Source organism: Taurulus bubalis (genome assembly GCF_910589615.1).
Source record: "Taurulus bubalis genome assembly, chromosome: 14".
In the NCBI taxonomy this organism is placed as follows: domain Eukaryota; kingdom Metazoa; phylum Chordata; class Actinopteri; order Perciformes; family Cottidae; genus Taurulus; species Taurulus bubalis.
In genome coordinates, this window is record NC_136602.1 from 20,118,468 (window position 1) to 20,262,646 (window position 144,179).

The 144,179-nt window shown below is 41.9% G+C and overlaps 10 protein-coding genes across 10 annotated transcripts in view; 5 read left to right on the forward strand and 5 right to left on the reverse strand.

Moving 5' to 3' along the window:
• Positions 1-7,699: 7,699 nt before the first annotated feature.
• Positions 7,700-23,056, forward strand: ikzf1 (IKAROS family zinc finger 1 (Ikaros); the record flags this gene model as incomplete). Its single annotated transcript, XM_079229923.1, is given in 9 exon segments — positions 7,700-7,756; positions 7,759-7,981; positions 12,499-12,552; positions 12,700-12,813; positions 18,026-18,295; positions 19,766-19,933; positions 21,053-21,178; positions 21,726-21,860; positions 22,359-23,056. Coding segments are annotated over 9 exon segments (1,845 nt in total).
• Positions 23,057-28,272: 5,216 nt separating this feature from the next.
• Positions 28,273-30,171, reverse strand: fignl1 (fidgetin-like 1; the record flags this gene model as incomplete). Its single annotated transcript, XM_079229622.1, has 1 exon — positions 28,273-30,171. The coding sequence occupies one exon, from the start codon at positions 30,169-30,171 to the stop codon at positions 28,273-28,275; it is 1,899 nt and encodes a 632-aa protein (XP_079085748.1).
• Positions 30,172-32,263: 2,092 nt separating this feature from the next.
• ttl (tubulin tyrosine ligase) lies at positions 32,264-35,367 on the forward strand (the record flags this gene model as incomplete). The annotated part of the gene is made up of 7 exons (XM_079229846.1): positions 32,264-32,447; positions 32,626-32,704; positions 32,819-33,051; positions 33,263-33,398; positions 33,489-33,758; positions 34,605-34,748; positions 35,163-35,367. Exons 1-7 carry the CDS (start codon positions 32,279-32,281, stop codon positions 35,365-35,367), a joined length of 1,236 nt encoding a protein of 411 aa, XP_079085972.1. The 5' UTR covers positions 32,264-32,278.
• A 7,917-nt stretch (positions 35,368-43,284) lies between these two features.
• On the forward strand, positions 43,285-44,708 carry LOC306747076 (cytochrome c oxidase subunit 5B, mitochondrial-like). The gene is made up of 4 exons (XM_079230078.1): positions 43,285-43,513; positions 43,986-44,056; positions 44,136-44,235; positions 44,331-44,708. Exons 1-4 carry the CDS (start codon positions 43,417-43,419, stop codon positions 44,441-44,443), a joined length of 381 nt encoding a protein of 126 aa, XP_079086204.1. The 5' UTR covers positions 43,285-43,416; the 3' UTR covers positions 44,444-44,708.
• A 129-nt stretch (positions 44,709-44,837) lies between these two features.
• herc4 (HECT and RLD domain containing E3 ubiquitin protein ligase 4) lies at positions 44,838-56,673 on the reverse strand. The gene is made up of 23 exons (XM_079229863.1): positions 56,439-56,673; positions 56,096-56,255; positions 55,805-55,881; positions 55,482-55,703; positions 55,297-55,388; positions 54,766-54,896; positions 54,438-54,583; positions 53,798-53,874; positions 53,259-53,383; positions 53,027-53,086; positions 51,825-51,936; positions 49,275-49,464; positions 48,990-49,162; positions 48,766-48,885; positions 48,578-48,676; positions 48,316-48,483; positions 47,699-47,842; positions 47,322-47,488; positions 47,059-47,125; positions 46,889-46,971; positions 46,329-46,512; positions 46,012-46,114; positions 44,838-45,846 (listed from the first exon to the last, which is right to left on the reverse strand). Exons 1-23 carry the CDS (start codon positions 56,662-56,664, stop codon positions 45,638-45,640), a joined length of 3,135 nt encoding a protein of 1,044 aa, XP_079085989.1. The 5' UTR covers positions 56,665-56,673; the 3' UTR covers positions 44,838-45,637.
• A 3,979-nt stretch (positions 56,674-60,652) lies between these two features.
• LOC306747037 (androgen-dependent TFPI-regulating protein) lies at positions 60,653-62,906 on the reverse strand (the record flags this gene model as incomplete). Its single annotated transcript, XM_079230029.1, has 5 exons — positions 60,653-60,833; positions 62,102-62,217; positions 62,322-62,423; positions 62,513-62,638; positions 62,754-62,906. 5 exons carry the CDS (start codon positions 62,904-62,906, stop codon positions 60,653-60,655), a joined length of 678 nt encoding a protein of 225 aa, XP_079086155.1.
• Positions 62,907-64,277: 1,371 nt separating this feature from the next.
• fam83ha (family with sequence similarity 83 member Ha) lies at positions 64,278-73,052 on the reverse strand. Its single transcript, XM_079229770.1, has 6 exons — positions 73,033-73,052; positions 71,912-72,366; positions 71,632-71,796; positions 69,989-70,113; positions 65,794-69,868; positions 64,278-65,698 (listed from the first exon to the last, which is right to left on the reverse strand). Exons 2-6 carry the CDS (start codon positions 72,356-72,358, stop codon positions 65,687-65,689), a joined length of 4,824 nt encoding a protein of 1,607 aa, XP_079085896.1. The 5' UTR covers positions 72,359-72,366; positions 73,033-73,052; the 3' UTR covers positions 64,278-65,686.
• Positions 73,053-81,797: 8,745 nt separating this feature from the next.
• Positions 81,798-87,067, forward strand: mlh1 (mutL homolog 1, colon cancer, nonpolyposis type 2 (E. coli); the record flags this gene model as incomplete). The annotated part of the gene is made up of 19 exons (XM_079229289.1): positions 81,798-81,904; positions 82,143-82,233; positions 82,493-82,591; positions 82,679-82,752; positions 82,838-82,910; positions 82,996-83,087; positions 83,185-83,227; positions 83,393-83,481; positions 83,581-83,693; positions 83,795-83,888; positions 83,973-84,126; positions 84,304-84,632; positions 85,437-85,597; positions 85,876-85,984; positions 86,068-86,131; positions 86,218-86,382; positions 86,473-86,565; positions 86,661-86,771; positions 86,895-87,067. The coding sequence occupies 19 exons, from the start codon at positions 81,798-81,800 to the stop codon at positions 87,048-87,050; spliced, it is 2,217 nt and encodes a 738-aa protein (XP_079085415.1). The 3' UTR covers positions 87,051-87,067.
• Positions 87,068-112,377: 25,310 nt separating this feature from the next.
• LOC306746862 (uncharacterized protein) lies at positions 112,378-122,465 on the forward strand (the record flags this gene model as incomplete). The annotated part of the gene is made up of 13 exons (XM_079229841.1): positions 112,378-112,466; positions 112,553-112,693; positions 112,782-112,886; positions 113,234-113,368; positions 113,901-113,979; positions 114,135-114,363; positions 114,541-116,344; positions 116,445-116,618; positions 117,235-117,408; positions 120,370-120,543; positions 120,669-120,842; positions 121,560-121,606; positions 121,769-122,465. The coding sequence occupies 13 exons, from the start codon at positions 112,378-112,380 to the stop codon at positions 122,344-122,346; spliced, it is 3,903 nt and encodes a 1,300-aa protein (XP_079085967.1). The 3' UTR covers positions 122,347-122,465.
• A 7,390-nt stretch (positions 122,466-129,855) lies between these two features.
• Positions 129,856-144,179, reverse strand: part of ide (insulin-degrading enzyme) — a gene marked incomplete at its 5' end in the record, with an annotated part of 23,932 nt that continues 9,608 nt past the window's right edge. The window contains 18 exons of the mRNA XM_079229842.1: positions 129,856-130,077; positions 131,027-131,094; positions 131,204-131,276; positions 131,840-131,901; positions 132,378-132,650; positions 132,939-133,106; positions 134,205-134,316; positions 135,240-135,331; positions 135,515-135,635; positions 135,831-135,941; positions 137,808-137,952; positions 138,899-138,981; positions 139,408-139,530; positions 140,013-140,115; positions 141,695-141,798; positions 142,268-142,348; positions 143,903-143,994; positions 144,168-144,179. The exon at positions 144,168-144,179 is cut by the window's right edge and continues 81 nt beyond it. Coding sequence (XP_079085968.1) covers positions 129,982-130,077; positions 131,027-131,094; positions 131,204-131,276; positions 131,840-131,901; positions 132,378-132,650; positions 132,939-133,106; positions 134,205-134,316; positions 135,240-135,331; positions 135,515-135,635; positions 135,831-135,941; positions 137,808-137,952; positions 138,899-138,981; positions 139,408-139,530; positions 140,013-140,115; positions 141,695-141,798; positions 142,268-142,348; positions 143,903-143,994; positions 144,168-144,179 — 1,919 coding nt within the window. The 3' untranslated portion in view covers positions 129,856-129,981. The remainder of the gene's footprint in view (positions 130,078-131,026; positions 131,095-131,203; positions 131,277-131,839; positions 131,902-132,377; positions 132,651-132,938; positions 133,107-134,204; positions 134,317-135,239; positions 135,332-135,514; positions 135,636-135,830; positions 135,942-137,807; positions 137,953-138,898; positions 138,982-139,407; positions 139,531-140,012; positions 140,116-141,694; positions 141,799-142,267; positions 142,349-143,902; positions 143,995-144,167) is intronic.

The following is a 144,179-nucleotide window of genomic DNA, read 5'->3' on the forward strand; positions in this document are numbered from 1 at the left end:
CACCAAGGAATCTTAAGCCTGAATCTCGAGAGGCACAAATAACAAAACAAATTCAGTCAAATGTTTTTGTTTTGAAAAAAAAGAAAAAAAAAGAAAAAAAAGATCCTAAAATTATAAATATGTCATGCTTATTTGCAAATGGCATGAAAGATGAATACGAAAACAATTAATTTAATTAATATAATGAATGATGAATGATCCATTTTTGCATTTCATTCTGAATTGTTTTATGTTAAGCTTGTGCCTGTATGTGTTTGACTCGCATCACTTTTGCCTTTTGCATCAGCTACATTACTTTTTTTTGGATGAGTGGGCCGATGAGATACAAGTTAATGGTCAGTTGATAAAGGCTACAGTAATTGGAAATGTTCAGACAGTGATTAAAAACAATGGATGTCGTTCCCAAAGACAGACAGGAAGGAAATTGGAAGTCTTGGAAAACTGCGGCGAAAATGACAAGAAGGTTAATTTGAGGGCAAAATAACATTCTTACGTAGAGGAGACTTCACAGCAGAGTTCTGATTATCTTCATTGGCATCAAGAGCAATGGAAGATATTTCCTTTCAGCAAATGTAAAAATAAATAAAAAATGTGTCAGTTTAACAAGGATAATGTCAGTGGACATGAATAAGAACGTAAATACTTTAAACACACCTCGCTGTGTAGAGCAAACATCCCTCCGCTCCGGGAGTGCTGCCTGTCTGTTAAGGAGGCGTAAACCTGTTTCCTAGTCGGGCCCCAGTTGAGCGAACTTTACCGGCTTTTGGAGCAGGCATCTCCAGATGGCTGAATCCAGAGCAGCTCGTGGTAATCGTGGTTTTTCACAACCTAGATCCATTTTCCTGGTGCCCGACAGCCCCTGAGATCTGTTTCCTCTGCTGATTAGGCTGGCCTCCCATATTCTTTTCCCCAAAACAGAGAAAAAAGACAAGCACTTGGATTGATTAATGGTCTGCAGCAACGGTCAGACGACCTCTGGAGTTTTGCTTACCAAAGCTCGCTCATTACACAAGTGCCTATGGGTATTTTTTAAGTATCAGCCTGTAGCATTCTCTGTTATTTGGGGTTTCATTTTTTTTTTACAATCCTGATCCAGAATAAATGATAATTTTGTGACTTAAAATTCTGATATCTTCACAGTGGTACTTTTGGCCATGCGGGGCCCCTGTCTCGGATGGTGACCACCGTGACCCCCTGCAACCCCTTCCTGAGACCTGCACTTCCCGTCACACGCAAGCACACGAGGAGGCAGTAGACAAAGCAGATGAGAAAGTTTTGAAGGTGTCAGCTTCCCTTTTTATGCCATCCAATCTGTTTGTATGAATATGTCTATAATGATGTGATGTCAGTGACTGATTCGGAGTGAGTTGGAGAATAATGAGATGCCCCATTATCATAATTTCCCTGATTTAGATGAGTGGTTTTCTAACTCCGGGTAGTGAGCTCTCGCATTGTCCTCTTAAACATTCGCTCTCTCACTGACTCGCTCACTCTCTGTGTGTGTGTGTGTGTGTGTGTGTGTGTGTGTGTGTGTGTGTGTGTGTGTGTGTGTGTGTCAGCCCACACACTTAGTGTTTTATGAAGGGCAAAGAGAAGGGCTAAGCAGAAAATATTGAGGGAAGTAAGGATTTTATGCACTAATGTTACATATTTAACAGTTTAAAAAAAAACAATAGCAGGTATAAGAGATCCATTATGAGTCCAATTTTGGTATTAACCCAAGCTAATTTGGACAGTCTGCAGTTTACGCTGCACACATTGTTTGTGCTGTTTTTCTCTAGATGTGACTGTCATGCAAATTGACATTATTATGAAGTGTCTGCCAGCAATAGCTTCATGTCTGTGGTTTCAGCAGCTTCACGCTTAGACAGGAAATAGGGATGAGCTTGTTTTCCTGTTTCTCTTCATCTATATTTTGTTTAGATTTACATTGCACAGGGGTGTGAGGGGTTAAGATTGCGTGATCGTCGATGCATCACAATACTAAACCACGTCTCAATTACCCTACATGTCTTGTCATTAAAGGGTCACTTCGATGATTAAGTATTGCACTTCCATACCAGTTCGTGGACTCACACAAGACATTAATACAAAAAAACTGGTCAGATTTGAAGCCGCAGAGGCCGAAATACCTAGAGTTTTAGTCAGGAGTATGGTCCATACTCCAAAAGTGTCGGATCTTACATTTCCCAAATAAATGAATTACTCATTAAATATTATGCATTTAAAACGTTACTCAACAATTCAAGTAATGAGTTACATTACTTGCTCCGTTTCTTTTTCGTTGCTCAGTACAGCGGCATAAAAAGGTGACTTTAAACAACTGGAAATCTTCTCCACATACTCTGTGGTTATCAGGTGTAGTAATTGAAAGCAATACATTGTTTTTAGCAGTCTGCCTTTGTTTTGAAGTATTAACTAACCTTCAACAGGTCGCTGAGTGGCTGCATGCAACAGCACTGCAGTGGTCCCGTCCTCGCAGGAGGCCGCGGGCCTCACACATCCTCCAACTCTGAACAAACATGTGACACATGTGACTCCCAAGGCTAATGGGCAATGTTAGCAACCAGCTAAGAACACACGTTTAAATACAAAAACTTTGGAGTTACCGGGAGTCCCGTTTCCCCTCTTTTTCTAGATGCTAACTGCCTCCCCGCACCTCCAGGCCTTGTGTCAAGCTGACATGTCCTGTACCAGGCCATTCCCTCCACTGAGCGCTGATCTCAACCCTCCATCAAACTCCCGGTAAGACGGCACACAAGTCGACTCCCAAAGTCAAAGTTTGATAACCATTACGTAGCAACTGAATTTTCAATTGCAAACCCATATAGGCTACTACCCTTTACTGGAAAAAAGGGATCTGTTACTTTAACACTTTATAGCAATGTGTTACTGGACAACTCCTAACTTCATTTAAAAAAAAATTTAAAGTCCCCGTTGAACAGTTCAGAGTTAAATCATACCAACATACACTTTAGATTTGTTCAAGTTGGTGGTTTTGTTTGCATTGTAGTGAATCCAGTAAATCTAGAGAGTGCACTCTTCCTTTTGGCCTGCTATAAGCAAACGGCTCAGTTGGTGATTGACGTCTGGTAACCACCAATTAATGTGGTGGACAAACTTGACTTAGAGAGCCAGCATTCAATATGAACCACTTTGTTCAGGGATGGAGGTACCGGACTCTGCTGCTGCTAATAATTTAAGCCCTTTCAAACTGATTAGTGATCATTATTTCACCTGTTTGGACATTTGGAGATGCTTTAGACAGTAACAGCAGTATGAGCGTGCTATATATGACGCGACAGCCAGAAAAGAGTTTGTGAAGCTTAAAGACTGGAAACAGGGCAACAGCTAACCTCTGTATGAAAGGAACACAATCCTCATTTTGGCACCTCAATGTGCGCCTCGCTGTTTTTCCAGACATAAAAACCACTCGGTAGTACGTCACATTAGTGCCTCTGTAATAACATGGGCATAGGGGGTTAAGAGTGTGATCATAATGAGGTAATAGGTAGTGCCATATAATTACTAAATAAATAACCAGGTAATTACTTGGTATTAATTAACAATGGGTAATATTAGACTGAAATGTATATATAAAAATATAAGGGTAAAAAATGGGCCAAAACAAACGGGTGATAGATCACAACAAGACCAAACGATTATATTTTGGTAACAATAAGGTACCCTGCTAACAATATAATGTTTTTACCAGTGTACGGTTTGGATTAAAAATGGTAATATGGTGACATGAATGGGTTGAAATGACTCTATAATAATGAGGTATTCTGAAATGATGTTTTCACAATATGATATGCTACTAGCGTTAACACCTTTCAAAATTACGTGACCATTCTTGGAAATCCAAAACGGTAATTACCATATTATAATGCTGAAATTCATGTTCCAAACATTCCCTTTTCTTCCATTAAAATCCTGTACAAAGACATTTAGTGCTGTCCCCTGTTACCTGGAAACGCACTCGCTTCTGTGTAATTGTTTCTTTCAAATTGGCATTTAATCCAAGTTTGTATGTTTGTTGTTGTATTTAAAACCAATAAAATGGCATAAACCTCCTCATAGCAATCACAACTCTATTTTCTAAAAGCGCCCTCCTCCCCCTCCTCCTTCTTAGATTTTCCAGCCTGTGGTCTGAATCTCATCACTCCTCATCGCTCCTTTTCAAAACAGGCTCACAAACATCGTGATTGATTCAGCCACTATCCTGCAGGATCTCTCAATGCCTGCCTGGGCTGGAGATTAATTTCCTCTTTCTCATCTTAATTTTTGCTCATCGCCGCTTCATAAAAAGGCTAAATGTCAAGCATGCCTGACTCCTTCTAGTGACACGTCTACTCCAGCAGATAATTACCATAAGGAAATAGATGCTTTAGTGTGCAGAGGGGAATTTAATTTACTCTGACATCCTCACAGCATAATGCATTCCTAAAGAAAGAGAGTTTTTCACTTTGCAATTGACTTTTTAGATAAATTGGACTATTTAATGTGATTATCAGTCTTGAACGCCTTTGACTTATTAAGGTGTTGAAACCAATTAAGGGTTACATGCTGCCCGTGCTTCCAAATGTGAAACAGTGAATACTGCTTAAAGATCCATGAAATAAGAAGCAGCCGGAGCCTATTGTTCGGTAGTCGAGCGGCTACATTGCCTGATGATGTTTTGAGACTTGCCAGGTAATGACATTAATTACAGCAACATGGCTTGCTTCAGGTTGTGGATTAACCTGGAGGAGCAGAGGGCTGTGTTTGGTTTGATTTGCAGCCGTGGATTACATGTCGTAAAAACCTTAACAGCTGCAGAATTTAGAAATCATATAAAACCTTGAAGCCCTCTGCAGAAATTTGCATCAATTTGATGGCATATCTACATGAATAATACCAACTGTGTTTTGTAGAAACCAGACGTTAGGATGACAATTGGCAACTCAGCCAGTGAGTGTTGATCCCACCTCTGCGGCAACTTCTCTAAAGTCTTGACTGAGTCGTTGAACAGCGAGTGAAGCTGCTGTGTCACTGGGACGGGGCAGTATCTCCAGGTCATGGAGGAACAGTCATGACTGGACACCCCTACGTTCGCTGATAGCGCGCAAGTCACCCTTCGGTCCCAGCATTCCCTCCGTGTGGAGGAGTCGCTCCGCCTGATCTGCAGCATTTGCTTCGTACCTGCGCTGTGCGTCCAAAACTTGCGGCCTCTGACCTCTTTCACAGAGAACTGGAGCACCGGCCGCGAGGCTGTGAGGAAGTCGCCGAGCGTTGCTGCAATCCGTAATGCGGCCGTGAAGACACAGCAGGCCACAGCGATCCTGCCCAAAGTTCCTCCTTTTGCAACCAACTGCCTGAATGTTGTGCTTCTTAGGAGATAAGGGCAGCCTCCCGCGAAAGGTGACTCAGCAATCCAGCAACACACGGCCTCTCCTGAGATAAGGGTGCTCTGCGGGGCCTGTGGACAGTGGGATACTGGGGGGAGGGGGGGAGTCATGAGCCGAGAAAACAGTGGAAGACAAGTTCAGAGTGTAACCACAATTTAATCTGGGAAATTGAGTACAAACTATTGCAACTTAATCAACATCGAGGGGAAAAAACTCTATAGTATGAGCTGTTTGAGTGCATCAGTAATTTCATATTGCAGCAGAGATCGAAACCGCCAGATATAGACAATAATTAGTTATTTTAGAGGTGTAACTCATTATTTATTTAGAATTTCCATCAATATTAATCGACAATTTATATTTCTTTTAATGTTTTCAGGCAGTGCATCGGCACCCAGTTAACCATGCCACATTGCAAGAGATGGACACTTGGATTGTCATTATTTATATATATATATATATATATATATATATATATATATATATATATATATATATTAGTTATTGAATGAGCCCCAGCGCCCCCAAAACTGGGGGCAGAATTCTTCATCAGGAGGTCTTCCTCACTCTCTAAGTCCTCGTACTCCCATGAATTGATACCAGAGCCACTGATGTGACATAGCAAAAAAGAAGACTGCACAGCCTGGCCTTACAAAAACATATACGTCAATTGTACATGTTTATAACACAATTCAACTATAAATATGAACATAAACTATAAATATGACTCGAGAGTTATGGAAATATCAATTTCCATATCCCTAGCTTGATGCCACACATGATTGGCACACCTTTCTGGAAAGCTTACGACCTACGAAATTTGCATAATTGTAACGGAAACTGTAGGAGACAGGAATATAGTGATATAGCAATTGTTTTACTCATTAATGGTAGCTTGCTTTGGGTGGAACTGTTATGAGGCTGCTTTGCATTTGAGTGTTTTTTTGTTGTCATGTGTTTATTTATATCACAACGTTTGACAGAAATCTGCTTCACAATACAGGCAGTACGGTCGTGTATCATCTCCAATAAACGGCTACAGCCAGCCTTTGAATTCAGGTTTGATTTCCACTCCTTCTGTATTTATGAGCGTACAGTTAGACTGAGACTAGATGTTTAGCTGATGTCACAGAGGCAAACACGGTGGACGAGGTGACTGAGGGATCAGCGGCGGCGTTGCGCGATTCATTTTTAGTCTGGACGCGGAGACGTGTGGGTCTCTCCTCTCTGCCTGTACTGCTGCGCGACTCGCTCGGCACGTGCGGTGCTTTCTCGTCAGTCTCCAAGATACCAAAAATTCTCCAATAACACCAAAAAAAGGCTCTAGATTTGTCGCTCGTTGCTTTTGACAAAAAAAGTCTCCAAGAGGGTTTAGAAAGACGCCGGACATAGCGAGAAAGTCTCCAAGTTGGCAACACTGCTCACAAGTGTTTTCTGTATATTATACCTTTTGAGATTATTCAAATAGTCCTTGTGGTTAAGGAGATATTCTGTATTTAGTTTGGGTATGCAAACAATTTTGAATTTTTGAGAAAAATGGCAGGGGCTTAACCGGGGTTAAAAAGGTTAAAGTCCTGGCCTTGTACGATCATACTACTATTCTCCTATCATGGAGGGAGATGGACGATTGACGCGGTGACGGTTTAGAGTGTGGTGACAGTTTACTAATTCATATCCAATGTTGTGGATCTCGGTTTCAAGTAGGTTTTGAATTTTTGTTTTTGCTGCAAAACTTCTATAAAGTTAAGTGTAACACGGGGATCATCTGAAAGTGAAACGGCCCCGATGGGTTTGGACTCTCAGAACCAGGGAACCGTGTTGGTTTGCACCCAAAACCAGATGGAAACATAATGCACTCTTCTGCAGGACGGAGTCAGAGACCTCTGTGAGGACGCGCATTGCAAAGAGTGAAATATTAAAAAAAATATAGATATAATAATAATAATAATAATAATAATAATAATAATACATACATACATACATAAAGAAACAATGTGCCCAGGTTGTGACAACTGGACACTCACTGATGTGATGCGAGAAAGACAACATGCTTTGACTCTTGAGGGCAGTAAGTCAAATAAATGGATGAAACATTAAACAAAGAAAGAAACTCATTATATGGGAAAGGAAACAGTTGTGTTAATTTCATGGACTGCCAGAACAGGTGACAGAAGGGGAGCTGTCCAATATGCAAGTAAGGAGACCCCCTCCCACCCCCATCAGCTTCCTCGGTGAGAATGAAATAAATAAACAATGAATGGTCCACTCTCCTCGCGCGCCTCATCCCATCTCATGCATGGCTGCCAGTAATGGTCTACTGGGTGTCAGCTTTTATTGGCACGGCACAAAGCAAGTGCCAGGGGCTCGGCGGCTCGACTCCCCGCTGCAGACTCGGCCTGTGGATAAAAGCGAGCAAAATGCCCCAGCCGAGCTCAGAGACATAGTCATGTTGGGCTGGAACGAGGAAGTGCAGTGGAGAGGGGAGGGACTCCGGGCGCAGCTCCATGGGGCCGCGGCGGCGCTGCGACCTTCTGCACATGGAGCCGGGGAGAGTTGGAAGAACTTCATACTGCAAACTCAAGGAATAGCAGGTAAAGTGACTTCCACCGCGCCGTATTTTTGTATAGCTCCCAAAGCTGACGTTTTGAGGGCTCGATCGACACCTCTGAATTGCACTCGGGTCCTCTCTAGAGTTGTAGGAAACGTTTGGCACCTGACTGGAAAAAGAAGAGAGTCTCCTTGTAGTTTCGGTGCAGGTGCGCCGCAGCATCAGATCCCGCTGGGTGCGCGGTATTCTCCGCCGGTGCAGGACGGTTACACGAGTGAACAAATCACAGCACCTTTTTAATTATGAAATATAGATCAACTATAGCCACTTTCCTGTGTCATTCGTTACTAAATTGGAAGCTATTTAACGAAAGTAGTGGAATGTTCCCCTTTTTTTCTTCCTGTCTCTTTTTCTTTTGGGAACACATGGATAAATAACTTTTAAACTTTTAAAATAAAAAAAAAAACACTAATGTAATGTCTAAGATTTCCTGCTAATTATCGAGGCTTTTCGCTCTCATTTGAACCCGTTTATTGGGTTGTTACACTCCTGTTATAGCACCTGTTGCAACAGATGCGCGCGCTCATAAACTTCAGATAAAATCTGTAGGCCGGTCTGAAGTTTGAGAAAATATTAAAATACACATTTTCAGAAGGGGGGGAACAACTTTTGATTGAGACGCAATTTTTGTCCGGGTCATAAAAACCCAAACCATGTGTGAAAATACTTCAGCGCATAAACAGGAAATCACTCCGCATATCCGAGCGCGCGTATGCATTAATAATCGATAAATCGGATAATTTATCATCCCGTTAATCTTTGTATTCACCTGTTCGAACCACAGTCTCAGTTAGTTTTTAAACGTCTGTGTGAAGGAAACAAAATACCCACATGTAGGCATGACTGATGAAACTGTTTTACTCCGAGTTGGAAAGTAGTTCATCAACGCCCAGGCAGAAACACAGAGGTGCAAACATGTTGAGGAAATAAAGTGTTTTCATCTTTTCAACACGTAAAAAAAAGTTGGTTGTTAAAGTTGAGCATCTGCTAAAATATATATATATATATATTTATGTTTTATGCTTTTGATCAAATTAAGAATTAATGTAACTATTCATAATTGTATCTTTAGTGGCGCTGCTCAGATGTAAAACAACAAGTCGGTGAGCTTCCGTGAGTTTTATTTCCAAGCTTAAACTGTCGGAGAGCATCTTGGTTTCATGTAATATGATTTATTAGCAAATATGAATGCATTGGAATTTTTCTCTCAAGTAAAATGTAATTTTTCCCTGAGTTTAAAACATTTAAAGGAAGTTGATAATTCACTCAAATCACACTTAAATGCAAATATCCAACATGAAGTAACACTTGGCAAAGGAGATACGCTTGATTCAGATGTTAGACCGATTAAAAACTCAGAAAGGAACCCCGGTACCTGCACCATAGGACTTTTTCATATCTCAGTTGGAAAGAGAAGCGCTGCAAGTGCTGCAAATCTGTCTGCAGATACATCATCTTTCTTGTCAGTAGAAACAGAAGTAGGAGGAGGAGGGGGAGCAGAGGAAGGCAGACAGTTATTAAAATGATTGTACTGTCTGAATAGCATGAGTAGTGAAGTGTGTCAGATGCAAATGAAGGAAACTTCTCTTCAGCGCACCTTTACTCTCCCCTCACCCCCTCGACGGGCTCCCAGAACACATCCGCTAACACTATCTACCCATTCGCACCCATACATTTCATGAATTACTGATGAGTCTCCATGTGCATATGAACAAAGGTGACCGTGGGCCACATTGCTTGGCAGTGTGAGCTAATCTCTAATCCTAATGGCTGATAAGAAAGTGGCCACATCTTTATTACTATACTCATACAATCCTTGCGCAGGAGTGAAAATTATTAATTCAGATGTTTTCTTTAATCGTCAGTTTGGCGACTGTCTGGAGTGGAAACTTCTAGAGTGTGTGAGAATAGAGAATTATGATTTTTGCGCCTGTAATCTAAGTGAGGTCAGCATTAATGTGCGATGAAACTGAGTTTATATCGTGACAAAATATGATGTGTGTATATATACGTGTTTTATCCCAGCCAAAAGTAGAAACATGATAAAGATTTTGTAACATGAACCTCCTGGGCCTTGCATCACACTTTTATTTTGTTTTTTAAATGTTTAATCATGCAATTAAAGGTCACAGATTTTTCCTGAAATTCTGCCATAATGTTGGCTTATAATGAAAACGTTTATTATCTTATTTTTAAAACAATTACAATTTTAACTAAAACACTCAAGAAAATGTTTTTCTCCCCATTTTTGTACTTGCTTTGTGTATTCCAGTATTCACTGTGCATTTTAAATGTGTACTGTGCGCGCTCATTTAAACACACCAGTGTCTCGAGCTGGGTATCCAAACTTTACTGGTGTGGTCCTCAGTATCTGTTAACGGTTTCGTTGTTTCTCATCTCCACCCTGCTCCCTGGTGTCGCCTTTGCACCACCCTCCCACCCCCACCAAACACACAAACGCAAAAACACACACGCACACACACACACACACACACAGACACAGGAGGAGGACCGAGAATTCTGTGAACCCACAAGCCTCTTCCTGCCTCTCCTCACTTGACATATACTCAGACCAAAACTTTTCCAGTCCCTCTGCGCAGTGTCAAAAGTCTTTTCTGTGACTTCCATTTCACTGGTTGAAAGATTCCACCTGCCCTCAGTTAACACACACACACACACACACACACACACACACACACACACACACACACACACACACACACACACACAAACATACATCCCCCAATAACAACCAGGACATAAGCAGTCAGGCGTGAAAATCCTGCTATTCTCATAATTTCAGTTTGATTTGATTCAATAATTGAGAAATGCAAACACTTAACACAGTGCATCTAGTTTGTGTGCATACATGTATGTTACAATTAATTGGATGAAAACATTAAAGTTGTACAGTACCTGCTCTAAACTAGGACTTTAAACTTTGGCAAGGGAAGATTAAGGCACAGGATCTAAATCACGACTAAAAACCAAATGGGATAAGTTTTTTAAATTGTAAAAAAAAACACGGTAGAAGAATTAAAACCGCATGAAAAGGGTATCACAAAATAGCTACTTCCTGAATATTCTCAGTGCACCTTCCTTTCCACATGCCTACGCAAGTGGGTTGTGGCTGAATGTAGGAACTCTCTTTTTTATTTCTGCCGAAGCCCCCCTGCCGACACATCCGTGTTTTCCCCTCGCACCATCTGCCCAGAAAAAAAAAAAAAGGCACTTGAGAATATACCCGCCCTCTGCCCCCGACCTCCAAACTCCAGATGCTGAAGAAGGACGCTGCATAGGCAAAGCTCAGCCCAGTAACACGCAACACCCCGGTGTTGTGCTGAACAAATCTTCTGCACCAGTGACCTTTGCCCCCCCTCCCCTCACACTTGCATCCTGGGCGTCTGCATGCCATGAGCTCCTGACTTGACTCCGCAGAATGTTGTGCGTTGCAACAGAGCGGCCCGGTCGCTTCCCACTATTTGTTCCAAATGTGTGGAGCCATCTGTCAGTAAAACAGGAAGGCCTAGGTTCCCCTTCTCCCTTGGGCTTGTTTCGCTATTTTCGGGAGCTTCACTTCTCCCTGAGAGGCTGCTTGGACTGGGCAGCGGCCCCACCGAGGGCTTCTTGAAGTGGCGGAGCTGAGGCTGAGGCTGAGGCTGTCGGGCCCATCTGCTGCAGACTTGAGGGCCATCCATTATTAATGGGGCCACGAGCACTGGTGACTCCTCAGATATTCAGCCCTGGCCGGAGGATTGCTTCTAAAAAAGAAAAGAAAAAAAATCATAAATAAAGAGAAGTTCTCCGTCCTTCGGCCTGCTTTTCTGTCTCTTTTCTTTTTCTCCGTGCCTTCCTGTTGCGTTTTCTCTCCTGACTTCTTGCCCTCCCATCACTGTCTACGTCTCTGCCTCTATATCTCTCTCGCTGCTCTTCTGTCCCCTTCTCCTCTGTTACTCTCCCTCTCTCTCCTCCCCTCTCTTTGTTTCTGATTGCGGCTCGCATGCGTCTGTGCCCGGGCCGCGGGCTCAGCGATGCATGCTCAGTAAATTAGAGAGAACACGAGCGTCGATCAGCTGGGAACGGCAAACACCCGCATCCCCGTGACCCGGGGGCCAGTTAATTTTCTGCTTAATTTTGCGGCAGTCAGTTTGCATTTTTGGATGATTACGTGGCAGTAAATTAACAATAAATAACAAATGTGGTCTGAAAGCCCGTTCCCAGTGACCCGCCGCTACCAGCGGGCCCGTCAGCCGGAGCCAAGCCACTCTCCGAGCTCAGTCTCTCTGTCAGACTTGTAATGGAAATGTCTGTGATTCTTTGTAATGTAATGTGGAGGACAGTGGTGTGTCTGCAGCGGTGACAAGAGTGATCTCACCGAGGTGACAAAGTCACGCCGAGGAGTACACCCTTTACTCCACTCTGGCTTTTTATAATGTTGTTTCCTCCGCCTGCACTTGATTAAACTCACACACATCTACATCTCCATCTCTTTCTTATTAGAGTACTTGCACCGCATGGAGACAGAGGAGGCCCAGGAAATGGCCCAGATGCCAGGTAAAAGACTACCCGCTGCATGATTGAGCCATAGAGGGCAGAGAGTAGATACAATAGGCCCCACAAACGGGCCAGAGGTAATTTTGCGTCTCCTGAATAAGGGCTGCGTGGTGAGTGATGTGTGTTTGCTGGTGTGTGTCTCCCCAGGCCGGGACAGTTCCCCCATCAACGACGCGTCCGAGGAGGCAGAGGAGCCCATGGCCGTCCCCGAGGACCTGTCAGCCGGCTCCACCCACCAGCAGAACAACAGAGGGGACAAAGGTACGAGGCAACATCTCACCAAACGCACCCACAGCCCCCCAGAACATCTCGGATGCTTGTGCAAATTAGGAACGAAGTAATCCAAGTGCGTGATTGCTACGTTAAATTGGGGGTATCCGTGAAGCAGCAATCCAAACGAGTCAAACCTGCCGCAGTGCCTTTCCCAAACAGTAATGTGTTCACTCCCAAAGCACCCAAATCAGTGGAAAACGGTTAAATGAAAGTAATGTCAGTATCAAAAGCATAACATGTATATTTATAAAAAAAATATTTAAATGTTTTTACAACTTAATCCCATACACATCCAGTGGGACATATTTGCCGTTCCAAATCCCTTGGAAAATTTCATTTAAAGCTGCAAAGAGATACATTTAGGTCATTGGCAGAAAAGGTCAAAAATAAGAAAAAAATCCCTTTGATCCATGGCATGTCATTAATAAGCCGAATCTTAAGGAATAGCTAATGTGGCCTTGATTTGAGTTTGTGAACAGCAAGCCAGGGAATATCATGGTGAAAATAAGGATGAAGCATGTGAGGGGGATTCTCATCGGGGCGCCGTATATTTATCTCAAGTCTCCTAACATGGGGGGTTCGTGAAAAAAACAGGGGGAATCATTATTGGTCATTAAAAGCTAATCAGTTTAACACAACAGCAAGATAAATCACACATATGATTATTTTTTCATAGTTTAAATAACAGGTCATGTTTTGTAAAGTATTATGATTGTTTATGTATGAAATTATAAACCTTTATATGTTCACTGAATGTCCAAAATGATAGGGAACGTCACCGAAATGTAAAGACTCAGGAAAGCTTGAGATGTGAAATGTGCACAAAGAGGTGCAGCTCGGCTCAACTGAAATAGGATGTGCAAGAGTTTCCTAAGAAGAACTTGCCATCAGTCAGTTTCAACACTCCTGGAGATAAAGAGTTCAGGAAGAAGGCTAAGCTCAGAGAGATCAGTGCATCACTCCACCACATAGGTCACACACCTGCACGCACACACACACACACACACACACGCGCGCACGCTTACTCACAAAGGCTCTCTGTTTGACTTTACAAGCTCAGCGCAGGCAGAGATCGGTTCTGAACAAGTGCTGCGATGGCAACAATCAACACATGTTAAATCGAGTTAGGGAGCATTTGCAGAGCCATGTTTTATACGACTGTGTACATCTCATCTCAGTGGACTGACGTGTCGTACAATCTGTGGGAAAATAGGGAAATAGTCGGAAAGCAGCTGATTTAAATGATTTTCATCGGTAGAGAAATCGGTAGGGCACAGCTGGCTACATGTGAGTTTCTGTTCATTCCCTATAAGAGTACGATCACTTTGTGCGTGCGTGTGCGTGTGTTTGTTTGTGTGTGCGTGTGTGCGTGAGTGTATGTGTGTGTGTGTGTGATTACGTGTGTCTATATAGGGGCAGAGAGAAAGAAGGGAAGTGCAAGTATCTGGTACATCTATGCATGGCTGCCTCTGTGATAAAAGGCAGAATGAGTTATAATTATCACCCAGGATCATGTGCTGCTCAGTTCTCTGTCGTGAAAAAGGCAAAAGCAGGGGGACTATATGTGGGACACGGACTTCAAAGTATCGAAAGCTCAAAACCTCAAAACCCAGGTTATTTCCTGTTGCAAATAAGCCTTCACAGCCCGGGATCATCACTGTTGCTGCATATTCACACCGCTGCAAGGTTTTTGTTGCCTATATCAGTGTTTAGTAAATTGTCCCAAAAATGCAAGCTAAATTCATTTAGTTTGTCTTGTGTTGCTTAAATTTGAATTTTGAATAGAGACATATTTGATTAAAAGGACAAGGCCGTACAATGACCTTCTCGACATCCCAGTGAAATGATTTTTCTTTCACTTTCGGTGATTCAGACCGTAGCCGTTGCTATTTCAGAGACATGAGACTAAGAGGGAGACTAAGCTGTGTAGTTCCCGAAAACGTGGAGGCGACTTTCTTACTGTGAGGGGAAAAGCAGGCTGTTTTGGGCGTCGAGAGTGTTACTGCCGTGGTTCAAAACACGTGGTCTCACTCTTTTGCACACAAGGTTATTTTCAGGCAGTGAGAGAAGCATAAGTCAGTAACAGGAACCTACAGCAGGCTCCCTGTTTCCACACTGCAGAACTAACACACTTGCTAAGTGGCTTCCAATCTTCCAATTATTTCTTATTTTGTACAATAGCATTTTTTTTAATACATATATATTAGTAAGTCACTTGCTAGTATTTCACTTGTTATTTTTTCATTCTACCCCATCATCTGTAACCTGAGGATTAGATCCACATCAGGTTATATTATTATATGTTATTATATTGAGACCTTTTTTGTTTGTCTAACCCTTGCTTCCCAAAACGAGAAAATCAGGATGTGTGACCGTGACAAACAAGATAAAAAGTAAAAAGCCTTCTTCCTATTCCCAATTCAGTCACAACTTCCCCATATCCATGAGAAGTGGGTGGCAGCCCAGCGTTCATGGTTCCCTTCTGGCTGCTTTAGCTGCCGGAAAACCTGACAGCCTTAGCAACTGACAACCACAGATAAACATTAGGTTCATTGTTCAAAGAATTCTGAAATAAGTGAGAAGAAACACAATGCCTTCTGTAGCCCACAGTATACACCTTTATATTGAAGGTATTCCTGTAACCGTAGCTACATTTCCATGTGCAGAGAAATGCCTCTCCTGCCAATGCTGAGCAATAGTTTGATTAAGCCTTTTTATTGGCACATCATTTTACAACTCCCTGTTGACATTAGTGAAGTACTTCAGCTACCCAGAGAAGTTTTGCTTTCGAGCTCTGTGATATGCAAATAGAACAAATCACTTGCCTTAAAAAAACCTGTGAAGTGCTTTTGCCTGACTGAAACACGGGGGTGGTTCAAGTGAGAAATGAGTTAAAATAGTTAACGTTAAAAATAGTGGATAAACCGTTGAAATAGTTAACGTTAGCTAAAAGTAAAAAGTAGTAAAAAGATTAAATAGTTGAAAGTAATGGATAAATAGAGAAATTATGTTAGCTAAAATGCATAAATGGTTAAAATAGTCCACGTTAGCTAAGAGTAATGGATGCATATTTAAAATAGTTAGCTAACAGTAGTATATACATGGTGAAAATAGGTAACGTTTGAAGAGCTCAAAGTAATGGATCATTTGACACAATAGTTAATGTTGTGCATACATAGTGAAAAGTAATGGATAAATGGTGGGTATATTTAGAAAAGATGAAATGGATAGTATCAAAACTCATCATCAGCTTTGCACTTAAATAGAACATAAGCACCATTTTGTTTTCACAAACAGTGAAGCCTTTCCTTCCCTATGCGTGCGCAGCTGGTGTCTCTCTTATCTCATTTGCTCAGCGACGAGAGAGTTTGTCGACAATTTCAACAGTTGAACAGATGAGCAGATTGTTGTTGAAAAATGCATGGAGATTGACGTTGGGATTATGCTACATTGATCGGAAAAGCGATCATAAACATCTCATGATCCGATGCTGTTAGTTTCCTCCATCTCCTCCTCTCTAACGTTCTGTACAAATAGGGATTTATATGTGGTCTCGTCGAAAACAAAACTCCCTACAAAAGAAAAAAGAAAAAAAACCAACAACCATGTTTCAGTTACAGGCTGTTTTACAATTCCTTTCCCGTGCTTCCCTTTCTGTCACTTCTCCATAATTCTTGGTATTTCAGTTAGACAGGCCCTCTTTCTGAAGCTTCCCCTTTTCCATGTATTCCTATATTTCATGATTTCCACTTCTTCCTCTTCAGTTGTACAAACAGAGAGGTAGAAGCATGGGGAAATCAGGCGGACCCCGTGACATGCAAACCACAAGCTGGTGTAGCTGTGGGACTTGCAAGATCTGTCAGTTCTCTTAACTGCTCAGTGGTGGGAAAAGAAGGAGCAGCTAGTTCAACACAGAAGGACTCTCATCTGTTCTGATCACTTCGGGAACACCAAACATTTAGTAGAGATTAAAATTTAGTATAAACTACAATCTTGGCATTCATCAATCATGCGGCATTGACTTTCTTCACTCTGAAAGGCTGTCTTATGTGTGCCTGCGTGTGTACATCGCACTCTCTTGCTCTAAAAGACGCCGCCGTCGTCCCTAGTTTCACACTGCTTCCTGTGTCTCTGTTTCCTGTTTATCTTGTCATTTGTTTTACCGAAGTGTGATGGTGCTAGATGAGTGTTTCTTCATCACCGACATCCTACAACAGTAAGCACGCTATCCACCTGTTTATCCTAATGCAGCTATGCTGCTGGGAAATAAATAAGCAGCATAGTCTACGGTTTGGATGAGGAGGCTGCGGGATGTTTGTTGATTTTTCACAGGTTTTATTCAGAAAAAATATATCAAGTAAGAAGGGAAGCTTTTGAAGTTTTGATGCAGCATCCTGGTAAACATGGTCATGTTGCATTGTGCACTAAAGGAGGTTTTCCCTTGCACAACTGTTGTTGCCCTAGTTATATTATAGTGCAGTTGCAGTGCCGTTAAACACAGTCTATCCCGACAGAGGAACGAGGGAATGAACAGAAGCACATTGGCTACAATAAAGCCAGGTCTGATTAAAGTTCGGTTTTATGGCTGCAAGTAAAACACAGTTTGAGTTCATCAAATTAGTCTTTATTAAATGAGAAAGTATGTAATTTATTTGTAAAAAAATAAACAATGTGACACATAATTTGATGTCTTATTCAGATAAATAAAAGGATAACTTTAGGGAAGCATTTCACCAAATTAAAAAGCAAAATATATGACGAGGTGGGTTAGTTTCTAATTGATCTATGAAAATCTGTCAGGTAAATTATTTTAAAAAGAAGAAAAATAACAAGATTCAGAAATAAAATATGAATGACTTAAACCAAGTCATACCAAACTAAATGAAATAGATCTCTTGCATGCTTTAGAAATAATCAGTGAGATAACGTCAATATAACAACCAAATATTTATTAGAAATATCAATTATTTCAGCGAGGACAGTCAATCGTTTCACTTTTCTTTCATGAAGCATTTCAGACCAGGCAAAGGCAACTTCAAGGCTACATCACAATGTTACAATAAGCAGCTCTATCTATTCTCATGTCACAGTATCAATATCACACTGATAATTTCCCATCTTTAGTATATAACATCATGAAAGAATCATGCTCTTATTCTAAACCGTGGCCCCTCCCCACCCCCCTTGCCCTCTTTTCCAGCCTGTAACATTAAAGTTGAGGCTCGCAGTGATGAGGAGAATGGGCTGGCCTGTGACATGAATGGCGTGGAGGAGGAAGAGTGCGCGGAAGACTTGCGCGTGATCGATGCCTCGGGGGCCAAGGTGAACGGCTCACAGCCGAGCCTCGAAGCCAAGGCCTACTCCTCGGCCGGCGGTATCCGGCTGCCCAACGGGAAGCTCAAGTGCGATATCTGTGGGATAGTTTGCATTGGCCCCAATGTGTTGATGGTGCACAAGCGAAGCCACACTGGTAAGCCACCTGCAACACTTCTTGCCCTTCCTTTGCACCCATGTTCACTGTCAGTATGAGAGGATGGATGAGGAGTATAAAGGTGCCTGCTGTGGCTCCCGCACACGTGCAGAACATTTCTTCAGACTTTGAATGGCATAAATGAAGCTCAGATTCGTTGTCTCTTACTAACACAAGCACCGTGAATAAATACACTTTAGAGCCTGTTCTTATGTTTGCATTCACCCTTATATACTCAGTAGTTTGGCTGTATGCATGTAAGCCTTCCTGTCGTGCGTGAAATAGACCATTAGCATTCATTATTGTTCGTTTAAATGACTCTGAATTACCACATAACAAGCAACAGTAACTGATCATATTATTACAGCGATAAAGTAGCAGAGAAGAACTTGGTCCAAAAAGACATGCCCTCTGTTAAGATACAGGATATATCTGCTGCAATTAAATGGAATCTCTATGAAGTGACAATTATCTGGCTATTAAAAGTTTTTTCAAATTTTAAAATTGATATTCTATTGTAATGAAGCCAAACCAGTGGTGGGGAACATTTTTGAAAAAGGCACTTAACTGTCAAGCTTTAGAAACTAATGAAACTCTAAATGGAAGAAAGGAACACTAGACTAATGTAAATGCAAAAGAAAGTACAATAAAAGATATAATGAAGTGCCTCCTATTTAAATAGAAAATACTGTGGTGAGTCTTTGCTCCTGAAATGCATTTTTAATGAATTTCCTTTTTTATATATTTTTGCTGCTTCACTGGTGACTCTTATTTTATGGGGGGCCTTTGAGAAAAAAAGAGAAAAAAAGCCACATTAAAACGTTCTCACAGAATGCCACAACACTCGGAGAGGCTGGATATTGGTTTATTCCAGAAGCGATGATCAGGAAGACTGGCTCTCAACACAAAGTGTTTCCTTCGCTTTATTCAAATGAGGCTGAATTTGCATTGTGATGTGCCGCTCTTATTTTAGAGACGAAGAAGAGGAAAAAATGAGATTTTCAGATCAAATTGACCCAGGCAATGGTGCATTACGGAACTGGCAGGCTGAGTCTGAAAGGCTCTTGTTCGATCAGAGCGGCAGAAGCCGGTGGGGCAGGGGGAGCACGGAGAGATAGGGTGTCACTTGCTGTGAAACCCTCTCTCCGGCTGCTGGAGCGCTCTCAGCCCCAGAGACGCTCCATCATCCTCCTTGTTCTGGCGCTCGGCGCGCTTGTAGTGCAGCGACCCCACATTCCCCCGCAGCGCGCTTCTTCATCCGCGCATAAAAGACAGAGACTTTGTGCTTTTATCGTCGTCAGTGGAGGGATCAAACACAGGGAGGTTAGGGAGAGGGGTGCAGGGAAGACACGCATTAAAAATCAAGAACATAATATACAAACACATACGAGTGGGTGCCGGTGAAACACACAAGTTGCGTTTTATCTGCCCCTTTCCGACTATGTGCATCGGTTGTGCTCTTGTCCTCAGGAGAACGTCCGTTCCACTGCAGCCAGTGCGGGGCCTCCTTCACCCAGAAGGGCAACCTGCTGCGTCACATCAAGCTCCATTCAGGGGAGAAACCCTTCAAGTGTCACCTGTGCAGCTACGCCTGTCGCAGGAGGGACGCCCTCACCGGCCATTTACGCACCCACTCGGGTGAGTACGCAACGGTCACCCACTGAAAACTTCTGCACTCGTGGTAAACCCTGTTCTCCAGTGCATACAGTGAGAGATTAGTGCTATGTAAGGGGAAGTTGACAGGATCTAGATATGGTGTCACTTTTTTTTGCAAATGCTTTGCAGAAGTATATGTTCATGAAATATTTGAGTGTAAACAGCACTCGTACAAAGCCTGCTCTGAATAGCTGTGCAGAACAGTGAAGGGATGAACTGCAAAATGATCCTTGCACAGCAGTTTCAACTTAAATCAATTTATTTTACTGTCTTCAATTTCCATGGAAGGCTTAAGACCAACAGTTTGTTAGTCTCTCAGCACTTTCTACGACGTTCATTCTTACCGAAGGCAGGCTTTAAAACAGGTCACAATGAACGTCATTTCTCTTCTAAAAAAGGCTGAGAAATTTCCTAAAAACACATTTGGTGCTGTTGGTGACGTTTTTAAAGCAGCAGGACTTTGGGATCGATTAAACACCAAAAATACACGAGTATGTATTTAATTTTTTCAACTGTTCATTTACAATTTCAATAGATTATATTCTACAATTGTGGGTCTATTATTAACTAGTTTTAAAAGCCTTCTCTATAAGACCAGGAATAAACTTTGGATGGGGAAATAGTCGATCCTTAAATATAAACTCTACTACACAAGACTCAGCTCATAAAAACCCCACTATGTTACTCAATAGTCTTTATTTATAAATCGTAAACATCCCCAAATTGCTTCCCAAATCCCCCCTGAAACACAGGGTAGCTGAGGCAAAGATCACCTGTCAATCAAACAGTGTGGGCGGTACTGCCAGGTCTTTTCGTTGCGTTTTCTGTCGATGAACCCTCTGTAGCGGTACTCTTTTCCTTGGATTACCACTGCTCACGCTAAATATTCTTCTTCTAATTATTCCAGTCAAACTGGAAATGTAAAATCCATCACTTCCTGTATTTTTACAGGAAAAGAAACACCAAAAAGGGCAGTTAGAACAGCAGTTTAACTTTAATCTCTATTGTGTCCCTAAACCAAAAAAAAAAATCAACCATGACATACAATATAGCACTGATCTAGTTCACTGATCTAATGTTGTTGTTTTTTTGTCTCTGCAGTTGGAAAACCCCACAAGTGTGCTTACTGTGGGCGGAGTTACAAGCAGCGCAGCTCTCTCGAGGAGCACAAGGAGCGCTGTCACAACTACCTCCAGTGCATGGGGCTGCAGAACAGCATCTACACAGGTTGGTGCCTCACGAGACGCACACTTCCCTTTCACCCAAATGTGATGACCCACTTTAGCCCGAGTGCAGGACTCGCTATGCATGCAGCAGCAGGGCACCATGAAGCTGTTACTAAACGCTCCAACAGGTCAGGTCCAACTACAGTCGTTTCCATTCGAATATACCATGCAGAGGTTCTACTATTTAAAATGATTGTAGGGATAGTTTAGTCTATTTAGTCATGTTGTCATTATAAAGTGCTGTATTCGTCTATATTCGCCCAGCAGTCATATGTTGAATGAACTGACTGTAAAAATATTTAATGTGCAGGGTGCTCTGCATTGAAGCCTAGAAACACATCTATACCTCATCTGTGAGCATGAACAAATACTATATTTATCGACCAAGTGCCTCGCATGTGTCAGAATAGTCCGTTCTGTCCTCTGTGAGAAAACCATCAGTCCAAGAACATACCCCCATGTGTTGTCAGGCGCCAGCTCATCACTTTAAACAGGACAAACTCAAGTTACTTTGACTCTGAAATCTACTTTTCTGTCTTGCTTTCCAGTAGTAAAGGAAGAAAGCAACCACAATGAGCAGAGGGAAGACTTAAGCCAGACGGGATCTGACAGAGCCTTGGTGCTAGACAGACTAGCTAATAACGTAGCTAAGCGTAAGAGCACTATGCCACAGAAGTTTGTGGGTAAGGGCTGAAATCTGCTTCCTTTGTGTAAATACAATATCGCTGCTTTCGCTGATAAATGTGTGTAACTGTTGCGCTTACGAAAGCTGCATAGTTGAAGCTGCAATGAGTTTTTTGTTCATTACTTTTCCTTTGCAGCATGCATGCAGTGTAACAGAAAAAGTTCAGCCTTAACAGGAATTGTGCCTTTAACTGTGTTAGAAAAAGTCAATGTTTAAATAGTGTTCACATGTGTATAATAGTATTACATTAAGATGATGATAATGTTCATAACAAAAGAGAGAGAAAACGTGAACATGAGGAGGCTCAGGAAGAAGCTAGTGTGAGACTAGAAATAACAATAACAGTGACAAAAAAAAAGTGAGTCATTTTCTGACTCAGCTAGAGAGGAGCAGGCTCGGCAATAATGTGGTGTAATCACAGGAGGGGGTGGGGGGAGGAGTTCAAGGGTGCCGGTGAAATATAAAACATTGCTCTTGTGTCTCTCCCAACCCTCAGGCGACAAACGTCTGTCGGACCTCTCATACGACGGCGGGGCAGAGATGATTCAGCCCCACGTCATCGACCAGGCCATCAATAGCGCCATCAGCTACTTGGGGGCCGAGTCGCTTCGGCCTCTGGTCCAGACCTCCCCGGCCTCCTCGTCCGACGTGGGCCTCGGCTCCTTGTACCCCCTGCACAAGCCGGCGCCCGAGGGCCACGCGGGGACGGGCCTCGGCGGGTCGGCCAAGGACAGCGCGGCCGAGAACCTGCTGCTCCTCTCCAACTCCAAGTCGGCTTCCAGCGAGAAGGACGGCTCGCCCAGCCACAGCGGCCAGGACTCCACGGACACCGAGAGCAACAATGAGGATCGTCCCGGCGGGGCGTCGTCCGGCCTCATCTACCTGACCAACCACATCACCTCGGGGGTGAGGAACGGCATGGTGAAGGAGGAGCAGCAGAGGCAGTACGAGGCCATCCGGGCCAGCATCGAGATGGCGTCCGAGGGCTTCAAGGTGGTGACGGCAGACGGGGAGCAGGTGAAGGCGTACCGGTGCGAACACTGCCGCGTTCTCTTCCTGGACCACGTCATGTACACCATTCACATGGGCTGCCATGGCTTCAGAGACCCCTTCGAGTGCAACCTCTGTGGTCACCACAGCCAAGACCGCTACGAGTTCTCCTCGCACATAACGCGGGGGGAGCATCGCTACTGAGCCCCGGCCTCCAGAGAACACACACAGACAAACAGGTGTGCGTGTGGCCAACACACCACACACACACACACACACACACACACACACACACACACACACACACACACACACACACACACACACACACTCTCACACACTCACTCACATAGGAAATACAAGATGTAAAATACACTGTTGATGTCTGAAAGTTGTGTTTTTTTTATACAAAGTATGCATGTTTGTTGAACATAGATTAATGTACAACTATAAATCAAGACTTTTATTTTCCCTTTCAAATGCTATGTTTGTAAGAAGCAAAATGATGCTCAGTGAGCCACAATCCTACATAGGTTTTTAAATGGTGTATTTACAGGTTGCCACATGTATGAAATGTCTTTTCTTTTGGAAAACCACGCAGCAACTATTTTTTTCTAGATTTAGAATAGAAAATATTTCCATTCTCACATTTACCAATCTGTTGACTGAATTTGTCCGAAATGTTCTGCAGTTGTTTTCCGGGCAGCAAAACCCATTTTAGAAAATGAAATACAATTAATAAAAACAATCAGTGTAGATAACCCCACACGTCCCTTTCAAAGTTTCAACCTGTTCTTGTATTTGTAACAACTGAACCTACATATTATTTATATCACATTTATAACACACGCCTGTCTGTTTTTGTATTTATTACAGTGATCGATGTTTGTTTGTAGAGTAGTTAATAAAAGCTTCATCTCTTTCTGTCCAACTGTACTAAATGTGTTTGAAGTGAAAACAGGACCGCTGCTGGATTTTATTTTGAATTTTTTTCAGAAGAAAATGTTATCCTGGCCTTTTGTTTTGCACCTGATGGCTAAGAACCGTTCCACTCACCGAAAGAAAATGAGCCATTTGAGGTTTGAAGGAGATCATGCTTGCATAATATCAATAAAGGATATTTTATATATGCAAAAAGTGTTTTGTGTTACTGTGGATGAGTGTAGTAATAAGGAGGAAGTTGTTTAATGACTGGAGGTCCACCTGCAGCTATACTTGGGATCTACTCTATATATTCATATGGACGTTTTCATTATTCTACCTGTCAAAATGTCCACGTTAAACTGAAAATCTTTCCTGGAGTTAATGAAAAGTTTGTACCTTCTTAAGAAATATGGAGATTTCATTTCTCACTCTCAAACCTTCTGAAATAATTAAGTTTGGATGTCGCTCAAGATGCTGCTCTCTCCTGCCTGTCAGGGAAGAGCCCAGAAAGAGTGAATGACTGGCATTTGTGTTCAAAACACACAAACACCGAGAGGAGAATAAATAAACACCTCTCCATGAGTGCTTTCAAAGTATTTAGATGTTGCACAAAATAGCTAATTTCCATCATATACATTTATATTTATATATATTTTCTTTTCTTCAGTGTTGTAGTTATAAACCGTACCATTTATGTATTTTTTTAACTAAAAACAATCCTTCATATGAACTCACCAAGGAGGCCAGACAGAAGGCTGAAACATCCCAGTGTCCACACAGGAGACCCTCGTGTTAAAATGGTGACATCAAGGGAGTACATTGTAGCAGCACACACACACACACACACACATACACACACACACACACACACACACACACACACACACACACACACCAGCACGTTGACATGTGCCATGTCCAGGACCTGAGGAGTGTGGTCCTCTGAGGAGCAGCGGAGGACCGGGCACTGGAGCAGAAGGCAGGGGCCGGGGCTCCGAGGGCCGGGCCCGTCTGCGGAGGCTCAGCCGGGGCCCGGCAGGAGGAGCTCGGCGGCCTCGTCCAGATGGCTTCTGTGTGATTTAGCAGAAACGGGAAGCAGCTGTGGCCAGCGCTGAGGCCCCCACACCCCACGCTTGACTGGGACCCAACAGGGGAGGGAGGGCATTTGCATGAGAGGGATAATCTGGCCAACCAACGCGGGCCCTGCCAGAATCCCAAATCTCACTTCCCCTTTCAAGCAGCGGAAACACTCCTTTAAGAATTGGATCTAACCGATTCAGGACCCAACAAGATGCCGATACTCAAGGTGTTTCACACTTTACATACAACGTCCACTGTATACTCTGGGAATTCTTACTTAATATACTGACTCAGTGGCTGTACTTAAGTATAATTTTGAGGTACTTGTACTTATTAGTACACTATTAGTATTTCCACTGTGTGCTTTATACTTTTCCAGTATGAGAAATATAGTTTTTAGTTACCGGTTTCTTTTGGGATTAATATTTCACCTGAAATACCTGAGATCAGATTAGTGATTTAAACTGTCTGTTCTCGACCCGTCTGGTTTTTGGGATCTTACAAACAAACGTCTACTTCGGGCCTCTTGCCTCGTTTCAGATACGAGTTGTGAGCAGTTCCACCAAGGACACGTTTCCCTTCTCGACTTCTCTAGACACGGTTTCATTTGGACCGCTTGAGGCCCAGAGAGGTAGAAGGAGTTCATTTCTAACAAGTAAAAATATATATATATATTTGAGAAAAGAAAAGAATATATACATTTGTGTAGCAGAACCTTTTCCTTAGATTTATCTTGAAACCCGCTTAGAACCATGGGAATAAGAACCCGGAACCATTTCTCCTTCAAGGAATATTATGGAGGATATTATACAGACTAAATAGACCACATTAGAACACATTTCTCACATTGTTTTTAAAATAGTGTCAAATATTTGAAATGTTACATATATGTCACATTGGGCGTTAATGGTAAAAAAAAAAAAATGGTATTAATAATTGAATTAATATAGCATGATTTTTTTTGTTTACATTTGTTTTAATATGCTTTGAATTGAAAAATATAAAATATGTTAGCTAAATGTCATTGAATCAGCCAAATTAACTGAGCAGATCATAATTACTTTTCGTATTGTGCATATATGTCACAAATTTTTAGGTTAAATTCCCGATGTGACGTATGAGTCACAATGATTCTTATCTGATTTGTTTTATATCAGTTTCTTCAATAAATGTGCTCACAGCAGGTTTAATATAGTAAAGGACATGTTATGTAAGCAATATCAATCTTAAACGGGTGAATCTTACCTTTAACAACAAAAAACAAGCTTTATTAAATTTAGCACTTTTTAGATCTGTCACACCCTGCAGCAGACCTCTTGGAAAGGTTGTTATGGGAACACAAGATCACACGACCACCAAGATGTTCAGTAGGCGTCACTTAGGGACTTTAAAATCAAGGATAAAGCTGTATGGAACTTTCCAGAACAGTTAAAGGACGTCTGACACCTGTGTCACCGAGGGTCCTTATGGGGTAAACGGCCTAACTGCCTGTAAAGCTCCTCTCACACGACAACCTATATAATCAGCATAACAGCCTTTATAATAGTATGTTATATTCCTTATGTTTTTAGGCAGGATTGGTTTGGTGACACCTGTGCTCACTGGTGGAAACAGCTGTATAAAATGACTGTTCTATACTTTGTCAGAAATAACTGTGGTGTGTATATTTATTGTGCAGCCAAACAAACGTATTTTTTGATAATACGTTTGTCAATAATTATTGCAAATGCAATCTGATATCAAGCTGCACAACAGCCAAATAGTTTTCTGAAATAGTTGGACCTACATACCGCATCATTTCCTATCAATTCCCAATTTAAATTCAGCACGGAAATTATAATTGGACCCCGTCACCAACAATGACAACTGAATAGAGAAGCAATGACAGAATGTAGATGTATTCAATGACTATTGTTGGAAAAATGCATAGATAATATTTCAAAAGTAGAGTTTGATTTCATGAAAGTCTTCTGGGTTTTCATTTTGGTACATTTAGCTGTAGAATACTCTTTTACTCAGGTATATTTTTAATACACAATTATATATATATTTTTGAATGGAGTATTTTTACATTGTTCTACAGATATTTATTACTTTAGTAAAGGTTCTGAATGTTTCTATCATCACCGTCTATAGCGGACCACTGAACAACACAGCCGCCACAAAAGAAATCCTCTCCGGGTTACTTAAATACTCAGCTGATTTTATACAATTTCTACCTTGATTTCAAAGGTCAGTATTACAGATTTGAACAACAAACAAATGTTTCTTTTTTCAAAACCCCTACACTGTGTGTTTGTGACCATGCAAGCCCTGATGTGACCACTGCTGCACAGACACAGTCAAATTGAGCTACAAACTTACACCATATGGCAGCGTTTTCAGTCCGTACTCTGTGGATCCAGACAGCACCAGAGGAATCCTGTGCATCTGTCCCGGTCCAGCTGTAGGAGGGTGAGGGGTGACAACTTTCGCTGCTGGCGAATTCAACAAAGTTTCAATACAGTGGCCAACCACACGTCTGAAATATTTATCAGGGACCTGACAAAAAGATGAAAAATAAATGAAAGTCTTCTTTCAAGGGCTTCCAGATTTTCAAAGATCGTTGCATTAAATTTACATGAGAATTTCATTTCATGTGTGCACAATCTATAATGGTCCTCCTCGTTAGTGTATGTGTGACCGGTGACAAAACATCAACACTGTTAAGCATCTCTGTTGACCAGAGCGACCACTTGGAGACAGATTAAGCAGGTTTCTTCTGCGTGGAGGAGAGCGGCCGTTTTATGGCTGAGAGCTTATGATTATATCCATGCACACCGGCCGTATACCCTACTGTCTTAATCACTAACAGGAAGGGAGTCAAAGCTTTCAGGCTCGTTTTTTTTAACCACCATAACACCCAGGATGCGCTCCGTGTTGCCCAACTTCCGTGGATATGATTAGATATTAGAGATGTGAAAATAAAGCTCTTATCAAAAGACACGCGGCCCTCTGTGGATTAGAAGGAGAGTATGGAGGATCGAGTGAGGGAAAATGCCATAGTACACTGGAGATCATTTTAATTTCATTAGGAAAACATACAACGTTGGCAATTCAATTAAAGCAATTTAAACAGATCCAGTTCAAACAGTTCAAGCACGCAACATGGTGCCTAACGCTTATACCAAACCACAACAGTAAAGTGAACACTCAAATAAAACAGTCTGGTCCTTACAAACTTGTGAAAATCATTTGAATGCATAATGAGCAGAGTGATTTTCTCCATCCAGAAAAGTCTCTCATCCTCTCTTTGTTTCTGGCGACAGTGTCGGGTGCTCCTGCCATGTCGTCCACCCAGAGTTGAAAGTTAATTTTTTTTTATCTCCACTCTGTTCAAAATAACACCCATAACTCAAACAGACCAGGAGCCGCGCTTAACGTCCACACCCAAAAGTCTTATTCCAGTCTTCATACAGCTCCAGGTCTTTGGATGAGACACTGGGTCGCACCGCCTTCAGGGCCTCCTGGAAGTCAATGGAGAGGATTGGTCGCACCTGATCCGCAGTGATGGTGGCGATGTCACTGAGCTGGATGCTGCGGATGGGCCCCAGGGCGGCCTCTCGACACAGCTGAGTCATGTCGGCCCCGGAGAAGCCCTCGGTGGCCGCCACCACGCTCTGCAGCTCCTGCTCCTTCAGCTGGTTCTTCTCCTGAGTCATGAGATTAGTTACTATTTGCCAACGGGCGGCCGCCTCAGGCAGAGGGATGTATAGCCTCTTTGCCAGGCGTCGCCGGGCCGCCTCGTCGATCTCTCGAGGCCGGTTGGTGGCGCCCACCACCAGGATGCGTTCCTCGGCGGCCGTCGCCGCCCCGTCCAGCTGCACCAAGAACTCCGTCTTTATCCGACGCGACGAGTCGTGCTCCCCGTCCGTCCGCTGGGACAACAGCGAGTCGATTTCGTCAATGAAGATGACGGCCGGCTGGTGGCAGCGGGCAATGGCAAACAGGGCTCGCACCATTTTCTCTCCCTCGCCCACCCACTTGGATGTGAGCGATGAGGCGCTGATGCTAAAGAAGGTGGCACCTGCCTGACAAGCTATGCATTTTCCGATCAGAGTTTTCCCGGTCCCCGGGGGCCCAAACAACAGGATGCCTTTGGGTGGACCGCGGAGGCCAGTAAAGATGTCGGGTCGCAGCATGGGCCAAACCACAATCTCCTTTATGGTGCTCTTGGCAAACTCCAGGCCTGCTATGTCATCCCAGGAGACGGGAGCCCCGTGGTCCATGATCTCGCTCATAATCAGCTCGATTATCTTCGGCTCAAAGTTTTTCAGACGCTCATCCAGGACCTGAGGCTCTTGGTTGGAACTACAACTCGCCCCTCCGTCTTCCTCCTCCTGTCGTGGAATGGGTGAAACAAATTTAGAAAATGTACCTCGGGGCCTGTTGGCACCCAGAGATTTCTTCAAAGTTGCTGCCATCCCCGAGGTCTGGCCCCTGTGGGGCTGATTGGAGTGTTTTTTATGTTGATCAACAATGAACTGCTCGTGAGCCGTTTTAAAGTTGCCTCCAGCTCGCGGGTCAGGGCCTGCTTGACCTCCGTGTAGCCCCCTGCCACCATCTCCTCCATCTAAGTTGTAAAAATTCTTCCGCTTAGACGGGTTGGAGATGGGGAAGAAGGAGGACTGAGAGTTTTGTGTCACCCCTGAAGGGCCAGGGTTTCGCTGCGGAGGAACTGAAGGAGACGGATTAAACACAGACTGCGGTCGGGAGAACGAGTTTGGATTACCTGACATCCCCTCAGAGCCTCTCGGCCTCTCTAAAGTCATATTAGTCGCAGAATTACAAGTGGTGTTGCTGACCTCGGCTTTATGCTGAGGTGGATGTATGGGTTTGAACAGTGCAGCCTCTGACCCGCCCTCTCGTCCCACAGATATGTCAACATCTCCTGGTGCCACGAGGGAGCCTCCTCCCTCTGTCCCTGCCTGAAACATCCTCTGCACACAGGGCAGCTCCAGCACAGTCTCCATGGTGAGCGACGACTCCCACTTGTCACTGTAGTTCCTCTGACTGCGGGCCAGATGCAGTGCGCTCTCTGCATAGTTGTTGAGCCCTGTGCGGGGGTCATCCGAGTCCAGCACCGAGGCGTAGCGCTCCGAGTACGTCCTGAGCAGGCTGGCCGTGCCGGCCTGAGAGAGCTGGGAGCTTGCCCATGCATACTGAATGGAGAGGATGTGGGCCCGGTAGGCATCGGCCTTCTGTTCAGGTGTACAGTTGCCAGATGAAATGTCAAAGGACCTCCTCTGCCATTCGTCCAGGTGTGCTCCACTCATGCCTGGCCTGCTCCAGTCTGACGAAGGAGAAGGGACAAAAGTTATTAAAAATACATGACCTCAGTAAAAGCCAAGGTTCACATCATCACTGACCCATACACACGAAAAAAGTTCCATCTAATTAAATGATATATTGTTATATGTACAAGCATATGACACGGTCATCCATTGATTTAGTATTGCACAAATGCCAAAGCCTTTTCAAATCCACACTTCTTTTTTTTTTTAAAACATGCTTTGCTTTCCCCTCGTTTTATTTAACCCAGTCTCGACCAAGCTTCTCCAGGAGCCACAGAGCCGCTGTCACGTGATGAACAGCAACGTTGCACGACAAAGTGCAAACATTTGTCCAACACCCCTTTTAACTGTTTGCAGATAAGCTCGCGTTAAATATCTCATTTCATATATGGAGCTCGTTGTAACGTTACTCGGGAGAAGTTCACGAGCTAAACTGATGCGGTGTCATTTAACAGTCATTCAACCGACAGGGGAACCGGGGAAGCGAGCTTTTAGTCCCCATGACATGCAGTTATAAACTGTCCTACTCGTTCCGAAACTATACGCATTGGGTGTTCAGTGGAAACACACTGCAACACGGGCCATAGTACTGAGGATGACGGACCACACTTACTATTAGGGAAATCCTCTGATACTCTGACAAGACAAATAGGTGCGAGACTCAACATACACGGGTTCCATCATGTTAAAGCTGCTGTTTAGTTGTCCCGCCACTTGTTTCTGCTTCAGCTGTACGACTTCCTGTCACGTACCAATTCGTTTTCAGGAAAACTTAAATGTGTCTTTCAGAATGGTATTTACCTAACGTAGGAACCGCCAGACAAAACTAAATAAATCGCATCTGTATTGGATTTACAAAACATTGATTTTATGATGAAAATGTGAGAATAATAAAGAGCTACGCTGAGGCGAATCACTTTTTTGAACATGTCGGAACGGGGCCCATAACTAGGGAGTGCTGCATTTATCCCCCAGGTCCGCCCAGGGGACGGCCACGATCTGTTAAATGAGTTATTATGCCGCTCTATCAATTTCCACGCAACGCTTCTTGATTCGTGACAATACATTATATACTACGATCCAGTCTTACCCAGAGTGAGTCTCTTGAGTATTAAACTGTATTCTCCGGACTACGGTATCTACCAAAGACTCTACATAGGTTTCAACACAAGGGTCCGACCTGCTAACTTGTAGAAAAGATCTACGACGCCATCTTCTGGCCGAAGCCACAAAGCGCTAAACGTAACGATTAGATTGTCGCTTTATTGTGTGGCATGCTGGGAAATGTAGTACCAGCTTTGTTGAAATTCAGTAGGGTACTGACTTTCGACGTAAATATTTGTAAAAGAAGGTTACTGTTACATACATTGCATTACAGATGTTGTTTTGTTTACTTCTACGGTGTATACAAACGATTTAAATATGTATTACTCGTGTTACACTAGTACGTGAAAACTACACTAACCAAAAACGTGGAGCTTTTTGTTTACGCGGTCGACAGTTGATGACAGCGACTGCTGAGCTACAGAGTATCAAAGAATACGCCGCCGGTGGGGAAAAAGAGATGCGTTTGTGACATTGTGTAGCTAACTAACGTCAGGTAGTTAATACGTTGCACTATTTAGTATTTAAAGCTCTTATTTGATGAGAGATACCGGAAAAGTTTACCGAACAGCTATTCGTAGTGGTCGCAGTTCGTTAGCCAAAGCTAAACCGGAGATCTCAATTACCGTTCATCCAGACGGGACCAGCCCCGGGAGCCGCGGCTGCAGCAGTCAGTCACACCCTTGTCTGGGGGGAGAGAGCCGTGTCTGCGCAGCAACCTCAAATCGTTGTCCTCCACGTGTGACTGTGTTTTATTCACACACACGTTAAACCCAGACTTCTGAATAGGAGCTTGAGAGCAGTGTTGGGAGTTAGCGGTTAACGGCGTGGACTGGATATGACTGACTCATTGTCATGGCACGGCCCGAGGAGATAACCCCGAACAGCCTGTCTGCTGCAGCGCCACCCAGACTCATACCTAGACGCTATTCAGACGTTACGACTGTTTCTATTACACACGTCCCCTCGTAGTCAGCGCGGCGTCATGAACAGCCCGATGTACACGTTTGTCACGCGCGACGACAACAGCACTGTTTATGCAGAAGTTTCCAAAATCCTCCTCTCGACTGGGCAATGGAAGAGGCTGAAAAGAGACAATCCCAGGTTCAACTTAATGCTCGGTGAACGGAACAGACTGCCCTTTGGACGTCTTGGTAAGTGTTATTTTACGTCTTATGTCTTATTTGATAGGATGCTGACACGAGACAGAAACGTCTGCGTGTGTGCCATAGTCTGTGTGAAGGATGAGACGACTGCGGTGTCTCATTTAGATGTACAGTTGTGTGTACACACATGTATTTTATAATTCCATGTCAACATGTCATCACCTAGGTCATGAACCAGGACTGATGCAGGTGGTGAATTACTACAGAGGAGCAGACAAGCTTTGCAGAAAGGCCTCCCTGGTTAAGTGCGTGTTTGTCTTTTTTAAATGACACATCTGTATCTTTTGCTGTCTTTATATGTGCATGAATTATTTAAAGGGGGTTTACATTAGCTGACCATTTCCCTTCTCTGACGTTAGGCTTATAAAGACCAGCCCGGAGCTTTCCGACTCCTGCAACTGGTTCCCAGAATCCTACATCATCTATCCCACTAACCTCAAGACCCCGGTGGCCCCAGCTACTAATGGTATCAGCCATCTGAAGAGCAATCCCAAGACTGATGAGCGGGAAGTTTTCTTGGCCTCCTATCACTCTAAAAAAGAAAGTGGGGAAGGCACAGTGTGGATTGCCAAGTCTTCTGCCGGAGCTAAAGGTAAAAATCTGTTATCCACGTATTATTGTTTTAAATCCAAGATAGGAGTCCTCTTTGGTGTCGTCTTTAAGTCTACTCACTTCAATCTAATGGCTAACATACTCTTTCTGAGCTTTTCCTGTGATAAAGCCTCTTTTATATGACCTACAGTTTTAAGTTGCGCCACATGGCACCAGTGGCAGCTTTACATATTTGTTTTGTCTCGCAACAGGTGCTGGTATATTGATATCCCATGATGCTAATCAGCTGCTGGAGTACATTGATAATCAGGGGCAGGTTCACGTTATTCAGAAGTACCTGGAGAAACCTCTGCTTCTGGAGCCGGGACATCGGAAGTTTGACATCAGGCAAGTCTCTTTACGTGTAACCTGCAGAGAACGTGCCAGTCTGTCTGGACTTTATAACTGAGGCTGTTATTATGCAATGCTTTTTGCTAGGAGCTGGGTGCTAGTGGACCATCAGTACAACATCTATCTATACCGGGAGGGTGTGCTGCGGACGTCCTCCGAGCCCTACAACAACTCTGACCTCCAGGATATGACCAGCCACCTGACGAACCACTGCATCCAGAAGGAGCACTCCCACAACTACGGGCGATACGAGGAAGGGAACGAGATGTTCTTTGATGAGTTCAGGCTGTACATGCTGAACACTCACAACGTCTCCCTGGAGACCACCGTATTACCTCAGATCAAGCAGATCATAAAGTAGGTCCTTCAGGTTTTTGCTGCTTTTTTATGGTTGGATCTGATGTAATAGAACGCATTGCTTAGCTATCACACATCACATTGAAACATGAAATACATCATGTCTCTTCTTAGTCCACATAGCAGTCTAGTACTGTATCCAAACACAAAAACGAGCATATTTGTGTCTCCAATATGCTGACTTGATAAGTCTGTGAGATATTATTCGTATATCTAACTGGATATAAACAAGACAGATTAGAGGAGGCAACGTTTTTGTACGAGGACATTTGGCAAGATGATTTCAGCTTGTAAATGAGCATACAATCATATTACATTTGTGGGACTTTGATAGGATTATTCACTCAAAACAAAAGCACTATTAAGAGGGATTAGTTTGCCGGGTGCTTTGGCTTTTCAAATCGATCTGTAGTCGGTCCACCGCTTTGGTTAAGACTGAAAAAAATGTTGCACAGACATTTACAATCCTTTGGTCAAACTTTCATGTTGTCACTTGGGTTCATGACCAAATACAGATAAAATCAGCTGCGCTTTGTGTTTCGTGCCGATTAGCGAATGTTAGCATGCAAACCCGCTGAACTAACGCCATGAAGGTGATAAACGTCGGTGGCATGCTTGTAGACCCTTTGTCTTGATAACTGTGATATGAGTGAGAATAAAGCTATTCACATCTGACTTTTAAAAAAAACAAAAAAATCAACCCATAAAGCTACAAAACTATAATAATATATTATCATATTTAAAATATAAATGAATGCATCGAGAGTTTGCACACGACGAGAAGTTGTTGAGGTGTTTGTCGAGCAGCCAGGAGAACAGAAATGATTTTGTCGTTGCGTTTCACAGGAGCTGTCTGACGTGTATTGAGCCGACAATCAGTACCAAGCACCTGTCCTACCAGAGCTTCCAACTCTTCGGATTTGATTTCATGGTGGACGAGAGCTTCAAAGTGTGGCTCATTGAGATCAATGGAGCTCCGGCCTGTGCACAGTCAGTACCATTCAGCTGATCCTTTGTGTTTAAAAAGGTTTCTTTCCTTATCGCGTCCCTTTCAGTTCGTCTTTCGTTTCTGTGTTTTGGTTCTATTGTTGTCTTGTTCTCTGTCTCCCTATTCACATCTATTCCTGTAGTCTGCTCCCTTTACAATATGGAGCAAACAAGCTTTGAATCTATTTCCCTTATTGTGTAAAAATGTCTTTGAATATGCGTCTGTCTGTTGTTTGTCTTCCTTGGAGGGTCAGAGGCAGAAATAGCAAAGCGTTGAAAACATTATCATTGTTTCAAAGATAACCTTTAGAATTTCGCTCCTTGCTCGTGAATCTTTATTTTTTGGAACTTTGACTCGTCAGTGAATTTGATGCTATTCAATGCGAACATGTCACGACAATTCATTTCACCTTCCAGGAAACTGTATCCGGAGCTTTGTCAAGGCATCGTGGACGTGGCCGTTTCCAGTGTCTTCACCCTGAACAGCGGCGGTGACTCCTCATCTGCTTCCTCATCACCTTATTCTTCTTCCCCGTCCTCCACCTCCAGCTTCACCACCACCTCCTGCTCCTCCCCCAAGCTGAGGGGGCCTCTCCACGTGGGCCCTTTCACTCGGCTGTAAGCACACGCAAATCTTCCCGTCGTCTCCTCCGTACAGCTTCTTCCTGCTCTGTCCTCACTCCTGAACTCTACCTGAGATGTAGCGCATGCCGGTCGGACCTCGCCCGGAGAGGGAGTCTTTCCTTCTACGGCCATCACCGAGCTTCAGAAATGATCTCCGCTCTCCTGATTATGAATATCACCAATGTGAAGATTGGCAAACAAGCGGATTCCGGGGAGTTTCTGAATTGAGGACAGACGTCCTTCCATCTCAGTCCCGCCACCAGACTGTAGTGCCTTACATTTCCAGCCACGCTCCCTTAAAAAGACTGCCACTTAGCTTGCTCTGTTACCGTGACTCCTACTTGTTCTATAAGCCTTTGCACTGTTGCCCAGTCAAGTCAATGCGGTCATGATCAGTCCACAGGAATTACCTTAAAACTAAAGACTTGGCATTTGAGATCATTGTGAATTTGTGTAATTCTGAATGCTATTTTTCTCATCAGACACGTTTTATATTTAATTTTTTATTGCAGCTTGTCTGCAGCCATCTGAACCCCTTAGTTTTATTTAGTATTGTGAACAGCGAATCATAGTTTAAACTTAAAAATACTAAAACACTAACCCAATCGCCTGAAGAGCAACATTCCTCTCAACAGACACAACATTGTGTTTACATTCAGGGCAGCTGGGTGATGTAACTGAACAGGGAGACCACCCTTCATTCTAAACCCTGGTTTAAGTCCGTCCTAACAAGTGTCCCCGGACTCCTTACAAAACATAATCCAGTTGAAGATATTTTTTCAGATTTAAGTTGTATTTGTCATTTGAAGAGAGCATGTTTTTGTGAAAGCATGGATTAGAATGCATCCTCGTTCAAGCCCCCAACATCTGCACCTTTTGGCCGAGTTTGTAAAAAGAGCTGCCCTAATGTCCGTTTTATTTCCGGTTTATGAAAAGCTAGACTGTCTTTGTGAAATTGTCCATAAGTGTGTGTATTATATAATTGTTTTGAACTATCGTAATGAAAGTAGGGCAGATTGTACGCAGAGTGTTAAAGACTACGAACTGACAGGACGCAAGACAACCGAGGAGACGGAGAACACACAACGCCGCTTCCTGCTTCCCACGCTGGTCTGGATGAACGTGCCGTGTCACATGTGCCATTACCAAAGAGAAGTCAAGAGGACAGCCAGCGGCTGAAAGGAAGTCACAGACGGATCTTCATCCCATCACTGCCTCTTCTTCAGTTACTGTGTTGGAGTTGCTTTTCATTCTGGATGATTCTTTTTGTTTAGTTTCATGGGGTCCTTTTTAATGTTGTAGTTCCTCCACTTTTCTTTTGATTAATCTCTTTTGTAAATAGATGAGACACGAGACGTGTAACTGTCCGAGATTACTTTTAAACTGGATGAACATTTGGGACAGCTGCACTTTGGGGAAGTCGATTCAACTGTTGAACTCCAGGCGCTCATTTTGAACAGAATAAGTCATTCTTGGATTTTTAGTTGCTGTGTCTCTCATCATGGTAGAACCCCTGCTGTTCCTCTCTTCTGTCCTCATTTTAAATGTGTGAGGCTTCACTTCCCATTTGTGAGGAACATCCGTGAAGGGACACCATCGAAGCATTTATTTATGTTTTTAAACGTGGTGTATTTGTGTTTACAAGATGACTCTTGGTAAATGAAGGATATGGAAGTGATGGAGTAGTTACAGAGCAGGTCAACAGATGTGGATATTCTGGGATTAATCCCAGTGAGTAATAACATATGATGCATACATTCTGTGATATATATTGCAGAGCCCTGATGTAGCTGCATGATGTATGAAAGTTTTGGAAAAATATCAACGTTAGCAGATAATTGGTATTCATGTGATGATTATGTTGGCAAATGGGTCACAATTGTTTGCTGATTTTTGAATCATCAGAAGCAAACTGTCAGTATTTGTTAAAATTACATTTTTAAGGGAAATGTCTTTCCATCAAAGGGATAGGTGCCTTATTGGGGGGGGAAAGCAATGGACCACCAGCGTTCAAATGCACCTTCATTTTGTTTGTATTGAAGAGATTTTTGCTCATTTAATATACAACCTCTTAAATTCAATGATGTCATTTTCTCAGTTTTTCAATGTTTTCCTCATACTTCTCCTGGATTTCCTCATCTTTACCAAAGATTACAATTCCTGCTGTATCTTCAGGGTCAAACTATGTTTTGTAGTTGCTGTAATCTGGACGTTATGACATACATTTTTCAACAGGATCCTAAATCAAAGATCATATTCAGAGGGATGTCTGTGCTGTGTTTTTGTTCGGTGATGTTTTATCCAAACGCTTGCATGAATATTTGTCTTCATCAGACACAATATTACAAGAATAAAACGATATTACTAGAATAAAAAAGTATTACTATTATCAAGCATGTGTCCATTTTTGCTTTATGTGGTTCATTTCCCAAATGTTGGACTGTTACTATAATATACATACAGTTATACTGCTCACTGCTCACTAAACAGAACCAGACACGTGTTTTGGACCATGAATGCAGCTTGTGGGTAAGAAACTGAGCTGAAGGAGGCTGATGTGATGTGAAATGCAACAACAGCCCTGTAACAGATGTGCAGCTGTTTATTGTGTGTTAACTTCGTCGTGTTTTTTAATTTCCACTGAAGTGAATTGAATTATGAGTTTCACTTTTTTATGTCTGTGCGTAATGATCATCTCATCTGTGTAATGAGACGACTAGAGTCGTTATACTGGAGCACGTTTGGTAAAATAACACATAAAAGTGTCAAATATTGGAAGATTTTTCATCGAAACAGCAACATTAATCAACATGATATAAAACTTCTTCTTTTTTTTATCCATAGCAAATGGAATATTGTTTCTAGGTATAATCTCAATGTCCCGAAAGCGCTGGTGGAGCTGAACTGCTGCTGCCTTCCAGATGTTTCTTACGACCAGGTCACTGACTGTTATAACCTCACTGATTGTGATGTCTTCTCACGAGATTTAAATGGGCTAATGATGAGTGGATCACAATGCAAACTGGTTTTCTTTACGAGAATAATAAAACGGAAGAGTGTATGCTTTAGGACCACATTTGTCAACAACATTTCTATGACAAAAGTGCAACATGAAACTTAAATGTAGGTGTGATGAGGTTTAAAAAGCCCTTTAACCTTTTCTGGATTCTAAACTTATGAGACTGGTACATTGTTGTTATTTATGAGCCTCTGGCTTACCGTGAGATATTTGACTGGGACGACTACATTATCTGCTGATCTTGACAAGAGGGCAGTATACTTTTGTTTCTCTTCATAATTCACAAGTCTTTTGCCTTTTACTAAAGACTTCCGTGAAGAGGAACACCAATGAGTTGAACCTATTTTTTGTCAGGCTTTGGCCTTTGGCTGAGCCTTGTGCTTTTGTGAAAAGAAAGAAAGAAATCTTTAGACTAGGCGCTAACCTTGAAGAACTTTGACGGCAGTGGTGTAGTGGTCCCTGGAGAAGTAGGTATACTCTTAATTTTGCATTTTTTTTAAGCAGCCCATAGAGCAAAGGATAAACGCCCTGTTTTATAAATAGTGACATACTCTATTTAGTTTACCCAAAAATGATTAACCTTGCATTATTTACACATTGCCACATGATTCCTGCTGCTTGACCTCAGGGAATAAGGATTATGAAATTACTGACCCAATACTGACCCACAGACTGGTAAGAGACAACTACATAATTATGCAATTTGAGTGAACTATTCCTTATCCTTACTCCTCCACACAACATTGGACAACTATTCTCTCGCCTTGCAAGTTGTCCCTATAGACCAGTAGTTTCTTTTGTAAACTGTCTCTTGGAACAGCTAATTTACAAAACATAGTGTAGGCCAGAGTGTGGTACTATTATAAAACTAACATTACTTCACCTGGAGCAGATATTACTGGTCCTACACAGATGGTGTTATGCATGAGTATAACATATATTCATGAGGCAAACACAGTTTTAACATTTATTTAAATAAATGACTTCAAAACTGAATTAGACCATGCATCCTTGTTCATGTTTCACTTTAAATTAAAAACACAAATCATCCTCTTCCACACATCAAAACCAATTAGATAAACTCAAAAGTGCAAAGTCCTAAAATTGAAAAAAAAAGGTTTTCAACAGCTGAACATTATTTTAGCATACCTCTTGAGATATATACAAATATCACCACAAATATTGAATATCATCATTCAAATAATTCAACAATATATTAAAAACGATGTGTTACAAAACAACAATATCTAGTTAACAATGAACACAAATATATACATTTTACAACATATGCATGAAAACCACAGTGACTCTCAACCCAGTGCTGGATTTCTAAATAAGTGCTCATATTACAGTATTACAACACATAGTAGTAGTAGTACAACACATTTATGCTATATGATTTTGTGCTATATGTATTGAAGTAGCCAACAGTTTTAACGTCTGAATTGTGTCAACAAATGACTGTCAAATTCAATAAAGTTAAATTAATTAACATCTATAATATTTATTATTACAGATTTCCCATTTAACTGGAATAATTATAAATAATACATTATCTAATAATACATACAGACTATATAAATTAATTCAATAAATAAAATAAAGTCATTCATTTTAGAAATATTAATTTAACTGAATTGTCATGCAGCTTCAAATTCAGTTTATTCTGGCGTCAAATGATGTCAATCAAAAGAGCCAAGATATAATATTCTTGTCATCTAAAAAGAGAAATGTGTGTGCAGGGCCTTTACCTGGTTATTAAACCACTTGTTTCTCCTCTGTAAACATTATTGTTGGTCAGTTAGTTCATGTATTAGGGTTCTGTGATCATATTAATTCATGTGTTAGGGTTCTGATCATATTGGGCTTTTAGGTTTATTTTTCTGTGCCTTAATTTCGGATGCGAGTCGGTCCGTGTGCTTTGTCTCGTAGTGGCGCTTCACATCGCTGATTTTAATACCGCTGAACATGAGTCGTACTGCTCTTGAACTGATTGTGGGAATAATAAACATATAACAGTCTCTCCATTCTTGGTTAAAGGCTCTGGTTAAGCGGCCCACATTTCTCTTTTTGGAGCGCCAAGTGAAATAACTTCTCTGATTCACGTACTTTTTTCAACTATCTGATCTCTCTCCTGTCGCTCCATGTGTGTGAATATAGCACAAGAGTCGAGGGCGGGGCTTAACGGAATACACACATGTGATTGGTCGAGTGTGTGAGAGGATTTACAAGGCGTGTGTTTCCTGGGCCGCTGAACGAGAGCCGCAAAGGCAGGAAAAGCTGCGCCGGTGAAATAGAAGCGATCCATCAACAGTTAATAATTCGGAAATAATAATTGGATTTCGGTCAAGGGTCCACAGACAACGGCGACTGGGTCCGGACCGCCTGTGAGTGACCCATGCACTACTAAATAATGCGCACCAGGTACCAGCGGTGATTGAGAAGTGGGTATACGCAATGCTGACTGAAAAATAAGTGGGTTTACGCCGTATACCTGCGTATACCCTGGACTACACCACTGTTTGGCGGGTGTGCTAAGCAGCAGCCACTGCTATGGCTAATTTAAAGTTCGATGAGCTGGTGGCCTGGTGATCTCAGTATTCTATGCTTTGATCTGAGGGTTCTATGATCTGATCTCATGGTTCTATAGCTCTAACCTTATGGTGCTATGCTTTGACCTCAGGGTTCTACGTATATCAAAATCATTACTGCTGACACCCTGATGACGTCACGTTTGTAAAAGCCCAAAACCTATCCGAATGAACGTGTTACCAGCCGGGTGTGGTGGCGCGCGCCTGCAATCGAAGTTACCTCTGAGCTGCAGTGCACTATGCCGATCGGGTGTCCGCACTAAGTTCGGCATCGATATGGTGCTCCTGGGGGAGCCCGGGACCACCAGGTCGTCTAAGGAGGGGTGCACCGACCCAGGTCGGACACGGAGCAGGTCAAATCTCCCGTGCCGCTCAGTAGTGGGATCGCGCCTGGGAATAGTTGCTGTAGTGCAGCCTGAGCAACACAGTGGGACCCAGTCTTTTTACACTCTTTCTTCTGTTCGACAAACAACTGAGACAACGACAACAATGTCTCCATATGTTGCATCAGCTTCATCACTGCTTCTATATATTATAGTTCCCATGAAAACGTTCAGAAACCAGTTGTGTTTGTTTGTCCTACAGCGCCTCCACCTGGAGGAGAGGAGCAATGAGTACCATCACACCAGTCAGTGCAAACGTTTTTTGTTTTTTAAATAACATTCAATGAACTTGATTGAGAGGTGAATAATAAACAACAATCTTGGTTTTTCTGTTCAAATAAAGAAAATATGTCCATAACAATTCTACCAGGTAAAAATGGAAACGATGGAAATATGCTTTGTCCATGCATCTTTATCTGTGCATCAACCCCTCTCTATAGATAACATTACCGTTTTTATTTTATTTTATTGAAAACTCAAAATCCCCACAATATGATTTCCGTTTCTTCCCCTTTTCCACAATGCCTCGTTATCAGCAAACAATGACGTCCAATATTACCCTGAACTGGAGAAAAAACAAAACCCATAATAATTTAAAAGAATGTTTGGCTAATGATGCCCTAAGGAGTTAATGTACATCCTCTGATAGGGGCCCTGTTCTGACTTAAATACAAATACATAGTTTTACATCCAATTATATGTTACCTGTTTTTCCTATCATATTGAATTGAAACAGTAAACCTTTCTTCCAAACCATACTTAGGCCGTTTTCTAAAACAAAACAATAACCTGCTGTAACAGATTCTTTGTTGAGTTGTGCTTTCCTAACCTCTGTTTCCAGACACATCACAGGGTCCATGGGTCCGACCTTAAGTCCACTCTGCTGAGGTGATAGAATTCCCCAGCTTTGCAACGTCAGTGCTATTGGCCTGTATCATTAAACTCGATGTGTCCTTCCTCATTTTCCTAATAGAAATTCTCATTACAACCGGATGGCAACTGTCCCACATCCCAAACTTTATTAATAAAACCTTGCATCTGTCCTTTCTCTTCCCCATAATGTTCATTTAAATCCTCACATAACAACGCACTATCATCCAGCACCTTCAATTTGCATTAACCCACGCAAATCTAGTTTCCTACAAGGATTGTAACAATTGACAAACACAAACCCTCCTTCACTTGCCCACATCTCCACAGGTACATGTTTATTTCCTGTGCTCAATATCTTCCTAAACGTTGCACATCCCCCCCTTGCTACGCCCCTCCTTTCAGACCTACATGCAATGGATGATGATTATTTGCATTATCTCTGTTTTGCCTGCTGTGAAAATGACTAGTTTCTTTAACTTAACAATTATTTCCCCTTTGCCTGATGTGATTCTGTCCTATAGTTGGTCCCTTCCTCTCTCACTGCCTCTACAAATGTGATCGAACTCTGAACTCTGCTTTATTTCATCACTTCACATCCCGCCGCACTGTGGTTACCACAGCTACACCATTCTGGTTATCTCTGAATGCATCGTATACCCATCGATCGTCTCCACATCTGGCACGTCTTCTTTTGCCTTTACATGTCTTAGCTGTATGACCAAACCTTTGCCAGGTGTTGCTTTGGGACATACCAACAGATCAAGCAGAATCACTTTCTTTGAGAGCACTTCATCAACCTGTAGCACAACGTGCTGTCTTTCCTCACTCTCTCCTTGCTCTTCTTCGTCATGTTGTATATATATATATATATATATATATATATATATATATATATATATATATATATATATATATATATATATATATATGTAAACTTCAAACCTTGAGTTAACTCCTCTCCTCCTTCATAACTTTCACTACTCAGGCCGATGCTGAGCTACGATTGGCCAGTCCAAGCTCGAGGAGGCGGGGCTTATCCAAGGGTCAATTTCATTGGTTAGCACAGCCATACTGCTGCTCCTATTGAATTGGACGGTCTGTCACTCAGACGCTTGTGGCCGGGGTCATATCAGTCCAACCCGAGCGTGCCTTCAGGTCAGTCTACCTGCTGCGAGTCAAGAATGGCGGGACGTGTACTACTTCGAGTCTGGACAACAACAGCGCAGCTGAGGAGCAGCGCGGTGGCTCGGCCGCTGCACCGCGCCATGGCCACAGCAGGTAGGAGTGTGTGTTTATTACTGACATGGAGACACGGATATCTGCATGAGAACGTCAAGCTCGCATATCGCTGGTGTTTTAATATGTGGAGAAGATAATAACGTTGACCTTTGACGTCATGAAATGTATTTTTTATGGTGACTGTGCTGTGGGACTGCCATGTACCACTGCGTTTTCGCCTTAATGTGACTACTACGTCTGAATCAAACAATGAAGGTCATTTGGACTCTTACTCGAGGAAAGGCCTTTGATGGACCCGCCCTTTCTGGCAAGGGACTGCTGGTCCGATGCCAGGACCCCGAGAGGGCCGGAGCGGGCCGGTGTGGGTGGCGTACCAGTGCTGACGTGCAGTTTTACCAACGTTCAAGTAACGTTAGACGTACAGCCCAACTGTGACGTGCACACAGCACAACCTGACCAAACTATTTATTTTACCGCTAACCCGTCCCATTTATATATTTGTGTTTATCAGGAATACCAACAGATGAAGAACAGGCGACCGGACTAGAGCGGCGCGCTCTGCAGGCCCTGAAACAGGGAAAGGTGGGCCACTTTACGCACAAGTATACTGCGGTTAAATCTCATCTTACATGTGTTAATTGTCTTTAAATTCACAACACAGGATCCTTACAGTATGCTAAAGCCCAGGCAGTATGCTGGCACAAAGGGAGAGCCTCACATTGTGCCATGCATTGGAACCAAGAGACTGGTGGGCTGTATTTGTAAGTGATGCACATTTACAGACAAAGTCCAGTGATCTGTGTGAATGCAATGTGTACATTACAAACCAGGTGATCCGTGATATAATTCTCTGCAGGTGAGGAAGACAACACAGCTATTGTGTGGTTCTGGCTCCACGAGGGAGATGCCCAGCGCTGTCCTTCCTGTGGTTCCCACTATAAACTGGTCCACCACGAGTTGCCCCATTGAGACTAAATTTAACACAAGTGCTGTACAAACGGGACAACGCAGACATCCACATCCGCCTACTTCTTGGCCATATACTGCAAATGTGTGCATATCATTTCTGATTAAAATGTCAACTTGAACTGAACTGTCTTGATATAAATCTGTTGTCAGGTTTTTGATCAGGGAACATATCCACGCCGCTGTGACGAAAGACGAGTTCAACAGTTGAAGCTAAACTGGACTACTTTTAGTCGCTGACGTGTCATTTAATAAAACGCTGGAAATACTTGAATATCAGTGATCATGTTCATTAACTTTTCACCATTATTCCCAAAGGCACAATGTTGCAATAACCCTGTAATTGAGGAGACTACACAAAAAAACAACGTAAACAACAAGACAGTATTTTATCCCCAAAGTCACCTTTATTTCCGCGGCTGTATTTTGTTTTTTTTTGTGGATCGTTTAAGGCTGACAGCCAAGAAAATCCTCTCAGGATCTAAAAGCAAACGCGTCGCACTGCTCTCAATCAAATGTCACAACAGAACTTATGTCAAACATAAAAGGGAGTTAGTGTACATTGTCTGGGCTCAAACATTTAATACACCGGGGATGGACACAACATCATAATCTCCTGTAAAATACAACAAGATTCACTGCAGTAGCCATGCAGCATCTACCACCACAGGGGAGCTTAAAATGTTACATTTTTGTTGAGACCTGGTCTGTTAAAATCTGGTCATTTTGAGGCCACTGTGTATTTTTACACCAGAGTAGACATCACGGAAAGCATCTCACTATTACGTTACATTAAAAGCTTCAGAACGGTAGTGCTACTGCATTGCATTATATTTTACGGGTGCTAATGTTGCTGTATGCATACCCTGTACTGTATGGACCAGTAGTTTGCCTCGTTGTACTCGTCATATCCAAACAGGAATATATCTACAAGAGCAATGTCAAATGCAAATCAAATTGTAATTGAGCATCAAATACTGTGATGGCATAGGGGGGAAAAAGCTGGGAAATCAAAGTCAAGATTACCTGTGAAAGTCTAGACATCCAACTCTTAATCAGTTTTAGTGCCATGTGGCCTCCTCTTTCCACCCAGTGTCCAATCCTTACAGCAGAATTCAGGCTCCGAAAACAAACTATTTGAGAATGTGGTTGCTGTCAACAGTCTGAACATGGCGTTCTAGGCATTTCTGTGTACTATCAGGCCAGATTAAAGCCTTGATTGTAATCTATAGCTTGTAGAAGCTTCTCACGGAGCGTTTCCAAACTCCTGTACTTGGGTAGGTCCAGCAGGTTGAAGCAGGTGTGCGCCACAGGTAAGTATTGCTCTCCTCCGCTGGTGGGCTGGATCACCAGCTTCAGGCTTTTCATGCCCAAAATGGGTATGCGGTCACTTCCTGTGAGGAACACTGTTGAGGCAAGATTGCAACATTGTTTCACATTTTCAGCTGTATTTCAAAGTACAAGACGACTGAATTAAGGTGGATTAGTTTCCAAGAAAACATACGAGTACATTCAGGTTGCCAAAACGGCGGCTTCTGTGAAATTTTCGACACATGGTGGGCAGCACTTACAGAGAAATTGCTTTTTTTTCTCTAAAGGAAGATGGTGGAACACCTCCCAGAAGAGCCTGATGGTGGGATGGTCCGCCCAGTACTCCCCTTTGTACTCGGTACTCTGAAGGGTGAGAAACAAGTTATTTTAACTATTTCAAATGATTCGGCAACTGACAAGTTTTGGGATACTCAACATCCGTTTACGTTTCTAGATTTAGGGTTTTCAAAGATTCAAAAATACCCTTTACACAGGCGAGAGAGAACACTTCATTTTGTAATAATCTTCAGTAATGCTGGTTTCGTACAAAATGAGACATGATAATAGGAAGCGAGACCTTTTCGAGCTCCGTCCAGTCGTAGTTGGTGTTGCCAATGACCATGGCTTGCAGTTCATTTGGCTGAAACAGCTCGAGAACCTTTCCACCGCACACCTTGTGGAAGCCTGCATGGAAGCACTCAAACAGCGGGGCCACGGATGTGTTGAAAACATAGTCTACGTATGCACAGACAAAGTCCTGCCTACAGGAAGGAAAAAGGAATTCACATAAAAGTAAAGTGATTTTGAACATGTTACATGTAAAATACAGCGGGATGACAACAATACGACCAGATTTCTAAAACTGAAAGAGTAATGCAAAACACTGAAAGATGTGTTTTAACAGTTCAGTTTGAATCAAATGTGAGCTTTAGAGGTGGTAGGTGAATTTTGTTATGTTTGGGCAGAGCCACGCTATCCTCTCCCCCTGTTTCCAGTTTCTATTCTAAGCTAAGCTACGAGGCTTCTGGCTGCAGCTCCATATTTACAGCACAGACGTGAGAACTGTTGATTTTCTCATCTAACTCTCAGCAAAAAAAAATCTGTTCCAGGTTATCAGGACAATCGAGACAATTGTACCTGTTTGATTTATTGACAGTGATGTCTTCGCCGTTCCGTACCAGCTCCAAGACCTCTGTGGCGCCATAGTTCTCCTCCGTGATCTGAAAATGTAGGCAGTGTTTGGAATTCACCACTATGTATTTTCCACTTCGTGCACCACAGAGACTGCCGTTTGTCAATCCTCTTACTGTGAAGTTCAAGCAGAAGGCCTCCTCAAGGTCGTCTTCTGGGTAGTCCAGTAACTGCTGCAGACTCCTGGTTTATGAGGGGACAGAAATATACATATTTTACAGTATTTTCTGAAAAGGACAGATTGAACTCTTTCAATCAACACTCTGTGGTAATATAATATATAATTGCAACATTGGATGCAGTTAATAAATTACCAGAGCAAACTGACATTCATAAACATGTTAAATGGGAACCTCAGATGACTGTTCCTTGATCTGACCTTCCCACATCTGGCATTATCTCTTTCAGGTCATCTAGTGTCGGCTTCCTCTTCAGGAGCTTCTTATAAAGGGCCAGAGGGAAGTTGAGTTCCACGATCGTGAGATTGTAAATGGCCAGACCACAGATTACCCCGATGAGGTTGAACAAGTCAATGTCCTCAAAGGTCTGTAAAGGATCATCACACCTTTCGTTAGAGGGCATATTCCATGTGTCTTATACATTCATTTATATACAGGTAAAATAATAAATGATAGGTACCTATAATGAAATGTATGCCAATACGTTGTGCGTCCCTACATTTTTTGGCACTTACATGCACTTGAATATAGCTTGGGATATTTCGGAGCATACAAAGGTTAATTATACAGGAAGTACCTTGTTTGAAAACCAGATGAGCCTGGATTCCTCGTAGTAACGAAACATCCCGTATTTTGGATCCAGCAGCTCTTTCATGATCAGGAGGAAGAACTCCTTTCTCACGCCTCCTGCATCGACCGCCTCTTCTCCCACGAAGATCACCTGCCATGAGTTTAGCAAACGTTAGAGCAACAGCTTCTTAGCGCTCAGAATCCGTTGGAATTACTGTTCCGTTATGTTATCACCTTCAGCATGTGTCAGCTTTGTGTCTACCTGAAGAATGGTAGCCCGATAATTACTCTCTTTTTTGCTCAGTTTCCTGGCGCAAATACAAGACCAAACATGCTGTGCACCTGCTTCCGGCTAAATGCTCCACTTTGTATTCCAGCTAAACGCTAAATGTCTCTGTTTGCTAGCTAGTGCTGGGCAGGTAGTGTGCAGTGGGTTTTTAGAGCTGGTTTCTTTTGCTGGAAACAGCGGTCTGCTGCCATCATACCGCCCCAAAACCAAAAGCTGAAAGACCCTAAAGCACTAAACTACGGGTCATTTTCTATGGGGTCGTCACTTTGAGCAACACCTTTCACACACACTTCTGCTCCACTGTTAATGGAAAATCTTGACTATAGCAGCTTTACCTTGAGTGGTTTCTTGTAGTCAACATTCGTTGACTTCCTGAGGGCTTCCATGGTGTCTCCAACAATATTTTCTCTCCGCACGATGAGGATGAGGCACGGGTTGACGGATTCAACCGCTGGCAGGAACATGGAACTGAAGTTTTGCATCTGTGCCTGGTCCACTGCCATCTATCAATATAACAAGGGGATGATGCGGGATTGAAATGATTACAGTTGGCATGTGTCAAATCCTTTGAAAGCACAAGATTCTGCTCGGTATTACCTGCATCTGTATGACAGCGTCAGTCTGAAGCAGTGTGGTCTTTGCTTGGGCATCAAACACAAAGGGATACCTGCACAGAGTCACCACACCATCATGACCCTGAGGATACAGAGGCAGGAACAAATGGTTAATACAAATGGCTGAACATAGACACAAATGTGATTAAGTGACATCAGCAGTAGACTCACCAGTGGGTACATCTGCCTCTGAATCCATGTGACGTAGTCATTTCTGATGTCTACCAGGTCGTCCAACTCATGGATGTAGAACTTATCGTACTGAATGATGTGTCCGGCTCTCTCACTCACCTGAAACCACAGACCAGACAATTATTTTGTAATCAACAGTTCTTCCAGGTACTGAAGGATGTCAACACAGATCCATGTGTGTGTTTTTTGTGGTCATTTCTCACCGTGTGCAGGATCTCCAGGAGTCGGAGAGACGTGTCGAGGAAACAAGTGAAAATCCTCTGCTCTACCAAAGGAATGCCCATCTTGTGCATCTGCAGCAGATACACCACCACTTCCTTGTACAACTCAACCAGCCGCTGGAAGATTGGGGGCTCAAATGTAGACCACCAGTTTCCTGGCGCAAATACAAGACCAAACATGTTGTGAGGGGAAAAAAAAGACAAGCAGAAGTTGTTGGATCGTGTGTGGCATAAAGCACACAAAGAAAGAAACATTCTTCATCTTACCTAGCACCTTCAGTGGAGTCTCTTTCAGACTGAGGAGGGATTTGGCAAACGGGATCGCGATGGTCACGTAATTATTTCGGTCCCTGAAGAGAGCGCATTCTGGAAGAGTGAGGTAGAGTCTCAGGGCTTCAATGTCTGGAGGAGAGTTGCTTAGTCTGGGAATTAGGTTCTTCTCTAGACTGGCAGCAATCTGAGGGAGACAGATGAAAGTATATAGGTCTGTTATGATTAACGCAATCTTGGAACCCATCAGCTATCTGCCTCTGGGGGGAAAGGGGCTAATTTGCTGGTGTTTTGATGTAGTTAGCAGATATCCGCGCCAAGACTTCCTTTTCCGTGCGCTGCTTTTTGTGCAGAGTCCAATTGGCAACTGGTTTTGGAGTTGAGAGACGACGCGTACGTCCAGAGTATTTCAAAAGGAAGTTTTAAAACAATAAAAAGCTAAATCACTGTCAGACAATAGCCAGTGGGTTCTCAGATTGCATCTCAGCCTCTTCTGATCTTCACACAGATTCTTTACCAAATACTGCTTGAACGTGATTGGTCAATACTAAATAATGCCCTGATTCAATGTTTATTTTATAAACACTGTTTATTAAACACTGTTGAGGCGTGCAATGACATACTCAGGGGACGCAGGGTGCTAATGGGTGAGTCAGATCAATTCAGTAAGAATGATTGATTGAGGAGAATAGTGGAACCAAGTTTTTTAAACCGTATTATGCTACTATGTTACAACAGACTGGGCAAACACTTGTGTGAGAAGACAATTAAGTCTTATTCAGTTGTCTTTTATTCTGAAATATAGTTAACGCTTTCTAAGTATGGGAGTCAGAGTAATATAGCTCTTCACCGTTGACCTCTGCCCAGGATATAATAAAGGGAATGATGTTCAATGATGTTGTAAATCCTCATGGTAAAAGTATTACAGAGTTATTACAGTATGTTAAGAAGAGTGGGCTAAAAATGTGCACTCATTTACAGCACATGGGACTCTACATCTGCAATTGTCAATGTTTTTCTGTACTTGGCACATGTATACATACACACACATATATACATATATATATATATATATACACACACACACATACCTTATGTAAACTAAATACAATGGTTTCCAAGCTCCAAAACAAAATGATATCAGCAGCAAAAAGATCATGCAAGCTATTGAAAAGTGTTTCAGAAAATGAAATCTAATATTTTAATAGTTTGTGTAGGTGCAATGCCGGTATGTACATTTATTAGTACAATTATACACTCACCTCAAGGATTATTAGGAACACCTGTTCAATTTCTCATTAATGCAATTATCTAATCAACCAATCATATGGCAGTTGCTTCAATGCATTTAGGGGTGTGGTCCTGGTCAAGACAATCTCCTGAACTCCAAACTGAATGTCAGAATGGGAAAGAAAGGTGATTTAAGCAATTTTGAGCGTGGCATGGTTGTTGGTGCCAGACGGGCCAGTCTGAGTATTTCACAATCTGCTCAGTTACTGGGATTTTCACGCACAACCATTTCTAGGGTTTACAAAGAATGGTGTGAAAAGGGAAAAACATCTAGTATGCGGCAGTCCTGTGGGCGAAAATGCCTTGTTGATGCTAGAGGTCAGAGGAGAATGGGCCGACTGATTCAAGCTGATAGAAGAGCAACTTTGACTGAAATAACCACTCGTTACAACCGAGGTATGCAGCAAAGCATTTGTGAAGCCACAACACGCACAACCTTGAGGCGGATGGGCTACAACAGCAGAAGACCCCACCGGGTACCACTCATGTCCAATACAAATAGGAAAAAGAGGCTACAATTTGCAAGAGCTCACCAAAAGGACAGTTGAAGACTGGAAAAATGTTGCCTGGTCTGATGAGTCTCGATTTCTGTTGAGACATTCAGATGGTAGAGTCAGAATTTGGCGTAAACAGAATGAGAACATGGATCCATCATGCCTTGTTACCACTGTGCAGGCTGGTGGTGGTGGTGTAATGGTGTGGGGGATGTTTTCTTGGCACACTTTAGGCCCCTTAGTGCCAATTGGGCATCGTTTAAATGCCACGGCCTACCTGAGCATTGTTTCTGACCATGTCCATCCCTTTATGGCCACCATGTACCCATCCTCTGATGGCTACTTCAAACAGGATAATGCACCATGTCACAAAGCTCGAATCATTTCTAATTGGTTTCTTGAACATGACAATGAGTTCACTGTACTAACATGGCCCCCACAGTCACCAGATCTCAACCCAATAGAGCATCTTTGGGATGTGGTGGAACGGGAGCTTCGTGCCCTGGATGTGCATCCCACAAATCTCCATCAAAAGTAAGATGCTATCCTATCAATATGGGCCAACATTTCTAAAGAATGCTTTCAGCACCTTGAATCAATGCCACGTAGAATTAAGGCAGTTCTAAAGGCGAAAGGGGGTCAAACACAGTATTAGTATGGTGTTCCTAATAATCCTTTAGGTGAGTGTATATAATAACCCAGTGGAAAAACAGTGACGTGGACGCAGCAGCAACAGGATATTTTTTGTTTTCAGACCACTGACCTGCTGAGCGAGCTGATGGTGATCTTGTTGGACCACTTTGTGCAACAGGAGGCGAGCCGTGTTCATATCCACCCCGGAGCATTTGCTGCTGGTACTGTAGTGATCTGGATGACTGGAAGAGAAGCAGACCTATTGGTATCGGCAGCATTACCCAAAGTCAAATACCCCCACTTAATTACAAGAGGGAGACTGAATATTAGAAATATAATATTATCGTAAAGGACATCAAACCATAGAGCTGAGTCAACAATGTAAATTAAGATTATAGATAATATCTATATATTATAAATATAAATGAATTAATTGCAGGACTATTGTACTGGACTGCATTAGATTGTGTACTTAATACCTAGTAATTCAGTAAACTGGAAAGCACAAAGTCAAAACACACCGACGATCATTAATTAACATTTTTCAATGAAATCGTATCGGGATATCTTAAAATATTTCGACATCTAAATTGATATGCACATACTGAATAACATTTTCTCAGAAAATATCATTTTGAGGAAATATCATTTGAAGATTGCTGTTTTGTTTTTACATCACACTTTACATCAGTGCGATTAACAAGCAATTTATACTGGGAATTATTTTTCCTCATATAATTTCACTTGAGACTGTTATGTTTATTTTTGCACTAAAGTTCTTTATAAAATGAGAAAATACTTAATACTTTTCATTTGTCAAGTAAGTTACTTAATTCCTACTGGAGTATACAAAAATGAGCTTTACCACGTGGCTATTTCATGTGACTATGTATTTATTGAATTATCAAAAAACATATCCTATTGGGAAAATGATGCTTGATAAATGATCTTTAAATCGGGCTAGCCTTATGGATGAAACAATCCAACAGTTATTTCATAATGGCCAAATCCATGTTGCTTAAACAACCTTCAAAACATTATAACGGACTCGGATCAGATGAAACCTGACATGGATATAAACTGGTGGAAAACAATGAATCACAATGAGGAAAAAGAAGAAATGAGCACACCATAGCCTGGAAGTAGGTCTGATACTTCTAAATTGCTAACATGGAAAGGTTTTTATTGTTTTATTTAGGGATACAGTACATCAATTGTGAATATTATCTGAATAAGAAGGATAAACGAGTGAAGAAAAAAAGCATTGGATTTGATAATAATTAAGACTTTCAGACCAGACTACAAAGCGCACTTGGTCTAAAAAAGGATTACCTGGTTGACAGAAAAGATCCATTGAGGCAGCTTGCTGAGGAGAACACGAGGTCAATCTCACTAAGGAATCATAAAAGACAAGTAATTAGTGGGACGACTTTTCACAAGAAAATCTGCAGAAAGAACTTACAGAATCGTGACAACTTGTAAAAAATACATCGGTAATAAACTTAATGTAACAATAACAGTAAGCATGTGGGCAGCCCAGGTTGTTGTGAGGAGAGGACTTTACTTGGAGATCTCGAGTGGGAGTCTTCCTGGAGAGTAGTTACACCACTTGTGTATGATATCCTCGTTCAAGGTGCAAATCTTTTTGTGGGGATCTTGTATCCTCACGTCATCCATGTTCTGGAGTTTCTACAAATAAAAAAGGGTAAAAGTTAATACAAAATAATTCATAAAAAGTATGAACTTAAATAAACTTAAACAAAGCTAAGTTAAGTAGTATTCATTTCAATTTCGTCTCCTACGTTTAAAACAAAATGGAAGAAGTGCTTCTATCCACTCTAAATAAAAGAAATATAGAAACTCCTTTGTAGAAATACTTCATCCACATGGCTACATGATTAAAAACAAGACCAACATGTCTATTTGAATAATTCCTAGTACGGTGGTTTAAAAAAAAAAAAAGTCCCAAGTATCAAATCTGGGGCAGACAAGTACTGTTATCGTATGTTAAGAGACACAATCCTTGCAATTTATCCAAAAGATTTGTTTGCATCTCTGAGAAACCTGAACCTATAAGAATAATTTTTAATTATGACAACTTACATTGGTAGTGCAATAATGAGCAAAGCTCTGGTCTCCTCCGGCGTAAATCCTCTTGACAAAACAGCACGGCTCAGAGTCTGCAATGTTACGTAATGGCAGCAAGAAATACATGTATGGATAGATGAGATTGGTATGACCCATGTCTAAATATATATATAAATAAATAAAAAGAGAGAGGAAAAAAAGTACAAAGTATCATCCTTCGTACTTGTGATCGTAACATGATTTTAAATGTGTTGTTACAGCTACAGATTCTACTGAGAATCAACACCCAACCCTGGAGCCGTTAGTAACCTTGGAATCATTGTTTTGGTTGTCCAGTCGATATGGCTCAGTGCCTAAGAGTCTCACCCAGTAAAACGTTTACAGACATGGGCTGATAATACAAGACATGATCTGCCTCAACACAACGTCTCACGAAATGAGTGACTGACGAAGAAAGGTAATCAATTGAATCAAACCAGTAATAACATAAACTTTATAAGCTAGTTAGTATACAGTTAAGTATAATGTCATATTCTGGTATATGAATTGAATTAAAGCTGAATTATATAAATTTTGTCACAGCCCAAATACTTCAAATTCTTTGCTGATGTGAGTTTTGCTGTTTGGTTTGGCAGCTTTGTTCACAGCGTCTCACCTGTATCTTTGGCGGCTACCCAGGGGCCTTTGACAGGGGCGGGGCTTTTTCTGTTGCAAGTGGAGAGAGTACCAAGCTGCCCGTTACCAGCGAGCCCAAATGAGTCCATCTTCCCACAGGAGGGTGTGAAAGCCAGCGTGTGCTGCCTTTTAATGGCACAGGGATTTGGAAAATGTTTAGTTCTCTGACAACATTTCAATAAAATAAATGTATACCCATTTTTCTGTTCACTAATTAGTCAATATTACAGTATGTGCATGGCTGTCAAGACGAGTATACAAGTTCCATGTTTAAAATAACGTGTAAAAATACACATCATAAATTGTACCTTCCACATGAAATCTGCGTGACTACATTTCCCATGAGCTCAAACACTTTCCTAGGGTTGATCTCATGGTTTGCAGAGTTATGTCCAAGTTGTCCGTATCCTCCTGCTCCAAATGTGAACACACCTCCTTCCTGTAAAATCAATAAACAAGTTGTTTCGGTTCCTCCCAAGAACAGGAGTACGGCGAGGACAAAATGTTCACAGTCAGCACAGTATTACAGGGTTTGGACAGACTGAGAAAGCACGGAGGATGCAATCGTGTCATTGACTTGCGTCTGGGTATTTATTAATCAGGAAACAGTCTTAAGGCAGGAGACAAAGTCAGCAAGTTATGCAGAGTCAGCGTACAGCTGAAACTAGACAGGACATGAACCTGTTCATCCAGCATCCATGGAGAATTTAAAATCCCCCAACTACTCAACTAGAAAAAGAGTGTTTCAGTTGGTAAATATATTTTGGCTGACCACTGATAGGTCTCCCACACATAACATTGCACTGGTTTATCAAATAACCAAAAATGTTATAACTTAACTTAGTCAGCGCTGCTGTGTGATCTTCTCCACAGGAGATGTAAATCACTCTCTGGGATCTAAGGGACTTCAGCAGGGATGGGAATAAACGATCTGAAAAAGACCTCCCGACAGTTAGTCTGACTTGAGGGATTAAATGCTCACAAGTAGTAGTAATAGTAGTAGTTTAGGGTTTTGACCACCCACCATTGCAGTCATTGAGACCCAGCTGGCCAAACTTGTTGCGCCCCCAACCGAACAACGCTCCTGAGAGAGTGAGAGCAAAGCTGTGAGCACCACCTGCAGATATCTGAGCAAAAGGAATGCCCTGGAGAGACTGAATTATTTGGGGCGTGGAAATGCTCTGTCCATTTATTCCCAGCCCAAGTTGTCCATATCGATTCTGACCCCAGGAGAAGACTTGGCCCCCTATGACAAGAAATAAACACACCATGGAAGGTCTAAATATGAAGAAAACATAATAAGCTGAACGGATAAATGTGCTTTGTGTGGGTACAAACCACCCTCACCTCTTGAAAGTGCATGGGAATGCCAATACCCACAGGCTACCTGAGTAATTTGTACTTCTGACAAACTCTTGATATTTCTAAAAAGAAAGACATTTGAATTTTTATGAATTCACATGTTTAAATAAATTTCATAATTTATCTCATTATGTAATTACTTTTCTATTTAGATAAACACGTTTATACATTTAGATGTTTTAATTACATGTGTCGTTACACAATACACCATGCACAGTAGTGTGTGTTATGCAAAACAAGCAAAAAAGGTGATGAAACACTAGTGTCTAAATTTACCTAGGCACACGAACACATTCTTCAAACTTATGCAGGCCCAACTGCCCATCTGAGCCCAGACCCCATGAGAACACCTGTCCTTTGTCATTCAGGGCAAGTGTATGGGACTCTCCACATGACACTGCCAGTATGATCTGTGCATCCAAGGCCACAACCTGTTCTAGGAAAAGAGAAACGTGATTAGTGATCTCACAGTGTTTGTGCACACACACACACACATATATATATATATATATATATATATATATATATATATATATATATATATATATATATATATATATATATATATATATATATATATATATATATATACACACACACACAAACACACACCACCAACCTGGTTTCTTTCTGGACTTCTCGTGCCCCAGCTGCCCCAGGTCATTGCAGCCACAGGTGTACACCGTCCCATCCTCCAGCAGGAAGGCGGTGTGTCTGTGGCCACACCCCAAATCGCACACTTTCTTCCCGTGAAAGAATTCACATTTTCGTGGCTCAACCACAATCTCCTCGTCTATCCCACCCAAGCCCAGCTGTCCGTAGGAGGCATTGCCCCAGCACAGCATGGTCGCTCTCCCCTTCGGCTAGACGCGCCAGCAGGATCCCCGTCTCAGAGAGACACCTCGGCTAGTACAACCTCACAGAGCGCGTTCAGAAACACCCATGGTTTCGGTCGCAAGATAGACTTCAGCTGGTCTCACCTAGCGAGGTAACGTTAGCCAAATAACGTTGTGGCTAACTGACATTATCGCGAGCGCACGTAAAATACTCTCTCGCGCGCAGCTGGCCGTTTTGCCAAGCTGCTCGCTGACTTCAGGATTTAACGACACAACCCACCCTGTCAAAACGAACTCGTAGCTGGCCGGGTAACATGTAAACAGATTAGCCGAGAAAGATATGGTTACATTAACAGTTACGTTAGGTTCGCTAAATTATCGAAGAACGACTTCCGGTTTGGGCGTCTGGAATTCCAAATTAAAAGTGCATGTTTAAACGTGTTTGGAAAATGGAGCTACTTGTAACGGGAAATATGACGTAACCCACATTTAAAAGTTGTAAGTAACAACTGCCATGCTTCTTCTGAGACTCATAGATGTATAAATATATTTATAATATTAAAAACGGAAGTAACGTTATTAGTAAAACTCCTGCTGTTGTAGTAACATAGCTGCACTTCGTATGAGGCGTGTTTCAGTAAATGTGTTGGCTTTTAATTTGAAGGTAAACTCATGTAACCGGAAGTATACGCTGTACTTTGTGGAGGCGAAGAAATGTCGCGATTCATCCACAGTTCGAGATGGGGAGCATACGCGCATGCGTATCCGTGCCGCTTGCACATGTACATGAATGAACGTGTAGCCTCTTCGTGCTCATATTCGTATCAACTATCTCTGAAAGACACACGATATAAATGCCCATAGAAAAAAAAGACAATATAGCATAGAAAACTATTCTATAGGCAACATGCAAATATATTCCAAGAGACTTATATAAGGAACCGAAGAATAGTAAAGTTAAAATCTGAAGTACAAAAGAGATGAGATTATACTTATTCACAAAAATGTAATTTATAGTATTGTATACAATATTCCAATTATTTGTATTCTGTTCAAATGTTGCTCACCTCATACACTCATGAGTCTATTAGGATCAGGAATGTATCTGCTGACCTCATTTGTCTCCCTCTGCTGGACCTTTTACACCAGTGCACTTCTTTTTGTGAACAAATAAATCATAAGTATCTTACGCATAATTATATTAATTAGCTTTGGTGGTCCCACAGAACAACAATAAAAACAAAACTAACTAATAGTATAGCAATACAACCATTAATAAAAACAATTTCAATACAATTCTTGATAATCCGATTATGGTAAATATACAGACATATCATCAAAATTGTACTCAATGTATACAAAAAAAAAGCTGAAATATGGCCCTGGAGAATGGATCATTAGATATATTTTGGATTGTTTACACTGCTGTATGTATTCACACATTCATGTTGAAGCAGGTCCAGGGGGAGCTAAATGGAAACATCTTCGGTACTGTTAGGTGGTTCCTAACAATGTGTTTTATTTTATAGTCTAATTTGCAAACTAAAGGAGTCAGATAAATGTGGAGCAAAGAAGTACGACATTACCTTCTTATTATTCTGGAGTAAAAGTACAAAGTGAAATTAAATAAAAGTACTCAACAACTTACATGAGTAAATGCACTTGTAAATGTGTGTTCCTTATAGCACTTGCTGTAAAAATATTTGTGGACAGCCGCCACACAAAGGGATTCATTTGGATTATTTGATGGCAGTATTTGATGAATAAATTAGCACTAAAAAAATCTATCACAACACAGATTTTTGGTAAAACAGCAGGATACAGAGAAAACAAATACATTATACATGTTGCTTTCGATCAATACACTTCCAAAGTAGATTAGGCAGTGGTGACAGGTGGGGCTTTTTCTCATCCAAGTATTTCACAATGCTGCATTCATTTTAAAAATAGGTCATGGGCCAGTTGTAACTCTTTTCTTCAATTGCTTTACGCAGGTGACATACATTCTAAACCTCAAACTGCGTTACCACTGAAAGCCAATAATAGCCCTCCTTCCATAACAATAGGCCATTTTAAGCAACCATTTCCGTGACAGCCCACGTGTCTCGTGATTACCGTCATTTAATTGTAAAAGCAGTCGTTAAAAATCCAGTTTGTCCAGTCTTGCTGGTTCTTCAAGGGTTTTTCCTTTGTAACTTACGCACTGTGGTCTGATGTCTCAGAGCAACAGGAACTCATTTTACTCACACAAGTTACAAGTCAGCGCACAAACAGGACAGAACCAAGAGAACTAGACATGTTGGACTTGCTGGGAGTAAGTAAAAACCTCTTTATATATTATCTTCTTCCTTCATGTCAACTAATCCAAGTTTTTGTCAAATGAGGGCTGTGACATATGTTATGTTGACCAGTGTTTTTTTTTCTTACATGCTCAGGTCGTTGCTGGCCTTCTCTTCATCATATTGTTCTTTTCAGAAGGACTCAAAGAGGTGAGTTTCTCTTGTGTGTGATTTTCTGTTTAAAAAAACGTCATTCAGATAAAGAATAAGATAGATCAACATTTAAAAGACAGGAACAAACAGAAATGGCACCGCAGCTGCTCAAGGAAGTGGCCAGTGTCAGGAAGAAGGAAATAACGTGTGATTCTCTGCAATGATCCTTTATTTTCCTTGGCAGGGAATTAAACCTCAAAAACTACAACAACCTGAAACATCTGCCTCCAACAAGAAAGTGAGTAACCATCCGGTGATAAATGCTGGAATCATTTGTATTAGTTTAGATGGTATATTTTACATTTGTCTTTTCAACAGAAGGATTTGACTGAAGAAGATGTGCATTTATTGGCCAAGATCCTTTCAGTTGGATTGGTGGACGCGGATCCAAGCTACCTTCACCATCTTAAAGGCTACAGAGACTTGCGTGCTCCCTGATTTAGCACAGCCAAAATAAGGACACTGACAGAAATGGATGGAAAGCACACGACTGGATTTGTGATGGCATCAAATCCAAGGCTCCTCCGCATTGCGTTTTGGATACCATAAATCATTTATTCCTGCAGCCTGCAGATGTTCACGCATTAATGGAGAAATAAGCACTTTATTCAGGTCAAACATGATATTGGTAATGAATTTCCCTTCGTGAAGAGGGGACAGTAGTGCTTAATATCGATGTGATTATGTGGATGGTGGATCCGGACTGCTTCCTTTCTTGCTGACTGGGTAATTTATGGAAAAGAGCTTCTGATTAAATTCAATCTGCCTTTTTTTTAAATCAGGAACTGCTTGAAATTAATATTATAATAATATTAATAATAACATAGAAACAGGATGATTACTTGTGCTGTGGCTCAGTGGTACTTGGTTTGTGCTTTGCTGTTTAAGTTCCACTATTCAAGTGTTTGTGCAAAGTTAAATAGCCCATTTCTTTATTGAGCTGTAAAACTACACTCTAATATTTACATCAAAGTATACATGTTACACAATACAGTATATCTAGGATGCAGTTTCATGACAGATTAAGCCCTTTAACATGAAACTAAAACTATGTAACATTTGTTGAACAGCCACTACAGTGACTACAATTGACAATACAAACAATGATCGCTAGATTTGAACTGAATGCTTAAAAGTAACGTTAGTTCACTGTAACTTGCTAAATAGGAGTTTAGCAATTAGCAAACCACTGAGCTACTAATCATACCAGTCTAACAAAGGTTGTAGCATTAAACCTCTGTATATTTATTTGTGCAATGTGGCCGTTTGTTGTTTATAATTCTAACTTTTCATTTGAAAGAGGAAGATTGTGTTACTTCCTCTTTAAATAGTTACATAGTCTCACTTTCAGGGATCAGGCCGACTGTTTGAGTGTATTTATGTGGCAGAGATGCTAAATTACTTTGCTTTTGTTTTCATTTTGTGCACGTCCTTACCTGGAGTAAAGGAGACAAAAGAGAGATACAATGAAATGAAACACAAATGAACATGTGATCCTATGTTTGTCACCGGTGATAAATGCAATGCCTCTTACTCCAAACATGGCTGTTGAGCTTGTCTCCTAGCACGTAGAGCAACGTCACCACCGACATGTTGAAGAAGAAGAAGCCCACCACACCAGCAGTGCTGAAGTGTGCGAGAAGGGGGTACACCCAAATCCCAACTGACAAGAACACCCATACAATCCTGCAGAACACGTTTAGAGAGAAACACAAACACAGTATCAGTCTCATCTTGTACTGTCTTGTCTCAGAGATGTGCAAAACTATTCACTGGAACATAGTTTCCACCCACTGAGGGCACAGATTGTAAGATTGTAACATACAAACACACAAAATCAGGTTTATTTATTATCAGACACACAGGGATCTGTCGGCAGCATTACAGTATTTGAGCCAACTATTCAAGGTTGAAAAGGAAGTTGTTATCCCTCAAGCTGTTTTACTTGTGAAATGTTGAACGCTAAACTAGTCTGGACTAGTTATAGTAAGAGCATAGATACAGTTAGACACTGGTGTGCTTTAAGCCACACTGGGTTATGTGAGAGATTGATTTGATCTATTTATACATTTATATCTTAATTTAACTTAATTTACTTCCATTCATGAATCCCTAGTACTCTTTATGTCATTGTTTCTTAATTTCTTTTCTCCCATTTGGGCTTTTTACTTGTTTTAGTTATTAGCACTGCTGTACTGATGATTAGTATTTATACATCTCTCCAGTTCAAATAATATTTGAAATTTTATCCCAAAAAAGATGTATGAAAGATCCGGTCCGTTTCAAAAGAGCAATATTAAATGAAGAAGGATTTAATTGTTTTAAAATGCTGTGATATTTGTGTGTCAATTATATGCATAACAATTAAATAAAGCTTAGTCAGGAAGACTATACTCGTGTGTGCTTATGCTCAGTGGCGGTTCTACATGTAATTACGCCCCGGGCGAGACCCCCCTCCAAGCGCCACCCCCACGTGTCATGAAAAGGTGCCGCCCCGAGCGGCTGCCCGGGTCGCCCGTGCCCACAACCGCCCCTGCTTATGCTTGTAGTTTATTTCTCATACACCTGCCATTCACTCCTCACGCATGCTCACTCATAACTTCCTTGTTGTCATGGTTCGGGGCTGTCAATCATGATATCAGCTGTTTAGATCAGCTGGTCTCTTCTATCCAATAAGCACAATGAAACAATGACATCGTTAGCCTACCCTCATGCGGTCTCTTTTTAAATATGACTGTCTCCCTACCTTCAGCACATTCATGCTGCCGTTACGCGGCCCTCCACCTCCCCATCGACGCCCAATTTTCTCAGAATAATCAACTCATCATTTACCTCCACCAGTGTCTGGACTTCATCGTCACATATCATCGGTTAATAATAAACAATTGTCTTTTCTCTATCTGACCTGTCTCTCCTGATCATGGTTCTGCTGCACATGCTGACTCAACACTTACCAAAATAAGTATGCCGAGCCCACACCTCCTAATGCTGCCAGTGCATATTTAGTCTGTGGGTAGATGTGAGGCTGCACCAGCACTTCTCCCAGTAAAATAGGAAGGACACATGTGTGCTGAAAAACAGGATGGGAATAATTTAGTGTGTGTTATGGTTTATGAGAGAATTAGGATTATTCAATTTGTGGCATATGTTTGTTGAAAATGCAGATTTTCAGACCATAGCATGGTTTATCCAGGGAGGAAAGAAGGTGTCAATGGTAGCTGGGTAGACTAATTCTCTGTCATAGGCAAAGATCGTCCAGAAAAGTAGAACAACAAACTAAACGAAATACATAGAACATGGAGTTAATGTAAAATTCTCATTTACTGATGGAAAAGATGTAGGATTTAAAAACATTTGCTTCTTACCATGCCTACAGGGAAGGCAAAGACAGAGAAGAGCAGGTCTTTGCATCTGTTCAGAGTACTCTCTCGTTTCTTTACAGCTTGTAGATCATTCAGGGCCGCCAGTCCAAAAAATGACATTTGTAGTAACTGAAATATCACACGCAACATAATTGTTATCCATTATCCATTTTAAATTCTGCAATATACGCTATTGTAAACTATTACTACTATTATTATTAGGTAATATGGGTGGTGTACTCACCAAGTTCAAAAAAGTAAGATACTTCCAAGGTCCTCCATAAACAAAGATTCCTGGTGGCAACTCATCTCCATCCTTCGCAATGAGACTCTTCACAACAAAAGCATACCAGCTGAAGGCTGCTAAGTGGTACACTGTCTTCCGGGTCAAAGTCATTCTAATGTACAACCAACAAACCAACAAAAATAAATGAAACGGGCAAAAACTACTATTCTCGAGTTCTCCCTTCAAAGTGAGGTCCTTCGAGCAGTGAACGTTCTTTAAAGATTAGTGTAATTCAGAACAAGCTTATCAACACTTTTTTCAGCAGCGAAAACAAGAGGCCCACTGTTTCCAATGAAGCATAGGAGTCCTTCTTTCATAACCAACGCCACGTAGCATGTGACTGGAGCCAATTTAATTCACAGTGAAAGCATAGTGTTTTGCAAGAGAAGTCGTGCCATGTTAAGTAAACTAATCAGTTCAGGTTAAGTAAATCATGATCACTTAAAAATACACTTGAATAGATCTTTACAGAATAGACGAGACCAGAAGGTGTAAAGCTTGTAAAGGTTTGGGAAACATTGACTTCTTCTGAATAGTCATTACATATGCTGAAATCCTCAAGTGTCATTGAGTAACATACCAAATCTCTACCAGCATCAGGTAGGCTGTTTAGAAGTTGACCTTGACCTCTGACCTCCTTGTGTAGGGGCACACTTTTTATTTGTCAAATTGTGGACAGCTATGACATTGTTGTTCCTTGTAATATAAATCAGATCATAAGGTACAAATACCTATCTGTTGTTTGACAGATGAAACATAGACTAAATGTAGCTTTTTTGAGGTCCAAGAAAAGCATAATTGTTATATTTAGTTTTTGATTTTGCGTTCTGGCGAGTATGACAATGTTCAAGGATGTGCATGATGGTCATGACAGATACTCTTGGCCTGATGGTGGTGGTTAAAAAGGCGGTCTGTTGCTTCAAGGCTATGTGGACTAAGGAGCAAATCCCTGGCCAGCAGAGGGCGCTCTTCCTGAATCCTGCTCATCAACAAAGAAGAACAAGACCAGCCTGCTCAAAGCATGGAGAGTAGCCAGGACACAATGACATGTGAGTTAAATAGAGCTGCATTTAACGAGCATTAATAAAGCAGCGAACAATGATTTGCTAAATAAAGATATAGTGGAAAAATGTCTTCCAGAGCAGGGAATGAAGTCACTCCCTCCGTGTGTGTGTTGTTATCCGAGCTTCTCCTGGCTTTGTTCACATAGCAGTGCCCCAAGTGTTTGCTGTCAAATTGACTGAGTAGCAGTGTAATAGCCTGATAATTAAGATATTTTAAGTTGTGCATTTGCCCGTTTGTGTTCTGAGCGAGAAGCGAGGAGCCAGTAGAAATAGTGATTATGTACTATGTAATATGGTTACATGGTTCATTCTCTGTTATATGTTGATGTTTATGAATGCAGCTTGTAAACTAGAACAGTGTATTACAGCAAGATAAATAGACACTAAGTTGGCTTATGTTAGATTTATTATATGAATATTACATATACCATAGTGTGTATTCTATGTTTTGTTATGTATATACATATTCCTATTTTTTATATATATTTTTTTAAACCAAACATCCCATTATTACAATTTATATGCAACCATACAGCGTGAGCTGCTCTCTGTAAAGGCAAACCCAGAGTTCTGATCCAATCACCACACAATACGTTCACTATTTCTCAAGGGTGCTAGAGGAAAGGTCATTGTGGTGAGTCACAGATTAAGGGATGCCTTGTGTTGACTTGAGAATTGCATGGTAAAACATGTTCCACATTGGACAACTGATTTTCAATCATGTCATCATCTTAAAATAGAAGATGGATTTTTAGGGACAGATTAAAAAAAGAACGGGTCTTTTTCACAGAAGACATTTTTACACGTCATGGCAGGAAAAGCGTAAGTTTAAGTAATACAATTAATGATGGCCGTATTTCATTTAGCTGCTTCTTCAGGCTCCTGGTTTTGTTCATGCTGCCTCAGGGTCACACTGTCATGGCTTACTGGTCCACCTGAACACCTGCTTTGAAAAATGCCGATACATAAAGGGAACTTCCTTTTGCAAAGTCAGGCACAGAAACCATTTTCCACATTTTTAAAGACATTTCTTGTTTCAGTGTACATGTATGACAAGTTTTCATTAAAAAAAGCAAATAAGTATGTAGTAACTTATCCCTCTGGCATCTCACCAATCAGGTAGCTTTGGCTTTAAACACTTAAAAAGTAACATGTTTGTTTGTTTCACAAATCATCAAATTGCTGCAATGCTAAAGCTACAATTTATTTACACCAGAACAACACCAGTCCTGCATGCATAGGAATGTATATATTCATTGGCTTCACAAACACATGTGATTAACATCTTTGTTTAGCATGCTTGTGGAATTCTACAATACAAACAGTGTATTGCAGTTTGATAAACTCTGACTACTTTAGATAATCTATTACATTTTTCCATCACATTTTGTCTTAAAAACAGCAAAAAGTAACGTAATGGCTGTCATTGCTGTATAAAAGGCACGGTCAGACCTCGTCACAGACACAACCTGTTGCAAACATTGCACTTGACCCATGCAGTCAGTTATTTCATATTTGATCCCTCACATGTAGCCTCAGTCTTTTCACACCGGTAGCAACTTGGTGATTCACTGTCGGGAAGAAGCCCTTTGTTGGTCATCGCACATGTAAACAAGGCATCAGGCTTGAATTAATTTGTATTGCCGGTAGTTTTACACTTTAAAGTCCAGTGCCACCGATACGAGTCCCCTGCTTCAGAACAAGCAGAGCAATCCCATTTCTATTAAATGTCTTTGGTGAGAAATTGTCTTGGTCATCATTTCAGCAGTCAAATGACTTTGCTTCTGTCTACACACACTATGCTGTGCACATTTCTTTAGATCCCATTTAAGGTGCCATCTGTGAAAATAATGGAGACACACAATTAGTTACAACAAGGGAAACACAAAGTGCATAAATAGGTAAGACCAACAATGGTGTTAGTGTATTCATACCTCAAATCGGCTGTACACCTTCCTCTCCTTCCTCATGCTCTGAATCTTCTCCAGCAGCTTCTCCCGCTCCTGACTGGTCTTTGGCAGCCCTCTGTTCAGTGAGCTGATCCCCCTTTCTTTCTCCCTTTGGGCGTTTTTGTCAGCTTCGCCTTCTTTCTCGTCGTCGGTGACAGGAGACTCCTTTGCAGCTTCGATCCTGCTTTGGCTATTTGCAGAAATTTGCTCCAAAAGCAGCTTTGTATCGTCTCTGAGGTTGCTGCTTGAGATCACGTTGGCTGTTGATGATTGGTAGCGAGACTGACTTGACTTTGGCTGCTTGGACTGTGGTGATGCAGGAACAACTTCATCTGATGTGATCTCTAGCGGTTCGGGGCAGTTTTTTTGCCCTACTTGTTCATTTGTTGTCTCATTGCAGGCTAACTCCTGTGTAGTACTTTTATTTAGTTTATTTGTGGCCTCTGTATCATCAGTTTTGATCTCATCAGGGTCAGGCATGTCATGCTCTTTGTTCACTTCATTCTGCTTGTCCAGATTACTATTTTCAGAAGATAAAGGCGACTCTGAAGGACGGGGTTCAAAGGTCACAGTTTCAGGTGTTTTGCTTGGCAGAGCGGGATCTGTTGGGACTTTTGAGGTTGGCTCAGTTGGGCTCAATGTTTCTGTTGATGGAAGCATTGGAGTTTCAGTTGAATTTGTCTGTTGGTCTGTTGCAATCTGCTTGGGAAGACATTCAGTATCTGAGGGGCTGTGCAATGCAGTCAATATTGTTTCAGCCTCAGGGGCCAAGACTGTTGTAACTGACTCTGTCTCTGTTAGAGGAGAAGCACATGATACTGTTTCAACAGCAATGGGAGAGACAGATCCTGTCAGGTTAGGTTTGGAGGGAGGGGTCGTTTGTCTTTCTGACTGGGAAGCATGAGGAGTAAAGTCTGGGAGGGCAGGAGAGCTTGTTTTTTCTGCACAAAGCTTGGGTGGAGTGTCTGCTGGGGAGGGGGTAGAAGTAATGGTTTCATTTTGAGCAGATATAGATTTATCTTCCAGCTCAGATACATTATCTAAACATGATTCAGGCAATGAAAGACTAGGAAGTGTGCTCCTACCTTCCACATTATTTAATGATCCAAGATCTTGAGACTTCTCTCCAACCCCTTTTGGAGCAGAGCTGTTTTCTGATTCAGGAACATCTTTTTTTGAAGGTGTAGGATCACAAGATTGTTCAGAGTCTGTCTCTTTACTGGACTGTGATGAGGATGTGTTTGACTCTAAACCAGCAGCACATTTGTCAGGAGAAATATCAGATTCCACATGTGCAGAGTCAGCTGCTGAAAGGGTCTCGGATGACGTCAATTGGGAAGGTTCTGGCGGTGAGGGACTGACAGATTCCTGTGCATTTAGAGACAATGTGCTGGAAGTTATTGTTGAGCTTGAACCTTCTGGGGTAACATTAGAGGATATGGTCTCTTCTGGAGAGGAAGGAAGAGCACAGCTAGAGGGTGACGGACTTGGATTTATCTGTGAACCAGATTCTGGCACAATGTTATTAGCGGAACAGCTTGGGCCTGATGGGTTAGAAGAGCTGAATTCTGATCCAGTGTCTTGTTCAGGTAGCAGAGGAGGAGAGGAAATGCTGGTTTCTAACTGAACTGATAAAGAATCCGGGGTGTTAGAATACAATGCAGCAAATCCAGAAGATGGTGGTTCCTCCACTGAACTGGGAGTGAGTGAACCGCTCTTCTTTGAGGTTGAATCAAGGCAAGGCCTTTCACTTTCATCAGTACCTTGTGCAAGAGAAGGAACACTAGCAGGAGTAGCATTAGGTGGTGTGTTGTGTATTTGTGGTGGTGGTGGTGGTGTAGGTGGATGACTGTGGCTACTCTTTTTTACAGCAGGATTTGACAGCTTTGGCTCTTCCGGTGTTTTACTCTGAGTTGCTTCTGTTTCTGCAGAAACAGGCAGAGTTTCTGCTGATTGGGTCTTCTTCAGCTCTATCTTCTCTGAATTAGTTGAAACTCTTATTTGTTCTTGTTTACAGCTTTGGGAGGTATTGGGATCAGTCTCGACCAGACTGTTCTGCTTGTTAGTCTTATCACTGGCATCTAACGATGGACTGACTGACTCTGCGGATGCTGTTTTCCCTGAATCCTCCGCAGTAACATTTTTATCTAATAAACCCTCAGATGTTGAAGTGTCAGACATCTTTTCAGAGTTGTCTTTCGGTACAGGCTTCTCATTTTTAACAGCAGTATTTTCTTTTAGTTCAGTTGGTGGTTTCATCGGAGCTTTCTCGTTGCTTTTTTCAGCTTCTGCAGCTTTGCGTTTTGCTGCCAACTCTTTGAAAAACATGAGCCTCTTATCAGGATCACTCATATCTACATATGGAGTGGTGAGTAAAGATTTGGGTGGCTGTTCTGGCTGAACAGTTCTGGGTAACTTGGATTGCTCTTCAGCTGGTGGTTTCAGTGATTCTTGTGCCTCTGAAATATCCTTGGACTTGTTGTCCTTTGGTGAATCTTTATCATCATGTTTACTGTTTCCATCATCTGGCTTGGATTGATCTGTGGCAGAGTTATCAAAAGTTTCTGACTTCATGTAACGACTCCATTCAAAAGGTTCTCTTGTCGACCTCCTTTGTCCCAAAACCTGAGAAACCAAAGGTGGTTTAGTCTGTTCTGCCTCAGTTTTGTCACTTTCCTCATCGTGTTGGTCGAGAGCAGTTTTGGTATCTTGAGAAGTATGCTGCTGGTCCAGTGAGCTGAATATCAGAGAGGATCTTAACCTTGAGCTCCTTGGTACAACTACATTGTATTTCCTACGGAACGACTCCTCCCTTCGAAGAACAGCAGTTTTGGGTTCCTTTTGCTCGGCCTCCTCCATCTTTTCCACTTCGGTTGTCGATGATGATGATTCTGAAGGTGTCGGTGTTGTTTGGGTTTTTGTTGCTACTGCAATAGACTCATCAGGTAATTTTTTTGGCTGTTCTCGTACATTGGTTTTGGCATAACTTGGCATTTGACTTGCCCTGGGTATTGCTGGAACTTTAAACTCTCTCACATTAGGGATTTTAAGAACTGATACATCTATGCCTGGTGTTTGCTGTATGGGGTTAGAGGGCTCTTCAAAGGCATCTGGTCCATCAAGTGGTTCCGACGGCAAGCCTTCATCTCCTGGATTATCATATGCACTGAGGTATGAGCTAATCCTCCAGTTTCTTAGCCCCCGTTTCACCAGAGGATCCTTGCGGTCAACATTAGGGTCCTGGAAAAACTGCTTCTGATCAGTAAGATTTGAGGGGCTGGGAGATGTTTGACAAGCATGTGGCTGGCCTAAATTGAATCTTCGAGGGTGAGATGACCCAAACGGTGAATCTGATGCAGATAGTAATTTATCTGAGCCCTGGTCAAAGTCTGCATTTTTGGTAGATGATAAATAGTTAAGCACAGGGTCAAAGTTATCAAGTGGTTCCATTTCTTGTGGTAAACCAGGTTCAGAGTTCTCATCTGCCGAATAAAAGTCTTGGTTCCAGAACTTGTTATAGCCACTGTAATCTTCTTCTATTCCCGGACCTGGTCCAGGCTGCTGCCCTCTCTGGGACTGCCTTCCCTGGTTGTTAGGCTCTAGTATTCCCTGCTGCAAGAATGAATAAGAGCGTCGACCATGAGTGTCTTCGGCATAACTGTGACGTTTGAAGGCAAGGTTTTCCATCATGGGCTTCTTGGAGGGGCCCTGATCAAAAGACGGATCCATGCGAGATTGCTGGGATGTAAATCTATTGTACACATCTGCAGGGCCGTGCATGGACTCTCTTTTAAGGGGCATCATTCTCCAATCTTTGTCCATGCGTTCATCAGAGGGGTCCATTGACTGAAATTTCTTTGGCTCTCTATATAGCGTTCTATCACTTGGATATTGCCTCTTTTTTGAAAGGCTTAACTCTTCCATTGGAGTGAAATTTTCAATCATCAGCGGATGGGACTGAGCAAACAGAATCCGAAACTCTTCATCAAAGGTAGATACAAGCTGTCCAAGGAAAAGGTGTGCCATACAGCGGTGGAGCTTCTCAAAAGACCACATGAAGCTGGAAAAAGACATGACAATAAGTAAGAATAAATAGACACACTTAATTAATGGCATACTTATGTCTGTTTGTCATGCAAACAGATACAAACTGTGTGTGGAGGTATTGAAATATGTTCACCTGTAGTTCCCACTCAACACAGCCCTGCAGTCTGTCAACAGGAAGCGATCCATCATCTGACCTTTGAAGGATTTCCCTGAGCGACAGTGATACGTGATGCCAGACACTGTTCTCACGCGTAAAAGCTGCAAGACACACATCAAATCACTCAAAAATCAATATTAAGCGGAAGTAGTACATACGGTTTTATCAATGTTTCAATTGCAATCCAAGCTAGGTGGTAACATTGCTCTAGCAAAAACCCGACCAAAACAGAGCATAGAAAAGGGCTGCATTTCAAGTACCCTTTTTATAGTATTATGCAGCTATGTTTCTATCAATAGGAAAATGTCTATATTTAATGTACATCAATGACATATTAAGTTAATTAACATCAATATGATGTTAATGTGACAGATTTGTTCAAATAGCCTAATTTGAGGACAACATAGCATAACATAGCGTTACAGGCAAACACCGGAGGCTCAAAGCACAAATACAGTAAAAACAAACATGTAATACACAGCATGTAAAGTAATGATTAACAAGGAAAAACCACAGACAAGAACAAAACCAACACAGACAGCATAGAAGCAATGTAAATATTACATGCTATGTATCAATATAGCATGTAAGATTTACATTGCTGGACAAATCCATGAAGATGTTTTTACATATTTTTATGACTGTTGTTTACTAAAAAGCTTCCTAATAATAGTACTATGCAGTTCCGATAACAAATGACTCAAGTCAGTTTAGAATGCAAGCCAGCCACATAATGTTTGGAAAAAAATGACTGATAGGTTTTCATTGTTTGTTTTATTGAGTCACCTCTAGCAACAGCTGTACTGCACCTAACTGTACTTCTGCTTTTCTTCATAAGTTTCGTTAATATGGACAGAGCAAGACTGGCAATATTATATACTTTTGCCAAATAATCCCATTAATCCTCAAATCTTGATCTAGACAGGATATCGATAGGCATTGTAGTTTTTAGCAAATGCTTATCAATCAGGAGTGTATTTGTTGCGGACTATTTTCAGCTGCGGACTATTACACATTTGGTGCTCTAGTGAGTATTTACAGCAGCAGGACAGTGACTCAAAGGAACCTCCAGTGCCTATGTTAATCGGATAAAAGCAGAACAGGACACCCAGTGCAACATTGTGCCTTAATATTACGTGTTCAATCGTTTTTCAAGGCCCATGACACAGAGGAATAAGTGTTATCAAACTTCAGATACACAGACAGTGTGTGTTCATAGGATCAATGTATTCTTGGGGTCTTTAAACTTGATGTGTTCATAATAAGAAAATACAGAATATCACCAGAAAAAGAAATGTTGTAACATTGCATCAGAATGTTTTTCAGCTTCAGTAGTCTAAGTGGGATGAACATTTGTAGTAAATTAGTTGGTTCACTGTTACTCTATTCAAAATGTTCTTTACTTGTTAAGGAGATCACTACAAAATTATAAATACATTGACTTATTTACTAACAGGTTCAGACCTTTTAAAAACCTTTCCCAATACATCCAGTGTGCTTTGGGTGGGAGGGTTGTAATGATGTGTGATGGGAGTATTTGAAGAAAGGGGAGCAACTAATGGAATATAAATGTAAGCAGCCATCTCTGTTATTAGATTTTTTAAAGAATATGTACTCACTTGAATGCTCTGTAGATTGACCCTGCAGTTGGACACCATGTTGACAAAGTGATGTGCATTCTCCTTGTCTAAAATGATGTAGACTGCAACATTCCTCATGGCAGCATCGAGAATATCAGCAAACATGTCGACGTCAGTGAACATGTCCATCACTATAGCGATCACCTGAAGAGATAAAATCCACAAACAAGACCAAATTGAAATTAGACTGTCAGGAGATGGACACTTCTTTCCTCGGTTAGCTTAAAGTCTCCCTCCGTCAAGAAAGTGAAAGATCTACCTGCTGTGCATTTTTGATGAGTCGTCGGGCCTGCTCCTTAATACTCGGCATTCCAGGCTCAGGGGGGTTGACCAGAGTTGTGATCTCTGTGGGCCCAATAAAGGAGTGCACCTGAGGCCAGCCAAGGTCCAAGCCTGGGGCGTCCAGGTCCGAGTGAAGCGGCCAGTAAGTGTCTGAGGAGTCATCTCCTCCAGACTCCAGGAACTGTTGTTGTTCAGGGTTGTAGCTCTGCTGAGGGACCTGAACCGAGCTCTGAATGTACTGAATTTCAGGTGAGGACAGGAAGTCCACCACATCTGCTTTTTGGAGGAACTGATAGTATCCATCCGAGTCCTCCTCAATCAGTGCATCAATAGCCAAGCGGTACTCTTCCCGATAGTGAGGCGGGAGGTAGTTGGGGTCCAGGGGGTTATCCCCAGCCGAGGAACACTGAGAGCGATGCGCCATTCTGCAGTCTAATGAGAGGGTGATGGCAAAAGTAGTCATGTGATGAATAGCATGAATCATTTCCCCTTTCACCAGCTACATAGTTTTGAATGATCACTTTCTTAGCGCTGAAACAATTCATTGAAAATGAACACTCTTGATCATCAGTTAACTGTTAAGAATCACTTTTCAAAGCAAAAATCCCAGGGGGCTCTGGGAACTTGTGATGGAAAGTTTTCCAAAATAATCAACAGCTTAACAGAGAATAAACCTTAGCTGCAGCCCATCAATTTAGATCAATGTTCATCGTTTCTGAGATAAATTATCTTATGAGATGATCACATCCTGTTGCCATGTTACATAACTCTAAACTGAATACAAAACTGAATAATCAAATGTGACTGAATACTGCTGTGTTTGTTTTACATGTTGAAGTCGAGGTATCAGATATAGAGCACAATAATGGCTCGTCAATCATTAGATTGGGCATCATTTTGACTACTTCATATGTGGACAGATTTGACATCCATTTGCCAAAATCAGAAGAGAAGGATCTCATTCACATCATGACTTTTATTCCAACAGTGCCACCCAGCCCTGCAGCTAGTTTTACCACAAAGAGTTCAACTCGTTGTGCTCAGATTTGTAGCTAAAACCCTGTTTCAGGGTCGATGAATGAGGGAGAAAGACTTTACCACAGGGCAGATAGGTTCTGGGTGCGGCTCCTCCCTCTGGCTAAACGCCCGGCGGCCAAAGTCTCCATTTGCAAGTTCATGTCAACCCAACAAGACAAAAAATAATAAAACTAACGAAGCAAAACACATAACGAAGTTAAGAGATCACATTGTACCCATTACACGGCTGTTGGTCACCTCAAGTGTTAAAAAGACCCATTCAGAATGGATTTACTAACTTGTTTTCCCCACTGAGACCGACATGGCACTTCAGCAAAGCCAGATCAAACGCGGCACAATGTGCGGGAACAGCGCGGTCCCCGTCACACCGTCAACTCCGTGAAACGGTAAACTCACCTCACAGAAATGTTTCACTCGTCAAGCTCCTCGTCGGTTCAACTCGAAGCCCGTAAAGTGCTCTGCTTCGCCATGTTTTTTCCTTCACAACTGCGACCTGCTTCTAGTCCAGGTGTCGAAACGTTTCTGTTTCATCTCGTTTCCTCTCGCCGCCCCGCGTCACCCAGCTCAACCAGTTTATTGTCATGCTCCAGGCATGTTTGCGAGGATGTTTGAGACGGCACACAGAGGGCAAGACAGACTTGCTGTCGACACAAGTTCGCCCCGCCTCGACTTTCAGCTCCACACGGGCTGCTCACGTAGCAGCTGTGCTGCGTCCCCGTCCTGAAGCAGCTCAGCTCTGCACATCTGTGGACTCTGCACATCTGTTATCGAGCGACTGCAGCTGACGAACTGCTGCTGTTATCAACTAATCAACGTTATGTATCAGGCAATAGCCCATAAACCTCCACTTTGAAGTTTAAAGCACTTCTCATAACTCATTGATATATATTACTCTCCATGCAATGTGTCAACATCAATATGGTTTAATTCTTTCAAATTAAGTACTAGTACAGTGAGTGAGTACAGAGCTTCACCAAAAAGAGTTCCACTTTCTAATGGGGCACCCTGTAAAAAGGGTAAAAAGCTGTAACTAATGTCTTTATTAATAGGTTTATAAACTAATTTACTAATGCTTTTTAGATTGATTATTAGCCATTCATAAGTCAAACTTGGGTTAACCAGGTTATGAAAAAAAATGAATAAAGTCATTACTGGATAACCAACAGGTTATAGGGCGCTATTGATCCGGAAGCCGGCCCAAAGTACAAACTTTGAGGTAGTTTGACTAATTGCAAATGTGTGTGATAATGTGTAATGCGCACAATATAAATGAACTGAAACAAGGTCACTAATCTTGAGGTCCCTTCTTGTAGAGTTTTAAGGCCTTCATCATGTCAGTTTATACTATGCTTACATGGTGCATATTCCTTAATACATGTTTGCTTCGTCAAATCACTGCAAGCTAATTACTAAACTTTGCATATATATATATATTTAAAAAATCAGGGTCGTCAGTAGGGCCCACTGTTGCCCAGTGGCCCCAAAGCAAACAAATCCATTGCTGCCTAAATGTTTATCGAACTGTATTTTGAAAAAGGGTGCCGACTAATTATAAACAGTCAGAAATCACACCTTATGATAATTATATGTTGTGAAGGAAGATGTATATCAATAGATAATTATAATGTATCATTAGGCTACAATAGTTAATAATTGTTGCACTGGAGATGTCATCGTAACTGGAGTCACTGAAACAGTTAAAAACAGGTTACTTCTCATGAGTCTCTTGATTTTTGCTTATTTATTACTCAGCCATTAACTGATGACAGCACAGGGCCCATAGACTCTGTCCATGGGGGCATTGCTAACCAAAAAATTATCAGACTGGCAAAACAAAAAACTAATAATATTCCCAGAAGTGGCTCATTAACAGCTACTTCGAATTAAAATGAGAGGAAAACCAACTACAGTAGCGGTGCCTCTTTGAGGCTTACACGCCTGGAGGGTAAACCAAACAAAAACCTTCTCCTTTATTAACCTCAGACATTTTACTGTCATGAGGAAATCCACAAACAATGGAGGTACTGGGTGAGGATGACTGTTATAAAGACTATTGACATTCTTTGATGAAGGTGCGCTCTGATAACACAAACAAAAAAGGGATGGGTAAACGCATCGAAGCCTGCGGCAAAAGCTTCTCTTGCCCGCATATATTCTTTTCTGTCCTTGCACAGCGCATTAACATTCTCTCTTGTCATTTCCTATACAGACTAAAAATGCCATCACCTCACATAGACAGGTTGAATTGTAAATCACCTGCGGTTTAGTGACGGTGCTTTGAATTTGGAGGAAAGGCCGTCTGTATCTCCAGGACAGGATGTTGTAGCACATGTTTGGTGAAACCTTGAAAGGAGAGAGAGAGAGAACAACAGACCAAATACAGTGATTTTCCTTTTAAGGTTGCTCCTCTCACGGACTTAAAATAGCCTCGGCAGGCTGAAATCTTATGACTGAAGTAAAGGAAGTGATGCAACGTGATTGCTTAAGTGAAGACAGTTCGTCATTGTTTCCTTTGGTCACCACCCAAAGCACACAGCGTGCTGCAGTTGGAATATAAATGAATGTTTAATGACAGATAGTTGCTACATACATACCACAGGGAAGCGTCCCCCCCCCCCACACACCCCCCCTGCTGCACCCTTAAACAACCAAAGACAAGTTGGTGACCTGCCTTTTGGTTTTGTGGCTGACAGCTTTGGTTATTACAAAAAGGAACCTGGCCAATCTGTGAATACGAGCTGGATCCCTCACCCTTCATATCATAAACACCTTCAGGAATGTGACTCAAACACACAAAGTGTAACTGTTATGATTTATGTAGTAACACAATCTGCATCGAAATGAGCCAGTTATTGTTGAAGGTGAAAAAAGACGCAGTAGAAACACAACAGAGTAGATTAGATCTTCAGCCACTGATAACCAACGTCTACATGGAGGCCGTCTGCAATGAGACTTGTTTACTAAAAGTATTCAGAGATAAAGTCCTTAATGTGTATGCCTTTTGGACAAAGTCTTATGGGGTCAGTTTACAGTGTCAACAGTATGCTATCAATTGAAGGCTGAGCTTCCATTGTTCCTCATGCACTAGAGAAAATAAATGTTGCTATCTTTGACACCGATGCAGATGTGATAGATGCTAACCATGACATCCAGTGTACCACGTCAGACGCCGCAAACTGAAAGCCAAACAGAACTACGTATATCTGCTCAGTGGTAAATAACGCACTGCTTTAGGAGAATGAACGGCAACACAAGGATAACTGTATGACGTCAAAGCAATAGCTCACCACTTAATGCTTTGAAAGTGAACCCTAAAAGCATAACTTAAGTTTAATTAAGGGTGGGGTTGAACAGGTGACGGCAAGTCTTTTTTAATGTGGGCTCTTGCATGCCTATACAAGTAATGGCCAAAAAAATTATGTTTTTTTTCAGCCCTGTTAGCTGCATGGCTCTAGGGGTAGAAAAAAGAGATGTCAGTTGGTCGGTCTTTGGGCCAGACTGAACATTAACACTGTGGTTTTGAAATTAAACGTCTCAGCAAGTGGATTGATAGCCATTCAATTTGGTATCTACATTCATGTCTCTCTGAGGAGGAATGCTAACTAAATCTTTGTGAACATATTAACATGCTGATGTTATCTACAGATTATTAATGTACAAATTGTAAATATATAATTATTTGTATCTTTGGGAATTTTTATTCTGCAGTACCATCGCTTCTCTTTTGTCTACCTCGGAAAGTACGTGTTCATCTTTTGTTTAGACCACGTCTCAAGGCTTCTGTCGTGTTGATAAGGAGAGAGCGGGAGGAGGAAGATTGTCCCAGGAGAAGGAAGGGGATGGGGAAACAAAATGGAAAAAGGAAGAGCAGCAGCTGCAGAACCCTTTTGCATCATTTGATGGAGCGAACAGGAAGTCTTGGCAGTTTGCAAAGAGGTGACATAGTTTGCTTACCTACAAGGATGATGAATGCAAAATCAAAAGGTCACGACACCACGACTGGGCTATTACTTGTTGATGGTGACAAGTCGCCATGATACACTGTGTCTGTAAATACATCAATCTATTAGTGATTTGGTTGAGATTATAAAATTGCTGCTCTATATTCGTCACTTGGAGAGGCCATAATAAATTCCACAGATGATTGTATTCCCACAATTTGCGTCGCTAAGAGACACTGACGGACCCCTGTCATCAGGTCCGATGGCAGTGATCACTCAGCACAGCTTTGTCGAGGAAGGTGAGGTGTCGAGCCAGGAGACACAAACACACGGGTGAGACATACACGCCAGCAGTGGAAACAACAGGCCCTTGTCAGTGTGGAATGTATAGACACAGAGCAGCAGGGAGGCGCAGAATGGTTTCAGCCCCTGTGTCACCTAAAGTTGCATTTGGGTGAGTTTTAAGCTGTTTTTAAAGGGCCCGTGTTGGATCAACTGGGTGTTGACTTCGCTCCACACAAAGGGCGTACCGCTGAGCAGCAGGTGTACATTTGCATCTGATTTTGTTGTCATTTGCTTGTTGACAGGGTTTGTGTTTTTAGGAGAGCAGTGTAAGCAAGACATACTGAAAGATGTATAATCTCTTTTTTGTAATCCTCTTCAGCCACATTTAGTATTTCTTCCAAATAGTGCGTGCATGCATGAGTTCATGACTTCTTGCTTGTGTGCACCTGCAATCACAGCAGCATGCGCCGCGTGCCTGTCACTGTGTATGGCAGGTCGCTACAGGAGTGGCAGCTGCTGCATTTTGAAACAGTCGCCATCCCAGTTTCAGTGAGAGAGGCCAGAAAAATGCTACAAGGAGAGCAGGTGCAAAAGAAAAAAAGAGGCCTTTACTGGCCTGTGAGACACACAACCAGTTCTGACCCCACCCAGAGTCTTGGTGGTTAAAAACACTGTTTACAGTTTCAGCCCGTCAAAGAGTCAATTTACACAGATGGATAATAGCTGCCAACAATGACGTCATAATCGCTGTCGAACAAAAGAAAAGAAGTAGAACAATGAACAGCAACCGTTCTTTACGTTTTGCAGTGTTGCTTTGCAGCAATCATATTTTTTCATGCAACTAATTTCTTTCCAGTTCTATTGTATTGTATCCTGTAGCACATCCTGCTGCTCCAGCACATGCTGGAGCGTCCTGCATTGAGTCCGGTACACATGTCTCAGGATAGACATCATATCCTCCCCCAATGCATCTCAGATGCAAAGACAGCACAATGGCTGACGTTTTGCCTCGGCCCAAAGGGAGAGGAGGGGCAGCTGTCACGAGAACACGAACGGCGCACACATCTGGATCTAATGGTCCTATAGTTTGTGTAGGAAAATGTGCTTGACATCATGGGGACGTCGCTCCTGTCTTTGAGGGTGAACCCCGTAGCTCAGCAGCAGAGAGGCTGCACAGAGCAGAATGAGCAGATCGATGGATGTACAAAGTCACTGACATGGATTTATTTTTTTAATTACATTTCTGACACTTGTTTGTTTGCTACAAACTGACTTACTTTCATACTCGGGTGACATTTCAGGTTGTGCCTTTTGCTTTTATAACCTGTGTTTAGCTGACTTGTGGCACTAAAGTTTGTTGGCAACGACTCACATGCAGCACAAAAAGCTGCTGAACTACTAAACCGTGCCAGGTTAGCTGTCACGCCTGCCTGGTATAGGCTTATACTTTTGTATCAAATGTGGTATAAGTTACAGAAACAAGACAGTTTTATAGTGTGTTTCCCCTGTTCAGGTGCCGCCTTGAAATATGGTAGGATCCGTACGATCACAAAGGATAACAGGTCAGAAGTATGATGTTACTGAATGAGAGAGTGAGCCTAGTTCGTTTCTCACCCTGAATTTCAAACCTTAAAGCTTTATATATATATATATATATATATATATATATATATATATATATATATATATATATGTATATATATATATATATATATATATATATATATATATATATATATATATATACATATATATATATATATATATATAAATATATATATATATATATATATCTTCTCTTTAATTATTAAATATATACGGGTAGAAACTGAACCAAGATATTGTATTCATCACCTGCCCTCAGTTTACATGTTTTCTTCATACAGGTATTTGTGTGTTCAGGTTGTACTGCATTGAGAAGATCTCTCTGGTCCTGACATGCAAATAGCGCCACTCCCCGGACAGCCTACTCACAGCATTTTATTCAGTTGAGGTCATCCGCCCTGAAGCCAAGTTTTAGCAGCCTAGCAACATCGTTTAGGCAGCTACTGTAACAATCACAGAGGCTAGGAAGAGCATAGATTGGTTTTCATTTACTCCTCATAAAATATCTCGAGGATATTTGTTTTTTTGCACTACCACGTTCTGCTGATTCCTGCAGAAAGGTGGCTCTGCGAGGAATGCACACAAACCAGCCCAGCTATGTGCACAGTTGCATTGAAGATTACAGTGACCCCTTATGTGCCAAGGAAGTCCATGCAAAAACAATGAACTGTTAAAATGTTAAACTTATCTGGAGTTTTTCATGTTTTGCCAACTTAAAAAAAAGAATTCTGCCATGTGAGAAGATATCCTTTTGTAATTATTGTTTTTTTACTCATGCTTAAGATAATGAACAATGAAGATTGACCATAATGGGTTAAATTCACTGGTGGGAGAGAGAATCCCCGTTAACTACAAAAGATTAGGTGAGAATGTTGTACATACTGTATAGATTATTGAACCTGGAATTTAGACTTTTCATTGTGTTTAGTATTATACACTAAATTCTTCAGTAATTCACAATTGAAAGATCAAGTTAAACATTGATAATATCTGGATAAAGAAGACTCAAGCACTAACTATACACACACACACACACACACACACACACACACACACACACACACACACACACACACACACACACACAAACTATTTTGTAACAGTATTGTTGATATGTAGTGGATTCTGACCCTTGACCTTTACAGACTGAGCAAAAGATACCTTCCCCAGGGAGACAATGTACTTCATCTCATCACTTTACATTATGAACTAAGTTGCACTTTAAAGCGGTACATTCCAGAGACACACCACTTATCTGTGTATCAGTGTATCATCAGTTGCCTCCAAACAGATCCAAAAGGGATGACACTTAAGTGGTTAAAAGTATTGAATTATGTTACTATTCAAACTCATTGCACCCAGATATAACTTACAAAGGCCTACTTAGCTGTGTAGCCTTCTACTGTGTTCTTATTTTTCAGAGGTAAACATTATACTCATACCTCACAGATAAATGTTGCTACATTGCAGATTCAGATTTGAATCACAAAATATAACAATTGAAATATGATACATTATGATTCATTAAACTATCCAGCACATTAGAATGGAAAGCTCCACCTTGAACAGAGGTTATGTAAGTTTAAGTACCTTGTGCTGATAATGCCTCTTTCACTCCTCATGTCAAGCAGGACATTTACTGTGCAGTATTAATTGTTCTACTATAAAAGTTCAACTTGAGGGCTTTTTTGAGTACTTCTTCTACCACTGCCAATACCAACATTCACAGTTAGACCATAGCGGGAAAAGAAAAGAAAAATGGTGTTTGCCTCGGGCACTAAATTTGGTCTTGAAAAACACAACCAGCTCGGGGTTACTCGCGCTCAGAAACACCGGTGAAATACACTAACCAGAGGTATTACGTTCCAAATAGACGCTTGCTTTGACATAACAACCACGGTTATAAAGTAGAGTATGATTTAATCAGTGGAGGTATTTAGCAGCTCTAAAGTTACAAGATACTGGGGCAAAAATGTTCACAATGTGAGTTGCAATGGCAGAGTGGCACAGGCTATCCGCTTTTGTGTGCGTTGACTCCATGGAAGTCACAAAAACATTGATTACAACACTATCCAGCATTCATTTAGCATTAGCACGCTATATAAATACATGAATATTATACGTGGCTGTGCACATTGCAAATCACTCCATGAGGTCACCCATGGAGTGATTTGCAAAGTAAGAGCGCTCATAAGTGCAAAGTAGATCAGATTCTTGAGATACACAGACAAACAGAGATTCCTTGCTTTATATTAAACGGTATCATAAACTTGGGTCATATTACTTTGAAATTTTGTCGGTTACTGCAAACAAATTACATGACAATGTGTTGTTTTTGTCTGTTTTTCTTTTTGTTGGTGCTGTTTTTTTAACAAAAGGCCACGTGGAGGATTTGCTCTTGTAACACAAGAGGAGCACCAAAAATGTCCTACTTCCATTTCCAATGTAAATAAAAAAGCAAATGCTGTATAATCAGCATAAAAATGCCCCTTACAAAAACATGCTGTGGCGCTGTGTATATTTCGACGCTACAATGTGTCATCCTTTTTACCAGAGAAGAAGACTTTGAACGAATGACGGCCACACTCTCCGCGCGCAGTGTCATCAAAGATTGTGTATGATTGAGAAGATGACTCACTCGATCAGCAGAAAAGTGTAGCTGAAACAATATTGTTTTATCAACAGCTACGCATTACATACCATGTTAGTGTCAGCTTTTTTTTGTTGTTACGGGGAAGTGATTACATTTCTTTCTTTTTTTTGACGCGTTATCATGAAAGCACGGCGACTTTCACTGAACTCTGACATTTTGAGGGAGAGTGAGAGTTCATCTTTTTTTTAAATCTCTGATTCAATCCATGCTCGGTTTCTTGTACAAATTGTGATGCTACATTAAAGCCTAAATATATCCCTTCTGTATCCGTATGTAACTGTATTTCCCTGATATTCTCTGGTGTTAAAGTACCCCGAATCTTTGCCAGCAGCACTGTAAACATGGCGGGAGTTATCCGGAGGCTCGACGAGACTGTTGTCAACCGGATAGCTGCAGGAGAAGTTATCCAGCGTCCTGCCAACGCCGTCAAGGAACTGATTGAAAACTGGTAACTGACACAGTTGGGGTTTAATAACGTGAGCTAGTGTTATGTGTTTGACAAGGGGGCTTACATAACAACATGGCAGGAGACACGGTTGTTTAGCTGCGTCACGTGTGTGGCAAAGCCGCGCGTCAACACCGGTAACGTGCAATGTTCGGTAACGTCACGTGACTCTGCGAACTGATACTTCAACTCGAAAATGCAGCCTGGTGGTGTAACAGCGAACTTGCATTGTATGTTGCAGCTTGGATGCCAAGTCCACGAACATCCAGGTGACGGTAAAAGACGGCGGACTGAAGCTCCTCCAGATTCAGGACAACGGCACAGGCATCAGGGTGGGTGAGCAGGGGCGTCCCACAGCTTTTCGATTTGAGAGGGGGGGGGGGGGTGTAAAAGTGCCATGCAATGAATTCCCCTTTGTGATATGACTATTAGAGTTTAACCAAAAACAGTTAAGACACGACAGAAAGGACCCTGGGGTCACATCCAGTCTAATAAGCAATTAGTTCAGATGAATGTTTAGTTTTTCCACGACCAAGAGACACTGCTCCGTAATGTTCTCTGATCAAGCCGTCTTTTCCATTTCCGAGGCAGAGAGAGGACATGGACATAGTTTGCGAGAGGTTTACCACCAGCAAACTCCAGACTTTTGAGGACCTCTCGGCGATCGCCACCTATGGATTCAGAGGCGAGGTAGAGCTCTGGAGCGGCAGCAGCTTTCGGGTTATTACATGTTGACATTACATTTTGGTCACATTTGTTCTCTGTTCCCGTTGGCAGGCCCTTGCCAGTGTGAGCCACGTTGCCCATGTGACCATAACAACTAAAACAGCCGACGCCAAGTGCGCCTACAGGTATGCCAACATTTGCAAATCGTGCATTACATGCACATTATAGTGGATGCAAGGTAACCAGGGCGGCGGTATCAATTCTCTGCAGAGCCGGCTACAGCGACGGCAAACCGAAAGGCCCTCCCAAACCATGTGCCGGCAACCAGGGAACCCAGATTCTTGTGAGTTGTGGAGCACGTCAACTTTTACCGAATGAAGTCAATGGACGTTCAGAGACCCACAACGGTTTCCTCTCCCTGCCTGCAGGTGGAGGACCTCTTCTATAATGTGTCCACCAGGAGGAAAGCTTTAAAGAGCCCCAGTGATGAGTACTCCAGGATTGTAGAGGTGATCAGCAGGTCTGTCATCTTGGCTTCACTACTTGCGTCTTGTTGTGACCCATTTTTAATGAATAATATTGTGTTTGGGTAACTCACATTCACGTTATTTTTGAAGGTACGCCATACACAATTCCGGGAAAAGTTTTTCTGTCAAAAAGGTGAGATGTGCTTTCTTTTTCTTTTCTTTTTGTATCGTTTCCTGAGGGAAGACCGTTGACCACGATTGTCTCCACACAAATAATCTCTGTATTCTAGATTAGGCTGCGAAGAATTAGTCTTTGCCATAAAAGTAGAACATTATTCATGGCCTTCTTTTTATCCAGCAAGGAGAGACTGTGGCGGATGTGAGGACTCTACCAAACGCATCTGTGGTCGATAATATCCGAGGAGTTTTTGGAAATGCAGTCAGCAGGTATTAATCGTCAAAGAGAAACAAAACAAGCTTTTATGCTCTCTGCCGTTATGTGACCTCTTATCGCCCGAAACGATCGGCCCTGTGGTGTGTTTCCAGGGAGCTGATCCAAGTTGGCTGCGAGGACCAGAAGCTCGCCTACAAGATGAATGGCTACATCTCGAACGCAAACTACTCAGTCAAGAAATGCATCCTGGTGCTCTTCATCAATCGTGCGTATTCTGAAAGTGTGGCTCACTGGTGCAGATAACTCATTTACTAATCAATTATTAGTGCTTTATGAAATGAAGATTGTGATCTGTGATTGTCCCAGATCGTCTGGTGGAGTCGAGCGCTCTGAAGAAAGCAATCGAGACCGTTTACGCCGCATACCTTCCCAAGAACACGCACCCTTTCCTGTACCTCAGGTAGCTTAACGTGCGTTTTGTCCGTTCTTAATAATGCATTCTATCACTAGTCTTAATTCCCCCGCTGCTTTCTAATCGACACAGTTTGGAGATTGCTCCGCAGAACATCGACGTCAACGTCCATCCCACGAAACACGAGGTGCATTTCTTGCACGAAGACAGCGTCATCGAGAGCATCCAGAAGCACGTTGAGAGCAAACTCCTCGGCTCCAACTCCTCACGCACGTACTTCACTCAGGTATGCTCACGACCCGATCACTATCTCTGTAGATATGCTGCCATCGTCATCAAAGTTATAGATCTGACCTCTGTCTTTCGTTATGATGTTGCTGTCACTTTTCCACTGGATCCATTTCACTTAAATAGTGACAGTGTTAAGATGACACGTGCGCTGTGTTTTTTTTTTTGTGTGCAGACGTTGCTGCCAGGGCTGTCAGTCGCCGGCGGAAGTGAGGTCAAGTCCTCCAGCGCCGCAGCAGAGTCCAGCGATCGGGTCTACGCACATCAGATGGTGAGGACCGATTGTCGCGCGCAGAAGCTGGACGCCTTCCTCCAGCCGAAAGAGAAGCCTCCGCCTGACCCAGAACCAGCCGGTCCCAGCGGCAGAGAGGCCGCGACCACAGCCGCCTGGCCCGCCAGCGAAGAGATGGAGGAGGTGGACGATGCGGACATGCTGAGGGCCTTGGCCGAGCAGGAAGCAGAGGGGTCAAAGGGCAACGAAGACGATGCTAATGGCGCTCAAAGGTGAACAAAAAGAGAAAATAATCATGACAGTGCTATGTTGGGTGTGCCAGTGGGTGCGTTCAGTAGAGGATTAAAGTCTCAAGTCGGTAGCATCATGATTAATCCGGATCATGGCAGGACACGTCTTGATGTGTGATTAACCTGTGATTAAAAACGTCAGCAAATCTGAACATTGACCGGCGGCAGATGAGTTGAATAAGACGGCAGGAAGCATGCAATAGTAAAAGTGTATCATCACTCATGAGTGACGTCATCTGCCTCCGGGCCAGTAGTTTTTTTTACCTGTTGCTGACATTAGTAGATAGTAGCTGTTGCATACAGCTCCACCAATCAGTATTTTTTAGTTGTTACAACGATGAACCCTCACAAAAGTGTCATTATCACCCTCCACAGCTTTCTTTTAGCCTCTTTTAGCTTATTGCTTTAGTCGAGGCAAATCAAATTAGTCTTTAAATCCCACTACTGTCATTAATCCAGCTTTTTCTACTAAAAGGTTTTGATAAAACCAATGAACGCCACCTGTTTAGGTGAAGAGAAGTCAGACATCCAGCAGCCTGAGTGTCAGATATTTCTCTCAGCAGTTGGTAGAAACCAAAGACTGGCGGTGAATATTGGAGAAACGTTCATCAGAAGGCCGCGGCTCCCAAATGAGTGATTATGTCATATGGCAAGTTTATGGTCATCATATGGTGGATTTCCTCTGCCCCCATGTGGCTGAAAAAAGCAAGACATTCAGCCGACGCTTTGTCAAGTTGCTTCTATTATGGCGGGGCAAAAATATGACTTTGTGTGTGTTTGAGCCAGGAAGCGACCCAGGAAAGAGCAGCAGCAGCAGCAGCAGCAGCAGCAGCAGCCGGAGGAAGTAGACGAGGACCTGACGGCTGTAACCGTGCCCAAGAGACGAGTCATAAAACTGAACAGCATTAAAGAGCTCAGAGCTGAGATCACTGAGAACACACACAGAGGTAAACACAGCGTATCGCTGTCTATTACAGCCAAACTGTGTACTTTTTAATACATTAAAATCTGCCAATAACACCCCCCCCCCCCCCCCGTCTTTCCCTTTCGCAACTCTATATTTTCAGTGTGATTTAACTTTCTCCAGGCGACAACTCCTGCTTTTATATAACTTCTTGTTATTTTATGTTCATGCATCATCTCGTTCGCATAATCTACAACTTATAATACATAAAATTAGGCTTTTTAAATTGTTCACTTGAGTATGTACATTTCTTTCCTCCAGGGCTTCAAGAAATGCTGCAGAACCACTCGTTTGTGGGCTGCGTGAACCCACAGTGGACCCTGATCCAGCATCACACCAAACTGTACCTGCTCAACACCACCAAGCTCAGGTCAGAGCCACAGGAAACAGGAAACACGCACACTGCTCTCATGTCGTTTCAGCCCGTCGCTCACCGTTTTGTTTCTACTGCAGCCAGGAGCTCTTCCACCAAATACTCATCTACGACTTCGGAAACTTCGGTGTACTAAGACTGTCTGTGAGTTAAGTGGAGATTGTGAAATGGTTTGTGTGTATGCGGTTGTGATTATTTATTTTTTTTAATGGCTGATCATGTGCATTCAGACCTCGGCTCCACTTTATGAGCTCGCCATGTTGGCCCTGGATTCTGAGGAGAGCGGCTGGACAGAAGAGGATGGTCCCAAAGAAGGCCTGGCTAAGTACATAGTGGACTTCCTTAAGAAGAAAACTGAGATGCTGGAGGACTATTTCTCCCTGGAGATAGACCAGGTCAGTTGTTTCAAGTAGATTTTTTTTTTACTGTCAAAACATATTAGTTGTTTTTACACGTGCTGTAAACCTGAGCTTTGTGCATTGTAGGAAGGAAATCTAACCGGGCTGCCTTTGCTACTCGACATGTACACGCCTCTCATGGAGGGCCTCCCCATGTTCATCTTGCGCCTGGCCACTGAGGTGAAGCTCTCGTAGTCCTCTCCTCTCCTCACTTATCACAACATTCTGGAAACACAGAGCGTATCTGAAGGCTTCTGCTTGCTGGTGTTTTGCAGGTGAACTGGGACAACGAAAAGGAATGCTTCAGAGACTTGAGCAAGGAGTGCAGCATGTTCTACTCCATCAGGAAGCAGTACATCTTAGAGGCCGAGCCGGGACAGGAGCAGGTGTGACTCTGCATTCAACACGACGCTAGTGCGAGACGCACTTTCACTTCCTGTTTACTGTACAATAACGTTCATGACAAAGAGCTGAACTGACCAGTGCGATGTTCTGCCATTCTCGTGCAGGACGCAGAGGTGAACTCGTGGCGTTGGAAAGTCGAGCACATCATTTTCAAAGCTTTCCGAACCCTCTTGAGTCCTCCGAAGACCTTCAGTGAGGACGGCACTGTGCTGCAGATCGCCAACTTACCGGATCTCTACAAAGTATTCGAGAGGTGCTAAATCCCATCTCCAAACCAACCACACAACACATGCAGCTCTTTTTATACTGTATTTGTTCTGTAAATAAATACTTTGTATGAGACGAGGCTTCAGGTGTTCAGTCTTTGAGTGAAAAACATTCCATGGTGCCACAGGAAATCCCTGTTCTGGAAACCTACTGAAATGTGCTAAGGCTACACATGGGTTTTATTAAAGTACGACTTGGAACATGCTGCCAGGAAAACCCAAAATTACATTACGTGCTACTAAAGCGCTACTACGGTGCTACTTTCCTTATTCAAGGTGTAGTCGAAAAAGATGTGTTTGTGATGTAGAGACTTTCTGCTATCCTGATGTCAATGGGGAGCTCATTCCACCATTGAGGAGCCAGGACAGCAAATAGTCATGACTTTGTTGAGTGTTTAGCTCGCAGTGACGGAGCTACAAGCCGATTGGCAGAATTCGAACGAGCTGGGGTGTACGGTGCCAGCACACTTGCTTGACTTTTATTCCAGCTACGTGTTCCCCGTCAGTCTAAAACACGTGGGCAGTTTAGAGGAATCAGAGCTCTGTGTAAAGTTTCCAAATAACTTTCGGACAATTACAAGTTTGAAAGCCCTAAAAGCATGGAAAATGGAATGAAGGAAACCTGCTAATTTATTTCCATGACTTGCCCTGTTGTAATAACAGTGTATCTCATTATTCCAGTCACATGGCCTGAAACTAAAATCCAGAGTGAAAAAATTAAAAAAGTGACCACCTAATGTGTAATCAGCCAAAAGGCTATGTCTTTTCCTCGGCTGATTCAAAGCTGCAGAGTTTCGACTCATTAACAAACGCAGTATGTAAATAAGAAACGAAGGCTACATATGAATGATACTGAGAATAACGACACTGATTTGGGAAATAGTAATAAAAGGAAAAACTGCATCATGAAAAATACTTCTTTATACTTAACAATTACTGTTTCATTGAGCGGTGCGAACCCCCAGTCTCCTCGTGTGAAAAGGCACTTCACTGTGTGGGGGGAAGCTGGGAATGTGCAAGGCCGGAGCAGCCGTGAGGGTTGAATAGTTTAAAAGCATCGTTATACTCATTCATGCAACTTATCAAAAACAACAAAACAAAGTACAGCCAAGCACCCAGCCAGAGAGAAATAACATCTCATGGATACAAAGCTCTGAAAATAAAGTAGTGACTCGAGAAATTTCTTCAGATGCATCTTATAGCAACTTTATAGTTGTAATAGTTACATTTCTGAGTCATCCCTCCAAAAACACTACCAGACAAAACCATTGCTTCCGGTAAAAAAAAAGAAGAAGAAGACACAGTTCAGCTTGTTGCCTGTGCTACAGTTTTTCTTTAAAGTGTTTTTGGTTTGCTATAATTCTTAAAGTGTTACAGCTAAAAATGGAAATGTGCTCCAGACCCAATATGGCAGTCAGAGGTCTGAGGTGCGAGTTTAAGGGCTTCTGTGGTGACGCTGCCTTGCCTCACTGCTGTGACAGAAGGGCGTTCCTGTTGGCCTTCATCTTCTCAAGGCGCTTTACTAGATGGTTGTTGGTCATCTCCATCTCCTCGGTCTCATCTAGAGCTAGATAAGCTCTAGATAAGTAAATATCCTGATGTATTGTGGTTGTTGTTGGTCTGATGGGTTCTGGGTGGATCCTCCAACTTTCTCAAAATCTTGAGGAAAAAAATATCCTGTCCAGGTATACTGTTTCTGAAATCTGCAGACATCCTGTGGTCCTATAGTATTTGTGTTCCTCCTTTTATTATTTTAAAAGTTAGTTTTGTTCACTCTGACAGATTTTATAGCTGATGGAGAATATGTAGTGACTAATTGCAGAATGTTTGACTCTCATGGGGCCAAGTTTGTTGACATATTCTGAGTGATTTTTTTCTTTTAAGGAAAGACCTCTGCGGCCCTCTAGTGACCAAAGCTGAGTGTTGTTTAGTGGCCTGTTTGAAAAGCTTTTTCTAACTATAGATTCTGTGAAACTGTACTAATTAACACTTTACCAACCCAGAATGTTTGTGGTGATGAACAAATGAAATAAAGAATACATAAATTAACTTAATTCTCTTATGCTCAGAAATGATTTGAGATGTGTTTATAATGTGCTGCTCTGGTTGTTAAAGCAGAGAGCTTCACCTGAAGCTTCAACTGATGACACATGGAGGCATCATAGTGGGGGTTGGACAGGACTTCGTAGTTCAGCCTCATATCTTAGTTTCAACATTTATTTTTGCATTTCAAACATCTCACTGGTAAATTTGTCTTTCAGTTCCTCCAGCTCTTTATTCCTCTGACTCTCAGACTCTTTTAGGATTTGTTCTGTCTCCTTCTCTATTTCTTCCTCTGCTTTATTTTACGTCTCTGTGGTGTAGTACATCCCGCCGTTGTTTTCCATCATCTCGTCTATCTTCTCTAGAAGATCGATGACTTGAGACGGGTCGAGACGGCCAAAACACTTCTGAATGATGTCGTGCAGGTCTTCGCTCTCTGTCTCATTAATGAATGTATGATTAATCCTGCATATATTTTTCAGAGAGCAAGGAGAGTGTATTTTTTGAGTTTCACAATATTCTATTATACATTATCATGTCCTGTTTTACATAATACATAAAAACATAAAAGCCATAATGATCAAGGACCTGTTGCACACTGAATCTTGCTGCCATGTCAGTCACTGAAATGGCTGTTAATACCTTTATAATGTTATGAACACTCTGTCCCTGCCCTATAACAAATACACACAAACATGGCCTGTACACAGTTTCACAGTTTCAAGTTGTACTGTACTTACATACACACTCACGGTTACAGTACTTTACTGGACTATCTTACGTTAAATGCTCCTTTATACAGGCTAATCCTCCACATTTTTAAAAAACATTGTTACTCAGCTGGACTAGAGTTACTTATCAAAGTTTTAGACGTTCAATGTTTGCGATGATAAATAACTGCTGTGATTGGTACTCATTGCTCCTCTCCTCCAGGTGGAGGCGCTGTAGGACAAACAAACACAACTGGTTTCTGAATGTTTTCATGGGAACTATAATATGTAGAAGCAGTGATGAAGCACCTGCAACATATGGAGACATTGTTGTCGTTGTCTCAGTTGTTTGTCGAACAGAAGAAAGAGTGTAAAAAGACTGAGTCCCACTGTGTTGCTCAGGCTGCACTACAGCAACTATTCCCAGGCGCGATCCCACTACTGAGCGGCACGGGAGATTTGACCTGCTCCGTGTCCGACCTGGGTCGGTGCACCCCTCCTTAGACGACCTGGTGGTCCCGGGCTCCCCCAGGAGCACCATATCGATGCCGAACTTAGTGCGGACACCCGATCGGCATAGTGCACTGCAGTGCAGAGATCCTGAGCTCAGGCGATCCACCGGCCTCAGCCTCCCAGGAACTTAGATCACAGGCGCGCGCCACCGCACCCGGCTGGTAACATATTCCTTCGGTGAAGTTTTGGGCTCAGTTCTAAGACTAAGTTATATGCTCTGACTTCAAGTTCATTTGCTCTGATCTCAGGCTCAAATGCTCTGATATCAGGGTCTATCCTCTGATCTCAGGATCTATGCTTTGATCTCAATGTTCTATGCTCTGACCTCAGGGTTCTATGCTTTGATCTCAGGGTTCTATGCTTTGATCTCAATGTTCTATACCCTGACCTCAGGGTTCTATGCTTTGATCTCAATGTTCTATGCTCTGACCTCAGGCTTCTGAGAAAGAAAGAAAGAAAGAGAGAAAGAAAGAAAGAAAGAAATCTTTACTTAACTAGACTAATGTGCTAGACCAGGGATTCCCAAAGTGTGGTGCCTCTAGGGGGTGCGCGAGAGTAAAGATGTAATGGTGGTCTAATGTTTTCATAATTAATATTAAACATAAAAAAAAAAATTAAGTAGGATTTTTTAATTATAAAAATTCCCTTTGTAAGATTTAAATTTAAATTTAAAAACGTACAATTTAATAAATAGATGCACTTCCGGTCCCGCCGCCAGTCTTTTCCGTACACACTAGCTAGCTTGTGCACCTAACGTAATTCTATTCATTCAGCAACATCGATGAAAACATGTTAAACTGGCTGAAATCGGGGAAGCTGTCAGGTGGGACATCTGAAGCTATCAATAAAAGAGGAGAGGGACAGAGAGAGAGTGAGGAACCGGAGGCGAGAGAAACGGAGAGGTGCGTTGGGGAGAGACCGGGAGAAGAAATCGACCGTGAGTCGGAGAAAGAGGAGACGGAGCGGGAGCACAGCGGCCCATCGCGGAGTCAAGGTGAAAAAAGAGGAAACGAGAGTGAGCATCAGACTGGGAAGAAAAAGAGGAAGTATGATGATAATTATCTGGGTCTGGGCTTCACTTGGATTGGCAATGCAGATTGCCCGAAGCCACAGTGCGTGTTGTGCAGTGAGGTGCTGGCTAACAGCTGTCTCAAGCCCTCTTAGTTGCGTCGCCACCTGAACACCAAGCATGCCAGTGCAAGTCAGAAGCCCCTTACATTTTTTACATCCAAATTGGAAGAGTTACAAAACAGCCAAAGACAATTGCATTCTCATTCACGTGTTGGGTCTACACAACACGCACTACGGGCTTCATATCTGCTCAGTTACCGAATAGCAAGGAAGGGTCTACCTCACACAATCGGCAAAGACGTGTGCTTGCCAGCTGCTAAAGAGATGGTGGAATGTATGATTGGAGAGAAAGAAGCTGAAAAGTTGGACATGATCCCGGTGTCCAACAACACTGTCTCGCGCCGCATCGATGCTTTGTCCGAAGACATCCTGGCAACCTTAGTCGGTCGCGTGAAGAAGAGTGAGTTTTACTCTCTGCAAGTAGACGAGTCTACCGATGTGGCCAATCTTCTGGTGTACGTCCGTTCCCTTCACGAAGGCTCGGTACAGGAAGATTTTTTGTTCTGTCGGCCACTTGCTCCCCGAACAACAGGACAAGAAATCTTCAATTTAATTGACAACTTTATGAGGACCAATGGCATCGACTGGAAACGCTGCGTGGGAATCTGCACTGACGGGGCAAAATCAATGACGGGGAAGCACACAGGGCTTGGGATGTTCTTTGTGAAACTTTGTTTAAGGGTTTGGTGTTTTGTTGACAAATGGTTAGCCACGGGCTGAGCTTAGGCGGAGGTTTGTGATTGGTCAGCGGAACACTTTCCCAAAATGTTTCTGTACATTGTGTTGCAGCACTGTTGTCTTTTGGTGGAATTTGAGATATTTGATATGAAGCACTTGCTGTTCTGTACTGCCTGAATCAATGATGAGGAAGAATTATGTTTTCGACATTTATTTTTGTAAACCCTTGCTGTGACACGACTTAACAGCTGTTTATTGTGTTCTGCTTTTCTGTCTTTTCATTTGTCTTTGTCTAGTTTTCTATTTTTGATGACAAGCATCATTTTTTTATACTTTTGTGTTTTTGTTATTTTTACCATCAGTCCAGGTCGATGAGAAGCTGTTATATTTTGTTTATAAAAACTTGGGTAAACGGGCCTTTGTAAAGATGAAAAAAAAAAAGAATTGTACGTTTTTTATTACACCCTTCTGCTTCCTCTGCTTTACCTAAACGGTGCTTGCTGTGGACCGCTTTGTCCACCAGAAGGCGACATAGAGCGACTCATTCAGCAGCAGCAAAGAAGCTGCTCTGCAGCCACGACTTCATTCTGATAAACACGGGCCTCGTTTTAATCTCCTTTTAGGCTAAATGCAACTACTACATATATTACATCTTAGCTGTGAGAATTGTACGTTAGAAAGAAAAATAACATTTTGTCTTTGAATGCTGGTGTAAATACACTTCTGAATTAAAAGTTGCATATATAGAAGTCAGTGGCGGTGCGTCAATAGAGGGCGCTAGTGCGCCGCCCCTCTTAAAATTTTGCGATGAAAAAAAAGAAGAAAACAATAAAATAATATATACTGTCAAAAAACATTATATACCAAATAATTTAAATAAGAAATATACCGTGTTGACGCGCTAAATGTGTGTGGGAGACCGTAAGCCCCTGTCAACAGCCACTTAAGTTAAATGTGACCAAATATAATATATCGCCGTTCATCATCACTGAGGAAAGCCCCGCCCCTCTCGGGGCGCCGGACCAATGGGAGTCTATGGAAGCGAGCAAACATTTCAGGGGCGTTACGGCGAGGACAGCTTCTCATTGGCGGATGAAACGCGAATCTTCGGGCGCACAAAAGTGCGTCCTAGCCAATGACATCGTTTCTTATTGCAACGTGGTTGGACTATTCGTCGAATCAGAGACCTTTATCATTCCCTCACAGCCCATACAGCTCCCACATAGTTAATAAAATTCTATCATCACAATAATACGTCACAGAGATATGGTTTAAAATCTGGCGGATATGGTTTCCACTTCCGCGTCTGAGCATCTAAACATTGACGTGTCTTACGACGTGTGCAAAGCTTCAATGTGAGCCAGAAGATGCCAAGCAAAGAGTCCTGAGCAAATATATTGGAGGGGACAGACAGTAACAGTCTGACATCCAAAATGAATGTGTACAGGTCCATTTACTTTCACTTGCAATTGGTTGATTATTGTGCCCATGTACAACCTGCCCTGCATGTGTCTGCTCAGATCTCTCCGTCTGATCTGTGTAACACTGTACGTTTAACTGTGAAGTTAAACGTAAGTTCCTCTTAGTTGTTGCATCAGACTGTACACCAGATGTTTTGCGGTTGACCCCTGACCTCCAGTGGCGGGCCGTGCATTTCCTACCTCGGCCTGCTGTTTGATATCGTGTACATAAATACGGGGATGACGGGAAGTTGTTCGGCGTGCACCCCCTCCATTTTGGACATATTAAACCGAGTATTCACCGGAACTTTCATCTCATAATTTCATTTTTATATCGTGCAATAACTCTCAAATGTTCCATTGATCTATTTAGGCCGACAGTATATGTAGCTGACAATACTCTTTGAGCCGGACCTGTTTGTTGCAAAGTAAAAACACAAATGTATCTTGTCGTTATTTTCTATGTATTTCTTTATTTTGTTATGTCTCTCCAGTGTTGGTACGTTCTATGTGATCATTTTGAAATAAGCTACAGCAGTGTTATGAACATGATAATAATGATATTATTAATTAAGTTCCCACATTGTTTCCCCCTCATATATTAACGTCATATCTTGTTCCCATGCACCTACTTGTATGTATCCTTACCTTCTGTTCTGGTACACAATCATTAAAGATAACAATTGTTTATGAGAAGAAGAATTATACTACACGTTGCTGGCTGTTCCTCCATTTTATTTGTATCAACATGTAATATTACAAAGATCAATACTTAACAGAAATAACAGTAATGCCTTTGAGTCAAATGAAAATTAAAAAGAAATGCAATCATAATTTGCACAATATTTATTGTATATAAAGTGTCATACATTTAATTATATCAGAAATATTATGATATTGTTTCTAATATAAAGACACATCTAGAAGAACATGTATGTAATCGTGCTAATACTGTGCATACAGTTTACATGAACATACTGTATTCTATGTGACAAATTAAATACTTTAAAGCTTTAAGAATGATCATTTCTTGTTCAGCCTGAACCGTCAGTCTCCTTCTTGAATTCTGAGCAGATGCAAACAGCTGCTGACAGCTTCCTGTGTGTGTGAGGAGCTTCCCAAACCCACCAGCACAGAAGAAGCAGATGGAGACAAACTACGTCCTCTGTGCTGGTGGGGACGGGACGCTCCTCGTCCTCTCGGCTGGTGGGTGGGGCGGGTGGTGTCGGGGTGGAGGGGCAGGGAGGACCGTACTCACTGGGTCTCTGACTCTCTGGGGTGCTGAGAGGGGTTCAGGTCTGTTGTGGGTCTGGGTCGTCCTGGGATGACGGGTTGGTTGACGTCCACCCTCAGCTGCCCCAAGAGTGAGACCTGAGGAGTCCTGCCCTGTGAGACACACACACAAGAGATGAATACTTTGGAACTCAACTACACAACCTTTACATTGTTGTGTTGAATCTGGCCTCCAATGATGGAATTGTATTACTGATAGTTCTGTAGTCCTTGGGAGGGATTACTTACTCAGCACACTGAAAGAAAGGCGACCGCCGCTCTCCATCTGGTCCTGTAGTCTTATCCTTCTCATCTGCTGCGTCTTCAAGGAGACCCTGGATGTTGCTTCCTGTATCACGGCCATCGATACCTGAGTAAAAGAGACTTGGAAACTTTTCTTAACGTTAGTAATTGTTTACAACACATCTGTCTGGTTCAGCCAGACACTTTCAGGGGACTCCTGTTATTGCTGGTATTAAGTGTTGTTCTGGGAAAGACACCTTATGAAGAAAAACATACACAGAATAACAACCATTCACAGTTTCACAGACTTAATGCAGAGAATAAGAACAGAGCTCCCACTGCACTCGTACAGAGACCGGATAGCCTATACTCCCACAGCACCCTACACAAAACTCCAAAGTACACAACTGGGGGCGGAGCTTCTTCAGGACGATCCGCACCAAAACCTCTGCTGCAGGATGCTACCTATTGCCAACCCCGCCAGACGCGAGGGAGGTTACCTTCCCCGCCAGACGCGGGGGAAGGCTGTCTGGCGCTTCATCAGTCCTGCCAGACATAAAGGTTTTACAATACTGCAGCAAACAGGTGGTCGGTCTCAATCCGAGTCGCTGTCCTCATCCCACTGCCAGTGTCTTCTGTTTGTGGAGGATCTGAGGCCTGACTTGGAGGGTGCAGACTCTTCTGACCTCTGTGGGGCTGGGGGCACCACGCCAAAAGGGAGGGTGAAAAGATAGCCAGGGGGAAAGGGACTTGGATGCTGCAGGTCCTGTCAGAAACTCAGAGTTGGGAACCGCTGGGTGAGAGGGTCATCTTCATCTTTTTCTTCCTCCTCAGCGAAGCTTCTTCAGGACGATCCGCACCAAAACCTCTGCTGCAGGATGCTACCTATTGCCAACCCCGCCAGACGCGGGGGAAGGCTGTCTGGCGCTTTATCAGTCCTGCCAGAGTTAAAGGTTTTACAATCCTGCAGCAAACAGGCTGTCGGTCTCAATCCGAGTTGCTGTCCTCATCCCTCTGCCAGTATCTTCTGAAGGACCCGAGTCCTGACGTGGAGGGCGCAGACTCCCCGTAGTCCTCTTCTCTGGTTCTCTTGGCGGAGGATCCGAGTCCTGGCGTGGAGGGCGCAGACTCCCCGTCCTCTTCTCTGGTCCTCTTGGCGGAGGGTGCGAGTCCTGATGTGGAGGGCGCAGACTCTTCTGGGGCTGGGGGCGCCACAGGGTCATCTTCATCTTCTTCATCCTCCTCTTCTACCACCTCTTCTTCATCCTCTTCTTCCTCCTCGGAAGAGTCCATGGAGCCATACCCGGAATCTTCGGGATCCCAGTCTTCCTCGTCGTCCTCTCTCTCGTCGTCCTCTCCCTCGTCGTCCTCTCCCTCGTCGTCCTCTAGGCGTTCGCCATGGAGGAGCTGGCGAATGAACACCCCCTGTTCCCAAACACCATACACAAAATGACCATTCACAAATGCAAGCTCCAACTCACCTTCCTTACCTTCGTCGTCTAAGGCGAGCCTGACGGGGCCTCTAGCAGGACGCTCCATGACGTAGTTCACACCAGCTGAAAGGGAAAGGTTCAAACGTAAGGATTTCTCATAACATTAAATATTTCTGGATTACATTGAGCAATAATCAAAGTTTAAAAAAAAGAAAAAACCACAGCATATCCATAACCTAACAACGCAGACAGCACATAGGAGGCTGTGCCTGTAAACATTTATAAACAGTAATATCAAACATACATAAGTTCTGCCTGTGTTAGTTTAAACAGATGAGGGAATCAGAAACAAATAATACTGCTTCCATCTGTTCACAAAGATGGACTATATATACTGTATGTATATATACACATGTATATATATACATAGAGAGAGAGAGCGAGAGAGAAATATATTCCAATGCCAATAATTATTAGTATCGTTATTGATATTGTCAGCAGTATTACTATTTGTATTTGTCTCAAACAACAACGTAGCGTTCATAATTAGCAAGCTTAAATTGCACATGAAGAGTGCTTCATTTAAAAAGGCACAGACCATGCAGGTGCCTTTCACGCGCAGTTTTTTTTTCTGGTCAATTAAGCGACATGTTGAGTTCTCGTGAGCTCTCGGCAAAGACATTTATTCTGCACCAAACAATTGTAAGGACTTCAGTGTTTGTGTGAACAAAACGATCAATGGTTTGCAATAAACGGCGCGAACGTATTTAATTGACACTGAGGACGTGCGTCATGACGCACAGTAAAACATGGCGATATTAATCCAACATGACCACGGTAATCTCTTTCGTTTATAACTCATAATTCTCCCTGTTCATGAGGTGCATATCACAGTGCGTGAAGGAGATGCTGGAGGACGCACGCGCACATGCAGTCCTATAATGACTTAACAGATCGCTCTTGTCCCCTCAAAAGAAAGTATCGCAACAACGAGCAAAATGCAAAAAAGTGTTAAATAAATCATGTATTTAATATGCTAAAGTAAAAGGAGCAGATGTGTGTGCAATAAGTCACTTTTCCACAGTCAAACAAACCAACTTTGAACGCCCCGCGTTGCATATGGTTTCCATGGTGCACAATCTACAGAATTCGATAAAAATGGCTCAGGCGCCATTTTGTTTTTGACATTTCAATGTTAAATTTCGACGTTTTGATGCATTAATCCCAAAATAACAAGGGTTTCGAACCTCTATACTAATCGTTAACACACTCCACACATCTCCCGCAATTTTTAAGCCATTCTGTTGCTCAAATATCATTTTACAGGCCTGACAACATTCTGTAACCTTTTAACATTGAAAGTCAAAAAGTTTCACTGATTTCTAAACTGAGAACACATTTTAAAAGTTTTTTTTATTTAATTGTTTTCGTTGATAATAAAAAAAGCTAAACTAAACACAAAAGTTGTCTTACCTCCACAGCTCTGGTCCAACTCACAGCCCAGTCCCTTCAGCAGGCCACTAAAGTCCTCTTTCAGGGTCTCTGGTCCTCTTTCAGGGTCTCTGTCGCTCAGGTGTAGTAGTTCTGTTCGCCAACAAGTTTCTTTCCAGCAAATTATCTGAAGCAGTTCAAAACTCAAAGAGTTAACTTTACACGGTTTGGGTTCACATGAGGTTTTCAGTCCATGTCCAAGTCCAAAGTGCAAAGGGAAGAATCAGAACCGCTGCGGCCCTTAAATAGCCTCGGTCCGGTTTCCATGGCATTTATTGACGTGCTTGCGTGCCTCCGTGCGTGCCATTAAACAAATACAGAAAGAGAGATATTAATTGTTTTGATCATATTTGTCAAATTTACTGTATATATTTATTTGATTAATATAGAGTTATGTTTAGTTCATTTGTCAGTGATCTGTTGTACAGCTATGAGTTGTAAACCTTACACAACCCGATATGTGAACACGTCGGTATTGGAGATTGGAGATTGGAGAGAGAGAGAGAGAGAGAGAGAGAGAGAGAGAGAGAGAGAGAGAGAGAGAGAGAGAGAGAGAGAGAGTAAGAGAGAGAGAGAGAAAGAGAGAGAGAGAGAGAGAGAGAGAGAGAGGTGCTCCTCCGTTGTAAATGTGTTGTTGGACAAATGTCTCACAACTTAACAGATCTGTTGAACACTGAAAGCCAAATGGTAAATTAAATAAACTCTTTTATCGGGCAATATTGTAGATAATTATGCTCTCGTTGTATTAATCACAACATTTACAGCGTTGTGTGCTTTACTTTGTTGCACATCTTGTTTTTTTTGTTCCTTCTCGCATGCTGTATAGATTTGCCCGATGAGCAACAAGATGAATTGGAGTCCAGACCTGGTGGTGAAGGTGGTGATGATGAATCTGATGAAGACTGGGCGGAGATGGGAGGTGGAGGGTGCGTAACAGCAACATGAATGAACTGAAGTAGAGACGGTCATATCGAAAGAGACAGCAGCAAGATGATTGGCTAACAACGTAATTGTTTCGTGGTGCTTATTGGTCAGAGGAGACCAGCTGATCTGCAGCAGTGTTTCCCTCCTGGTATAAATAGTGTTTGTTTACTTGATCATGTTATTGTGCTGAGCCCTAAGCCAGGACTGCGCATGTGCGCAGTGCTGATTTCACTGTTGGTGTTTGGTGAGAGCTTTTAAAGGTTAACGGTTGCTCTGTTGACTCTTTATCAATAGTTCAAGTAACTGTACATTTACTTTACATGTCGAGGTACTTTTACTCTGATGTCTCTGAGTTAATCTGCATGTTATGCTACGCCTTTTGGAATAAAACATTCGGAAAATCACAATGTTCATTTTAATTCATGCCTACCGTAATAGATTCACAAATTAATTGATGACAATGGAAAATAGGAGTTTTTCTTCTTCTTCTTTATTAGTTTCCCAAGATAACAGTAAACAGTGAAAGACTATGATCATATACATTTCTTTTGCATTTCTTCATCAAAATAATGTGGCTCTTCAGAAACATTGCTTGTTAAACTAGTATTTGCAAGTCTTTCTCTAATTCTTGGTGCATATTTACACAATGAATTTGATGCATCACAACAACAGAGGGAATGTTAACTGACTCTAAAACAATCATCACAATGCTCACTCCTACACAACGCTTTGATTGTCTAATTGTTAAGTAACTGATTTTATACGGTAATGTGGGTAATATCTAAAACGGCCAGTAGGTGTCGCCATCTCACCACTAGGGGGTTGTCTGCGCATTGTATCCATGCTTATTTGTTAAGTTTCTCAGAAGAAGAACAAAACCGAAGAGAGAGGAAGAGTGTAACAGTGAACAGCACCATCATTACACCGTTGTTATAACTGTATATGTGTATTGTTATCTGTATATGTGTATTTATAGGTTATAACTGTATTTAAGGTGTCTGCTGCCGTTATTTGGGTGCGCCCCGCCATCATACACGGACGGGAGGGCAACACTTGGCACTACATTCATGGTTGTGGAGTGGGTTTATTATTTGTCACATTGGTTTTGAGTTTAGAATCAATATACCTTTTATATATTTGATACAACCAGAATATGTGAACATGTCATTGTAACAACTTCCTCTTCAAAACGGACATATAAGTCACATAAGTCATCATAAGAATGAATCGTAAACATTACACTAACATGGTGATGTTAGTGAGAACCAGGCCTGGACTAATGGCATTTTCTTATGTACATTTAAACAGATGTACATCATTTCATGATTTGTCCTGAACATGTTACTTAAAACTAAAGAAAAACAATGGGTATAACCGTGTTCAGCAAATGAATTGATATTCTTACCACAAATTAAATCTACATATTTCTATCATGCTGTCAGGCCTGGACTGCCTTTAGAAGTCTACAAGGTATGTGCAGGCCTCTATGAAGGAGTTTGAAGGTGGATTCTCTTGGTTTTCATGCCAGAGTCCTCTTGAAGGAGCAACTCTGTTATCTCCATGTCTTGAAACATCTGCAGCATCTCCCTCTGCAGCTGGATGACAGACTCCTGCAACACCTGGTAGCGGATCACCAGCAGGATCTGTTCAGCCAGACACTGGTCAGCTATCTGTGGTTTGGAAAGGAGAAAGTTGGGGTGTCACGCTGTATAGGTCAATGTGACAACAATATCTGTATTTGATTTATAGCGTAACATGGTTCATACTGGAGTTTGTTAGAAATAATCTACTATAGATATTTAGCTGCCAACAAAATACAATTTTAACAGAACCTTCAAAACTAGAAAAAAGGAGATTGTTAATGTAGTAGGAGGAGGTGCAGATTCAAATAAGCGTTTTCTATTTAACCTTTTTTACATTAAATGAAATTTGTGATAAATGTAATAAATGCTGTGAGGCAGAACAATAAAATGTCCAGGATGTAGATTGCACTTACTTTGTAACAGGATTTCAGGTGTTTAATCATCTCTCTCAGGGTGTTCCCACAGTTATTTCTCAAAGTGAAGCTGCTGCTTGTCTTCTTGGTAGCATGGATGAAACCACACAATGCTGCTCCTCTTCCTCTTCCCTAACTTCTTGCTGTGTTGTCCTGAGTGTAAACAATCAATTCCATCTTAAACCTCAACATGGACTCTGCTGAAGTCTCCTCCTTTCTGATGGCTTCAATCTTTATCCAAAGGACATACCAAAATGAAAATGATACCTGGGCTGTTTTGATGAGGTTAGGAAATCCAACAAGGCTGCTCTGAGCCAACTTCAACAGCTCTTTCATCACAATGTATAAAAAAAGAAAACACAAATCAGACAATACAAGATCTAAAATGAACATATTCCAGGGAGTTCCTGTTAGGTGGCTGTGTTTGATTTCGATCAATCAGCATGCTAACCGGGTGGTGCATAAAGGTGCAGTGTGTATGATGTGTCGTCTTCTAGCGGTGATGTTGCAGATTGCAACAACTGAAATTCTCCTGTGTGCCAAGTGAGTAATAGAACTACATGAATGGCCCTTTCTAGAACCAGAGTTTGGTTTGTTCCTTTAGAAACGTGTAGTAAACCTGTATGTAGATATAAACGGCTCATTCTAAGGTAACTTAACACAACGAGTCCTATTTTCAGGTGATTATACTCTAAAGAAAGTGTATTCACCAGTTTAGCGCCTGTATCTTTCAGCCCCCCCTCCTGAAAAAAGCTTGCAAGACTAAAATATGCTTAGCTAATGCCTGGCTTGTTATGATTTAATACATGGATTAATGCACTATATATCATGCATTCCTGTTGCTCAACATCAACAAATTATTAAGTCACTACTTTATGTGATTAGTTCACACTTAATGGATCATCAATTAGGGAATGTACTTTTAGACCAAATTAGCTGGATTCAAATTCCAATTTCAATCAAACTGGGTGTCAGATATCAACATTAACGTTTATGTTCCTGAAAGACACAATGGGATATTTTTGGTCACATTTACAACCTATAGCTTGGAGCAGGATTTGTTTTTGTTTTTTATATTTGTGGTATTATTGAATTAAATTGAGTCTAGCCCTCAAACCAAAAATCATCTCAGGAGCCAAGTGACAAATTAGAGGAGAATGATTCAACATATACTTCATATGATTTGTTTAATGTACTGCAAAATGGATCGAGGAAATTAAAGAATCTCTACGTTTTGGGGGGCCATTTTGGAGTTATAAAACACAGAGATGATGTTTTCTTGGTGACCGTTGTAGTCATAAATCCGGCCAGGAGATTCTATTCATGTAAATTATAATTTAAGCGAAATGTAGTTTTATTTTGCAAATTAATATTCCTTACTGGAAATATCTGCAAGATCTTCAGCATTTTCCTACTCTTTTCTTTAGAATAACAATGTCTCTATTTACTCTGCTTTTATTTGTTGACAATAAATTAAAGATAACCAGAGCAGGATAATGATCTGTTTGTGCAACAAAGAATTCCTGTGAGCGAAGGATGTGACCAGGATCTTAATCGTTGCATGCAGTGGAGTTGTCATGCAGCTTATTGGACGTTAGAGGGGGGTATTTTCTGCTCAATTTGAGCACTTTTAGCACCAACCCAATGGAGTAAAAATATCATAGCGTGACAGATAAGGTTTCAAATGCAGTGCTTGTGTTGTGTGTGGGTATCTATATCAAGTTGTGGTGTTACGGGTGTGTTTGTTAGCGTTGGTATTCAAATAAAGACACAACATGTGCATTTATTCCAGATTTGTCAAGGTTTCATTTTCTTTTTCAAAGAGGTGCATTTGTACAGATGTCAAATACATACACCGACAGGGTTTCTCCATTTCTATAGAGGAAAAGGGTGGTGAGACACAGGGACTTGGTGAGTACAACAGGGCTCTCAAGTTTTTAAGACAGGTAAGAGTGACATATCCTTCGTTTCAGTTCAGTATTTGGTGTCACCAGTTAGCAGAGAAACATCTAGACGGACTGGTTGCTAGCCTCAGGGGCTGAGTGTTCAGAACAGGGGGGGCGGGATCAACTGAGCCACAGCCGACAGATAAGCTCCGCCCCCCTCCGTGGCAGTGGGCAGGGTCAAAGGTCACAAGCCGTACAGCCTGTCCCCTGTTGAAGTGTCGCCTTGCACAGAGAGGCAGAACAAAGATGTTCAGTACACTAAAGAGTAATTCAAGCCATCTCCAGCATAATACACACACTATCATAATAATAATTCATAGTTAATTGTCAATATTGACATTTGTTAATCATATCAAATAATATGTAATACTTGGTGAGTACAACAGGGCTCTCAAGTTTTTAAGACAGGTAAGAGTGACATATCCTTCGTTTCAGTTCAGTATTTGGTGTCACCGGTTAGCAGAGAAACATCTAGACGGACTGGTTGCTAGCCTCAGGGGCTGAGTGTTCAGAACAGGGGGGGGCGGGATCAACTGAGCCACAGCCGACAGATAAGCTCCGCCCCCCTCCGTGACAGGTAAGAGTGACATATCTTATAAACAGCCCACTATGTAAATTGATTGGGGTGAAACTAAACTGTTAAGTGGGCCTTCTTTCTGCCTGAGTTGGTTATCCAGCGCTATGGACATTGACGATACGTCAGACAAAAAAAGAAAGAAAAAAAAATGGACAAAAAAGGAATCCTGATTTAAATTCTGTTCACTTTAAAAAACAACAAAGTGCCATAAACACATCCTTTTTTCAAAACGAAAGTACAAACATCAAGAAACAAAGAGCACACATGCCTTATTTTTCTGATCGAAAAAGTCAAAGCTCACACACCAACATTCATTTTATTTTGTAAAATTGTGCAAGAAGCCAATAAAAATAAAAGACATAAGCAGTGTTCCTCAAGTGAGGAAGCTTGTCGTAAAAACTCAACAATGACACATTCTCTACATAGTTTTAAGTCTCCTGACATATTGAGTGCTACAAGGAGACCAAAAACACAGAAAAAGCTTCTGCACCAAAAATAATGCAAAAAATGCAGAGGTTTGTACGCACCGTTTTCACACCGCACGACCAGACCGGGCTGTGCCAAACGCCTGACAAATGAGTCCGCATTAGATCTCAAAATGTGAACACAAAACCTCTTTAACCGCACAGCTGGGTCGGTGTAGGGTGGGAAAGATTCCAAACAAACCCGAACATAACAAAAGAAGGGATGACAAGAGGTTTTCCGAGAAGAAAAGAACCAAGGAACCACCACCTCGGCCCGTTGGACCCAAGAACGCGCCTTTTCACCCCCTTTTTCATTCTCATTCTCTCTGTCTGTTTTGGATGAATGTTACCCCTAGGGAGGGTATCGGTCTGAGACAAAGGGGTTAGACCAAGCCCATCCTAGGACTAGAAAGTGCTGAAATATTATATTATAAGTCTTTTACATCTACTTACATGTGCATCTCTGTTGGTTGGTTGTTGTTTTTTAAAATCATTTTCTTGTTTTTTTTCTTTTTCTAAAAAAAAAAGTGGTCCCCACTAAGCGATCAGGGTCTATGATCTCACAGACAATTAGAGGAGAAAACACTCTGTTACACGCGCGCGCGCACAGGCAGACACACACACACACGCGCACGCACACACACACACACACACACACACACACACACACACACACACACACACACACACACACACACACACACACACACACACACACACACATGACACAATTGAACACAAGGTTAGCACACATACCACACACATGACACATGGTGCAGACACACACGCACACACACACATACACACACTAAGGAGACATGAAACCATCTCTCACACACACTCAAATTTAGGAAGGCCGCAGGGACTAAAGGGATAGAGAGGTGAGGGGAAAATTCTCCCTTGGGTTTGTTTCTCTTCACAAACATCCTCGTTTACAGATGTGACACACACATCGACAAACAGTAAAATACACACGCCATTAACATGAATGAGACACTGTAGTAGGACTTTAAACATACACTTGGCACAGCAAAGAGTGGTGGTGGGGAACACATGTAAGTATTGCACATTATGGAACATTTCAAGGGAATGAAAGGGTTAAATTTGGGGTTATTTGAACAAAATTAAAACTACAACAAACCCTCAAAAAATGTTGAAACCTTGCTGCGATGCGCCGTTGCCTCCACTGCATTCAGAGTGGGTCTACATGTCAGATGGCTTTGTTTCATCGTCTATTACTATGCATGCGTTTTCTATAAAGTATCAACACAGCGGTCGTTATAAGCTAGCAGTGAAAAGGAGACCAAACATCAAAAGATGACGTTAGGAGCAGGCAGCCCAGGCCACACTGAAAGGTAGCTAACGGTTGTTGAAGGTTAATCGATTGCTTCGCCTCAGGAGGAGGTGTGAGGCTGGCTGGCTGTGATTGGGTACCCGAAACAAAGTTAACGAGGTCACTACGGGAGTCGTGGCAACGAGGCAGACCTTGGCGGAGTCAAAATGTCTGCTGATTACTTCAGGTGCATCTGACATATGCTCGCCTGGAGCATGACAACAGAGTGTATGACTCCAACCAGCCAGACGTTGGAGGTTTTGGGGGTCTGATACTGCATATTTAGAGACACTTCCCTGAAAAACTAGCAACTGGTGTTGCAACTGCAATTTCTAAAGATTTAAAATGTAGTCCATGATGAGGGGAATAGTGTGAACTGGAGCGAGTTGTGTTCAGGTGTATTAGCTTCTATGTGCATTTTCCAGCATATGGCAAAATTCTATTTTCTCTATGGGAGGAAATGAGGAGATGTTTTGGTTGCAATGCGAGACGGTTATTATGATTTTTTTATTGCAGAGAATTTGAGTGGAATGTGTGTGTGTGTGTGTGTGTGTGTGTGTGTGTGTGTGTGTGTGTGTTCCACTCACACACAAAGAGAGTGCCTGAATATTGTTGTACTATTGCTTTCTAAAGTAACCAAAGTAACATCACTTTGGCTAAACATGGTTCTCACCTGACAGTAAAGGTGTTGATGGTCTGAGTGGCTGACAGGTTTGTTTAGATGTTTTTGCTTCTGCTTTTGTATTTTTTTGCAGGAAGGGGGTTGGACAACAAACATGTATGTGTGTGTGACATACAAAACACACAGCCACACACAGTTTGCAAAACATGCACGCACACACACACACACGCTACTATTTCTAATAGTAATAATCATGGCTGTTTCAATAAGAAAAGGAATAAATTAATATGTACTACTGTGGTGTTGTTGATCTGAGAAACCCTGTTTATTATTAGTACACGATGACCTCAAGCAGGTGCATGTCGCCGACCGCCTTCTCCATAAGTCTTTGGAAAGTTGTCGGGGCGCCGGTGACTCCCTGTGGCATTCTCTCAAACTGATAAAATCCCACTGGACATATGAAGGCGTTTTTCTCTTTATCCTCTTCTGCCATCGGGATCTGCTAGTAACCACTACGCAAGTCCAACACTGAAAACCACTTGCTTCCAGTCAAACAGTCCAAGGCATCATCAATGCGGGGCACCGTGTACTGGTCGGGGATGGTTCTTCGATTTAGTGTTCGATAGTCCACACACATGCGTAGTTTCCCGGTTTTCTTTCGGGCCAGGACAATGGGTGAAGCATAGGGGCTACTAGATTCCTTTATTAGCCCGGCGGCCAGAAGCCCTTGAAGGTGGCGTCGAAGGTCGTCTAGGTCAGTGAGCGATATGTGGCAAGATCTTTCCCTGAAGGGGGCATCATCCGTTAGCCGTATACGGTGTTCTGCCTTCTTGGCTAAACCAACGTCCCATTCAGCAGTGGAGAAAACGTTGGACTTCTCCGAGAGTTTCTGTCTTAGTCGGTCTTCATACTCAGTGATAATGGGGGAATCCCTGAAATCAAACAATGACACATCAATATTCGGGGCTGTCTCGGATGTTGGACCGGGTACCTCGGTCACCATATCCGTTACATATAGGTGGGCAATCATGGTACCTGGCGGGATGGAGGTGGACTTCCTAGACTCATTCCGCAACAACACAAGGAAGTTGTTCTTGTCCATCATTGTTGAGAATAGGACAGTGGGCTGCACAAACACACTTGGAGGCAGAGCAGGCGAGGAAGCCCGTTCTGTGATAAGAATACTATCTGCCAACCGGTGTTTTTCATGAACTTTACAGACAGCTATGTACTCACTGCCAGCCAGAACGACAAGGGGCCCAGGGCCGGACCACTTCACTTCAGCAACTGGGCTCTCATCAGGTTTGGCCTCCAGAGGCATGGTGACAGGAAAGGGGTGCACCGACTTGAAGCTCGGGTACACCCACTCTCATGGAGCTGAGATTACCTGCAACTACCTTGCTTGATGTGAAGGGTCTGACCTTGCGGACATTAGTGCCAACCAGAATAGGAATGTTGTCAGAAAAACGTGGATCGAGGCACACCAAGGCAAGTACAGGGATGGAGGTGGTGTTGCAAGGTGCCTTTTCGGGAAGCTCCAATTCAACTTGAATGTATCCTCTATAGGGATAGCTGCTCTCTGATTCACTGAGGCCCCAAATGTCTAACCCACTGACCCACTGGCTGCAATGGCACATGGGATAAGTGCTTGGCATACCAGCTGTCAAAGATTATTGTCACTTGGGATCATAATAATAATTTCCATCCACTTTCACCCAGGCAGTGGAGGGTGGGCCTACGAGTCCCTTGGGTAGATGGCTGGTCTGTACTTTTACAGCACTTCTCCTCACATGAGCGTTCTGGGGGTTGGTTCTAGTGATAGCAGCATTCCCTTCCCTACTGCTTATTCTCAGTTGTCGTTGAGCACGGATTAATTTCTGTATCACTTTTGGGTAGTTTTCTGGCGCCCGACATTTGGTAGCAAAATGCCCCTCCTCACCACAACGGTAGCAGAAGAAGTCACTTGCGTCCCTTTGAGGTGAGGTGATGTTTTTCCGAATGTCAGCAGTATTGATACAGTAACCCATATTTACACTCTGTGATTTGAATATAAAGAAGTTAGGCTTGTTTTGACAGTGAATACCAAGACAGTATATTGAGCTGAGTAGCTATCTATCTATCTATATATATATATATATATATATATATATAGATATATATATATATATATATATATATATATATATATATATATATATATATATATATATATATATATATATATATATATATCTTAATCAACAAATATCCAACTTAATAGAATGTTCTGTATTTGTGATTACTATTATTTCTTCCTTTATTTGGGTGTCTGTGAACCTGTGTTCTATGAACAGATAAAGGTGCATGAGAGAAGCCGGCTTTCAGATATTAAATAAATAAATAAAAAATACAGTACAAGCCACTCTCACCAAATCACATATGAATGACATGACATGTCATGCTTCCCTGGCTATTCTGAACCACAATCCTTTTTGCACAGCAGATATATGAGCAAGAGGGTCAAGCAGTATGTCCTCATTAAATGCATAAAGCTGCAGTATGTCCTATAAAAGTAAAAATAAAAAGTAAATGAGCTGGAACGTGGTTAAGACTCACGTGGGTAAGCTGTCCCACCACAATAGGTTCAACCAGATCAACAAAGTGGAGTGAAGAATGAAAACACTCTCAGGTCAGACTCTGTTATCTTAGTGAATTTATTTATTCAAGATAAACTCTACACAACATTTGTTGCAAAGGTTTCTGCTACAAGAAGACAAGGTGACAAATAGGGCCGTGCATGGACACTTGTTTGAGCTGTGTAGAGGTTTCTGTGTACAATGGCATTTGATCCTGTGAAAGCAGCTCAACCAGTCCAACTGCATACCTGCATACTCTGATGAAGCTTCGTCACTTCACTTCATCTGATGGAAGTTTATTCAGTTGAAGTGAACACAAAGCTCCTTTTCTACACAGACCTGCCGAGGAAAGAAGAGAGCTGCACTGAGGAAGTCCACGGCTAAAAGTTCAGTAAGTGGAGCTGTGATTGGTTGAAATTATGTCATTGATTGTTGTGAACGTGGGATTGTTTAAAGCTGCTTTCACACACGTCAGGTTGGGAAACAAGAAAGTCGCATGTGTGAGCAAACAGAGAAAAGCTGCTGTTAGTTTGAATGTTGAAGTTCAGATGAAGTGTTGCTTTGAATGATGACACTGAGATAGGTAGATAGACAGATACTTTATTCATCCCCAAGGGGACATTTGTTTGTCGTAGTAGCAGCGTACAGACACACACACACACACACACACACACACACACACACACACACACACACACACACACACACACACACAAACACACACAAAAAATAACAAGGATGAAAGATATATACAGCAAAATGCAATATGTACAACGAAACAGCAAAAGAATAGGGGGTTCAGTCTGATCTGGGGTCTGTCAGGACGCTTACTGACGTGGAGGGAAAGATATGGGTGGAGCACTAGGACCCAGCAGGGACCAGAGATCTCACCTGGCCCTTCTTTCTGCACTGTGTGGCACTGTGACCCAGCCCTTAAGCCATGACAAAAACAGGAGAGACACATTTTTTTTAAGTGTATAAGGTAAATGTATTAGTAAACCAATGACAAGTTAAAGACCAAGCGCGTGCCAAACAAAACATTGTGCTGGAAGAACGGAGATCCAGCAGGGACTGGGGCAGACCGGTCTTAAATACTCCTGGAGAGTGGCCAGGTGCTGCACTGATAAGCTCCGCCTACTCGGGACCTGCAAGACACACAGACAAGCCAGAGCAAAAGCACACAGAAGGCCCTGCTTAAAGCAGGAGGGCTGTCACAACTGAAACTGACTCCGTTTGCTCTCACCTTCTGCTTTCAATCCTTTATGTCCACAAGGTTTTATGTTCATTTCTTCTTCTGGTTTAAAGAGATTTAGTCCATTTTTATAGTGTTTGAATTAGGGCTGGGCACGTTAACGCAGCAAACTTTTAACGGCGTTAATTATTTGATCATGCGTTAACTCGTTTGTTTGTTTTTTGCATTGGGAAGGTCTTAATGCTGCCGCACACAAGTGCTGCACTTTAAATCTCTCCCAGACGGCGTAGTTCAGACCTGGGCATCTTACGGCTCTCCCAGTCCGGCCAATCAAAAAAATAAAAATAAATAAATAAGCCGGTAAATGCAATACAACGGCACTGCTTTTACTTTGAAGGCGATTTACGTATGCACGCGCGCTTCCGCAGCCTCAGCGACCGGCTTGTTGCCAACAGATTGAAGCACGCATTGTTATGTAGTTTCTGTCCTCAACGAGCACAGAGGCGGTGTCCAAATCCAGAGTGAACATTAATCGCGCATGCGCAAAGCCGCCGCCGAGATACCTGTCAGCTGTCCTTCACATCTCCACCTCATTCAACCAGACTTTAGTGCACTTGTTCAAGCCAACACAGACTGGACTTTTCTCACTGAGTAAGACAAACTGAACTGAACAAGATCAAAAGCACTTATTGCTTTTGTATAAAGTTAATCAACTGCTGGTCTTTAACATGCATATTTAAGGTAAGCAACAACTTGAACATGGACAAAAGAAGGAGTGGCTTGTCCCTCACAGGGACCCTTACTACTGAACATGGACAAAAGAAGGAGTGGCTTGTCCCTCACAGGGACCCTTACTACTGAACATGGACAAAAGAAGGAGTGGCTTGTCCCTTACAGGGACCCTTACTACTGAACAGACTGTTTATGTTGTTTCCTGACAAAAGGCAAATGTTTCTTCTTCAGCATGATATTAAGCTGTTTTACATTAGAATCAAATAGTCTATAACATCTGAAAATAAATACAATATTTAATTGAATGACCAGTCATATAGAAGCATTACAAACATAAAATACATAATTTTTTTCTTCCCTGGCATCTATTTTTGATTTATATACTTTTAACTTGCTGTTGCTCCAGAGTGCCTGTTATATTGTTCTGATAACATTACTTTAAAATAAAAGCGTGCAATACACTAGTTTTTACTTAATTATTGAATTTGCCGCATAATGCGATTAATCGTGATTAATCGTGATTAATCCCAGAGAAATCATGTGATTAATCAGCTACATTTGTTCAACTTCGCCCAGCCCTAGTTTGAATGTGTTAGTGTTTTCTTTAGTGTTCAGTTTTTCTCTCATTGATCACCAGGTTGTAGTCAACCTTTTACTAACTGATCAAATGGTGAAGTGAACAATCCGTCCGATGAAAACTTCCACATGTTACAATGTGACCACAGTGTTTCCTATTAGGACAGTTATATGTCATCCTACTGTTCTGTGTTTTACTGACTTCTGGACTCTGAAGGGAGATCATGAGGAGAAACAGCACAGCTCCATTTGTTGGAAGTTGATGATGAACAATATTTAACTTGTAAAACACTGTAAATGTATAGGATGAGCTTTTCAAATGATGTCTTTTGACATGTTGTTGAGGTGTTTAAAAGAAGGTAAAGTGAAGTTTGTTTCATCTCCAGAAATCTCAACTTTAACAGACAAATGTTGGAGATCAATTGAATAATTCTATGAAATAAGTGACATTCAATATGCAGTAGTTATGCAGTTTCTCTTACACCTTTTACATGTGTATTTACAACAAATATCTGTATTTAAAGGTATTTTGTTGTAGTAGAATTATAGAATGTTTTACTGTAATTTAAAACCTTTTGAAAACCAACCTATTATTAAACCTCTGATCAAAAATTGCGTACCTAAACTAAAAAGGGTGTATCTCTACAACTCTACTCTCTATTTTAATAATTTTGGTGTTATAATAAAAGACTACACATGTGAGATGTTGTTCAGATGTGTAAATATCAGTCTAGATGTTACTGGTTAAGAGTAAATAAAGATGACACACAGCAAAAATGAAAAGGTTTCAGGTCCACCTAGAAAAAAAACACTTTCAGGATGATTATTTGAACAAAGTTAAGTTTAGTAAAGAGAAAATTCAGGCGAGGTCTCCAAAATTTGCATTGGGGCACATCTGTGTGATTTTAATTTGTACATGTACCAAACCATATATTTCACTTGTATACTACTTATGGTGTTCCATACATCCAAATACAGCAGTTTGGGCCTTTTTTTTTTCCTTCATAAAACAAGCTATGATTTACAGTTTTATATAACAATTGCTCAGTCTTCCCCTGGAGGAACACATCAAATGTTGAAAAGCTTTTCAAAGTCAGTCAGATAGAAGTGAAAAGTGATGTCATCCTGAAAGAAAGCCAAATAAAAAGCCACATGAAGTGTCTTCCTCTAGTCTTCAAACAAGCCAAGAGACTAAAGAACATTGTGAATGTCTTTTCTTAGATACGACTGTAGCTCAAAGTAACAACAACATGGAAACTGTCCTATGAGTTTAGTATTGAGGTGATTGAGCTGTTTGTCATGATGAAGATAACTACTGTGTGAGCTCTCCCAGCAGATGGTTGTATTTGTATGAAGGTGTGGACTCTGCTATGAGTCAGTGTGAGGACAGAGAGGAGGGAGTTCCTCCCTCTAACCCGACTCTGTGTGGGGAACATGACAGCCAGACCAAAGCTCAGAGGTGAGATGACCATCTCTAACTGTCCATGACTGTTCTCCGTGTCACAGAGTCTTTGACTCACTGACTGGTTCTACATATGTGACCAGGATAGATCAGAGACCAGACTGTCCTGGACCTGAACCCGAAACTGAACCTAAACCTGAATATGACGTTGTGTCCATGAAGAGTAACTGGTCTATGGATCGTCCTATAGACTTTAAAAAAGAAGACCCCTCTGTTCATAAAAGGTGAATACAAACACACTGAGTACAGGAGGTTTATTTAATCCCAGACAGGTTTTGTCTCAGTGCAGAATTTATCTTGTGTTTCTATCAGGGAGAAGCTGGAACAACCTGGACCCAGCTGTGTGTCCATAAAGAGTAACTGGTCTCTGGATCGTCCTATAGACTTCAAAACAGAACACCCTTCTGTTGATAAAAGGTGAGGATTTCCAACTGATAATGAAAACAAAGAGATGATGATGATAATGATGATGATGATGATGATGATGATGATGGTGAGGTCAGAAGGTCACTCAGGTAAAACTCTGCTTTTACACCACATGGTTCCTCTCTTCCTCCTGATTGGACAGCATTACTTTACAATCACCTAGCAGCATCAATTCCTGCCTGTGTTTCTCTGATTACAGCTTCAACATCAACATTGAAACATTTCTAAATTAAACACTGATTTCATAATAAATGTCTAAAACTACCAGGATACAAACACACCGAGTACAGGAGGTTTATTTAATCACTGGTGCATACTTTATATTGTAATTCTATCAGGAGGAAGCTGGAACAGCCTGAACCTAAACCTGATCCTGGACCTGGACCTGAACCCAGCTGTGTGTCCGTGAAGAGTGACTCACGTATGGATCGTCCTGTATTCTTCAAAGATGGATGCCACTATGTTGATCAAAGGTGAGGATGTAAACAAAGTGATGATGATGCTGATGAAAACAAGGTGATGATGATGATGATGATGAAGGCAAAGTGATGATGTGTTTCTATCAGACTCTGTTGTGAGATCTCCAGGTTTAAAACCTTTACTGACTTAGATGAAGTTCTCTGAGCACCAATACTCTTCTTCATTGAAACATATTCACACTGGGAGCTGCCCAGTACAACCAGTCTGACCCTGAGACGCTCCACTGGAGCAGCTGGAGGTTCTGGGTGCCTTGCTCCAGGGCACTTCAGCAGTGTACAGTGAGGGAGGGAGAGCTACATGTAGGGCTTTGTGAGAGTTGTTGGGACTAAACCAAACTGACTGATGAAGAAAACAGTGAGCTGAAAGACTGAGCTGTTGATCCTCAGTGGGATCAGCAGGACTAGTGAAACCCACTACAGGGATCCATCTAATCCACAACCAGATATCACTTCCTATACCTTTACCTTGTGTTGGCCTCTGTGTGGACAAACCTGATGTGAGCTGATTGTCATGACTTCTCCACAGAGAGAACCAGGGGAGATCAGAGGTTCCCAGAAGTTTGTCTGCCCAGCAGCATCAAACAGACCTGGACTCCATATTTATGGTCTGTACATTTACAACTACTTTTACATCTATTTTGTTCACAATCATCTCCATGCTGCACTCTTTAGACCAGTGGATTGTCAGTCTGTCCAACATTGATCTGATGTTTGGTTCCATGGTTTTAGTTTATGTCATTCTTATAATATTCTGTTCCAGCTGCTGGAGGAGAACATCCTCACTTTTGTGAGGAACGAGCTGAAGAAGATCCAGAAGGTTGTGAGTTTAGATTACCCAGAATGCTTAGAGAGCCAGAGGGAGGATAATGAGGTGTTGGACGGTGAGGATGAAGAGCAGAGGAGGAGCAGCAGAGAGGCCTTTCAGAAGATTTCACTGCACTTCCTCAGGAGAATGAAGGAAGAGGAGCTGGCTGACTGTCTGCAGAGCAGTAAGAGGATTTCTCTAAAGATTGAACATGCTGGATACATGGGATGTTTACTAATGTCTCAAGAGATGGACCAGAATATATTCATAGACTCATTCTTTGAGGAAATGACATGTTGAAATATATTCTTTGACTCATTGATCTTCTTTGTTGTGTCTTCTTTGTTGTGTGTTCATTCAGGACTATTTGCTGCAGTTTGTCAGCGTGAACTCAAGTCTAAACTGAAGAAGAAGTTTCAGTGTGTGTTTGAGGGAATTGCTAAAGCAGGAAACCCAACCCTTCTGAACCAAATCTACACAGAGCTCTACATCACAGAGGGAGGGACTGCAGAGGTCAATGATGAACATGAGATCAGACAGATTGAAACAGCATCCAGGAAACCACACAGACCAGAAACAACCATCAGACAAGAAGACCTCTTTAAAGCTTCACCTGGAAGAGAGGAACCAATCAGAACAGTGATGACAAAGGGAGTGGCTGGCATTGGGAAAACAGTCTTAACACAGAAGTTCACTCTGGACTGGGCTGAAGACAAAGCCAATCAGGACATCCTGTTCACGTTTCCATTCACTTTCAGAGAGCTGAATGTGCTGAAAAAGAAGAAGTACAGCTTGGTGGAACTTGTTCATCACTTCTTCACTGAAACTAAAGAAGCAGGAATCTGCAGGTTTGAAGAGTTCCCAGTTGTATTCATCTTTGATGGTCTGGATGAGTGTCGACTTCCTCTGGACTTCCACAACAATGAGGTCCTGACTGATGTCACAGAGTCCACCTCAGTGGCTGTGCTGCTGACAAACCTCATCAGGGGTAAACTGCTTCCCTCGGCTCGCCTCTGGATAACCACACGACCTGCAGCAGCCAATCAGATCCCTCCTGAGTGTGTTTGCTTGGTGACAGAGGTCAGAGGGTTCACTGACCCTCAGAAGGAGGAGTACTTCAGGAAGAGGTTCAGAGATGAGGAGCAGACCAGCAGGATCATCTCCCACATCAAGACCTCACGAAGCCTCCACATCATGTGCCACATCCCAGTCTTCTGCTGGATCACTGCTACAGTTCTGGAGGACGTGTTGAAGACCACAGAGGGAGGACAGCTGCCCAAGACCCTGACTGAGATGTACATCCACTTCCTGGTGGTTCAGTCCAAAGTGAGCAACATTAAGTATGGTGAAGGAGCTGAGACAGATCAACACTGGAGTCCAGAGAGCAGGAAGATGACTGAGTCTCTAGGAAAACTGGCTTTTGATCAGCTACAGAAAGGCAACCTGATCTTCTATGAATCAGATCTGACAGAGTGTGGTATTGATATCAAAGCAGCCTCAGTGTACTCAGGAGTGTTCACACAGATCTTTAGAGAGGAGAGAGGACTGTACCAGGACAAGGTGTTCTGCTTCGTCCATCTGAGTGTTCAGGAGTTTCTGGCTGCTCTTCATGTCCATCTGAACTTCATCAACTCTGGTGTCAACCTGCTATCAGAAGAACAAACAACCTCTCGTTGGTCGAAAGTCTTTAGAGACAAACGCAAACAAAGACAGCTCTACCAGAGTGCTGTGGACAAGGCCTTACAGAGTCCAAATGGACACCTTGACTTGTTCCTCCGCTTCCTCCTGGGTCTTTCACTGCAGACCAATCAGGCTCTCCTCCGAGGTCTGCTGAGACAGACAGGAAGTAGCTCACAGACCAATCAGGAAACAGTCCAGTACATCAAGGAGAAGATCAGTGAGAATGTGTCTCCAGAGAAAAGCATCAATCTGTTCCACTGTCTGAATGAACTGGATGATGGTTCTCTAGTAGAGGAGATCCAACGGTCCCTGAGTTCAGGACGTCTCTCCACAGATAAACTGTCTTCTGCGCAGTGGTCAGCTCTGGTCTTCATCTTACTATCATCAGAAAAAGATCTGGAGGTGTTTGACCTGAAGAAATACTCTGCTTCAGAAGAGGCTCTTCTGAGGCTGCTATCAGTGGTCAAAGCCTCCAACAAAGCTCTGTAAGTATACAGAGAGAGTTAGTTTAATATATCAAAACTTAAATACGCTGCTATCTTTTCTACTTATTGCTTATTTTTTTCTTCATCCTTGTCTCTTCAGACTGAGTGGCTGTAACCTCTCAGAGAGAAGCTGTGAAGCTCTGTCCTCAGTCCTCAGCTCCCAGTCCTCTAGTCTGAGAGAGCTGGACCTGAGTAACAACGACCTACAGGATTCAGGAGTGAAGCCGCTGTCTATTGGACTGGAGAGTCCACACTGGAGACTGGAAACTCTCAGGTCAGATAAAGTTAGTTTGTCTACGTTTGAAACACAATTCTCCTTCACAATACACATCACAGGGTCGTCCTGATGTTCCTCTTATTCATGCTTTGTGGTGTTATGTTTAATATAATTAATTAATGAGAAGGAGAAATGCAAGAAAAGAGCTTGAAAACTGAATTTGAATGTGTCTCTACAGTGACGATCTTCTGAGAGTTTGATTTTTGTTTATTTCTGCTTTAGAACGTAACAAAACATGAAATCAGAATATGAAGTTTGATCTCTCTTATACACTCATTTTGTCCTCTCTCTCTCTCTCTCTCTCTCTCATCATGAAACCGACAGAAACGCTTGAATTTGGATTTTATTATTATTTTATTTAACACAAATAAATATTCACCCCTCATCCGGATATTGATACTACAGTACTTCCTGTTTACAGTAGAGAACAATGAACTGATTTTTTGATCTTTGATCGTTTAGAGTAGAACAGCAATAATTGTATCCACCTTCACTGAACAAATAATCTTTGTTCTTTCTGATCAGATTTTACTTTAGTCCAGACTCATTATAAAAGAGGATTTAATTTTAACACAAATGTTATTTTTCTTCTTGTTGATTGTTGTCTCTTCAGACTGAGTAACTGTAACCTCTCAGAGAGAAGCTGTACAGCTCTGTCCTCAGTCCTCAGCTCCCAGTCCTCTAGTCTGAGAGAGCTGGACCTGAGTAACAACAACCTGCAGGATTCAGGGGTGAAGCTGCTGTCTGATAGACTGGATAGTCCACACTTGAAACTGGAAACTCTCAGGTCAGTTAGTTTGTCTTCAATTATATAATGTGTCTCTAAACTATTCAGTATTCAGTGTAAAAAGTCTCTCTCCTTCTGAATCTTTGAATTTGTTAGTCAGGATTTCAGATTTCATAAACTCGTTTTCACCAGAAAATTAACCAGTCAAGGTTGTCCACTGTCCCCACTTCTGTTTACCACTGTCATTGAACCTCTGGCGAGGCTATTAGAATACACACACACATGTTAATGGTATTAACAGTGGGAAAATAGAGGATATTATTTAATTGTATGCAGATTACATACTGCTATTTCTCCATAACCCAAAACAATTAATTCACTCTGTGCTCGAAATAATCGGTGAATTTGGTAGATTCTCTGGCTATAAAATCAATGTGGGTAAATTAACTGCCACTTGGAGCAGTAGAGACCCGGATAACAGCATAACATCTCCATTTAATTTGTCTCACAGTGGCTTTAAATATCTGGTGAGAATGAATCTGTCTCCTATCCCTAAACAGATTAAACTGGATTTACTTAGATGGCTGCTGCTCCCAATTTCTTGGCTGGGATGGATAGCTGTTATTAAAATGAAATACTCCCTATAATTTTGTACCCCTTGCAAATGATACCTAACCACATCCCAAGTAACTTTTTTAAAGATTTGCATGAAACCATATATAACATGGATTACTGTAAAGAAGGTGTTTTCTATCAATAGAAAATACTCCTTTTATGCACTGATTTTTAATTACCACAATTGTATTTCTTCGTCTGTTGACCCTGGTTTTAAAGAGTGGAACACACATGGACTCCAGGTGATAAATGCCCTCTATGAAAGTGGTACCATGAAATCCTTTAACCAACTTCAGAATGAGTACGGGCTTCCCAAAATACAGTTTTTTCAGATTTTTACAAATTCGTAGCTTTTTAAACTCTGTACCCCAATATAAAGAAGGTTATTGACCAGACCAGATTGAGTCATTGATTCACCAAGTCTGCCAACTGAAGAGTAACAAAACAAGCTATATTTATCATAAACTGTTCTCCTTAAGTAAATTAAGTACTCACAACAGCAGACAATCATAGGAACGGGACCTCAAAACTACAATTACTGATCACCAATGGAAAACAATCATGTTAAATAGCATACAAATATGTAGTAGTTACAAATCCCAAGAAATTCAGTTTAAAATTATATATAAATTACAAACTACCTCATATTGCAGGAGCAAATATGACAAAGACAGTTTTGCCGTATGTTTAAGGTGTAAGCAGCATGTTGCCACTTGTGTGCATTTCATTTGGCTCTGTTCGGAAATTCATAACTTTTGGGTTGAAATTGGGAACCAAATATCTTTCAAAATACAATGTCCTATTTAGCTCAATCCTCTCCAATGTAGCCTAGGCCTACACCCTGCCTCACCTGTATTAAATAGACATAAGAGAATCCTCAGTCTTCTATGGTACTGTGCTCGATTATTGATCTTACAGCATCGGCTAGACAGCACCAAACCATCTGTTGCTAGTTGGCTTCATAATGTCCTACAACTCCTCCCATTGGAAAGACTCACACATGTTCTCCAACTCCTCCCATTGGAAAGACTCACATGATGTACTTAATTAATGAGAAGGAGAAATGCAAGAAAAGAGATTGAAAACTTGAATGTGTCTCTACAGTGATGTGCTGAGTTTGATGGCTGTTTATTTCTGATTTAGAACTTAACACACTTGTAATCACAATATGAAGTTTAATTTCTCGTTTTCTCTCACTTTGTCCTTTCTCTATCACTTATTCCCTCTCTAGCTCACTCTTTTCCTCCGCTTGTTAACGATCGCCTTTTTTCCTCTCTTTTATTTAAAAACAAGTCAGGAAAATGACAGAAGTATTAGTGTATTTAACACTAATACATACATTAAATATTCACCCCTCATCCTGATATTGATACTTCAGTACTTCCTGTTTACGCTCACTGAATGCAGGGTTACTTGTGGTTCCCAGAGTGTTAAAAAGTAGGTTGGGGGCTAGAGCTTTCAGTTATCGGGCTCCTCTTCTGTGGAATCAGCTTCCACTTTCAGTTCGGGGGGCAGGCACAGTCACCTCATTTGAGAGTAGACTTAAGACTTTCCTCTTTGATAGCGCTTAAACTTAGAGCTGACTCCGTCAGGAGAGGGAGAGTCAGACAACTCCCCTCGCGATTCACGAGGACACCCATCCCGTGATTCAGCCTGATTCCGTCAGAATCCCCCCCTCTTTAAACAAGCGTATAGTTTTGGCTGGCTCAGGTTTGCCATGACCCCGGTCCTCCCCCTGGCCCTGCTGATGCAACCATGGCCCTGCTGATGCAACTGGCCTGGAGCCGGTCCTGCCAGCTGCCATGGCCCTGCTTTCTCCTCCCACTGTCCCTGGGATGCCCCTCCTCTTTATCTCCTTCTGCTTAATGGGTCGTGGCTATCTGGATCATGGACCATGCATACTACTCATTATATGAATCATTTCTGTCACATTCATTGAATCTGCTGTAACTCCGTTACGTTATTCATTCTGGTCACATGACATCTATTGCTTCTGTCCATCTGGGGAGAGGGATCCTCCTCTGTTGCTCTCCCTCAGGTTTCTTCCCCTTTTTTCCCTGTGAAAGGGTTTTTACTATCTTTATTGGGGGAGTTTTTCCTGATCCGATGTGAGGTCATGTGGGATGTCATGTGTACAGATTGTAAAGCCCTCCGAGGCAAACTTGTATTTGTGATGTTGGGCTATACAAAATAAACTGAATTGAATTGAATTGAATTGTTTACAGTGGAATCACTGAACTGATTTTTTTATTTGTTTCGAGTAGAACAGCAAGAATTGTATCTACTTTCACTGAAAAAAATCATCTTTGTTCTTTCTGATTCTACTTTAGTCCAGACTCATTATCAAAGAGGATGTATTGTTTACACAAATGTAATCTTTCTTCTTGTTGATTGTTGTCTCTTCAGACTGAGTGGCTGTAAGCTCTCAGAGAGAAGCTGTGAAGCTCTGTCCTCAGTCCTCAGCTCCCAGTCCTCTAGTCTGAGAGAGCTGGACCTGAGTAACAACGACCTGCAGGATTCAGGGGTGAAGCTGCTGTCTGATGGACTGGAGAGTCCACACTGGAAACTGGAGACTCTCAGGTCAGGATTCATCAACATTTTCAACTACTGGATACTTAAATCCTGATTTACATTTATGGATAAACGTGTATCCTCCTTAAGATTGTCTTAAGATGTGACATGCGTGTTGTTGTGTGTGTTTTCAGGCTGTCTGGCTGTCTGATCACAGAGGAAGGCTGTGCTTCTCTGGCCTCAGCTCTGCGCTCCAACCCCTCCCATCTGAGAGAGCTGGACCTGAGCTACAATCATCCAGGAGACTCAGGAGTGAAGCTGCTGTCTCTTGGCCTGGAGGATCCACACTGGAGACTTGAAACTCTCAGGTATGAAGAGGCCTTCTGCAGCCACAGACCATCAGTCTGATACAGGAGGTAGAGCTGGAAACCTTTCCTCTGTCACACTGTCAGCCTGGTTAATATGACCCTGACTGACCAAGCTGACCTCAAACTACCAGAGACTCATCTTACTGTTTGTGATGAAGCCACTGTTCACTACCTGCTTAGCAGCAAATGGGTACAGACTTAGTTAGAGACCAGCTGTTTAACATAAAGGAGCATTTAGCAGCTAAAGAGACATTTCCCTCAGGAGGTGGTGGAGACAAAAAGACAAAGAATCCTGATGAATCATCATGTTAATGTGTAACTGCTGGGTGTCGCAGTAGCTGATGGATATCATGTCAGACACAACTACTTTATAAGCTGATAACATGTCAGATGTTGTGTTTATAGCTTGTTTTCACTGTACCACAAGTGGACAAATAATCAACTCATGCAGGTTTAAACATCTGATTTACTGACTGACTGGTAGAGGAAACTGAGTCTGAAATGGAGGACGATTGTCAATATAATACTGATAATAATAAATCATGAATAAGTGAACATAATGAGCTGTCATCAATGGCCAATCAGAAGAAGCTCCATGAAGTAAAATAATATGAGCTGACAATAGGTGCTCCATGTGAACATGAATAACAAAGCTCTGTGCATGAGCGATGTCATGTCCATGTTTCCATGCTGCTCTGACCCTCCTCTTCCTTTCAGGGTGGAGCCTGCTGGAGTTCGATGGTTCAGACCAGGTCTGAGGAAGTGTAAGTGTGCTTTGAATTTGATTCATGAACACAAAGCAGCACACATTCAACCATCTTCAGACTGTGACATCACTCATTCACATCTCTGATGTCATCATCAAAGTGTGAATAGATAAACAGATTAATAACTGCAGCTGTATTGTGTCTTGTTCTCTCCATCAGATTCCTGTGAACTCTCACTCGACCCAAACACAGTAAACAGGAAACTCAAACTGTCTGACAACAACAGGGAGGTGACATGTGAGGAGGAGGATCAGCCATATCCTGATCATCCAGAGAGGTTTGACTACTGTCCTCAGCTGCTGTGTACAACTGGTCTGACTGGTCGCTGTTACTGGGAGGTCGAGTGGAGAGGAAGAGTTTCTATATCAGTGAGTTACAGAGGAATCAGCAGGAGAGGAGACAGTGAGGACTGTTTGTTTGGAATGAATGATCAGTCCTGGAGTCTGAGATGCTCTGGTAGTGGTTACTCTGTCTATCACAAAAAGATGAGAACACACACCTCCTCCTCTTCTTCCTTCTCCTCCAGCTCCTCCTCTTCTTCCTCCTCCTCCTCTTACCCATCTGGTAGAGTAGCAGTGTATGTGGACTGTCCTGCTGGCTCTCTGTCCTTCTACAGAGTCTCCTCTGACACACTGATCCACCTCCACACCTTCAACACCACATTCACTGAACCTCTGTATTCTGGGTTTGGGTCCTGGTTCTGGTCTGGTTCCTTGGTGTCTCTGTGTTCTCTGTAGGAGGGAGTGTCTCCTCTTGGTAGAGAAACCTTCTATCTGCTGTCCAGATAGTTTAGTCTGTACAGGATCACACACAGCTGATGTTAGTTAGTACCAACCTGATCTCTCAGTGATTGTAAATGCAGTTGGAGCAGGTGAGGGGTACCTGAGCTGGTCTGGACTCTGGGGGGTTGAGAACTCTGTGATACTTGTGGTGTTGCAGATGGATGTCTGAAAGAGCCGACCGAGGTCGTTGTAATTACATGAATCGATCTGTTGTCTGAGAGGAGCTGTGAAACATGTTTTACTTGGTGTAGTTAACAGAACTTTGTTGTCTTGAAACATTTATTTGCGTGAAGAAAAACCTACGAACGTCAAACAAGAGTCTTTCTGGATCAAATTCAGCATCTGTGGAAAAATAATCACAACTTGTAAAGATTTGTTTTGAACAAACTAAATTCATCATCTTTGATTATCGTGTAACAAATGAACAAACTTTGATAAGTGACGTTGAAATAAAAATAAATCAAAGTTTTGGATGATTCTAGATAATAAACCACATAAACATCATGTCAAAGCAAAGATGTCTAAATTCATCACAACAGTTTATAAAATGAAGAATTTGTTGAATCCAGCTTCATTATTCACATTGTATTGTTCCTTTTTTACTTCCATTCATCACTGACTGTGTGCTAGTTTGGGGAAACTCATAGAAACAAATCAAAAGAGAGACAAGAGAAGTTTGAACCAAACTACTGATCAAGAACCAACTCAATAAGTTACTCTTGATTTCTTACCCATTACTGAGCTCAGAGTCATTTGGATGATCATGATTTTACTTTTTATTCTTGGACTTGTATTATTACTAATCATGTGTTCATTTAATGTTGATAATGTTTCAGTAATTTTCAATAATGTGTTAATGTGGGATCATACATGCTTTATAATCAAGAATGGTTAAGATGAGTAAACGATAATCTTGGTTTAACATACATCTGATCTTTGTCCGAGTCAGCGTAGGAAACAGGTTGTAAGTGCAGATGCTGTAACCATGGTAACTGTTTAGGAGACATCCTGTCTGATGTAAAAATAAGTCTGTCATGAATGTAAACAGCTTCATCCAATGATGTTTAGTTAATGTTTGTTTAATGTTTAGTTGTCGACCATATATGGACCAGGAAGTTAAAGATACTCCAAGTAAAAAGGTAGAAATAGGAGGAGACAACAAGCCAGGAGTTGGTGTCAATGTGCCATTTTTGAATAGACACATATAAACAGACTGATATGCGATCTATGACAGAGGTAGCACGGTGGCCTAGTGGTTAGACACATGGCCTGGCATACATCTCAGGTTTTAAAGGTGGGTTTTCCGAGCCGTTCCAAATACAATGTGGAGCACAGGCCAATGTGCTGGGCTAATTGGAATTCTACATTACATCTACATTGTCACATATATGCAATAATGCATATACTATAGCATATATCCCCATTAAAAACCAGGGATTTATGCTATTGTTTTTATTTTTTAAATACATTATTCTTTGATTTCCGGTTGCTCAGTTTTTGTATTTTTTTCAATAATTGCACATGTACAATTTCATAAATTGGCAATAACGGCCAGGGGGGCAACCGCAGAGAAAAAAGAAAAAAAAGACAGACAAAAAGAAAGCATAAAATATATATATATATATTTTTTAACAATAATAATAAGAATGGGATACTTTACAGACATTCAATATTTGTATATCAAAATGTGCAAATTGAACAAAAGTTAGTCTGCATAGGCTGGTTTTACTGTGCGTGTTAGTTCTCATGCTTTTATCTCCAAGTCAATATTCGGAAAATGATTCAGAGGGTAACACGCAGAATTAACTAAATGTGATCTAAAAAAGCCCAGCAAGCTTCTCCAATCATTATTGAAATGCACATTTTTTGTGTTTGAATGTGATTCCTTTGAAAGTATTTTTAATGCTACACACTAACTTTCTGCCTGGGTCCTTAATATGTTTAACTTTTTCCATCTTCCTAAACATGTTTTTTTTGCCATTGTGTGTTCATCTATCAGCTTACTGACAAGTTGATTATGTAGCTGTGCCGTTATGAGTATGATTGGATAACAGTTAAAATAAAGGATTATGAACGTACTTTGTATTTTCTTTCAACTGACTGGTCAAGGACAGGACATGAGTTCAAGTAAATAGAGTGTCCTCACAATATCAGTAAACATGTGAATTTGTGAGCATTATTTCCCATCTCACTAGGAAGTGCACGTACATTCTCCAAAGTAAAGGGCAGTGAGCACCCATCTCGGTTGTTATGGCGCTTTCAAACAGTCCATGGATAAGGTTGCTGAGGCCATTCTCGGATATGGATGGGCAAGGCAGCATCATGGCAACAAGACCTATAATAAACATGGAAACATACAGTTATTAATAGGTCATGAAGGCAACACGGAAGCCCTGAGAGACAAGTGAGGAAAGCCTTCTGGTGAAGCCTTTTCTAAATTTGATCTAAATAGTATTCTCTCATGTGTTAGTGGCTAAAAGCTGGGTAAAGCCTATACAGGCTTTACAGGCTTTACAGGCTTTACAGCCTTTACAGGCTTTACCCAGCATGCAGTTTGGCGCTGAATTTTTTTAAAACCATAACTAAAGTTTTATCGCAAAGTCTCCCGTGCGACTAATGCCGTGTTCACACCAAAACAGTTGCGAATTTTCGCAACGCCACTTCGCCTATATCGCGCCGCAGGTGAAAAATTTGCTCTGTGTGGTTAATCCGTTTTTTCGCAACCATCGCTGGGGAAAGGGGGCGAGGCTTATCTCTGTGTCTTGAAAACATTTACTATTTCCTTCATCCACCAGGTAAATAACCACTAGTTCTGCTTTATACTTGTTGAGGAAGTCCCACACACGTCGGAACATCAACCGCCCCCGTGTCTGGGTTCATAACATTATCCGTAGTCGCACACAGCTCCGACTCCTCCAGGACGAGTGTCTGAATGAAGCCGTTTCCAGCGCTCCTTCAGCGGGCCAGCAGTTTCATTCAGTAACAGCGGTGATGCCGGCGGAGCTCCTCAACGCTGATTGGCTTTCGCAACTCCGCGTCATGCGAATTATTCGCTGGAGTTGAAATATTTGAACGCCGGCGAAAAAGCAACCAAACGCGGCTGTGCATTGACTTAACATGTAATCTGGACGCGTGAATATTTCGCAACTGTTTTGGTGTGAACACGGCATAAGTGGACGGGCTTTACCCAGCATGCAGTTTGACAGTGTAAATGTTTTAAACCATAACTAAAGTTTAATCCCTGACACATAAGTAGCTCAGACCGCTGTTCTGTCAGCTGTGAACATTACATTTTGCTGCCTGCAACTACAGTCTAAAGGCTATGCTCCACCGTTGGGGTATAAACAATTTAAACCTACATTCCCCTAGGTCCTAAATCTCTCCATGTTAAGCCTCCTAACACACCCTATGAACCAACCTACAAACAGCTGCTAGCCAATTTGGGCATCGTTGTGGTGAACAACTATAAACACCTTTCAAACCTCTTTAGTTTTCCAGTTATAACACTTGATCTTAGCCAAAAGGCCGAGAAGCAATGAGCCCCAACGTTTGCTTCCTGAGGCAACCTCCTGGGACGTTTCTCAATTGAAATGGTTAAGTTCTTTAAATTAGGCATAGCAGTGGCAGCTGGTTAGCACACCCACCCCAGCCCTCCATGGTCTAGCACCTAAAGTAAAGATTTCTTTCTTTCTTAGAACCCTGAGGTAAGAGAGATCAAAGCATAGAACCATGAGATCAAAGCCTAGAACTTTGAGATCAAAGCATAGAACCCTGAGATCAAAGCATAGAACCATGAGATCAAAGCATAGAATCTTGAGATCAAAGCATAGAACCCTGAGATCAAAGGATAGACCCTGAGATCAGAGCATATACGCCTGAGATCAGAGCAAAGAACCTTGAAGTATGAGTATATAACTTAGTCTTATAACTTAGTCCAGTTAAGTAAAGTTATCTCTCTCTCTTTCTTTCTTTTTTCCTTTCTTTTCACAAAAGCACAAGGCTCTGCCAAAGGCCAACGCATGCCAAAAAATAGGTTCAACTCATTGGTGTTCCTCTTCACGGAAGTCTTTAGTAAAAGGCAAAAGACTTGTATGTTATGAAGAGAAACCAAATCATACTGCCCTCTTTGTCAAGACTGTAGATGATAGTAAACTCATACTCAGCAATACATTACATTTCATTTAGCTGCCGCTTTTATCCAAAGCGACTTACATTTTTAAGACGTTTAAGATCAATTATACAAATGCTTAACAGCATTGCAGTGCAGGTTTTGTTTTCATCACCCTGATGACGTCACGTTTGTAAAAGCCTAAAACTTCCCAGAATGAACGTTTTACCCGCCGGGTGCGGTGGCGCGTGCCTGTAATCCAAGTTACCGGGAGGCTGAGGCCGGTGGATCGCCTGAGCTCAGGATCTCTGAGCTGCAGTGCACTATGCCGATCGGGTGTCCGCACTACGTCCGGCATCGATATGGTGCTCCTGGGGGAGCCCGGGACCACCAGGTCGTCTAAGGAGGGGTGCACCGACCCAGGTCGGAGACGGAGCAGGTCAAATCTCCCGTGCTGCTCAGTACTGATTCTCTGACTGGAAGACAGGTAACCACTAACCCACAGTCACATCAAAACCCACTCTCTAATTTGTTTAACTTTTGACCCCGCCATTATATCATAAAGACAGACACAATATTAATAAGTTAATTGTTGTATTGGCATCACAAACATTATTCATTCAATTCAAAGCTTCACACACCAAAGCCATGTCGTATGATCACTCTGCCTGTTTTACATTGATTGTCCACTTGGTGGCGCAGTAAAGCAAATGAAGCCCCATGAAGCTTCGGCCCATGAGCGAACCAATTGGATGGAAAACTTCAAAGCTTCATCTCGCTATCACTAGTAATTTGCCTTTTTCTCCTGTGGGGTGTTTCGTTTTATAGGGTGTAACATTATTATTATTAAAAATAATAATAATGAAACCGTCTGGTTAGTAAGTCTCTTGCCAAGACAATCTAGCCTCTATATGAAACTATACAACTAAATGTAGCACATAGTAAACATTAACAGATAACCAAAGGCTCCTTTTCATTTATTTATACATATATTTTTTTTTTTTCACTGCCAATATTTTAAATCAACTCGACGAGGGCATCTTAAGTACAGCAACACTGAACCCTGACAATAGCCATTTAACTGGTTTGTTATTCGTGCTCTACAATCTTACAAACTGGGAGTAGCGGGTTTATCATCACTGCCCGTCCTCGTTTCATTCCTCCTGATGTCGTGAGTTTAGAAATCTATAGACTGAGTTCTGTGTTTTCCAATGAGGTGCATTTAAATAGACACACACGCTGTTCCATTCAGTAGTTTATTAATTAGAAACACACAGGAGACAATAAAAAGAATTAACTCAAAATGCCAGCGCTCTCGTATCACCGGACAATCAGTATCTAGAGTTGTTGAAGACATTCGGAACTTAAAAGATGCTTCTGCCTTTCTAAATGTAAACCAATCACAAGGTACTTCACAAGGTAGACAGTGCACGGCCCACCCAAAGCCTATGTGTGATGCTGCTTTCTTCTGAACACTGCATGGAAACAGGCGTCGCCTCCGCCTGTGGGGGTTTAGAGTTTACTTTAAGTCTACTGCTGCTGGTTGTCTTTGGGTTTTTGACCACAGAAGTCTTTCTGGTGCCTTTTTTTGTTACTTAAAATAATTGAATTTTTTTTTTTTTTTTTATATCTGGTTGAAAACAGCAAAATGCTGGAAAACATTTGAAGAAGCTTTTGATGCAGCACAATCATACAAGTAGTCCTGTACAACTGCCCCCGCAAAATAATAATTATTTAAAACTGCAACATCATTTGTGCAAGTAATTGAACTCGGCCTGAGAGCAGGTACGGTGGAGGGAAACACTCAAGTAATAAATAGAAATCTGTTTAAAAACAGCCAGAAATCAGAGTGGTTGGCAGCTTCCCCAGCAATAGTTGGACACGGCACAGCTGGTTAGTGCCTGAGAGAGAGCAAGGGTCGTGCTTGAAGCGGACACGTGTCCTTGAAATGGTTTAAGGGCGGAGTCTGGGATCAGTGCAGATCCAGCTGCTGTAGCGGCTTAGCAGTGCAACGCCATGACTCACTCTGCCTCACACCGTTCCCCGTCCACATCATTACGTTTATTGCTTAGTGAGAGAAGTGCATATATTCAGGAAAAGGAATTATTATTTAAATTCTTCCTTCAGCCCTTTTAGACATTTTTTTTTTAAACATCTCTGCTGTAAGAGTCAGCGCACAGTCCAGCCATTTAGGGTTAGCCTCTGCAGGATTTTGGCCCGGAACGGACCAGGAGTGGTTAGTGCAGCTAGAAACTAAATATCCACCCCCTCTGAATCCCAGAAAGGCACAAGCTGCAGAAAGTCTCACATGCAAGACAGAGTGTAAGAATAACGACAATCTCTCTGGAGCGTACAAAATGAAAAACAAACAAACTTCTTCAGTTTTACAAAAAAAAAACGTTGAGAATGTCGATCCGGATTAGATCACCACTAGTGATGTGAACACAATGGCCTAATGACCGACTGATAAAGAGTTTGTATTTCTTTTAATTTGAGTCAATTACGAGTAAAATTGAATGCTAAAAAACAGCATAGTTACCCCTGAGGTGTATGACTTACATACTACTGTAAAAATGCAATAAAATTAAAATGAAAACAATTTCCATGGGCACAGCTCTCTTTGTGTTGAGCAGTTTTTCAAACAGCTCCTCAAAAGGGTCCCAACATTTTACCAGTTTATGAGCAACAATTCAAAATCTGCGAGGATAGAAACCAGAGCTACGGAGCAGCGATATTCTTCAGAAATGCAACAATTTGGATTAAAATGGCTCATGTGACCGAGCGTCTTTTGCATCTTTTGCGTCTCCAGGAGAGCTGCGGTGCCTCGGAGAGTCACATGGCAAACATACCAGTCCAACAAATAAAAGAGGAGCCAATATCTTTGACTTCTACAGCCCCCAGTTCTTCACAATAACCCAGCTATCATTCTCAAAGCAGCATGTCGGCATAATTAAAATAAAGCGCCTCCTAATGGGACGCTTCTGCAGGACACTATTAAAAAAAGGGATCGGACCCTCATCTTTTTTTTTTTTTTACGGTTGTTTCTATTTCCTCTACAACAACCTGCGCAATATTGTGATGTGTGAGTGTTGCAGACTTACAACATGGAGGTGAGTCTGAAGTGACCTCTATCGTCACCACAGCTATGTCGACAACCACGGCTAACTTTGTGATTCAGATACACACGTTTTTTTATTTTCCCCTCTTGCCCACTACTCGCGTTCGCACGCACGCACGCATCCAGCAAACATGCACGCACGCACGCACGCACGCACGCACCCAGCAAACACACACACACGCACACACACGCACGCATCCAGCAAACACACACACAAAAACACACAGGATCAGTCAGATTAAAGGCTTCCTGGTGGAAGCGGCGAGAGGTTGGGTGAAGGTGTAGGTGGGGAAACACAGCGGGCCCCTGGCGGTTGCCCTCCCCAGCGCTTCCTAGCTGCTGCATGTTGACCTGTCTGCCTCCCTCACAGTTTGGCAGCCATGAAGTTGATGTGAGGCTTGACCAAGGGGAAGAGAGGCAGGCTCCTCTTGAACTCGGTCATGTCCTGAACCAGTGTGGGCTACGAGGAAAACAAAAAACAAATGACAAAACATCCTGACGTCTTCACATCGCTCTGCTTGGTCTGTCTTTTTGAGGGCAGAGCCCCTCCGTAAACTCCAGTTATGGTAAAGAAACCTACACGTTAGTGCTCTAACTAGACAGGAGCGTCTGCAATGGCAGTGTGCTTACATCAGTAACAGGTTTTGCCACGACAATTTCTCATTTATTATCCATCAAACTGGTGGAAAGAAGGAGTACTTTTTTCAGTTACTTCTTTCTTTTTCATCTTTGAAAACAGGTATGTTTTATTTTGCATAACATGCAAACACACAGAATATGTGCATTTTGTTTAGACTGCACAGAGATGGTAGAAAGGTGCACTTAGCCAAGGTCAGATCTCCACCAGATGTGTCTGAAACGACAAATGCCTTATTGTGCGATTGAATGACTACAACTCCCAATTAGCCAACCGCCATCTAGAAGGCGTTGTAAACCACACAAGATTGTTAATAAAGCTTATCTGCAAGAAAACATGAACGCTTTGAGCCCTATTTAGAACATGGGGTCAGGCTACACGTTAGCCTCTTGTGGCCTTTATGAGGTTTACAACAACCTTTCCCCCTACCTGGCAAAACATTTTTCTCCTACCAGTTTCAAATATGAAAAACATTTAAAAAAAAAAAAAAAAAGGAATATTTAATATTTTTTCACTCAGACCTTCTGTAGTTTTCACTCGTCATTAACCACTTCTTCTGAAGAGTTAAAAATATGTTTATACTATAATTACTGCCTTACGATCATGTCTCAGTTTACATACATGCGTGTCTAAAATTATATAATTTGATCGTTTAGGACTTAAGTAGCAAATGTAATACTAAAATGAATCAGAATGAACTGAATGCCTCAGTAGTTGGGAAAGTGATCAGGTTGACGAACACAGAAGCACAAACACAGAGCGTGACCATTACCTGTGGCAGGGAGGGAGCAGGAGCCAGGTTGACGTCATTCTGAGCGGGGAACTCTCCCACTATTGGACCTGGTAAACACACACGGTGACACTCAGGTCAACCAGACACAGAACGAACCCACCGAACGTCCCAAAAAACGAAGCCCACAAAAACCAACATGTGAACACAGATACTCACAGGAGTCCATCTCTCTGGACAGGACGTGCACGGACACCTTGTGTCTCTTCGGGGCTTCGACAGTCAGTCGCTCCTGCAGGGACACAGAACAGAGAGGGGGGATTCAAACGGCATCATTGCTATGACCAGAAATGATAATGTAATCCATTATTTAAATAGTTGGAATAGATAATATACGGGTCGCAACACGGGATAATATGTATACACTGAAATAATAAAGACAATAGTACCAATGACGGTAGTATTAAATTAGAAAGAGGCAGAGACAAGTCTTTTTTAAATGACAACCATGAGAAATAATTGGTTAAAAATCTGTCTTTGCAAGAAAAACTTTCTAGGAGGAGGATTTAAAAGGATCAAACTGGATCCAATATGACTCATATTGGCCCCTTGACCAACGGACCTGACGGTGTATTTTGAACTGCATTAAATGATGTCTAGCGTTGAAAGATGAGGATAAATATCTGAAACTAGTGCCCCTTTCCAAGTGCGCCGTTTTAAATTTGTCGCCAACGTCCCCATCCAAATTTGAAGAAAATCTCTCGAGGTGCTCCAGGAGATATCACGGGAATGGGATGAACAGATTCTTAAATGTAGTCATGGAAAGCGACATTGTGGGACAGTTGTTCTACTTACTCTGTAGAAGTGCATTATGTTTTCCTTCGTCAAAGTCTTCAGGTAGGACACTTCAGCGTTATCTGCAACACAAACGGGGGAAAACAGTTTAAAAACAAGCTTTACAATTCTTTGACAAAAGCATAGTATATAGTATATTTTACGAGGCGATATTGTATCGCTACACGAAAGCCAAGTATCTATCTATTATATACTTTTCGGTTCGAGAATAATACAATCAATTGCTTTTAAAAAAAAAGGCGACATTGGAAAAATAAATTAGAAATGCGCCGTCCGCATTTAAATCTTACCGTCTGATTTACTGTCACTCGTAGCACAATAACCAGCATATCGCAGTATCCTGATAATATCGTATCGTGGGACCTCTGGTGATTCCCACCCCTGTGTGTGTGTGTGCTGACTAATGGCATGGGTAGTATGGTTTTCTGCGCCCTTAGGGTGTGTCAGCTGCCCTCTCTAATATATTTCAATGTACTTAAAAAGGTGCATTTGGATTGAAACCTAAAACATGATCGAAGAGATAGCAGTGAGGCCTCACCTCGGTCAAAATTATACTGTTGAGAGATGATCTCTCCCCAGTATTTGGCACACTCGGCAGAGAGCTTCTTCGGCTTATCCAGGCGGCGCACGGCCAGAGCCTGGATGTGTTTCTGGAAGGCTTCGTCGGCCATCTCCTCCACAGCCTTCTCCATGGTGCAGAGGAAAGCCTCCACGCGGCCCTCCAGATAGTGAGGCGGCTTCTCCGACTGGATGATGAAGCGCAGGCCTTGCACCCCGTTAGCCCGCCGGGGCCCACTGAACACAATGTAGCCTGGGAAGGGGAGGAGGAGATATGCTAGAGCCCAGCACAGAGGACACACTGAACAGTTTCTCTGCAGAAGCCAACGTACCCAAAGGCCATTTTACTCTAAAATTATTAACTTTGCAATCATACACTTATGTACTTGAGCCTTTGAAGTGTTTCAAGCCTAAAAAAAACAACTAAAAAAACATTCAAAACACGGCTGGCAGCTAAATTTAAGCACAGCTGCCAGTTTCTTGTCTTTATGTACAATTGTGCTCCGCAAACTGTGTTGTGCTAAACCTTCTGTGGGCTCACCCAGCTGCTCTTTGGTTCTCAGTGTGTTGAAGCAGGGCTCGGAGATAATCTGGCAGAACAGCTCCAGCAGCATGTTGTCGTTGGTGGTCTGCATGTCTGTCTGATAGTAGATCTCGATGCCGCTATTGTTGTGCACCTCGTTTTTCTGCTGGTAAACATACCAGCCACCTGAGAAGAACAGAATAATGTTAATTTCTCTTCCCCATGGTCAGAAAACAGGGCTCTCAAGCAGAGCCTAAAAAAATAAATTTTATCAACTGAAGGCAAAAGGCAGCAACACAACTGAAGGAGCAGACTCAGAAAGTCAGACTAAATATTTGTGTAATTCCGTCTCTATAAACAGAATAGATATCTGCATATGAATGCAGACTATGTAGGCAACAGGACAAGACTTTGGTATTAGAAACGTTCAGGTTTCCTCAAAAGAAATAAATCCTGCATACTGAGGTGAAACTGGACAGTTTTTTACAGCACAATTTTAAATTCTCAATCACTCACTTTATGACCATATAATTCAAAAGGTATGCCAGTATTTTGTGCCTTTGCTACAGAAAACACAAATACCTTTAGTTGCAGTTTATGTTGTTTTCTATTATGAGTCTATTATAATATTATATGGAGTATTAAAAAGCCTTGTCAATCAAATAAACAGTGATAGCAGGCTCCAAAATTGTGTTTGAAATTTGGGATTACATTTGGATCCCAGTGTTCCTTTCACAAAGATTGATGTCTAACTGGACCGTTTAATGGGAACTTTCGGATCTAAAGCTTTGTCATTTCATAATCCAACTTTATGTTTACATCCTGTATGTCCTTCTCCTGCGCTCCTGCTCTGTGTCTGACTGGCAGCCTGGAGCCCAGCCTGGAAAATCCCTCAGCGAAACACAGGATGTCTGCAGGTGGCCCTGCACGGCTCAGATTTTCCCCTCCACAAAACTCGACCTTTCCTAATGTAATCAGAAAGTGAACACAGGGGCTTTGCTTGCCGTGTGTGCATTCGTCTCTGAGCTGAGAGGAAGGTGTGTACGCACTTTGCCCAATGACGTCCATTTCCAGTCAGCGACTATTATGTTTCTCTGAGGGAAATGAGGGCTGTCAAACTTAATCAAGTCTTTACAAACGCAAAACAGTCACAGATGCTGAGGACAGGAGCGCTGGGTTAGGACTCCTCTGCATGGCCACTGAGGAGACAGGCACGACTGGCAAGTGATGACTAAGAGTGCTCAACCGGCGTGTGACCGGGATGAGGGTCTGTACAGGACCTACCGTCTGGAACCTGCACCTCTCTGTAGCGAATCAGCTGGCTCGGGAGGAGGGGCTTTGTGTGAGCATTCTCGATGAGCGCGTCCTCCAGCATTTGAATCATGCCAAGTGCAGACTGGAGAGATAAAAACAAGGCAGGGAAAATACAACTTTTTAGTCCTCGAAAACAATATTGTGAAGGAAAATTGGAATCACAGGAACATATTAGTTATTTTACAAATTCTTGGATAGACCTAGTGACCAGAGCTAAATGTTACACACACTTTCCCTTAACTTGGTTTCCATTTCAGGGAGGGATATTTTATTTCAGAATTGCTTCAAACATTTCCCAAAAGCACTATAAGCTTACATGAGGTTCTACAAGTGCAGAATTAAATTGTCTCGACATTCAAACTTTTCCACCTTAAATGTGTTGATTAGATTGCTAATTGATGGTACACATGGAGAATGCACATAAAGACGGGGACGTAAGCTTGATAATGTACATTTGTGTGCAGATGGTCTTGATTGTATTTGCAAAGTTAGAGACGTCTGTTGCTACATTCATACGGAGAGAGTGAATGGACTTGCTTGTGGTGCTCATTGCTCAAAACATAAGAAAATCCACAGCAGTTTACGTTTCTAGAGACAATGTACCGGTAATCCAATGTTTTGTTTTTAACTGTCAGCAGTAAATGGTTTGAAAATAGTTGACTTATGTGGGTTAGAAGTCAGAAGTTTCAATTGCAGATACGTCACACTATATAGCAAGTCGTTTATCATTTAATAGCTAGACTGGATATATATAGCGAATAATCGCGCCGTGTTTGGTTGTCGAGCGAGTAAACTGACTGCGTGAACGCAGCATAAGGTGGGTGCTGTGACAGCTGGGACCTCATGAACAGTGAAACTTGATCACTGGTACCAGAACACAATAGGAAGGCAAGAAAGGCTGAATGTGTGAAATGTTTGAGAAAAAGTATTCAATATTCGTCTGAGAAAAATTGCATATGCATATTTTACAAAACACATAAAACTAAGTAAAATACAATGACAAACCTCCTTGGTGATGTTGCCATGGAGAAGGGCTTCGATATGTAACCGTGACAATAGCTGAGGTATGAAGGCCTTGAGGCGTGGGAGAGTCACATCTGGAATACAGATCACAGAAAACGGCAAACTATCAAACTGCAATCAAGTTTTATTAAGGGAATAAAACGGAACAACATGTGTGTGGGGATTTCAGCGCAGGGCATTCCTTTCACGAACAAGCCAAAAAGCAGTCAAACATTAGACGATCATGCAAGCCTGGTGACACACACAAAAATCCTCACCATCCAGAGCCTCTTTGAGCTCGTCTTTGGTCCAAGCAACCTCAGTCATGAGTAGACGGAGGTAGTACATGGCGTGCTGGTGAGGCTGCTCGGCTCTGAAGTTATTCAAAGACCTCATGTACTGCGGGGAAATGGAGAAGGCAAAGCCAGTTCAACGTCGACACTTTATAACCAGGATTACAGATAAAAAGAGCATGTCAGAACTACTGTAGCAAATCAAAATGACTACAACTATTTATTTATCTTGTAACATAGGTTCTCTAGGTTCAATAAATTGCTAATTTGTACAGATGATGGAGTTGCAGTCAGAGCTTACCGCTTCTTTGATGATGTCAAAGCGTTTCTCATCAATCTCAAAGTTGGCCATCTTCTCAACGATCTTCTGAAGCAGGATGTGTTGTTTGTCACTGTAACCTTTAACAGACAGCTACAGCCGACAGTGAGAGAGGACAGATGGTACATTGTCAACAGACAGAAAGATGAGGTGAGCCTGAAACTATATCTTCATTTGATGACCTATTATTTATTTATTTATTTGGTGTGGAATTAGTGGCTGACCAGCGGCAACACCCATTAAAAGTAATCTTCCCGAACATCATTAACCTGGACAAACGCCCAGCCAGCCACACCAATACTGCTGACTCAAATCACTTGCAGTCCATTACACACCTACACAGATAGTGTGCTGCATAGCTGTCTCTAAGGACACGTAGCAATTATGAATTCACTCGTGAGAGGAAGCTAAAGAATGGGTCACTAGGATGAGAATGTGGGTCACTAGGTCTTATGCGACAGAGGATGAAGCGTGTTAGTAAAGGAAGTTAGGAAGCTGAAAAGAAAAGAGCAAAACACCACCACCGCAAACCAATTTCATTCATAGGTAAGCGGCTACTTTGCAGTGCAACATTAATTCCCTGAAAGACAAACATCGTTGAGAAAAATGTATTCATAAATTGGGGAAACAAAGAAGTTATCTGATGAGGTAGCGTGTAACCGTGTCCATCAAACGTCCTGCTACGGATCTACTTCCAACGTCCTTTGTCAGCAGAAATGTGACAAGAATTTCATCTCCTACCAATAGTAGACACTAAAACAATAAAAAGCGAGAGAATGGCAGCCAAACGACCAAACAGTAATTAGAATGAGTGGGTAAAATCGTGCCATCATCCAGTCCATTGCTCATTCTCCTTTTTATATGCACATGCACTGCAATTTCCCTGAATTTATTTCTGTAATGTCAGTCATTCATGCGTCCTTGAATGAAACAGCCAGGGTTCAGTATAGACTTTAAAGTCTCACTTCAGAATGGAGCAGCACACTGCACTTCACATAATCAAACTGAGCGCAAACAAACAAACCAAAAAGCCATTTCCACACTGTCAAAGCCTCAGCTGGCGCCTCCACTTCCCTTCAGACTTCAAATAACTTACTTACGAGGATGGCATTCATCCCTGAGGCTACGCCATACACCAGCCCTGCGAGGCGGGCTGCATATGTATACTCGTTTAAATCATCCTTCAGTAACCCGAGTAACAAGTATGTCATGTTGCAGTGCAGGGGATCTGCATATAGGTAGCGACTAATGGAAGAAAAAAAAAAAAGAAAATACATGCGTGTTGGAAATGAGGGGTCGTCAAAAAAGAATCAATAAATACACCAGCAAGTATGAGAAGTATGATGAGAAGAGTATGTATATGCAGCCTTATGACCAGTTTTCTGCCTGTAAATAACTGTCACCATCAAACCATTGAATCATAAATGCAATGCTGTTGGTGGAACGCCACATTACCTGATGCAATGACCAAATTTACACTTAATCCACACAACATCTTATTGAGCGAAATGAAATCCATTTGGTATGCCTGACAACGTGAGAAAATAATTACCTAAAGTAGACGGAAGGGTTTCGCGGGAGGTGGATGAACAAAAAAAAAAAAAAAAAAAAAGAGAAAAAAGGATTGATGAAGAATGAAGAGGAAGATGCAGACAGAATAGAGGCTAGACCAGCCAGGTCTGGGTTTTAATTTTTTTTTCTTTTTCCTTCTCAACTGCATGGATGATACCGCAAGTTGTGTCAAATTGTCCGGGAGTTTGACAATATAGACAATCCTTATCATTAATGCATCACCCTGTGTGTTAAAATCCTCCAATCTGGCAGTACAGACATTTTAAAGCTACCTGTCAAAACCAGGCCTGGCTGAGCCCCAGTAGCCCAGTCTGAGGATAATCGAGGTTGGCGGGGTAAGGTCTGGGATGCAACGTGAGGTCGATGGGGAGGATTTTGAATACTTACATACATCCCATAGACGGTATTTTGGAGGTCATAGTTCAAGCCGGCTAGCTCGGCTGCATATGCATACTCGTTGAGGGAGTCCTTGAGGAGCTCAAGGTATAAATATGCCATGTTACAATGCAATGGGTCCACATACGCAAAAGGGCTGTGGAGAAAACGGCAGTGGTCAAACAAAGCACAGAAACAAAGCATAGAGATGCTGGTCTCTACGTCCAACATTTTCTCACAATAGGAGTTGATGGTATTAACATACAGTAATCTGTAGTCAGTAGGCAATTTAAGGGGGGTGCTATGCAAGTAAAATATGGAAAAACAATACCAGAATTGACCCACCCAAAAGGGTTTGGCAGTGTTTCATTGGCCAACGACGGACTAAACTAAGCCTATCCCAGTTTATGGTACCTTGTGTTTGAAATGAAAAAAGCCTGAAAGTTGACTCCTACTTAATTATAGCAACACTGGATGGGCAATATTTCCTTTTTAAAATGACTTTTGATGCGTTTGCCACAGCAAAAATATTACTCTAAAATTCATTTTTTTTTAAATCCTAAAATCCTGTAACGGCATTGGCCTCAACTCGCCTTGATTAAGGAGCAGCTAACCCACTTAAAAGCATTTCAGTAAAATGGCATTACATTTGAGGTTTGTGTAGCATTTCCTTGTTTGCAGTTCTGTTGCTCTTAACAAGACGGCTATGTTCTGTTAACATTACAGTTAAAAAAAAAACAAAAAAAAACAAAAAAAAACACAGAACTTGTTCAGCTTCCAGTAGATTTATAGCTTCAGTGTAACTCTTCCTTCAGCTCATTTGAAAGATTCAAATAAATAAATATATTTTTAATTAATAGTAGAGCAGCTATAGGAATTGTTGAAAAAACATGTTTCTGCACTTTTTTTGTTGGCCGATTACTTGTAACTATCACTACTCATGTTTTATGTGCATTGCATTAGAAACAGTATTTGTTATTATAGTATCGACTAGAACTTATGAGGAAACTCTTTAGTATTACCAAGTAAAACGTTGATATACTAGTGAGGACCTTGTACCTTAAGTTCCAGCTGAACTACAAAAGGTTCAGTTAGTTACGCACCTGAAGAACTCAAAGTTCAGGCAAGCCTTGGGCAGGAAGAACTTGTCATCCTGCTTGAACCACACCTTGCTCATTGCAGTGTCCTGGAAAAAAATAACACATCAGGCAATTCTTATTTTCATATTCAAATCCATTCTGTGCAAAGATAATAGTTTGTGGTCCCTGGAAATGAAGTCAGCTACACACCACAAGTAAAGTGTGATTTGTCCAATCATAAATTCAACAAAGTTACTTTGATATGAACCGATTACACAAGAGTCGTCAAGCAATAAAAGAAAAAAGGCTTTTAGCGAGTCTTTCCTCAGAGAGTGGAATAAGTACGCTGGTGTGAATATCTTACCTCCTCTGATTCGACATGATGGCAACATCAGTACTAAATGCTTTAGGTCTCAATCACAATACCGTATTAACATATGAAAGCATAAGAGATGTGTTTAACAATATGCAGTTAGGTAATGGAGAGACAACACATTGAGTACTTTGATGGAGCTGTGCAGCAAAACACTTGCCTTGATTAAAGTGGGGACGGGTGGAGCGTCTTTCTCAAGAGTGTAGATCTCGAAGTTGGTCGGGATGAACTCGTTTTTCATGGGCAACTTGAACTTGTTGTTGAGGTCTGCACTTGCCCATTTCTGAAACACAGGCGTATAACAAGCAGTGTTATAATTTACCTTCGCTCAGTACTCATTTTTACTCCATGTACTTTGACCACATCATAATGTAACTCGATGAAACCTCCGTTAGCAGACGTTATTAGCCATTATCTCGGTTATTTAGCTAAGCAGAACTGTGCTGCCCACCCGCTGCTTCCAGCCAACGTTAACTAGTTCTCTTCCTGCCGACTTCAACACAGACTTCTTGTTCACAATGTAGCATTAGCAGGGAAGAATACATAGGGTGCACAAATCAAATGTTTAACCGCAGGTTTGTAGTAGTAGTTTGCATAGGTGCAGTACGGATCGGGTAGTGAGTGACACGTGTTGTAGTGTCTGCGTCGTGTAAATGAGCTGATAAATAATACGATACTCGATCCTGCACCTGGGGATCCATCGGAGGCATTTCCGATACTAGTATCGGTATACCAGCAACTTTAACTATGACTGCGGAGATTCACCTCAAGGGACTCCTCAGAGATGGCCTCCTGTTTGTACTGGGTGCCATACCACTCTTCTGTCCTGTCTGTTTGCCCTTCAAACGACTTGGACACCACTGCAACTCTAAGAGGAAAAAAGAAAAAAAAAGAGAGGCACACTTAACACAGACACATACACCTCTCTGTCAGAGCTGATTGGATACTCTCCATTGTCTTCCTCTAACTGATTAGCTCATTTCTAGCACTTTAATGATGCTATCTGACTCGCTATAACTATAGCTGCTGGAATGTACCAAAAGTTCTTCAAAGTAGCTATAATTAAACCTATCCTCAAGAAGCCCACTCTTGATCCAGATGTATTGGCTAACTATAGATCGACCTCTAACCTTCTCTTCTTCTTTAAGATTCTTGAGAAAGTAGTCGCAAGTCAGTTGTGTGACTTTCAACATAAGTTCATTTGAGAATTTTCATTCAGGATTTAGAAAGCATCATAGCACAGAGACAGCACGGGTGACAATTACTAATGACTTTCTAATTGCATCAGATAAAGGACTTGTCTCTGTGCTTGTCTTGTTAGACCTTGGTGCTGCATTTGACTATCACATACTATTACAGAGACTAGATATTTGATTGGCATTAAAAGGTACCGCACTAAACTGGTTTAAATCCCATTTATCAGGTTGATCTCAATTTGCATATGTAAACAATAAAACCTTGATTGACTACCAACGTTAGTCACAGAGTTCCACAAGATTCTGTGCTTGGACCAAATTTATTCACCTTATACATGCTTCCTCTCGGCAATATTATCAGAAAAACACTCCATAAACTTTCATTGTTATTCAATTCAGGTTATTTTATATAGCCCAACATTACAAATACAAGTTTGCCTCGGAGGGGAAGAAACCTGAGGAGGATCGCTCTTCCCGGATGGACAGAAGCAATAGATGTCATGTGGCCAGAATTAATAATGCAACGAGTTTCAGCACATTCAATGAATAGAACAGAAATTATTCAGAAAATGAGTAGTAGGCATGGTCCATGATCCAGATAGCCACGATCCATAACGCAAGTTATTGCTTAAGTTATGCAGATGATGCTCGATTATATCGATCAAGCCAGACGAAACCAACCAATTTGCTAATCTTAAAGCATGTCTTAAAGACATAACAAACTGGATGACCTGCAACTTCCTGATGTTAAACTTGGACAAAACTGAAGTTGTTTTAGTCGGCCCAGAACACCTTAGAAATCAATTATCTAATAATATAGTTAGCACCACCGTAAATAATCTCAGAGTTATCTTTGATCTATCTCAAGGACTGCTTTTTTCCACCTATGTTTCCACCTAAGTGATGCAGAAAAATGTGTTCACAGTTCACACATTTGTTACTTCTAGACTAGATTACTGTATTATTTCGTATCATCAGGCTGCTCTAATAAGCATCTTAAATCTCTCCAGAATGCTGCAGCTCGTGTACTAACGAGGACTACGAAGAGAGATCACATTACTACTGTATTTGTAATTTGGGGTTGTACAAATTAAACTGAATTAATAAGATTGGCTTTGTGGTTACTGAAAAATGTAGTTGGTGGAGGTGGTTATTATCATCCAAGCAGACTCCATCACATATTATAACTGTTAAACTTGACATAAACAAAGACAGCGAGTGCATGGACACCCTCAGACCCCTCGCACTAACCTGACATATTCTGGTCTCAGTTTATCCAGCACCATCTGGATCAGATCTGGCCTGAAGTCCTCCAAAAGGTACTCTGCTGCTAGAATCTCTTCAAGAGGGTAGTACTGAAACACAAAGTCAGCAGACAGTTTTTGGCATTGTACCTCTTGACGTGGGGCAATTCAACCGTAAAACATGTGTAGATAGGGCTTAAAATGCAATTCCTTGCCCCATTTTTTTTATTTCATTCCAAATAATTATAAGTCTTCAACTGCCACCGGAGGGGACTGACAGTAAAACAGATTAGTTGTTAAAGCACTTTTCTTTATGAGAAATCAAGAGTTAAACGACTGAATCAAACCTTGCAAACGGCAAGGAGAATTGTGCAGAATATTGTTTTATTGCACCGCCAAACCTGGTGCGAAGACGCACACAAATCCCTGTAACTGGTGCAGAAATGACGATTAAAGTACTTAAGGCAATGAGCCATGCTGCGACAGTCAAACAGGTATTGTGGTAGATATGAAAGCCAAACATGAATTCTCTCAATGCAGAGTCAACGGCAGCACAATGACGACAGCAGGGGGGACCTACGTGCACCAGACCAGACACTTTGGAAGTGTAGCCACGGGGTCGCTCCTTGTCCTTGAACCTGAAGGCCACTTTGTTTAAATCCTACAGAGAGAGATGTAGAATGCAACAAGTGAAATCACAACATGTACAACAGTTGCATACAATTGACAGGAATTCATGCAGCCGTCTCAGATTTGAAGCGTGCCTTCCCCAGACTGCATGTTTCAGCTCCTTCCACAGATGTTCAATAGGATTTAGATCAGGGCTCATAGAATGCCATTTCAGAATAGTCCAATGGTTTGGAATCTTGGAGTTGTCTTTAAATCAGGACTTGTCCTTTAACTCCCACGTAAAACAAAATCTCAAGGACTACCTTTTTTCACCTACGTAACATTTAAAAAAAATTAGGCACATCTTGTCTCAAAGTGATGCAGAAAAATTGATTCACGCATTTGTTACTTCTAGACTGGATTACTGTAATATCTTTAGGAGCATGGAACCAGCTTCCACTTTCAGTCCGGGGGGGGCAGACAGTCACCACATTTAAGAGTAGACTTAAGACTTTCCTCTTTGATAGCACTTATGTTAGGGCTGGCTCAGGTTTGCCCTGGTCCAGCCTCTAGATATGCTGCTACAGGCCTAGACTGCTGGATAACTGAGCTTCCCTCTCCTTCTGGATGAATGAATGTCTCTTCAATGCACATTACTAACTCTACTTCTTCCCCGGAGCCTCTGCTTTCTCGCCTAAAGTTTCCATGGCTTGTGGCTGTCTGGAGCTGGTCTTGCCCCCTGCCATGGCCGCCCTGCTGATGCTCCCCTCTCCTTCTCCTTCTGCTGACATGGACCGTGGTTTTTAGCTGTCCATTTTGGGTCATTATCCTGTTGGAGGACCCATGACCTGTGTCAGAATCCAAGCTTTCTGACACTGGGCAGCACATTTCGCTCCAGAATGTCTTGAGATTGAATTGTACCCTGCACAGACTGCAGACACCCTGAGCCAGATGCAGCCAAGCAGCCCCAGAACATAACCGAGCCTCCTACATGTTTCACAGGCAAATAACTTTGCCTCCAACAGAAAAATTGATGGTGCGATCTGACACTGATCTACCTTGACCTTAGAGATCACCTCTAATATCTTTGAAAGTTGTTCTGGGCTTCGGTTATAATTTGTACTATCCGTCTCTTTAATTTGTCATCACCTTTCCTCTTGTGGCCACATCCAGGGGGAAAATGTAATACTAGTGCAACTGTAGTCACAGGAACATCTGCTGCTTGGAGATGGTCTTATAGTCTTTACCTTTAACATGCGTGTCTATAATTTTCTTTCTAATCTCAGCTTTCTATGGTCCATGTTCAGTGTGGTACACACGATAATACCAAACAGCGCAGTCACTACCTTTCACCCTTTAAATAGGCAGGCAGACTGACTTTTTCTGTTGAACCACAATTGCAAAGCACGGTCTGATTTTCATTGCTTAATTTTCTGTAGATTTATATTTATTATTACTTTTATCAGTTTCAACTTATTTCATTGAGCATTGCAGGTTTTTCTTTTAACGGAAGGGAAACAACGATGTCGTCCACGTGTGTTAGTAGGTCAACTTCTTCCAGCCCCTCTGTCTGAGATATTATCTCTGAATAGACAACATTAATTACCTTGCACTCCTCAAACACCCACTCCTGAGGTCCCTCAGTACGCAGTTTCTGGATGTACTGGAACATGTGGAAGATGATGTCCTCAACGTGCACTGCAATGACATAATATATACATATATACACACTATATAGAACATGCCTAAATGAACAGTGTCTACATGTAATTTACTAACAAACACATAAGACCACAACAGGGAATTATCATAACCACATGCAGCAAACGATGAATGAACTATGGTGCATGTGAGGCGACTGTGCTACTTACAGAGGCCCTCTT

Bases quoted from the DNA above. Each gene is read 5' to 3' on its own strand.
- LOC306747076 (XM_079230078.1), top strand. From the start codon at position 43,417: ATGGCGGGACGTGTACTACTTCGAGTCTGGACAACAACAGCGCAGCTG. The intron at 44,057-44,135 runs GTGGGCCACTTT...TTCACAACACAG, and splicing joins AGGCCCTGAAACAGGGAAAG to GATCCTTACAGTATGCTAAA. The intron at 44,236-44,330 runs GTAAGTGATGCA...AATTCTCTGCAG, and splicing joins GAGACTGGTGGGCTGTATTT to GTGAGGAAGACAACACAGCT.
- herc4 (XM_079229863.1), bottom strand. From the start codon at position 56,664: ATGCTGTGCTGGGGCAATGCCTCCTACGGACAGCTGGGCTTGGGTGGG. The intron at 48,886-48,989 runs GTGAGAAATGAC...CTGTGGTTTCAG, and splicing joins TCCTGGAGATCCTGCACACG to GTGAGTGAGAGAGCCGGACA. The intron at 46,972-47,058 runs GTAAGAGGATTG...CTACATTTTCAG, and splicing joins CCTTCTGCTTGAACTTCACA to ATCACGGAGGAGAACTATGG.
- fam83ha (XM_079229770.1), bottom strand. From the start codon at position 72,358: ATGGCGCATCGCTCTCAGTGTTCCTCGGCTGGGGATAACCCCCTGGAC. The intron at 70,114-71,631 runs GTGAGTACATAT...TGTGTCTTGCAG, and splicing joins TCAATCTACAGAGCATTCAA to CTTTTACGCGTGAGAACAGT. The intron at 69,869-69,988 runs GTGAACATATTT...GTCTTTTTCCAG, and splicing joins GTGTTGAGTGGGAACTACAG to CTTCATGTGGTCTTTTGAGA.